Source organism: Vicugna pacos, chromosome 20 (genome assembly GCF_048564905.1).
Source record: "Vicugna pacos chromosome 20, VicPac4, whole genome shotgun sequence".
Taxonomy (NCBI): Eukaryota; Metazoa; Chordata; class Mammalia; order Artiodactyla; family Camelidae; genus Vicugna; species Vicugna pacos.
In genome coordinates, this window is record NC_133006.1 from 2,617,784 (window position 1) to 2,761,962 (window position 144,179).

Sequence of the window (144,179 nt, forward strand, 5' to 3'; positions counted from 1 at the left end):
TTGCCAGCGTGAGACACACGCCTCTGCCTTGTGACTTATAAGATAGACAACATCAATGTGCCTGAAGCTCCCAGCAGACACAGGGAAACAGGGTTTGTGGGAGATGCTCATTGGCTGTGAAATAAATAAGTGGCTTAGTAGAAGCCCAGCCTTTCCAAGTACTAAGGCTTAGGAGAATATTTTAGTGTCTTCCAAAATCAGATTATTGCATCTTTTCTTTTTCAGAGTTTTATGTATAGTTGGTTTACATTCTATACCTGGAAATTTCTCCAAAACTTCTGCCCACGTGAGTCCCATGACTCGGGAATGGGGTGGTTCTGCTCATTGACGGGTGTTGGCCAGAAACGGAAAATGACAGCCTCAAAGGAGCCTGGGATTTATCAGTTATGTTTTGTCAGTGCTGTAGATTTCAGAAAATGCTTTCACCTTTTCTTTCCATCTGAGGCAGCAGCGCGCTCTCTTACCAGCATCAGGAGCTCAGGGCCACGGGATGGTGGGGGCTGACTGCACTGCCGTCAAGACAGCTGAGCTAGTCACTGCAGGTGTGGTTCTTTTACATACTGCAGTTCATGCTCTTTACTAGAATGTTTCAACAGGGAGTTAATTAACTGAGTTAATTAACATTTTATAAATATGATGCTTTGTTGAAAAGACAGTCATAGGCAGAATATAAGTTGTGATCACTTTAAAAATGGTTTCATTACTGAAATTTCAGTAGGAAAGATCCAGTTTATCTTATTTCCGCCTCTCTTTAAAAGTAACAAAGAAACAAGACAGAAAAAGCAGAGGATGATTTCTGTTCTTCCTCTCGGCTTGCAGGTGCCCTCACCTCCAGTGGCATCCATCCAGACACCAGCACTGACACTGGCCGTGCTCAGAACTGCCTCAGCCCTGAAGACACTGCTGACAAATGGAAGGGGGCCGCGCCCTGTTACAGCAGGTGCTCTCACTTTGTGGGTCCTTATGTAACTGCGCGGTGTTATTCAGGATCGCCCTTTCTACACTTTGTGACGCTGCTGCGGTGTCTCCTAGTTATTTGTTTCTGTAAGTACTCGTGTAATTTTCCAATGTGTGGTACTAGACATCTAAAAATGCATTTTTCAGATGAAAAATAGTGTGTATTTAATATAAATGTATGAAAAAAGGGTCAAATGGATCTATCCTGGTGCCAGTACTCAGAGATAATAATTAACACATTAACATCTATTTTCTGTTCTTTTCATCAGTGTGTATTACCTCTGTCATAAAAACCAGCGAGCAATGTGTGCCTGTATACTGTGTGGAGACCTCCATTTTCCATTCGGCTTATTACACATTTTTCTACAATATTCTATCTCCCCTGGCATGATTTTTAATGACTAGTATAGCATTCTGTCTTGTGGAGTCCTCGTCCATTTTACTTTGGACTTAAATAAACTTTTAAATTCCAAGTATACTTAACTGAAATTCTGAAAAGAGATCTGTTGTGGTACCGAAAGTCCCCTACATCCCTTCCCCTTTTTTCCTGAGAGTAAAAACTGCTGACAATGTGGAGTATATATTTCATGACCTTTATGCCTATGTCATATAAATAAACACATACATACACGTATATGAGAAATCTATGTCTATGTGTGTGTATATATGCTTTATTGAAAAATAAGGCCATACTATATGTTTTCTGCAGCTCGGTTTATTCACTCAGGTATATATCACAGACGTCCTCTCTCTCCAGACTCACCCGGTCCTTTCAGATAGAGTAGAGGGTTTTCCTGATATGCAGGTTTGGTCTCTTGTGTAAGGACACCTTTCGTGGGAGCGTACTGTGGACAAGGCCTTGGACCACGCCGAAACACCGGAACTTTAGTGCCCACAGCTCACCGTGATTTACCGCATCATTGTCTTGATGGTGGACACTTAAGTTTTCTCCATTTTCCACTGTCAGAAAGGGTGTTTGACTGGCATACTTCTTATACAAACATTCCTGTGATCTTGTATGAGTATTATTTTCGTTAAGTTTTCTGGAAATTTAGTCCTTGGATGTGACAACTACATAAATCACAGGCTCCTTTCAAGTGAATCAAGAAATTCCTTCTCCTGTGGGGCATGAAAAGATGTAGAATAACTTATGTAACCAATTCTCTATCGCTGGATATGATTTCACTTCAGCTTTTCTTCTCACCATTGTAAACAGTGTTGTGTAAATGCTCTGATAAGTACATCTTTTTGAACTGAATTTTTCTAAATGAAACGATTCCAAAATGTGGAGTTCAGCCTGTGTGTACACACGTTTTTCAGAGTTTACATATCCATTGACATGTCATCCTCCAAAAGATCGCTCACAGTTTGTTCTCTCAAAGATGGACACTAGCTAGAATATCTTTTAAAAATATGTGCCAATATGATGAGCAAAAGTACTTTTTCATTGTTTTAATTTGCACTTGATGACCAGTGAGGTATTGAGCATTTTTCACTCATTAGCCATCTGACTTTTAAAAAGTGAATGATCTCTTTTGTCCTTTGCACACATTTAAGTGAGGCAGCTTCTTGTTGCTTTGTGACAGCTCTATGTATATTATGAACATTAACCCCTTGTCTTCATCAACATGTATCAGAGAGCTTTTCCTTGTCATATTTTGCCTTTCATTTTGTTCAGTAGGTTCATTTTTGTTGTGGCCCAAAATAATCTTAAGATTGTAAATGTCTTCTTTTTGGGTTTTATTCCTGATATTATTCTTAGAAATACTTTCTTATAATGGTATAAATTTCTTCTGTAGGTTTTTTTAATCTCTAAGATGGAGATGATGATGGTACTTGTTATAGTGAAGAGAAGTTGAATTAATATGAGCAAAGAATTATATTCGCTGTTATTAGTACTTTCTAATATTCACATCACATTCTGTAATTTTTCTTGCGGTCATTATGACTGGAATAGAATTTGTTTTTTCCAGGGGATTCTCTGATTGTCCCAAGACAATTATTGAATTCCTACTTTGCTTTTTAACTTGAAATCCCACCTGTAAAGAATACTTATGTACACTAGAGTCTCTTTTTGAGCTCATGGTTTATTTTTATCAATCTTACTTTCTTACACTAGCACTATATCTTACATATTGTAAACATTTATTTAATATCTGACAGTGCGATTTTTTGATTCTCTTTTCGATCCCAAATTTTCTTGGTTAGTATTATGACTTTATTATTCCTGAAGAATTCTAATATAATTTTTCAAGTTAAAAAAAAAAAGAAGTGCTGTCGTGGGATTTTTTAGTACTTTTGAATTATCTTTAGGAGAACGTACATTTTTACAAAACTGCTTTCCTCCATACAAAATGTTGATGTCTCTACTTTCACACCTCTTACTTTACCCCACAGTACAGTCCTGTACTTCCACCATGTACAACATGGGCATTATTTTTGAGTTTATTCCAGATTATTGTTGATGTTTTTGTTAATTATTTAAGTCAGAATTTTTTGCTATTGTATATTTTAACTGTTAAAACTGACACCTAGGAAGGCAGATTCGGTTTGTAAATACTCACTTTGTAACTTCTCATTTAAAATTGTAAGTATTAAGTACTTGTTACAGAATCCTTTCTTTTCTGTTTTTAAAAATTTGTTTCCAAGATTCTCAAAATGGTCATAGCAAAGTAGTATAGGTGGGGACAGAGATGGAGAGAGGTAGTGTGGCTCATGTACAAACTGTGAGCACTTTCATGGCTGTGTTTACGCTGGAAAAGCCGCTGAAGAGTCCAGGATAAAACAGGGGTGGCTTTGTATGCAGTTGAAAGCCAGCTTTCTTGCCTGGTGAAGCCTGGTGGGCGTGACAGGTAGATGATCAAGGTCGAATGGAGGTTATTGGCTGCACAGTGCGCTGTGTCTGAGAACTGGAGAATATCGCCATGGGAAATGCTTGGTGCCAGGAACAAAGCAGAGGAGCTGGGGACCTTGTGTGTTAAGGAATTTCCAGCCCTCGGAGTGGGAAGATCAGACTCTGCATTCAGATCTGAGTTTGAATTCATCCTCTTTAGTTTACTTGTCCTCTGACTTTTGTCAAGCTATATACCCTATTTCACTTCCTGTTTTCTTATCTCTCAAAATAGGAGAATTACAGCCTGCTGCCAGATTGTTTGATCAGGTTAAATAATTAGTGTCTATAAGATGCCACGTACAGTCACAAGCTCAGTGAGAAATGGGCTGTCACCTGTTCTTCTGCAACTCAGTGCTTGACAAGACATGTGGGAAAGCCAGTCCCTAATTTGTGTGTGATGCAAGTAGGAACAAAATTAATGTCTTGCCTTTCCCTAGCAGTATACTTACAGCTTTGCTTCATTTACTTCTTTCCTCCTTTCCTTTCCCCTTTCCCATCCTCCACCAAAAGATCCTGAGACTCTCTCAGAATAGTAGATTCAAATTACTTTAAAGGTTGGCTCATCCTCATGAAATGATAGTAACATAAAAAAAATCTGTGCACATCCCACAATACATTGTATTTGATTTACACACACACGTGTGCACACATACACACACACAATCAGGCTACCTTCCACTTGCAGAGGGATAAGGACCACTTTTTCTGAGTTTTCACTCACTGAGCTTGAGAACAATGTCTCTTACACAGACTTTCACCAGGCTTCGTGCATGGTGTTTTTAATTGAATTTCGGCTTTGTGGCCATAGATATAGTCTCCTAATAGAAGAGAGAAAGTGGAGACATAGACATTCCGCTGAGATATTGGTGTCATCATATTTTAGTTGGAAAGGACTTAAGACAGCATAGAGTCGTAATATTATATGGGTGAGAATCCATGATGTTGTAACTTGGACAAGAACAAGGACTTTCCGCCGTCTTGTCCACAAAGGTGAAGAGGCAACTGGGCAGGGGATGGTAGGGATCCTTCTTGCTTGAGTTCCATGTTCTTGCTAGTTTTCATTGCTCAGTTGCCTTTAGTTTATGTCCATGAGGCCTCTCATGGGAAGGTCACTCTGTCCTGATAGATTGAGTTTCTTATCAGCAAAAAGCTCTGGACCCACTCATATTTCCCAGAGTTTTCTGCTGACCTGCTGACACTTTATATAATTGAGACCTAAGAAACTACTGAATATAAAATCCTTATTGTTATTGTTTGCCCTCGAGTTCCATAGGAAGGGGTGCTGTCTCAGGCTGTCTAAAGCCAGATCTGAACAAAGATAGGGTGACAGGCTGTGCTGCTGGTCCTCCACAGTTGAAGGGGATTTCCAACTTAGCTTTATATTCAAGGCAGATGAGTTCAAATCTTGCCTTTACCAGTTATTATCTTTGTGAATTTGGGGAGAAACTGTACTTTTTTGTGTCCAAATTTGTTTATCTGTAAGTAAGTTCAGTATTTATTTTAAGGTTTCTGTTTTAGAATTGAATGAGCTAATACTCTCATTTATACCTAAAATAGTGATCTCATGGTTCTATGCTGGTGCCTTGGTAGTTGATTACTAAGGGACTCCGCAGTGAGATTGGGGGTGGGGGACCCTGGATAATAGAGCTTATATTCCAGGATATGCTTGTAAAAGACTGGATGTGCAGTGGATTTTTAGTAAATATCTACTCCTTTCCTAATCTGCATTGATTGTGTATATATCTTTATACTAATATATGAACAATTTTTATTGCAATTTAAATATCTTTGTAGTATTTACAATATCTAGTTATAAAAATACGTGAAATAAAAAGATTTGAATTTATTTTCTTTTCAATAAGCAAAACAAAATAAAATAGAAAAGAAAAAAGTTTTGAAGGAGTAGAAATAATTTTATTTCTGTGGAATCAATTCCTTGTAATAGGTTTTTTGTTCATGTTGTTAAAAAGCATATAAAATTGATAGGTGGTGAAATACTGGAAATGAGGAAACAGTGGAGACATACTACCTCTAAGGCAGTCAATTTGTTACCAAGTCCAAACTCGTTCTGCTTGCTGCATGACAGGCCGATTAATCGGGAGATGAGATGTTGGAGTAAGGAAAAGAGACTTTATTTGTAAAGCTGGCAGACCCAGAAAATGGCATATTGTTATCCAGTAGAACTCTCTTCCCCAGGGCAGAATTCAGTCTCCTTTTATACTAAAAAGCGGCGGGGATGTGGCTGGTTGTTGCAAATTTCTTGCTGTATGAATTGTTTGTCCTTGAAATCCTTTGTTCCTGCAGCTGTCCATGTGGGTCAAATTATGGTGCCCCTGTAAAACCTCCAAAAAAAAAGAAAGGTTATTCACTATTTTACAACTTGCCATCTATACATAAGTGTAGAAGAGCAAATATCCTTAAAGATCAGAGCCCGGAGAATAGGCCCTCCTGGATATTTCAGGCTAAAGGCAACTTTCTTTTACAAAAGGTGCAGAGATAGCAAGTCTGAGCCTAGAAAACAAGGTACAGGATTAAAGCCAAATGAACACATCTAACATGGAGTGAAATTTGTTCTTTCTATTACAATTTCTTTTTCTCCCTCATAAATAATTTTAGTAAGAAACATGAGCAATTTTTTTATTTTTGCTTCTTAATAAAGGACTACAACTACAATTTAGTGAGCAGGGATGCTGTGCGTGCCTTGGTGTCACAGCAAACTCTTGTTGGTGGTGGTCGACCCTGCAACATGCCTGATGCCCCGTGAGTGTTGGTGAGGGTCCCCCTAACCAGGGGCTCTATTCAGGAACCACCATATGCGCGTTGACCTCTGGCACCTCTTTTTCAGCTGCAGGAAATTTTTTCAGATTCTATGATAGAAAAATCACTCCAGCTAGGGATAATCAGGGAGTAAAGGAAGAGGAAAAGGGCTTGAAGTAGAGTAGAAGAGAAAGACAGAAGCTCAGGGAGCCTGGGGGCTTGGCAGCGCTGCCTCAGGAGAGAGAGGAGCAGAGGTGTGGATGGGACCGGCTACAGAACCAGCTCCTGCAGCTTTCCCTGCACCCAAGCCACACAGCTTTTAATAGGGCCCAGGACTCTCTCCTGGCTGGATGTCACCCTGGGCAGAACCTTGAGAATCAAAGGTAAGGGGTGGGCAGCACTCACCTAGGGGGTCACTGAGGACTTTGGTCAAGTCCACATTGACTTTTCCAGTCATGTGCCTTCACCTGTTCTTTATCTCAGGATCTGAGAAGCAGGAGCAAGGAACTCAGGGAGAGATGCAGGAAGATATCTGACTGTGTTAAGAGACGACAGTCACAGTGACACTGGGAGCGAAGACACTTGCAGCAAAGTAAAATAACTTCACAACCATTGCATCAGAGCTGCATGTGTGAGAGAGCCTAAGCCTGTCTCAGAGTGCAGGGGACAAGCGGAATGGAATGGTAAAATTAACACTGACAATTGAAATTTTGTTAAATAGCCTGCTACTTTTAATTTTATCACTTCAATGTATGCAGGTGTATTTCTATGAGCATTTATAGGTTCACACAACCCCACCAGCCCCTCTTGCCCCCATGGGGGATGGGCTTTCTCAAGCACAGTGCCCCTCCTGCTTGCTTGGGCCACGCTGCGGGTCCTCACCTGGGGCCAGACTGCTACAGTACACAGAGTCCCCGAGGCACGGCCTGGGATACATGACAGGAACAACTGTGCTCTTGGCTGAGGGCCTCCATTTCCCCCTGCAGTGTAAGAATGCCGGTGACTCAGTTAGAAGCATGCATCCAAGCCGTCCTTCCGTGTCATCACCATCTAGAAGCGGTGCCTGAATCTTCTGAATTTCTGCAGAATGTGGTTTACAATCACCTTGAACAAGTGAGTGTGTGTCCTCTTTCAAGTGGAGGAGTTACTGCCATTTTCCTGGAACTTACTCACCACTAGTCCATCTGATTTTTCTGTGCTAGGATTCAGTATGGCCTGCTAATAACTCTGCAGTCAGATCTAGAAACCCTGATGAAGAGGATTATTTATTTTCTTTCTTTATATGATAGTATTTTACTTTCAAATTTCTGAGTTTTCAGTTCTTGGAGGAATGTTTTGGGGGTTGGAGAAACAATTTTGCTCTTACCATCTTTGTGACCTGTTGCTATATGCGTCTCACCTGTCTTCTGTCACTTGTGAGGCGGTTCTATTTTTGACCCTGTCCGGGTTGTTCATATTTTAAAACATAAAATCTGTAAAAGTACAGTCCCTTTTACTCTGAAGACATTCCACAAATACTCCTTTAATCTGGGTATGGTTTTAAGAAGACACAATAATTGGAATATATACTTGCAGGTTGCCAGTGCAAAATCCCCAAATTAATAGTCGAGCTCAACATCTAAAATCTTTCTAATCTACCATGGATTTGTATGGATAAGTGAAGTAGTTTGCTAAGAACTCAATCCTCCCAAGCTGATGCTCTGCCAGATGGTGGAGCCGAGGGACGAGGGTGTGTCCTGCCCTTACTGAGCTGACAGTTTCATGGCAAGGACCTTCACCAGGTGAAGAAATTGAAGTTTCTTCTAAGAACAGTGGGTCTGAAATGAGTCCAAAAGCGTGGGAGAGACACAATCACATTTGTCTCAAGTAGGGGAGAGTGGCTGTGGGGCCACCTGGGAGACTCATGAGTCCAGGTGGGCAGTGTTGTTGGCTTCCACTTGAGCGGTGGGACGGTCAGTGGGTAAAAGCGAACAGATTGAAGGCATGTTTAGATGGTAAAGAGGAAAGGATCAATGCTGTCTGTGAAGGTAGGATGGAGTAAGGCCCAGGTTTCTGGGTGGATTAATGAGTTAAATAATGGTCCTGCTGTGTTCTGAGGAGGGAAAGCAGCAGAGGGAGTTCTGGGGGAAAACTGATGAGTTCAGCTGTGGGTAAAATGAAAGGCTGTTAGATGTGTGGTCTGGGAGCTCTGGTGAGAGCCAGTAGTGAGTAGGGGGCGGGGAGAGAGACTTTCAAATCATTTTGTCTTGTGAAAATACATACAAGAATGAGTAATGACACAACCCCTGTATATTCTGGATTTAAAACCCAGTAACATTTTGCTATATTGACTGCAGGGGTTCTTAATTTTTTAATAGAAATAAAATAAATAGAAACAAAATAGTGGAGTTAATGAATATCTTAGAGTTGATGTGTGTCCTTGTATGTATTTTCATACCTCATCTGTTTATAAACATAATCTACAAAAAGTTAACTTGCTTAGCATTAGAGTTAAACAGAGGGACGTGACACACTCTGTTGGTGGTTCAAGGTGATTTCTTGGGCAAATTATGTAGCCTCTCTGTGCCTTAGTTGCATCTTCTGTGACTGCCCCCATGCCCCTCATCACAGCTGATTTCCTAGACTAGAAGTTGGGAGGGAGGCTGCTGAAGGGAGTAAGAGGTGGCAACTGCTAGGGTCACTGAAGAGAGAGACAAAAACAGATTAAAGCCGAGAAACTGAGTGCTAATACCCTCAAAGGAGAAAGAATCCCTTAGTTTTTTGAGCCACTTAGCCTAAGAGAAAGAAAATCATGTGGATCCAAAGCTCTTGAGCATATGAGTATTGTGGGTGGGAGGGTTTCATCAGAAAAGGGTTGAGAAAAGGCCTTTTGGTTTCCCTTTACGTTTCCAGTAAGGATGAGGTGCAGAAGAAAAACCACCCGTTTCACAGTTGAAGGTGCTGTTTTGTGCGAAACTGACCGAAGGTTGGAAACCATTCATCAGTGGTGCTGGCAAAAGAAGAGACTTCTGGATTGGGTGGGGCACTTGCTGTGACTTCCAGGTGACCTGCTGACTGGGGGCTGTGAGGCGGGCAGTAGGTTTGCAGTGTGACCTGGGTATAATCCCTGGCATTGAGGCTGCTGATCTGACTAGCAGAGCTGGGCAGACACCGTCCTAACGGGGCTGCTCGGGATGAGGCCTGGGACACCTGCCATGCTGAGGGCGAGAGGAGAGCTCCCCTGAAGTTGTGTCCCTGTGAAGATTAGAAACGTCCTCCTGCAGGGGAGGAAGAGCCTCTGAGCAGCGGGCCGGATGCACAGGCAAGACCAGCCTGAGCACGGAGATTTCAGGAAGCCGGAATTCATACAGGCCCGAACAGCCTTGTTCCTGAGAAACTGGAGGGAAAAGATGCTGCAAATGCAGGCTAAGTTCAGACACTATTGTGTGTCATGAGTGATAGGAAAAGACTGTTCAGGCAGCCACGAGAGAACCCTGTGGTTGTCCCAGTTGGGCGTCACACAGGAGGGAGGAGCAGAGTTATATACTTTGCCACTTATTAGCTGTGTGACTTTGAGCAATATCACCCCACTTCTCTCTCTATATATCTACATCTGTAAAGAGACACAGTGACAAGCTCGTGTCATCAGAATGCTTTGTTTAGCTCTGATCCCCTTTGTCCAGTCCTGTCAGTGCTGCCCTGCAAGGTTCTGCAGCGGCTGCTCTTGCCCTGTGATGGGAGGGCATAAAAGGGCATTGTAGCACCCGAGGGCAGAAAGGGGTTGCTTTAAAAGCAGACATGTAGCGTCCTGCAGCTGCAGACCTGCAGGCAGTTTGGTTCATGGTCGTGGAGAGGACTTTGGAGGCCTTAGCGTCGTCTTAAGACTTGTTTTCCCTTGGGGACCTGATTTGCCTTTGCAGATTAATGTTGAAGATTTGGGCTTCTGGCAAAGCTGTTTTCAGAGATGGGTATATACGTAAAATATCATATAAAATAAAATGATTTATTTAACGTGTGCGACTTTGCAGCTGTTGGGAAGAGCTGTGTTGGCCTGGTCTCCACGGGGGACACCAAGGGTCAGCAGAGCGTGCGGGAGGGAAGGCAGCCTGCAGTGCTTCTGCGGGGTGTTCTCCCCAGCAGGGCGCTCTGCTGAGTTGTCTCTTCTCTGAGTTTGGTTGCCAGAGGAGCAGACAGCAAAGTAATGAGTTCTGGAGGGATTGTATAATGACAGGAAGAAATAGGAACCTGGAGATTTTCTGGACTAAAACACGCTTTTGGTTCCTGATTCAGTGTGTTCCATTACAGAATTGATGAGTTGTGTCTATTCTGGAACGTCATTGAAATAAACGTTCAGCCTAAATGTTAAGGGCTTTGATTTATTTGGCTGGAGGACTCGAGCCGGGATGACAGCCTCTCAGATCACTCTGAGGGACTGCTCCCAAGAGGTAGTGGAGGAGCTAGGATAAATAGAATCTTTACAACAAAGATCAGGTAATTGGAACAATAAAATATTGCTTGTTATCTAAAGAAAACCAGATATCTCAAGTTCAAGTATTTAGTGGTTTTCTATGTATGGTGGGAAGCAAACATTTGGGTCATTGAATTCATTCCTTTGGCAAGCACCTGGCTATCTAGGGCCAGTATCCTGTCCTTTCTTGCACTGAGTCTGCTCAGAGGGCACCACTGTGAGTGGCTGAGAGGCCGGGCTGTAGGCATGAACTCGCTGGGGGTTGGCAGCAGCCGCTGATGATTTGGATTCAGCATTCTTTGTTTACTGACATGGTTGCAGTATTTTCATGCACATTGTAGTATTTTCATTCACAGTGTTCCCCCTTGGTCCTAAATTCGACCAATATTTTGAGAGACATTTCATGACCAATTTTGTCCCACGGTGCTAGGATGGCTCATTCCTAGTTCAGGTGAAGAATCTTCTGAGTTGCCATTCAAGGTGTTAGTTTTTTTTATCAGGCCCTGTTGATACTAAAAGTTCTCTGGATCACCTGTCTTACTACTCTATTATGATCCAGGAAGTGTTTACCCATCTTTGCTCATTCCCATACCTAGAATCACACTATTATATTTATTTTATTCAGGGTTATAAATTTTATCTGTTTCTTCAAGATGTTTAGCCATCATCCATCTTGTGGGCCTAGTTACACATTGGGAAATGTAACAGACAACAATTTTATAAAATAGACAGGATATAAGTAATACAGCTAGTAACGTTAATAAAGTCACGAGTAAGAATTTAATAGTCGAGAAGTTGTATTTTTGGGTTAAAATTTTGCTTGTGTTTCTGAGTTTGATCCTATGAGAAAGTTCATATTTATGGTCAGGGTCAGAGCAGGTATTAATTGGCCAGTTGAAATCTCCCACCTTGTAAGATCAACAGTGGCCTAAACAGAACTATAAATTCTTTTTAGAATAACGTTTCTGAGGGCTATCTAGTTAGAGCCTTGGAGTAGGGAAACCCACCAAGGTAACACAGAAGTACTAGACATAGTTAATTTATCATAAACTTAACAAGTGGAGTAGTTCATAATCAAAGGTTGGAGAAATTATCAAAGTAATTGGTATACAGTCCTGGTCCGGTGTCTTGGGTCAGCAGTCTAGCTCAGATGTCGTCTTCTTCTCATCCTGGTATGGAAGCTTTTTCTCCATTTGGGCATTGTTTTAAGGTGAGCAGCGCTCTATAGGCCAGTGCACTGCAGGGGCTGTTTCAGATAGGAAATGAATCCGAGACTCCGTTTCCTTCAGCTTTGGTGTGTATGGTCTAGTTAAGAGTATCTGAAAAAGGGTCTTTCCATTCAGGTTGGAGACAGTTCTTTAAGTCATGCCTGTTGCAGTATGTATAATCCCCTGGCTGCAGGTCATGGGGCATTGGAATTTTACCCAAGGATAGATTACTGAGCTTCAGAATCAAACCTAGAGTATTCTTTTCATAATTCAATTAAACTGTACAGCAGTGTGACATAACAGCAAGGAATGATCTGGGAAGTGTCTTAGTAAATATGGACCTCAATTAACAAAACTAGAATTTAATATCGACTAAAATATAATTTTTTTCTCTCTAAAGTTACCCTCAGTTTTCTCAAATATAGTCAAATCAAGATTAATTTCTTTACAAATTAAATCTGATTATTTGATCATATAGGCTTTTTAAATTGACTGTGTTGGAAGTTTTAATACGGACTCTCAGGGTAGAATGTTAATAAGGTTTTCTAAGGCCAAGAAAGCCACGTCAAGGCTTTTCATGGATTTTTGCCTTACAGATTTAGGTAAATTCTTTTCTCTTTAAAATCCTTAAAATACCTTTATACTCCTATATCTCTTAGGAGATGATCTCCCTAATTTGTCTGATAGAGCCACTGGGGACCTAAGTATTTTTAGTCTTTTGAGGGATCAGATCGAGAGAAAAGATAACTGTTCCAAGTCTGTATACATAGTTATAATTTATCAAATTGCTGTGAACCATAACTAGCTTAAGGAGAAGAGATTCTTTATGTCTGGGAAACAGGTTAAAAGGCAGTAGTATTTCAAACAATTTCAAAAATTATAACCATATTCAGCTGGTTAATCAGTCCCATGTAACTAATTCTTTTAATGAGAGTTTTCATTAGAACTTTAAAATGTCTTACCCAGTTTAGTTCAGTGCTGTAGTTTGAAATTTATTAGAAATCAGTAAATCTCCTTGAAGAGAAAGCATTTTGCAAAACCATCAGAAGAAAACAATTAACTGTCTATAAATGACAAAAGATTTAAAAGCATGGTTAAACACCGTTACACTATAATCAATAAAGAAACCTGTTCACTATACCCATAATTATCACTGGTAACATTTCAGATAAACCAGAATTTTAGGGAGTCCATATAATTTCTACAATACCTATATTAATAATATTTCTCATTCAATATAACCTTAGAAGTTTTATGATTCATTTGACAATTCCATGTTATTTAAAATGCCAAATGAAACTTTATAGTTAAAAATCTCTCTTTGGGATGTTTCAGGGGCCTTCTGTAGCATCCCAAACTTAACTGGAGATTAAAAGAATTTTAATTAATTAAATTAATTTTTATTTAAGTAATTAGAATTTTATATTTGGGGAGCTTTTTGAAAGATTTCAGAACACTTGATCAGATAAACATATAGATCACTGTAATGTAGTACTAATTCATTAACAAGAAAATATGTCAAATGTAAAGGCAGAACAGATCAGCTAAGTGGTATAAGAAGTTTTACAATCTGTTACTGAAGGTGGATTAATATTTTAAGAAAATTTTTTCCTCTTAACAGAGAGAAAACCAAATCTAATCTTGTTCCAGCTAATTTCTAAGATTCATTTACGTTGCCCAATTTGTTTCTAAACTTAGCCAATTCTGACCACGTACAAAACTTTCCTCAGGGTTCCTTTTCCACAAGCCTTCCACAGCTTTCTATACTTATATTAGTGTGTCCCTTATTTTGTCTTCCATTCAGAGGTAACCAGCTTCAGGAGAAAGTCACTATTTTTCATTAACAAAGTATTATTCCATTCTTACATCTTCCTTTACGCATTTATATTACTTTCCTAGGATACTGAGATCATTCCCTTACTAATAGAGACTATTTCTGTGTGACACCAACCATTTATTAATATTTCTAAACACCTTAATTTCACTGTAAGAGGAAGTTAAATGTTAAGTAATTCATATTTCAATCTTATTTTATCTGAAAATGGCATAGATATTTAATAAAATCTTGTCATTTAACTTAATTTAGCACAACTCTAGAATTTAAAGATATCAAACATTTAGAGATTATTTTAAGCATACATTTTAAAAATATATTTTAAATATTTACCCAAAGCTCTCATCTCATTTGCATTTAATTTACTTAAAATTTTACCACAGGACATTACTGTTATTTTTTTTTTGACAAATCTGCAACAGATATAACAGGATCTTATTTGACTTTCATTAAACCTAGGTACAGTAAAGGTATTATAGTTAAGATGGATGATTTTAAAGATGTCTATATTTATTAGAACATACTTAAACTAAACAATATCAAATATTACCTTAATATTGAATATTTTCCAATTCACATGACACTGAAAGTCAATTTGTTAAGTTTTTATTTTAAAAATACTTAATTTTTAAGCTCTTATATTTTTACATCAATTAAGCAGAGCTCTTTGACTTCGAAATTTTTTTTTTTAGCAGTAGAAATATCTCACTTCTATAATCTGTATGCAGGCTTATAAACAGACAAAAGCTAGAGATCTCATAGCTTCACTTTAAAACTTACTTATATTTATAATAATAGTTGGAGTAAGCTGAATTTGCTTGCTCAAATCACTAAGGCTTACTATTTATGAAACAGATAATTAAGATTTCCTCACAAAGTCTGAAGGACCCGTCAGAGTTCTGAGTTCTAAAATGCCAAAAATTTCATGGCCTCAAGTTTTATTTCGTTGAGCTAATTAGGCTCAGTCCTAGGTCACTGTTTGTTGTATTTATATTTCTGATCTGCAAGACAAAGACACTCTCTTCCAGGTCCCCAGATAAATGCTCTGTCACCCAGACCCAATTTTATCTCCTTAATTGGCATTTTTGTATCAGTGAGAAGAGCTGTAAACAAAGAATTCCATGTTTTAAAACTAAGGTTTTCTTTATTTTGTCTTCCAAAGCTTGCATAAGACATTTATTAAGGTCTCTTTTCCTTGAGTTATAAGTTAAACCCAGGGTAAACCTATATTTTTTTTTTTAGCTACTCAAATTACTTTTTAGATTTACGTTATATTGGACGTCTCAAGTAACTATATTGGTTTCCTTTAATTTGTTCAATTAATATTTTCAGAGGGATAGACATGTGCCCAGCCTTATAATACCAAGAAGGGGAAGCGTTTTTCCACTGAAACATATCTATCCCACAACATAAGCAAAAGGTTTATATAAAGACCATCTAAATATACCAATTTCACAAACTTTTATCTCAATTTTATTAAATCTTATACCTTTAATTTTTATATTTATTAAGTTTAATCAATAATTCTTATTTCTAGAAGGAGTGACAGAAACCTTTTTTTTGTGGGTGTACATTGTATATAATTTTATAGAAGTCTCTAGGATGCCCAAGTTTCAGCCAAAGAGCTTAGGCCCTTCTCGATTTTTAATTTCATTAATTGGTCTGTTGTCCCAATCCTTGATCAAGTATTTCAGTCTACATATAAATATATTTTAAACTGTGGTAAATAAAACGGACTTGTTTGAACTTTAATGTTGGGGGGGAGTAGGTGAACTCTTTGGCCCTTTTTTTTTTAACTTTACGTAGTGTAGTATCAAAACCCTGTATGTAAATCCAAAAATGTCCATTTTATTTATCTCATTCAAAATAACCATATAAAAATATTTATCCTTTTGGGATAAGCCACTTATCTGTTTTTTTGACATTTTTACAATCCTTTTTCCAGTTATTCAACCTAATTAACATTAATTATACTAAGTTTTTATTAGCATCTCTAGAAACATTTATCAGAAAGGAAAAACAAAAATGTAGCTTTTCAAACCAGTTATATTTTTATATCTGAGTTCTTAGGTTAACCATTAGATATATTTTTCTGCATTTAAACTTTATTTTAATAGGTACCAATAAAACAGCCATTTATAATGAGATCTCTTTAAACTTTCACCAATTAAAAAGTTTTTCCAAATTAAAAAATCCATCATATGGCCATCAATTTATATATATAGAAATAAATAAATATATATATATATATATAGTGATTTTAAACCAATAAGATGAAGAGGCCCTTCCACATGAGAGTCGGGGTGTTGCCTAAATAAAATTCAAAGGTTTACTCTCCAAAAGCTTAAAGCCTTCGTGGTCCAGGCTGATGCAACAAAGTTTAAGATGGCAAAATATCTGAAAATTGGTACAATCAAAGAATTGCTTAGAATCCCAATTTATTTGCGTGGCCACCGTATGTACACAATACTTGAACTTTTGTATGGCAGAGTCCAAGGTTTCCTTTAAAAACTAAACTAAACATATATATACTTACATGCACACACTTAAAACATCCAGAGAAAGATAAAACGTTTACATTTCAAGGACACAGGAAGAGAAATCCAAGTTCCCACTAAAGGGGATTTTGTTTTTATAAGTTCAGAATGCCAAAAAATGTTTTTATCAGGCCTGGTTATTTCCAGAGTGAGTTTTTTTTTTCTTATTCCCGATTAATGTTGTAAGTTTTGTATGTACATAAATCTGGCTGGGGTTTTACTTGGAGACTGGCAATCTGTCATTTCTTTTTCTTTTCTTTTCTGTTCTTTATTTTTTTTTTGAAAGTTCTATTCCCCATTGTAAGGTCGGGTTCTCAGAATAAATTTGCTAGAAAGATTTCCCACAGGGACAACTCTGTGGCATGAAGTCTTTGTGTCTACCACTCCCAGAAGATTCCCTGTCACCCGAGAATGCTGTTACCAGCCAGGAGGATGGTCCAAAATTTGGAGTTGAAAGTTTCCTCATAAGAGTTTTACTTTTATCCTGAAAAATTCAATGGAGGTAACCAAATTGAGGAAAACATTAGACCAGCCTCTTACCTAACCACTCAGTCCTGAACCCAGTGTCTTTCAACTTGGACCCACTCGGGATGTCTCCACTGGGTGGGTAATTCACCTCAGTTTCTTTCAACTGGAGGGCCACGTACCTGGATACACCGCCAGATAAAACTTAGGATCATCAACCAATATGTGAGATCTGAGAACCAGGAGAGACTCAGCCAAATTCATCTGGACCCCCCGAGGAGGCGGATGAGCACAAAGGGCCACTGCTGGTACCAAGGCTCTGGTTACTTGGAGAGTTCAGGTGGAGAGAAATCTGCTGTGGTGCTTCATGGTGTCCAAAACTGTTGACTGAAATAAACGTGCAGCCTAAAAGTTAAGAGTTATGTTTCATTTGGCGGGAGGACTCGAGCCAGGATGACCGTCTCTCAGAACTCTCTGAGGGACTGCTCCCAAGAGGTTGAGGAAGAGCTAGGATATATAGGAGCTTTACAACAAAGACCAGGTTGTTGGAACAATAAAAGATTACTTGTTATCTAAAGAAAGCCAGGTATCTCAAGTTCAAGAATTTAGTGATTTTGTATGAATGGGAGGAAGCAAATATTAGGACTCACTGAATTCATTTTTTAGACAAGCACCTAGCTATCTCGGGCCAGTAGCCCGTCCTTTCTTATTCTGAGTCTGCTCAGAGGGCACCATTGTGAGTTGCTGCAGTGGCTGGGCTGCAGGCCTGTCCTCGCCGGGGAGTGGCGGAAGCCTTTAATGACTTGGTATCAGTATTCTTTGTTTACTGACATGGTTGCAGTATTCTCATTCACATTGTAGTATTTTCGTTCACAGACCGAATATGGATAATCTGCAAACTTGGAAAGCAACCGAGATGGAATTACTGCAGATACCTTCTGCTTTAATAAGCCGTGTGCAAACATAAACACGGAGGAAGCATACACTTGGATTTGGAGGTGTAGGAAAGGGATCCTGCACATTGCAGGAGAACGCAATGCAGAATTCCTTAAGTCCAACTTTCTTTACTGTAGTGGTTTCTGAGAACAGTTTATGGTAATTAAACAACATTGACAAACGGTGGCACACATTGCTTTTAAGAGATGGCCGGCTGCAAACTTTTATATTGGACAGGTGGAATTCATAGGCAAGTGGTCAGGTGGATGGGAGAGAGATGGAGCCAAGGCCTGGGCCCAGATTCCGGTTTAAATTGCCATTTCTTCACCATAGGGCCTTGGAATAGAATGCATACTCTCAACCTGTTGGTGAATCTGTGAAATGGGCATGATAATATTCATTTCTTCCTGGGATTGTTGTAAGATCTAAAGAGTATTATAGCACACATGAAGCATTTAACACCCTGGCACTTAGCAGTGTTCACTGTGTGGGGCCGCCCCGCTTAGCGTGCGTCAGAGCCGTAAAGGCAGCATTTGTCTGTTGAGGATGCACTTGTAGCCCCTTGGCTAGGTTGTGAATTTCTTGATTTCCTTTAATACTTGTAACTCTGTGTGACATGGGCAGTTATTTTCATGGACAGATGAGGAATCTCAGGGTAAAGAAGACTGTGTAATTTGCCCAAGGTCAGACCATAATTTTGGGTGCAGGGGCCTCAGTTCAGCATGGGCCCCTGGGCCTTCTGCTCTCTCCGTTCAGCACCAGAGCCAGATATGGAGTTGGCTGTTTCCCTGCCCAGAATATCCGGCAGGACCCAAGACACACCTGGCCCTGTGCTGCTTGAGCAAAAACTCCGGAGGAGAGGGAGTTACAAAAGGGATAAACATAAAAACAGACGACAGCAAACTGTGATCAGCTCTGAGAAGGAAAGGAACACGTCTCGCCGTGCAGAGCTGGGAGCTTTCCCGTCTGGGCTGCTCTGGGGGTGTTCATCTCAGCTAAACAAGTTCTGCTGTTGCAGCAAGGCAGGAAGGCAGGGCGCATGTGGGCAGGTAGACAGGGCCTCATTGATCGTACTCATTCCCCATTAAGCGGCAGCTTTCATGGGCACTTACCTAGTAAACATTGGCCATAATCTTCACGCAATTTGCTTGGTAGTTTTATTGACCCCAGCTTTGAGATGAGGTCATTGAAGCTGGGGAGTTTGTTGCATGCCCGTGATTACCTTGCAAATACCCCCACTGGTCTTTCAACCTAGACTGGTGTGGCTGTCATGCCCCATCCCTGTGAATGGCATCGTGTAGCTTCTCCCAAGTGGCCCAAGTGACTGACATTGATATGCTTAATTCGTAGGAAATGGTATGTGGCAATAAGAGAAAAAGATAGTAAGAAATTGTTTGGAAAACAAGAAAAAAACCTATTCTTCCCCAGCTGGGGGAGCGTAACCTGTATCACCCACCCTAATCACTGCCTGTCACCTCCTCCCTGAGGATTCTGTGTTCATAAGCCACACTGAGCCTTGGGAGAACATTTTTCCTCATGACACTTTTGACTAGGACCCGCGACATCTCTGTCCCTGGTTAACACTCTCTTCAAAGCCGTTTAAATTTTTTGCAGGTTCCTCCACTCTGATGTAAAAATACCCTGTATAACTTCTTGATGCAGCTCCTTAATGAAGATCTTGTGATGGAAACCTAGCCAAAACTGGGATGTATGCACATAGTGACTGCAACTTCAGCACATTGTGAGTTCATAATCAGAGGGGTGGGTGACTCAGGAAAGGCTTTTTTAAGGTAACAAGGGGAAAGTGAAAGGACGCTTGCTGTGTGAGAAAGAAACATCTCGGTCACAGCCAGCAAGACACCTGTGTTCATGATGGGGTGTGGCGAGTGCAGAGTTCTCACAAAGAAAGAAGTGATGTGATGGGAGGGAGGACAGTTGGGTAATTTATTGGGGAGGAAAAAAGTGGGCTGAACATTTCCTGGTTGAACAAGAGGATTGTGACATGACGTGCTTGTATTTTGGAGAGAAGGGTTTTGTGGGGACAGGCCTAGGAGTACGCTGTATGGCTGGGGAGTCAGCACAACAGAGAAACACGGAGAACCGGGCAGACCCCAAGGCCCAAGCTGGGGGAGAGGCTGCCCGCAAATTGGAACCCTGGAAGCTGGTTCTGTCCCTTAGCTGGGGCCTCAGACGTCACTTCACAGCCCAGTCCTGTTGATACAAGAATAAAAAACGTTGGGCATGAGAAGGGCTGTGTCCCAGGCTTTCGTTGAGCCCCTGGGATGTGCCCCACCAGATTTTGTTCTTTGACTTCATGCAGTAAAGAATTCAAGAGCAAGCCAGTGTTGAGTAAAGGTATATATATTCAGACAGATACATTGAAATGCAAGAGAAACGTCACGAGGTGTGGGGGTTTCATGCACAGATTAGAAGTAGGTACACACCCCACAGACAGAAGGTCTGTCTTCTCCAAAGAGGGAGAGAGAGTGGTGACCGCGAGGTGGCGCTGTGTTGCTTGTTTTCTTGGGCTTGGTGGTTTCATATGCTAAGAAGTAGAAGGACCAGCCTTAGGGCAAGGGGCTAGGATTCCCAGGGAGTTGGCCATTTCCCACCCTTTGACCTTTTGTGGCTATCATTGGGACTGCCATGGTGCCTGGGGCATGTTATTCACCAGGTTACTATTACAATGGATGTTTACTGAATCTCAAGATCTGCTAGAAGTTAAATCTCTTCATCCTGAGCCTCAAGGCCTATTGGGGGTTGAATCCTTCACCATTTTGATGTCAATTGCTGCGGCCTTCCTTGAATGGCTGTGCTCTTCCCCCTTCCATCCTGTATCACTGTGATGACACAAAGACAGCAAAGGCCGGGCCCTAACCGTGCTCCTGCATTTAATGGCAGGAGGTGTGGTGTGGGCTTATGATGACTCTGAGTGGTGAGAAGGATGTTTCAGATTTTCCCACATGAGACATGGCGACTTACCAGCAGCCTCCCCAGATTTATCTCACGGGCATTATCGCTTGTGTTGTTATGGAAACAAAAGGCCAGCCAAGAAATAAGAATCACACAGAGGGTTGGAGTACTGAGATTTATTACGCTGGCGGGCTCAGAGGGGTTTCTTTTCCAAAGCTCTGAGCACCTCCAAGACGTGCACATGAGGTTTTATAGGGTTAATTACAAGTATGGGGCTAATACCCAATAAGGCTCAAACAACAAAAAGCAAGGAATCAGTACACTGAAGCTTATCAATTTGGAACAGATCACGTTACTGACAACTGTTGACCTTGGATTTTCGGGTTAGCTTATTAGCCCAGTAAACTGACACTAAACTTCATATATACCAGGTAGCCCAGCAAAACTTAGATCAGGAAACCGACACTTATCACACTTTGATTTGTGACTTAGCTTGTTAGGCCAGCTGTGGTTTTCCTTCAGTGTCACTTATCTTTTGAATTTTTCTTTTTTTCTTTTTTTTAATATTTAATCCAAATTTAATATCAGGGTTCTTTGGGAAAGAAATTTCTCTTTTTCTTTTCTTTGGTGATCTTTTAGGGGGGCAGTTAATTAGATGTATTTACCTGTTAGTGGAAGCCCTGGGGCTTCAACCCAGGACCCCGTGCACGCTAAGCACACGCTCTACCACCCGCCCCATCATCTTTTCTTTTTGGTTTCGCTGCCAAGAATCCTACAGCTGAATTTCTAGTCAGCCTTAACACTTGCCCTGACTTCATGGAATCCATTTTTATGAGTTTACTTCCCCCTGGTTTCATTTAAGTATTGAATCTCCATTTTCTCTTCACTCTCCGTTTTGCCTTTTGTTGTTATGGTTGTTAAGCTGTGTTTAACAGAATTGTTTAAATTCTCTTTTAGCAAGAGGCTGAATGTAAATAAATATGTAAGCAAACAGCACAATTAAATGCTTTTATACATTCTGAGCTGTTTAGTAGTAACTTAAAAACCGAATTGAATATTAAAGTGATAACATTTTAAAAACATTTTTTTAATTTTTCATAAAAATATAGCTGATTTAAAATATGATATTAGTTTCAGGTGTACAATAGATGCTCCATTTATAGTTACTGTAAAACATTGTCTGTATTCCCTGTGTTGTAAGATACATCCCTCTAGCGTGTTTACATTACATGTTGCAGTTTGTATAAGAAAGTTGGGTAACGCAGAGTCTGGAACGTGGCTGTGTATGACTCAGGTTCACGCTCACCCTGCCTGTCAGAGCTCAGGCCTTCACTCCTTTCTGCAGGGGAGCGAGTGGAGGCAGCTCTCATCAGCGCTGTCACCACCCTCTGAGTGGCAGTGACAGCAGTGACTGTGTGTGGACGTGCAAATTGTTTTTCCAAGAGCTTTATATGCGTTTCTGCATTTAATAATTAAAGCCCTCCTGTGAGGAAGCGTTTTAAGTTTTTAATGCATAATACATTTTATTTTGATATTGATAGATTTCAAACCTCTGGAAAATTTACAGGAGTAGTACAATAAACGCTTAGATACAGTTCACTTTAAAGGGCACTATTTGGCTTTCTGTGTCTGGCTTATTTTAGCATAAAGTTTCAAGGTTCATCCATAATTGTAGCCTGAATCAGTACTTTATTCTTTTTGCTTGATAATATCCTTTTCCTTTGTTTTCGTTTTTGGTCTATTTAAAAATATTTTCATTGAAGTCTTGTTAGTTTATAATTTTGTGTTAGTTTCTTGTGTACAGCACAACACTTCAGCTAAATAGGAACCTACCTGTATTCATTTTCATCCTCTTTTTAAACATAAGTTACTATAAGATATTAAATATAATCTCCTGTGCTATACAGTATAAACTTGCTGTTTATTCTTTACATACTCAGTATCTGCAAATCTTGAACTCCCAGTTTATTCCTTCCCACACCCTCTCCCCACTGGTAACCATAGTTTGGTTTCTATGTCTCTGTGTCTGTTTCTGTTCTGTAGATAAGTTTATTTTTTTGTTTCTTTCTATTTTTTTTTTTTAGAGTCCACATGTGAGCAATCTCATATGGTATTTTCCTTTCTCTTTCTGGCTTACTTCACTTAGAATGACATTCTCCAGGTCCATTGATGTTGCTGCCAATGTCATTATTTTATTATTATTTTATGGCTGAATAGTAGTCTATTGGACAAATATGCTACAACCTCTTTATCCAGTCATCTCTCAGTGGACATTTCGGTTGCTTCCATGTCTTGATATTGTAAATAGTGCTGCTGTGTACATTGGGGTGTAGGTGTCTTTTTCAATTAGGGTTCCTTCTGGATATATGCCCAGGAGTGGGATTGCTGGGTCATCTGGGAGGTCAATTTTATGTCTTTAGAGGAACATCTATACACTTTTCCACAATGGCTCCACCAAACTGTATCCCCACCACAGTGCAGGTGTGTTCCCAATTCTCCGCAGACTTTCCAGTATTTATTGTCAGTGAACTTCTGAATGATGGCTATTCTGACTGGTGAGAGGTGATACTTGATTGCAGTTTTGATTTGCATTTCTCTGATAATGATATTGAATATTTTTTTATGTGGCTACTGGCCATTTGTACGTCTTCATTGGAGAAATGTTTCTTTAGGACTTCTGCCAATTTTTGAATTGAATTGTTTGTTTTTCTTTCTTATTAAGTGTAAAAGCTGTTTACATATTCTGGGAATTAAGCCCCTAGCAGTTTCATTTATTGTAAATATTTTCTCCCATTCCATAGGTTGGTTGTCTTTTTGTTTTGCTTACTGTTTCCATAGCTGTGCAAAAGCTTGTAAGTTTAATTAGATCCCTCTTGTATATTTTTGGTTGTTTTTCTATTGCTTGAGTAGACTGCTCTAGGAAAACATTGCTGAGATGTATGTCAGATGTTTTGCCTATGGTTGCTTCTAAGAGGTTTATAGTGTCTTGTCTACATGTTTAAGTCTTTAACACATTTTGTATTCATTTATGTATATTCTGTGAGGGAGTAGTCTAACTTCAATGATTTACATGCAGCTGTTAAGTTTTCCCTACACCATTTGCTGAAGAGGCTGTCTTTACTCCATTGTATTTTCTCACCTCCTTTGTCAAAGTTTCAGTGACCAAAAGTTTGTGGGCCTATTCTTGGTAAATGTGTTTATCCGTTCATTGATGGATGGATATTGTTAGTAACTTTTGGCTACTCTGAATGATACTGCTATGAATATTGATGTGAAATTTTTTATGAGAATATGTTTTCATTCTGTTGGCTGTACATTTGCCCCGCCATATCTGTAGTTTCCACTACATGAATCCAGATGGTTGATTGTAAAGGGACTCGAACATCCTTGGATTATGGTATCCAGGGTGTGGGGTTCCTGAAACCAACCCCCCAAGGATATTGAGAGATGACTCTATATGTAGGAGTGGAATTGCTGAGACATATAACTCTAAGCTTTTGAGGAAATACCAGACTTCTCCAAAGAAGCTGCAACATTGTTCCTTTCCCCTGGCCGCATATGAGGTTTCTCTGCCTCCTGAACGACATTTGTTATTGTCCATGTTTTGGTTATAACCATCCTAGTGGGTGTAAAATGAGATCTCATTTTGTTTTTGACTTCCCTAGTGATGCTGAGCATCTTTTCATATGATTATTGGCCATTTGTATATCTATTTAAATTCGTGGTAAATTTAAAAATTGGGTGTATTTTTTTGTATTGTTCAGTTGTAAGCATTCGTTATATATCCTGGATACTACTCTCTTATTAGATACATGCTTTGCAAAATTTTTCTTCTATTCTGCACATTGTCCTTTAACTATATTTTTTTAAACATTAAAACAATTTCTTTACAAGGGAGGTAGTTTGATGTAAAGATTTATTTTATTTTTTTGCAAAGCACGCACTCTCTGACTTGAGATACCATTTTCCCCTGTCATTTCACTTTCTTGATGATGTCCTTTGTAAGAAAAAGGTTTTAGTTTTGATGAAGTCCAGTTTATCTGCTTTTTCCTTCTATCACTTGTGCTCTTGGTTTTGTATCTAGGAAACCAAAGCCTATCCTAGGCCCACAAAGATTTATACTGTGTCTTCTTTTAGAAAGTTTATAGGTTTAATTTTTACATTTCTGTCTGTGATCTATTTTCAATTAATTTTATTTGTTATATAAAATATGGGTGTTCAGATTCCAGATTGATTCTTTCGCCTGCAGATACCCAGCTGTCCCTGAACCATTAGTTGAATAGACTATTCTTTCAATGGAGTGTTTTTGGCCCCCTAGTGGAAAAGTGTCTGTAAATGTAAGTTTTTCCCCGTGGGTTTTTATTGTGTCTCTTAGACTTATTTATCCAAACTTATGCCAGTATCATACTGACTTAGTACTATAGCATTTTAGTACACTTTAAAGTGAGTCCTCCAACTTTACTCTTCTTTTTCAAGGTTGTTTTTGCTGTCCTGGGCCCCTTGCACGTCCATGTGAATTTTGGGATCAGTTTTTCAATTTTGCATAGAAGTCAGCTGGAATTTTGATAGGGATTCCACTGAATATATAGTTCACTTTGAGGATTCTTAAAATTTTTAATAATATTGTCAATCATTCCATGAAAATGGGATGTCTTCCATATATGTAGATCTTTTAAAATTTATTCTGGTGATACTTCAAAAAGTTCAATGTACAAATCTTGTAAATTTTTGTTAAATGTATCTCTCACTTTATTTTTAATGCTGTTGTAAATGGAAAGGCTGAATTTCTTATGGGTGGGACTATGTATCAATCTTCTTATTTGTAGAATTCCTTCACAACAAATACCCTTGGTATATATTTGCTACATAAATCTATCCACAACTATTCCCCGCCCCGTGTTATAAGAAACCAAGACCCAAGGTAAGCTACTTGAAAACACCTATGTGGAAGTGAGAAATGAGACCCTTGGGTGGGTCTTTGTGCAGATGATACTGAGAGCTTATTCTGAATGGCTTCTTCTTAATTACTTTTAAACAACCCTTTCAGTGTATTTAGTCAGATACATTAAGATTATGCCCTTTTGATGTGCGGAGTAGCTAAGACTATAATTTTCAAATAAATTCTAGTGAGAGTGTTGTACTTGAAACCTAATTTGCATCAATCTTTGAAGATTTATGTTTCAGGAGCTTTGACTAAAGAACAACTGTCTTTATTCTATAATGAGAACTAAATGCTCAAGCAACATGTAAGAGTTTGAGCAAACTGCCCCCGCCCCGTAGTGCTGGGTGGCTGCAGCTGTAACTGGAGTCAGCACTTACCTCTCCCAGTATGCTTGTGCTGATCTGCTCAAAGTGGTTCGTCCAACAGTTTGTCAGTAGTCTGTTGGACAAAGTCATAAAACATTGATTGAAGGTTGCTAGAATGCAATATATTCTTATTAATATTAAGTAAGCACATATTGAATGCTTACTGTATGATGGAATTGTCCCTCAGCCTCACATGAATATTATTTCTCTTGAAACCTCACATATTTCCTTGTTATTCTCACTTTACAGATAAGGAGACTGAGAATTAGGTCTTCTCTCTTTGGGGGGAGCTCATTATTAATGATGGGCAGTTGTAAGGAAAAAGATATTGATTCATCATGAGAAAACATTTTTGTGAGAGTCAGCAATGAAGAAGATGAACACTGAAGAAGGTGATCATTGTTCGAGTGAGACAAGCCCTGGGTTGTGCGGAGTCAGCATCCCTGTCCTAGACACGGCACGTGTAGAGCTGCGTGGTGGGTGAGGTGGCGCGGCCGTGCAGGGAAAGCGGATGCTGGGGCCTTAGGCTGTGCTCAGGCCTGGTTGGGCTTTCTCCTAAGGGGAGTGAACCATCATTGACAGATTTTAAGTAGGAGAGTGGGGTGCTCTCATAGTTCATATTTGTCTTCTAGAATGTTTGGAAACATTTAGAAGGCTTGGCAGGAGATGATGTGATGAGTCAGAGTAGGGTGGCTGCGAGGTGTAGCAGTGTCCAATTTTCAAGTGGTTTTCAGGCCCAGGCTTGTGGCTTAGTAGCCGTGTCAGTTTGAAGGACGCACGCAAGGAAGTGAAACAATTTATCTAATCAATTGAAGCAGTGATGTACCCAATTCCCAGGACTGTTGTGGAGATCCAGTGAGATACACTGTGCAGTGTGCAGCGTGGTCTCCAGCAGAGAGTCAGTGCTGAGTGAGTGCCAGTGAGTATCTGGTAGGTCAGTTGAGGGTGGTGGGACTCGGTGTCTGAGGATATCTGGTCCCTGAAGGAGGGGTCCATTCACATCTGTGAGTGATGGGCCTGAGTTGGGAGACGCAGGGAGACCTTACCCTCCGACCAGGGGCCCTGGTAAGGACGGCTATGGGAGGAACACCGTGAAGTCAGCTCTTTGCATGTGGAGTTGGAGCTGCCTTTGAGACAACTAACTGCAGTGTCACGGGCTTAAAGAGGAGATCTGGGCCCAGGTTGTGCATTTTCCTAAAATCTCAACTCCTAAGGACGCCGAAGTATTGATCACTGAAAGTGAAGTCATACTTTAAAGGACAAACGAATAGTAGTATTATCTCTGTCATCAAAGCTCACGTCTATTTATTCATCACTCACTTTGCTAATTGGGTACTTACAGAGCTCACTTCACCGTCCTCCCGTGGGCTCAGGCTCCACAGAAAAGAGCTGGTGTGTCTTCCTCTTTTCTAGAATAAGACACATTTAGCTTGTAGACTTCTGTACCACGCCAGACTTAGGAAATTAGTTTGCTGGTTTAATTGTATTTTCTGTTGGCCATGTCCTGACAGGAGAGAAATTTTACCTCATGGTCATGTTTCAATTAGCTGTTACTGAGAATTGCTGATCTGATACATAGTGTATGTATTACATTAACTTTGTAGAGTAGTTATCATTTTTCTGTCTTTGCCCTTTAATTTTGTTTGCCCCTTCAGTGTTCTATTCTTTTTGGGGCCTTATTTTTTTTAAATTAAAAAATGTCTGTTAGCAGTTAAGAAAAAAATAGGAAAGAAAAAATGCACATGAGAACTAAATTTAGAAAATGTCTAGTGTGTTTTCTGTCTCGGCAATGGAGGGTACTAAAACTCCTGAAAACCTTCATTACACAAGTTCCTTAAAATGCTGATTGAGAAATAAAACCTTCCTTCCTCATCTTTCAAGCTGCACAACTCATTGTCAAGAAAGTGAGGGAAAATTCTCAGAAGCCAAGACAAACGAGAAAGCAGGGTTTCTGAGAGATACGTGAGCGTTAGAAGCCGTGGTGTGCTGGTTGGCTCCTGAACTGATTTTCAGTTGCCTTGACAGGAGGGAAGGATGTGAGCCCCAGGCCTCTCACACTAGGAGTTGGATGGGTGATCATATAATGGGCCAAGCCCATCCTGAGAATCTTGCTTTACTAAAGGGTGGAATAGGAAAAAAAAAATTCCTCAAGACAAGAAAGTAAGAAAAGTCAATTTTGTTGGAAGAGGGGAAAAATAACAAATCCAAAGTAAGGATATAGTTTAAAGCTGTTCTGGCATGAGAGTGACCACAAACTCCTGGCAGAAAAGCACAGCTACTCCTTGATTGATAAGTTGTGTTTTGAATGAATCAGTGAACAGCTATTCCGAAAAAGGCCTCCAGAGTCTTGTGGATCAAGATACTGGACAGCAAACACCTCTCTTCCAAGGTCTCATTCAAATAACCAGAAAGGTTTTAAAGGAAACTAACAATAATCTGAGTTGTATATATTGACATTACTATATGCTAAGAATTCAGAGGTGACTATGGAGTTGTCTCCTCTTTTATGGACCTTATTTTCTCTTTGGGGAGAAAAATGACATAGTTGGGTATCTTGGTGGAGGGAGGTGTTAGTCTGTTGCAATTAGCCAGGAGAGGAGATTAAGAAAACAGTGAAAGATGGGTGAACTTTTTAGCTGAGGACAGTCTTGTTCACTTGGCTTTTAATTGCAGGCTCAATGAGCTGTCACTGGAGGGACTAGATCTTACGGAGGATGGACTTAGCTCAAGCCTCTTTGGAATGGACAAGTGAACCTGGAAAAAGACAGTCAAATCTGTGCAGACATTAAAGTTCACTTGAACGTGCTGCATCCCTGAGCCAAAGATAGGACAAATATGCAGCAATTCTTGAGGACAGAAGAGTGGTTTTTAAGGTTCTCCAAGAATGAATCCCATGGAACCGAGATGGCCAGTTGTCAAACTGAGACTTTGTTCTTTGGACGGTGTACCCAGCAAGGGTATTGGCCTTTTATATGGTTCCATTTGTCTTTAATACATGTCTGTTGATGAGGACATGGGCACAAATGTTTGACACCTTGTCGAGGCGATTTTGGATACCTGCCTAGAAGCACGGGCACAGTTGTGGCTGCTTCATACATCTTGCAGCCCATCCCTTTCCCCGGCTCCGTGATCACGGCAGAGTGGTTCCTTGTTGACCTGTCCGTTTCCTCTGTGACATCATAACCCATGAAAAGACCGGAGCATATTAACTTGGCTTTGTTAAAGTCAAAGAAACAGATCAAATATGGAGTCAGATTTGTTCTTTCCTATTTCAGTAGTACCATGGAGATGGCAGTTTGGGCAGCTTTTTGTAGTGTCCTGGAGGCTTTCTCTCTCAGCTTCTGGGTGCCTCTATTGAAAACCCTTCATTGCTGTCTGGCCTGCTGGTAATGCACACTGCCTGTTTTGCCCTGAAGATGTGTTCTGTTTATAAACTCATCTCTACTCCTTGGAAAACAACTCAAGAAAAACTCAGTTGGTTTTCCACCAGCCATGGGCAGGGGTGAGGTAAACCGTGTTATTATTTCATAAAATAATAGTAATAATAGTAATAGTCATAGTAGTAGTACTTGTAGTAATAGTAATAATAATAATAATAATAATAATAATATTAATAGAAGTCTTAAAATAGGACAGAGCACATTGGAGAGAGTCAAAAAATGATTTCTGGCTTAAATCAAAAGTGATGACTAGTGATTCCATGGCTGCTGTATTTGCTAAGCTAATTACTCCTTTGCTCCATTACACATTTCTTTTATCTGAAAAAGAAATACAAGGAAATGGTTTAAAAAAAACTCAGAGAACAAAAATACACAAGTGAAAGAAGTTTTCCCTCATCCTCTGTTCTTTCAGCCCTCTCTGGAGATGCCTCTGTTTACTATCCTTTGGGTGCTTTTCCAGATATGCTTTGCACATTCCCACCTATGTATGTAAATTCCTTTAAAATTTTAGTTATTTTTAACTTAAAGGGGTTTAAATCCTCAAGTGGCATCTGGCCGGGTAATATAACAGAACAAATCTGACTCCATATTAGATTTGTTCCTTTGAATTTAACCCTATGCTCTGTCACCTAGGCTTCATCTTGCTTGTAAAACAATGTTGCCTAGAGCCTGAAATAAACAGGAGACCCTATTCTGAAGGCTCTGACCTTTAAGGATATTTAACACTTTTTCATTCATTAAAAGATAGCAAATTGCAGAATAGAAAATAACGTTTCTTTTGTTGGAGGTTTACAGGGATCTGACCCACGCAGATAGCTGCAAGAAGAAAGGATTCTAACAAGAAGGAATTCCTACACTAAGAAGTTTGCACTAACCAAGCACATAGGAAAGGAGCCTGAATTGTGACTTGGGGAGATGGTTTTCCAGGACATTAGTTTGCCATCTAGGTCTACAGAAACTTGCTATTCCATGCCCCAACATCTGGTCTCCCAACTTATTGGCCTGTCCTGCACTGAGGAGAATTAATTTCGACTTGGTAACACTCCTATCTACCTAGAAAGCTGGGCACTGGAGCTGAGTGTTATGGAAACAGGCCAGCCAAGACAAAAGCACCAATCGGAGTGTTGGAGTACTCAGAATTATTATGCCGGTGGGCTCAGAGGGGCTTCGGCTCCGAAGTTTTGAGTACCTCCAAGACGTGCACATGAGGTTTTAAAGGCTTAGTTACAAGTAAGGGGGCATTAGCCAATAAGGCTCAAAGAACAAAAAGCAAGGAATAAGTACACTGGAGCTTATCAATTTGTAACAGATCACATTACTGACACTTGTTGAGCTTGGAATTACGAGTTAGGTTGTTAGGCCAATAAACTGACACTAAACTTCAGATTTACGAGATAGCCCAGCATAATTTAGATCAGTAAACTGACACTTATCACACTTAGATTTGTGACTTAGCTTGTTAGCGCAGCTGGACTTTTCCTTCACATGAGGACAGCTCTCCCACACCCAGGGAACTACTGTGAGCCCTTGATGTTTCCACTAGGGTGGGGTATGGTTTACCCAGGAGGGATGGGGACTATGCACCAACACTCAGGCAGTCTGCTCTGTCTGGGGCTCTGATCTTGTACCATCCCGCTCCCCGCCAGCCCAACACCTGGGACAGTGGAGCTAAGGCAGAGATCCTGCCTGCCTGTTTCCCAGCGTGTAAAAGGGGAATATGTGCTCTTCCCAAGGTAGTTCTGAGCGACAACACCTGCGGGTGCTTGGTTCTCAGAGCAACAGAAAACCCAGCTCCGCGTGGGGGCAACGGGTGTGATCTCCCTAGGGTTTCTGCAGAAGCATCGGACGGAGGGTTGGATCACGGTGGTAAAATTGAGCTGCGGGGCTTGAAGGGTAACAGAAGGGTACAGAGGCAGGTCTGCCGCCTAGGGGTGCCCCAGAGGTAAAGCTTTTTTTCTCCAACTCCTCTAAGACCCTCCCTTCTCCAGATCCCTTCCTTCTCTCTGCTCATCCTGTCCATCTGTATCCCTCCAATTTTCCCGTCCTCTCCACCCGCTCCCATCTTCTCCCTCCCTCGCTGTCCCACCTTCTCTCACAGAACCCAGAGAGGAGCGCTGGCCCTCCTGCGCATGCGCAGTCAGTGCCAAGTGGTCCGCTGGTTGGGAGCTCCATATCCGAGCCGGGGATCGGGCCCAAAGGCTTCTCAACTACGTCGCCCGGTAGGCCTTTGGTTCCTGCCTGGGGTCGGGGCCTCTGACTGTGGAAGTGCAAGGTGGGGGGCTCCTGGGAAAGGGGTCAGGCGGCTGCGGGAGGGCGGTCCGCCTGTCACAGACCCCAAGGGCGCTAGTCAGCCCGTGTTCAGATGAATTGCTCAGGCCAGACCCCTCTGCCAGCGCCACCTGCCCCGGCGTCCCGGCCACAGTGTCCAGGGCCTGGTGTGCACCTGCCATCTCTCACCCAGCCGGGATCCCCTCAGTCCGCGGCTGGCGTCCCCTTCCCCTCTCCCTCCCGCTAGTCCTCTCCTCCCGGGCTTCCTCTTCTCGTCCTGCGGCCCGTCCCCGCCCCTGGGCGGGCTGTGTCCCGGGCGGGCGGGGTCTGCGGACCCGGACGGGGGCGGGCGCCTGGGACTGTGGCTGGGGCTGTCCTCCGAGCAAGGCTGCAGCCCGCGCCCCCCTCCCCGCTTTCCCTGCCCCGCGACCCCGGGGCTGCCCTGCTCTCCCTTTCCCGCTCCCTGAGGACCAGCTCTGTGGCGTGGGCGCTGCTACCTGGGCTGAAAGCCTCCGGCTCTAACGCCCAGCTTCTCCTGGTGGAGTCGGGAAAAGGGAGCGTCACTGCTAAGCGAGGTTCTGTCTCCCCCCTCCATGTTTCTGCCTCAGGTAAGTACCTTGAACACTTTCAGGTGTTATGATGGCGGTGCTTGTTGATGTCACGTGTTTTTATAGTGAGAGGGATTGCAGTGGTGAAAGCAGGGCTTGGTTCTGTTAAAAATGTGCTGAAGGCATGAGGCTGTGACATCCTCCTTCCTTCCCTCTCCCAGGGTGAAAGGAGTGATCCTCGATTTTCAAAAGATAGTTACAGTCCCTCACTAGCCCAGCCCAGCTATTGTGTGTTAACAGGAACAGCACCACCAGAGGCCTTGGAGACCCAGGCATATTGCAGCCCTAAAGTGCTCCTGGCATAGTTTGGCTTGTTTAGGTTTTTTGTTTTTCTTAAATTGTGGGACAGACTAGTGTATAAACTGAAAAATAATTCTCAAGAAATAATTTTCATAGGACAGTTTTATTGTGATATAGTTCACAAACCATGAATTCCATCCATTTAAATGGTACAATTCAGCAGCTTTTTGCATATTCACAGTGGTGCATGCATTATTATTCCAGAACGTTTTCATCACTTCAGAAAGAGCAGTGGAAATGAATGACCTATCCACCCCTCCCAAGTGGTGGTTCTAAAGAAATTTCTTGGCTATTCCTGACCATAAATTAACTTGTTATATTCCAAGAAAAATCTGGTAGGAATTCTAACCAGAATTGAAATGAATCTGTCTATCAAAACAGGAAGAATTTATACCTTTATGGCATAAACTTCTTCTACCCATGAATATATCTGGGACCCTATCTTTTCATCTGACCAGAGCCTGGCCCATGTGAAGTCCTCACTACTTTTTGGGCTTGTGAATGATGAGATTCTATACATCATTAGTTGCAACTGTAGCCTTTCACAGAAGAGAAAAGTAACCTCAGTGAAGCAAGTGACTCTCTGATGGTCAGAAAGAGTGACAGCCAGTGCTGGAGTGATCCAGTGGACTTGGTGTTTGCAGCTAGATTTCTCGACCACCTACAGTTAAGGGGATTAGAGAGTTCTTTTATTTTTTCTTAATGGCATTGCATTTATTTTTACTTATTTTTTAAAATTATTTTTTATTTAAGTGTATTCAATTTACAATGTTAGTTTCAAGTGTACAGCAGAGATTCAGTTATAAACATATGCATATGTATATATATATGTTTTAGATTGTTTTTAGTATAAATCACTACAAGAAATTGAATATAGTTCCCTGTGTTATGTAGCAGGTCCTTGTCATTTATTTTATATTTACTAATTTGTATCTGTTAATCCCCCCTTTCCTGCCTGCTAAACACAGTTTGCTTTCTATGTCCATGAGTCCATTACTAGGAGCACCGTTTTTCCTAGTAATATATGCTCTTTTGCTGCTTTCAGTTTCAGTAATTCCATCTTATCTGTGGGCGCTTTTCTTCTGGTGGCCTTAATGTGGTTTGCACACGTGGTAATAGAGATCTGTATTTGGGAGAACCCCAGGCCTCGTGTAGTCCCTGGTACAGAGTGCCCACTGAATTGATGCTTGAACTGGGAAAAAAGCACAGTAAATGTTGGAATTTCCACTATGGTTGAGAATTCTATAACCTCTTTTGACAAACTTAATATTGGCTGCACCCATTCTGGGTAATTTGGTGGAAATTCATGTTATGGTGGTGAAGAGACGGGGCCTTGTATGCTTCTTCTCTTTCTGTTTTCTAACACTCATTCTCCTGGGCCTTCCAGATCCTCCCCTAGAAGTGCCAGGTCTGGCTTGGTGCTGCGCTGAGGCAATATTTGTTAATAAGGCCCTTTCCTCATCTCTTCTGAGCCTCCGGTTCTTTCTCTGCACAATGAGGGCTTAGACTAGATAACTACTTTTCAGTTTCTTTTAAAGCCATGTTTCCTTTGAGAAACAGAAAATGCAAATCTCTCCTCTCAAACCAACCCTTTAGATTTTGAAAAGTCCTCCAAGGAGTGACATAGCTCTTTGTGGAAAATGAATGTGATTGTGATTCCAGGTGACACAGAAAAGACTCTTCAGAGATTGATTGCAGGGAGAGGGCAGGAAAGGGGCAGTATGTCACACTTTCTAGTGTGAGCACTGGAGCAGGGGCTTGGATTTAAATACAGTGTCTGACGTGGCCTCTCTCTAATCTTGTAGAATGTGATAAACTACTCTACCTCAGTTTCTTGATGTGTCAAGTTGGGGTGATAATATTTTAAGGCTTTTGTGAAACATTATGCAAATAAGCCATTTGTGTATGGGTAGAAACAAGACCTGCTAGGGATTCAGGGATTTGTTTAAAAAAAAAAATCTTGTCCATAGCACTCTGTTTGTGTGTATTTAGTAGTTCCTGAAGGGTGAGGGTGAGTCTAAAGTCCATCGAGGGACAGGTGGCCCATGATTCTCTGTGCCCCTGAATGCCCCCTCCTCCCCAGTCCTCTTCCTCAGTCCAGGATGAAGTTCCCTAGTAGATTTACTCAGAGGTCTTGTGAAAATGGCTATTCATTTTATTGTTTCACCAAGAAGGGCTGCCATCATGATCTCTGTGGTCAGGTTTTGAAGGGCTGCCATCATGATATCTGGTAATAATTCTATGGAATTGGCTGTTTCTATTTAATGAAAAGAAAAAAATTACAAATAGAAAATTAGAACAAGGATGGTCACATGGGCTCTTGGAAGTGGACACCATTAGAAGTTGGAGGGACTAGTGGGCTCAGTGGGAATGTTAACTGAGTGTATCTCATGGGCTGGGCATTGTCCTATTTGTACTGTGTGTTCCTTATTTGAGACAGTGAGCTCACCTAACCTCGAAAACCTCTTTAAAAAATTAGACTTTTTATTTTGAGATGTAATGTAGATTCCCATGTGGTAGTAAGAGATAATATGGAGAGAGCCTATGGACTCTTTGCCCAGTTTTCCTTAATGGTTCCATCTTGCAATATTGGGGTACAATTCATTACTGACTCACTAACAATTTGAGGTTTGTGTTATTGCCCTCATTTCTATCCACGATTAAATTGGGGCTTAGAGAAGCACACAGGCCTGCCCTGGTCACCCACATTGTTAGTGCAGAGTCTGGTGAACGTGGGCTTGGGATTCCCAGGAAGTATCATTATGATGGTCTTTGGCAGGGAGCAGCATTCACTTTGCTTGTTTATTCATTCATTCAAGAAACATTTATTGAGTAAATTCTGTGGGTCAGATGCTTTCTTAGGGTTATCTGATTCTTCAGCAGTACTGAGAACCAGGGAATATTTATATTTATTAAACTGAGAAAATTAGCTCTGAGAGGTTATAACTCCCCCAAAGGAAGAATAGCTCATAAAGGGGGGATAGTACAATTGTACAGTCACCACTTTTTATGCAGGTGGTACCCTAGGCATTTTACATTTGCAAACATCCGTAATCCAGATATATTCTTGCAAGGCAAGGATTTTTTTTAATTGATGTATAGTCAAGTTTACAATGTTGTGTCAATTGCAAGGTGTTTTTTGACTTTTGAATTAAAAAATACTTTTTCAGGAGGGAAATTAAGTGTATTTATTTGTTTGATTTTTTAAAATGAGGTACTGGGGTTTGAACCCAGGACCTCATACATGCTAAGCATGTGCTCCACCAATGAACAGTACCCTCTACCCCAAGGCAAGTTTTCTTATCCATTACTATGAAGCTAAGGGGTTCAAATAAATTGAATAGGAATCCAGATCTTTTGATCCTACTGTGGTCCTTCTCTTTATATTCTGCTGAAGGGGGTTGGGGAAGCATTTCCTTTGTTCATTTTTTATTCAGCATTTTTGAGCAGTGACTTTGCATCAGGGCCTTGCTAGGTGCTTGGAAATAGAAAATAAGAAATGACCTTTCTCTGCAGAGGCAGGAAGCCTAGACCAAAAGCTGGGTAATGTGATCCGAGCTACAGTAGCCATGTGCAGACTATGAGGACAAACTGTACCCCCGGATTTGCTTTGGCTTCCCTTGCCTTCTGTCTGGTACACACCAGGTCACCGCAACCCAGATGGGCCCATAGCACACAGCAGAGTATGTACCTCGATCTCCTCTCCTGTCTCGGCAGGGCCTGCAACATGAGCATCCCTGACTACGTGCAGTGTGCTGAGGACCACCAGACTCTTCCCGTTGTAGTCCAAACCATGGAGATCATCTCAGAGGAGAATTTCTTTTGCATCTATCAGCTACTCACCTCGGTGAGCCATATCAGCCCATGTGGCTCCCAGTGGACACTCTGTATCCACTACAGGCACCGCTATGTGCCCGAGAATGGGTGGAGCGTCTTCCAGAAACACTGCAAGGTCGTGGGCCTTGTCACCATTACTGACTGTCTCTCTGCCAAGGCTTTGGAGAAGCTCCACGTGCAGAGGAGCTGTATGGCACCTCGATAATGACTCTCAGCTCTTTGTCTTTGTACTGCATGTGGAGGAAGTCGAGCAGCCGCGCACCGACGTTGCCTTCAAATTTAGAGGACTGCAGGGTGGTGGAGAAGAGGATCGAGGACTTCACTGAGTCACTCTTCATCTTGCTCAATTCCAAGTGGCTGGATGGTGGCCCCAAGAATTCTGGGGACAAGATCCCCCTCCCCTGCATCCCGTTTGAGAAGGAGGACTTCATGGGACTGGACACAGACAGCAGGTAAGTTTACCTGGAGGCCAGTCCACCCTGGCTTTGTGCCGGATTGCTTCCCTACATCCAGAAAGGGATCAGCAAGGAAGAAGTCTGTCTTGTAGCCAAGGGGGGATGGAGATGCAGCCCGCCGGTTTACAGACATTTCAAAGTGAATCCGCCTTTGTTTCAGAGAGATCCTTTTAGGGTTAGTGTGGACACTTACTCCCGCTTTACAGCCATGACCATGGTGGGACCCCTGGGGTTGCTGTCCAATAAAGTAGCCAAAGCCACTGATGCTAGGAGCACTGGGGAGGAGGCTGGACTGAGCTGAGATGTGCTCTAGGTCAAATGCACATCAGACACTGAGGCTTGTCTAGTAAAAGTATATAAACTATCTCTTTACTTCCTATATTGATTACATGTCAAAATGATAGTATTTTACATACAGTAGATTAAGTAAGATCTGTTCTTAAAATCAGTTTCTAGTATTTGTTTTTTGTTTGTTGGTTTGTTTCTTTGTTTACCATTTTAAACGTGGCAAATGGGAAACGTTATTTACATGGCTCTCATTTCATTTCTGTTGGGCAGCCTGTCCTGGGACAGTCTCATCCCTTTGCTTATAGATGAGATGCTGAACCCCGAGAGGCGGAACGAGGAGCTGGTTGAGCTGGGGCTGGAGCCGGTGTCTCCTGCCTCCCAGGCCCAGCACCTATTCTGCTCAGGCCCTCTCTTCTTGCCCGACAGCCTCCATGCCAAGTTAGGACATCAGAAACACCGCCGGGGACTTCCGAATGAACTCCTTATGCAGGGAAAGGCGTATCACGGTGTATGGGACAGAGCAGGGAAATGTTCATTCTCACTTTTTCCCTGTGATTAAGTCAACGGCCCCACATTGCCTCGGAAGTACAGACGAGCTCTTCTGGGCTGCCTACCCCCCCAACTTCAGCTCTGTTTCCCGGTGTATCTGTTGTGCTGTCCCTCAGGCAGAAGAGGGTGAGATGCCTTTTCCGAGACGTGGAAACCTTTGCTGGGGAGAGTGAGGGAAGCTGTGTTCCCCCGGCCTACGGCCTCTGTCCTTGAGTCTGGAGAGGGCTCATGGTGGTCCCACAGGTGACGGTCGGAGAACCTGGCACATGTTTCTGGGCCCGCTGTGAAGGAAGTGCTCTGTGACTCTTGAACTTAGCTAAGATCAGATCCTACTCTCTGGTTGTTGGTAAGTTGGAGGAGAAGATGCTAGAGAATTGATAAAAAGAATGTCTAGACCAGCCCTGTGAGTGAGAAGCACAGGGGACACGAGTCCCACCTGCGAGAGATAATGTAGCGGGCTCTGGATGAATTTTCTGTTCCTCCCAGACATACCTCTATGACTTAAGGAAGGGGAGAGGCATGCTGTAGCCATGATCTGTACTTGTCCTCTCAGGGCCCTGTGATCTACATGCCCGCACTCCCCATCTGCTTCTTAAGATGAGCTGGCATGTATAGGAGCCTGGGCACTGCTGAGGGCATAGCTGCCAGCACCGTGCTACACCAAGTCTGGCTCCGTTCACCTCTCCTGTCAACACCTGCTGAGGCCCCAGGCATTAGTCAAGGTAGGTGCATCAGTGCAACATAAGCAGGGACCACTTCTCCCCCTGGACAGACTGGTGAGTGAGCAGTGGAAGCCTGGAGCCCTGCCCCAGCCCCCACGCCAGTGCCTCCTCTTTTGTCATAGGAGGCACTGGTGATATTTTTGCTCAACAAATGCTTGTCTCTGAGTCTGCAGCCCCACCAGAGAATGCCAGATTGTTTTTGTCTTTTGAAGTCTGCCCTTGGGACTTGGCGGAGTATCCGGATTTGTAATTAGCCCACAGTGGTTGACACTGTCCCCATTGTTTACCCAGAACCTCGTGTACCAGGCATGGCTCCCAGTATCGAAATACAGCAGCGCATTAAACCTCCCTCCTTTTGGGTCTGTCTGTTCTGGTACCATAAGGGCTCAGCCAGCTTCTGAACGTCAGTGAGATAACGCGGCCAGTGAGCTCGGGTCAAGCACATTCTCCTCCAGTCACTTTTACCCCATTGTTGCTTTTAGTATTCCACAGTCATTAATTATTTAAACAATTCTTTGGTACAGGACCAGAGCCTAATTCTCTCCTGCTACTCTTGGTGGAAGTGAGTAAAACGGTCCAGACTGAAATGCGACCACAATTTGTAGCTCAAAAGCTGCCTTGAAGCTTGTAGGTGGAATTTTGGTTAGGGGCGCTGACCACGTTGGGGTCCCCCGGCAGCGCCGCTCCCCTCAGGTCCCTGCTTTCCCTGGAGCAGGGGTTGAGGGTGGGTCTCACCATCCCCTCGTCCCTGGCCTCACACACTCACGTAAATTCTTGTACATGCTGTCAAAATCATTTTTGTTCTTGTGTGTTTCTAATTTTCTCTTGTTCCTCTTTTCCTTTTTCTTTATTCCTTTTTCATTTGTACTGCCCAGTGAGCATGTTGTTGCATCTGAAAATGTGGGCTGTGCACACCCTGCATTGGAAATAGCCAGATTGCCCTCCATACTGTCTCCATCGCTTTAAAAAGCAAAATCTTAATATCTGTCTTGATCCATGTATTATCCTAGTCATTTTGTATTTTCTAATGTTTTGGAATATTTGCTTTGTTAGCACATTACCCACTGGTGTTAGATACCTGTTAAAATCCTTGCTTTGAGGGACCTGTTTGGTCCTCCTTTTATTTGGTGACAAATGCGCCCTTATTAAATTTGTTTGATTGTTTTGAAGAAGTAAGATGCGAATTGATTTAGTCGGCTGCTCAGGGATTCTTTTCATGGAGTATTTAAACTTGTAAGGTCAAACTCTGCAGCATTTTGCTCGATTCCTGCTTTTACACAAACGTGCTCGGCACGCGGTTCCTGGCTGTCGCTGTGTGACGTGCGTGACGGCGCTTCCTGGCCGGCGGTCACTGGTGAGGAAGTGGCCGGCTCGGGGGTGACACCTGCAGGGGACGCTGTTTGAGGAAGCGGTCACCGTTTGGTTCTTTAATTTTTTTTTTTTGCATTCAACTTCCCCGTGCCATTTACTTTACTTTGCCTTCATAAAGGGGCAGAATTGGGTCTAAAATCCATGACATTATTTGTTCCCTTTACGAGGCTGGTTTTTCTGGGTATCAGGACAACATGACCTTCTCCTAAGTAGCTGGCTCACCTGGATCTGTTGGACACAGGGACAGCTAAAAGGGCCGTAGCTTCCTCTCTGCTCCAGCCAGTGGGCATTCAGAGCTGGGTCTGTGGTTTGCCTCAGCAGCCGTGCAGACCTCCCTGCCCCGGCCTTTACTTTTAACCCATGTTGGCAGTAAAGAGTTGAATCCGTTTCTGTTGCAGCTGACATCCACCACTGACAGCCGTGTCGTTAGTTTGTGGTAGTCAGTCTCCAACACCCCAGACAACCGTGAAGGAAGATGATTTGGCCGACCTAGGACCCTGGATTCTCACCCTCACCATGGTTCATCTCACCCGGTGGAAGGGTGTGGCCACCACCATCATGCTGACCATGAGGCCTTATTTCTCCTTTCATGCTCTGGTCCAAATGTGGACACTTCATTTTTCACTGAATCTGTCTCGCTTGAGACAGGCCAGAATATCTGAATGAGTCCATCACATTCTGGGTGGGGAACAGAACAGAAGTAAGTGTCGCAAGTAGATGGAGTCTAGGCTGTCCGGGTTGGCAAATGCAGGCTGGGATCTGTGATGGCTGGGCTGTACACTGGACACAGGTCTTTCCCGTGGCTCCCGAGAGCCCAGGAGTTGGAGTGATAACAGCCTTGCGTGGGTTCCCCCATCCTCATCTGTTCACTGGCAAGTGTGTCTGCTAATTAGGAGCTCCCCCAGACCTCGGGCCCTTCAAAGCTCAGACCACGGGAAAATCTTGAGTCCCTTCTCCTGGGCCTCCTGTGTGAGAATCCACTGCCTTCTGAGGTGACCAGCGGCAGGAGATGCCTCCCCCTCCAGGGAGCACCCTACGGCGGACTGTTAGTGAACCATGCTGTGAGCTTGTGTGTTTCCGGCCATGGTCCCTGCAAAACCACACTTGAGATCAGCTTATTGGCGAAAATAAAAGGACTGATTCCAGGGCAGGGCCGGGGGGAGGGAATAGTGGAAATTGAATGTGAGCTGAGACAACTAGGTGGGTGCTGAGGCTGTTACTAAAATGGGGAGTCTGGGAGGTACCTGCCAGGAATCGAATTCCAGAGTAAATGGTGGACACGAGGCATTTTTAAGATGCCATTTTTCATCCAAGTTAGGACTTCAAAGAGGCACTCGGCTCTATGAGACTGGGGCTCAGGTGAAGGAGCTGGACTAGAGATACAAGTTGGGAGTCGTCATTCTTAGCTGGTGTTCACAGCCTTGCATGTGAATTAGATCATCTCGAGAGCTGCAGACTGAGGCTGAGGGAGGGGAGGGCTGTGCCTCGGTTGGAGGTAAGCCCAGACCATGCAGCTTTGGTGTGTCAGCCAGCGGCGTTTATCATTTTCAGAGCAATCCCATTTATCCTTAAGGGGCCTGGGGGTCAGCAGGGCCAGCCAGAAAGAAATCCAAAGGGAGAGTCTTGGCCACGTGTACGTCTTAGGAAGGTGCAGAGGCTGCAGGATACGGAAGGTTAGAATCCTCAGAAGCTGGAGTTGGAGTGGGGAGAAGGTATTCACAGTCACCTGTGAGGGAGGGAGGGAGGCCTAGGGAGTCCCCACCCTGCCGGACTCGCTTTCCCATGAACAGGAGGCAGTCAGACAGAGGATCTGAGGTAAGAAGGATGGGCACTGGGAGGGGAGCCAACCTGGAGAATGGTGCTTGGAAAGTTCTGGAATAGTCTCCCTGAAAAATAGAGTTAAAAATACCCAGACTCTTAAGAATATTGTTAGTGACTTGGGAGGAGGCAGTTGTTTTTCTGGCCTCCTAAGTGTAAGTCATGTATCCAGGGATACACAGAAGATACGGGCAGTCTGTTCCGGGGACTTGATCCTTACCAGGGGGATCAGTGCAAGTTTAAAGGGGCAGAAGGGCAGCAGAGCGAAACTAGCCAGGCCCCGTGTCAGGTAGCAGTCGGCCGCCCTACTTGTGTGTTTCATTCACATCCATGACTCCCAGGTGGGCGCTGACAGCCCCCTTTTGGGGATTGGGAAGCCTTCTCAGAGGGGTTAAGGAATTGGTTTGTTTAGCGGTTGATAAATGCTGTAGCAGGATTCAAGCAGAGCCTTGTCAGACTTCAAGGGCATGTTCTCTCTACTGTTTCCAGTACTTCCCTGTTATACCTGGAATGGTGAAGTGGGTCAGATTTGGAGCCTTTCAGAAAAAGTATGATTTAAGTGCCTCAGGACTGTTTCACAAAGCTCAGCGTTCTTTGATGGTTCTGAAGCATGCAGTGCTTTTCGCCCCACAGAGGTAACGTCTAACTCCATTGTCGATGATGTGGTTGCAAATGATATACAGGTGTAAAACCACACTTCGCAGCTTCTAAAGGGAAACTCTCCAATTCTCCCTTGGTCGGCTTTCTTCCACGGGGTGTAACTGTGCTGCAGCATAGGCCTGAGCTTCCGTATGGAGTGAGGATTTAATATCCGAAGTTAGCATAAAATGGTCAGATGAAGAAGACCGACATTGACAATTTATTTTTGGGTTTCATTAGTCAAGATATTCTATCAGTTAATGGCCCATATAGCAAATGAAATTCAGTATAGGACATTGCATTTCTTCCTTTCTATTCAGAGTTCTCTTACCGAATAAGATTGCCTGCTTTGGAACATCAGTTTCACCACACGGCACCTATCAGTGTGTTGGTGTGATTGCATTTACAGAGTGAATGTAATCTGGGCTTCCTCAGCCCCAAACACTTCAGTGCAGAATCACGGGCTGTAGACGTCTGTTAGTCACGCAAATACTTCTAAAATTATATGATGCCAGAAAAGAAAGAAGAGAGAGAGAGAGAGATTGCCTTTATCAAAGTTCCTTTCAGTTCTAACTGCAAACTGTTGTTGAGCAGCTCTTGTTTCCTTTGGATATGAATATATACATTTCTTTGCATGTAACCTAGGTTTTGGACTAGAACACCAAGTTCTTACTGTCCCCAAGGCACAAAAATAGTAGCCAAATTGCACACGTGTGAAATAGTTTATACTTTTTTCTGAGAAAGTATCCTTGAATTTGGGACTTGGACTGTGATTTCTGCTTTTTGCTTCCCTCAACCGTCTTGTAATCTCTCACTCCTTCCCACGTGGTTCCCAAGTGTTCGTGGTCTCAAAGGAGCGGGCAAACACCCAGTTGGTCACCAGGTACTGCTGCTATAGATAGAGCCCAGACAAGACCTAAAGGACATTATCGGAGAGGAATTCCTGGAAGAAATGGGCTCTACATTCAGTTGTGAGGACAGAGTAAGAGTCAGCCAGGAGAAGGAGTCAAGAATGTGGCTCAGATCGCAGGTGCAGCCCGGGCAGAGGCCTGGAGGCTTTTGGCGTGGGCACCCGGAGAGAGTGCCCTGTGCAGTCCAGGGTGGAGGGAGCCCCTGCTGGGGAGGACACTGGAGAGAGTCCGGGATGTAGGGCTTTGGAAGAAGTTGAGTTTTACTAGAACTGACACAGTAGACAGTGAAGGGTGTCAACAGAAGTGACCCTCAGGAAAGGTACTTCTGGTTTTGCTTCTGATATTCTACAGACCGAAGGATCGGGACGGGCGAGAGCAGTTATGTCTGTCCCTTTGAGACCCAACCGGTCATTCATTTATACATTACACGTGCACTTCTGTGAGTCTAGGGGAGAGAGCGTGTAGCCACTTTAGTAAGCAAAATGTATTTGATTCTTGAGAGCTTAGCATTGTCAGAAGTTGACTTAGCCTAGAATGTTCTAGGAAGAGAGGAACAAATTGTGGAGGTTGGAGGGAGGGAAGGCTTCCTTGGGAAACAGTCAAAATGAGACTGGAGCTAGTGGGAAGTAGGAGCAGGTCAGGGGCCCCTGTGGTCACTGGGGACCTGTGTACTTAGGTGAGGATGGGCGAGCAGGGTCTGGGGTGGGGCTAGAACTCTAACAGGGAGCCTCTAAAGGGTTTGAAGTGGGGGTTGATGTAATCAAATTTGTGATTTGGGAAGGCTGCCGTGGTTCTCTGTGTTTGTATAGCGGGGAAGAGGGGGTGGGTGCCACCAACTGGGGGATCATTAGAAGACCATTCACAGGCTGGGATATGGGCATCGGGGCTACTTGGGGATGGCAGGGGCAGTGTGGATGCCGGCTTTCCTTATTGGGGGACTTGTTAGCGGGCCGACCTAGAGGCATTTTGTGGCTGGAAGAAAACTGATGGAGGCCGCCAGGTGGATTTTCCTCTTCTCTCCTTCCTTGCCTAGTGTGATGATCTTAGCTCAGCCAACATGTGGAACAAAAGAGCTAATTTCCAGGGTTGCCCAGGACTTTGTAGAGCTCCTTCGAGTGAGATCTGATCGGATTTAGGTTTGTGTTCAGATCTGGATGTTCACTTAGCTAGAAACGTCCTGTCATTTCGATTTCCATAGGGGTTTTTTACTTCATAAAGATTGCTTTCTTGGTGAGAGGAAATTTAATACAGCTGTTGTCTTTTTCAAAAAAATCATATCATTTAAGAACTTTAATATTCAAAAGAATAGAAATATATAAAATATTTAAGGAAGTCTTTGGTGTAGTTTCTTTGCTTTCTGAGCTAATGTGGAGTTAGAGCCTTTGCATTACTTCATAGCACATCCTTGTCAGTATTTAAAGAGCTGATAGTGGGCGCCCCAGGCCCCACCTCTCAAAGAATCGTTAAAGTTTTCTCTGAAATAGTGAGGTCATAAAGGTCTTGTTTTCAGAAATCAAACGGTTTATAATACGCAGCATAGCCACATTTATAAAATAATAATTAGTTCAAAATTAAGAAAGTGGAGGATAATTGATTTTTTTAAAGCCTATACATAAACTTTCTTGTGCTAATGTTGCAAGTGGAAATTTTGAAAAGAAAAATCCTACTGCAATATCATCTACATGGAATACATATATGAGTTTTACGCTTGAAAAGTAACTGCGCAGTGGTTTTCAAAGTCAGGAGCATTCCAGCTCAGATACTGGCAGTGATGGTTGCTGGTTTTCAATGGAAGAGCCTAAATTTGCCTTCTTAGCTTTTTTATTTTTGTATTGAGAGGGTTGATTAGTGCTTTGCGAGCATGATTTTGGGGCAAATTGAGGGCAGATGTCATGTAAAAACAGTGAGATATTTCCATGCATTTTATTTTCTGGACATCACCAGGGCACATGTGGGGTTTGTGCCTGCAGGCTGGAATGCTGCAGGACTCCCTAATCCATCACCATTATGTCCTGGAGCTGCTCAGGTCATTGAATGCTTTTCTGTTGCTTGGAGGAAAGTTGGTCTGATGGAGATGATCAGATGTGCAGTTAAAGTGCTATTACTTGAAATAAGAGTAACCTAGAAACATTGCTCTAACAATACAGGATGAGGGAGGAGAATTGTCTGAGCTACTTGCAGTGGGGAGTCTTCTCATGTTTCTCCCACACCGTGACTCCTGCCAATATCCGCCACAGTCCTGCACGGTAGTCCTGCCGAAGCAAGCAAGCACTTTGCTCAGAAACGCACTGAATTTCCTTGTGCCTCTGTTTGTTGGCTTTTTTTTGAAAGCACATTTTGCCCTTTGCTTAAATGCCATCCATGCTAGTCAACTCTTACACTCAGTTTTCTGGAACTCGTCCATAAATAGCTGCTGAATGGATGAACAGAATGTAGTATCTCCATGTAGTGGAAGATTATTCACACGTAAGAGTGAATAAAAAAGAAAAAAAAAGAGGAAAATGAAAAAGGCCACCTGTTTTTGGAAGTCCACCCTGACTGTTTAACCTACACTTTTCCCTTTGAAACCCAATCACTTATGCTCCACTCTACTCTTTTTGATAGTGCTTACCACCTTCTAATAATCTTTAACGTTTTCAAAAAAAAAAAAAGAAAGAGATGCTGATACCACTTCAAAATATACAAGCCTTGATAACAGCTTGTTAATTGAAAGGAAGCAGACACAAACGGTCAAATATTGTTGATTTCAGTGATCTGAAATGCCCAGAAAAGGCACATGCAGAGGCAGAGAGCAGGTGATGGCTGGAAGGGGCTGGTTGGAGGGGGATTAGGGAGTGACTGCTAGTGATAGGCGGATTCTTTAGGGGTGATGAAGTGTTCTGGAAATAGAAGGTGATGGGTGCTACACAACCGTGAGTTTGCAGAAGACTGCTGAGCGCTGTGTCTGGGAGTGCCTGTTGTTGGGGCATCTTTATTTTGTTCTCATCCTGCAATGTGAAGAGCCATCTTCTGCTGTGGCTGTTCTACTCCTGTGAGTGGTGAGGGTCAGAGACTTTGCAGAGTCATGTTTCTTTTTTCCCCCTGGGTGAGTGTAGGCAAAAAAAGATTTAAGCCTAAGAAAGTGCTCCATCTGCAGAAATGTCTTTTTGTTTTGCATGGTGTAAAAACCTTGAGAGCTTTTAATCGTTGAGGCCAGTCTGTGGGAGGAAATAGCCCGTGAAGCCAGTTTGAGCCTGGGAAGCACCGTGCATCTCTCCCAGACACGGGTGGGGATTTCACCCCCGTTCAGGCAGTGAAGGGCCCAGACCCGTGAGCAGACTTGACAATCGTGAATATTTACGTGTATCCGCTGCTTCATCTTGGATATTAATTTCAAGCTGAGTCAGTTTGTGGCGGCAGCCTCATCCTACATCAGGAATTTATACTATCTGCTCTTTGAGGTGAAGACCTGACAGACTTGATTATTTAACAGTCTGCCTTGAATTGATATCTCAGATTCCTTTGTCAAAAGCAAACAGCAGAAATACAGAATTCCTTTAATGCCAATGTGACCTGGAACGAGTTTAGTCTCTGTGCCTCAGTGGCCTTATCTGTGAGTGGGAAAGATGATAACAGTGCTTCCCTCAGAGGAGCTGGTGAGGGGAGAGTCAGAAGCACAAATGGAGGACTTACAAAAGATGCTCTTGAATGACCGAATTTAGTGCTCTCAGCCTGGTGAGGCCTGAGGGGCAGAGATGTCAGAACAGAGCAGTCCTAGCCGGAGCTCGATCCGTGATGGAAGCTGTTATGATCAGTATCACCACTGTGCGTTATCAGGTAATTTTAAGACTTGGTAATATGAATTCTTGAATAATGTTAAAGGACTAGACATCTCAGATCCAGTTTACATAGTCCTCAAGATTTCTTCTGAGAAATGGATGGTTTCTTCCCCATCTTAAATCTGAGATGAGTCTCTAAAAAATTCTGTATTCCTCCATCTTTTTGCTTTAATTTTCCATTTCCTAAAAAACCATGTTTTTAAATGGAGTTAATGGGGACTGAACTGAGTGCCTCATGCATGTTAAGCACTTACTCTCCCAAATGAGGTATAATCTCCTCCGTGATTTTTGTTAAAATTTACTTTCTTAGTTTACAGAGGTAAGAGGCCTCTAATTCTTTTTCTGGAGACTTGTCCATGAACCTGTAAATCTATAATTAATGGACAAAATTTGGTTTATTAAAAAATCATTAGAATATTCTGCAATTCATCCAAAAAGAAATGCTCATTGACTTAAAATGTTTCTCCTTTAAGGGGATTTCTCCTGTTTGGTCTAGCTTAATTTGTTAACAGCCATCCTCATCATCATAATGACCAAACTCACTGTGAGTGGACACCTACCTAAGGCTAAAATGTTTTCCTCATGTTTTAATTCATAGCAGGTGTTTGATTGTAGGTATCAGTGTCTCCTTTTTTGCAGCTGAGGGATTGAGAGATGGAGCAGCTTGTCCCAATTACACGCAGCAGGCTGTGGCTAGCTCGGTGCTGGAACCCAGGCTGCACAGAATGCATTCTTAATTGCTCCTCTTATCAGCCTCCCGTTAAGTGATTACCCGAACACCTGTGACTCCATAAACGGCCGAGTTTAGTGACCTCAGACTGATGAGGCCTTGAAAGGAGAGACACCATTGAGAAGTTGAGACAGAGTGGCAGAAATTAAAATTGTTCATTTTCACAAATTTTTAATTCTCAGGTAATTACATAAAAAGTTATTTTTTTTATTTTAGTGCTCTGTAAGCACTAAAAACAAAACATTAAAAATAATTATAGTGCAAAAGAGAAGTGAGCTCTTAAAGTCCAACCACTGCTAATGATGTTGCTTGTTTTTCTCTTGTGGCCCTTTTTGACAGAAATACTTACAAAGACTGAATTGGTTTTATGTAGTTTTAATATGGAAGAAAAGATTGTCAGTGAATATTGTAAGAAAAGTCTTTACTCTTTTCTTTCCTGTTGATGAATATGTACTTTATTTTCATGGCTTAAGTACATTTCCTCATTTGTGAAATTTGAGTAATATCGTTTAATTTGTCTGACTGTGAGAGGTAGATGCCTTGTATACAAAGAACCCAAGAGGTGCTTAATAAAAGTGTGCTGTCACAATGACAGATATTTTAGAAGGATCAACTCTGAATACTAAAGAGTGTCGCTTATTTCTGATACATATTCAATATGTATTTGTATGATATATTTGAATATGGTTTAAAGTAACAAGGATTCATTTTTTTTTTGGTGTAGTATGAAGTTTTAATGAAATCTGTATCATTCTAGTGAGACAGGGACTAGTTAAATTGCCTTAATCAGATGACCTTGAAGATTATTTACACAGAATATGTATTGTTACAAATCAGAATTTATGTTGCCGTGTAACCATCCACTCAGACATTTAAATTCGTGGGATTCTGACCAGATCCGTTAAGTTTAGTAAAATCCATATTGATCATTTTCAGGGAATAAACTCCTCTATTTTGTGATTAAAGAAAATTTTGATTTTTTTCTACATTCTTAACAGGTTTAAAATATCAAAACATTGATTTGACATGTCACTTTTTTAATAGAGAGAATAAAGCTCATGCTGTTTTATTATGTAAATAAATGTTTTTGTATGGCAACAAAATTGTATGATATCCTGGCTCTTTTAGTATTTTGCAAGATACTTAGATAACCTACTGTTGGAAAAATACAAACGTGAATTTTATGAATATAGGCCTAGTACAGATCTGTTGGTTTTTGCTACAGTGCAAGACATGAGGCATAGGAGAACTTTGCTGCTGATTGCCAGGAGGACAGATCCCATGTCTCAGTTTCCCCTCCTGTAAAATGAAGTGGCTGAACTGGATTCTTTCCTCTTCTAAGATGAGTTTCCATGAGCCTATATCTTCTGTTTATATTCAGGAGTATTAGCAATATCAGATTAAATACTGAATATCCCTCCTTTCCCCCGAATCAAAGTGCAGCATGTGCTATATAAGTTTTATTTATCTGATTCTCGTTACTGATCCTACAGGCAATTTTTGTGTTGCATCTTTCCTGGTAACCTGGAAGGTCATTTTACCCATAGGTGGCACTGTTGCACCTACTTACAGTCTTAACTTTCCTGTTTGTAAAAGGAGGCTTAAACAACGTTATTTTATTTTGATTACTTTACTTAATGCTTCAGAATAGCCCAATGTCCATTATGTCTGTCTAACTGGAAAAGTTATTCTGCTTATATCTTAGATTTATTCTGTCATCTCACTGTGAACATTTCAGACTTGCTGTGCAAACAATAGCAAAATCGGGCTTTTCTTCTAGTGTTAGAAACCAGTGAGCCGGGATTTTATAAAACAGCTAGAAGCGGCATCTGGAGGACCTTAAAGGTGAAAAGTGTATTGAGTTCCCTGAGTTTTGACCCCGCCGCTGTGTGTTAATTGGTGGTAGGAGATTTGGTACATATACGAAGGGGTGTAGTTTTTGATATGGTTTGCCTGCACGCGCTGCCACTGAGCCACTTGAGCCTGAGTCAGTTCGTTTTGAGTTTTTCCCTCGTCTGTGAGATGGGGACATTCGTATCTGATTTGTAGAATTGTGAGAATTAGAAATTATGTGCAGTGTTTACCACAGTGTGTATGTCAAGAGGGCTCTTAAACTTTAGCTGCTGTTTTGTGTGAAGCCATCATTTGAGAGTCTTTGGCAATTACTAAGAAACAGGAAAATAAGAAGAGATGGTTTTATGATGAAAGATATTTGAGGAGGTTCCATAGTTCCTATACCCATAATTTAGCATCAGCAGAGTCAGAACTGTTACACAGTCGCCCTAAACCAACGTTAAGCCACAGAATTATTTGTTACTTCATATATTTTGGGGTTTAAGGAGATCCAATACTTATACATATGTTGTCTCCAGCAGCCTACTGAGAGATGACACAAAAGAGTAGACAGGCAATAAATGTCTTCTTTGTTACTGATGAAGCCACGTTCTCCATGAACTTCAAGGCTGTGGGAAAATGCGTGTCATGATACTGTGTCCCAGAAATACAGACTCACCCTGTCCCATGTAGCTCTGGGCCACAGCGAGCCTTCCCTTGAGAAGACCTGCCCTTTCATGCACAGGGCTTTCCTGACATGGAGCTGAGCATCCCGCGTGCTTCCCAATGGTGACCAACACTGGAGTGAAAGGAAGGGTTTCACATGCCCTGCTTGTCTCCCCGGACTCACACCTCACTCTGTTAGTGTAATGAGTGCTAGCTGTGGGCCAGGGGCCAGGGGTGTGAAGGGAGAAGCACCCTCCATGGCCCAGAGGAGTGGTTAGGAGACATCCACTCCCTCAGTTTAAACAGGTGGTTGGATGGAACATAAGGGTGCTCCCCAAGAGTGTGTAAAAGGAGAAATAAGGATTTTATTTGGGACTTAGGCTAGCCAGGAAACAGATAAGATGATTAGAGGGGACACTTGTAAAACAATTTGATATTACGTTGACATTTGTTGAACACCCAAAATGTGCTACATTCTTTTCTGAGCATTTTACAGAAATGAATCCTTCAATCTTCTCAACAAGCGAGTAAGGAAGGTTTGATTGTTATCCCAGTTTTACAGTGTGGAAATTGAGGCACACAGAGGGTAATTAAGTTGGCAAAATCACAGAACTAGTAATTGGCAGAGCTGGTATTTAAACCCTGGCTGTCTGGTTTTGAGGTTCCCAGAGATGGGCTTTGGGTGTTTAGCATTATCGACATCCCTGAATCTTTATACCTCTGTGCATCAGTTAGCCTAGAAAGGACAGGGAAAGGAGTGTTACACAGGAGCTCATAGTCATTTCTTGGCCGCTGTCCACGGAGAGTGCACCGTGATTGGCGTTAATTGACTTCTGGGCAGTAGATCTGTTCGTATAATAGAAATACAGTCCATTGAATTAATCTAGAAACCCTTCCTGCTCCGTTTCTGTCCATGCTTGCCATGTGACTGCCTGCCCGTGATTGGGCCGTGGAGGAGAAAATGTACTCATGGTTGAACTCTGATATTTCAGTCTGGTTCATAGATTCACGTCTTCTGTTACATTAAAAATTTAAGTTTCTGGTTTCCTTGCATCAGTGTCTCATGAGCTTGGTTAATGTGAAACCAGTCCATGGGAGCCCAGGGATGATGACGGTATAATTTCTGAGCACGTTGAGGCACTTCTACCCGTGCAGATGTGGCTGGAGGATGTCCAGCTTCCTCACTGATTTCCCCCAACAGCATGGTCCTCTCCCACCCCTGGATGTGAGGTTGGGAGCTCTCTGAGTAGGCCAGTCAGAGGCCGAGTCCACCAATCAGAAAATGATGAAGTACCTGGAAGTGGGTTTAATAGAAGACAAGGGCTTCCAGGTTGTCAGATGGGCTGTTCGAGTCCATTTGGTGAAAAGCTGTCCACTGTCTGTGGTTGAGCTACTTCTTTGCTGTTGAAAAGTCTGGAGTAGATGAAGGGATTTTAAAAAGCAGAAAGGAGTGATTTCAGGTGGTACGTCCACACCGGTGAGAAGTGATGAATGACCGCCTTTGTGAGTCATAGACAGTCTTACAAACTTCATAAACCAGCTTTAAAAGCTCTTCCATCTGAGTGCACTTCATATGGGGTCCAGATCATCACTGGTCGCACTGTGAGGGCAAGTAACTGATAATGGCAGAAAGGACACGGAGGCATCAAAAAGGTCTCAGTCACTTTCCCTGTTTAAAGGATGCAGCACAGTGTAATATATTTTAGCTGGTTTTTCACTGAAAAGTTTTTAGTGTTTTCTGGGACTCCCCAGTGCCCCAAGGTTCCATGCAGCTGGGTGTCCCCTCAGTGCAGCTCTGTCAGCGCTTGCCCTGGGCTGACGCGGTGTCACGGGGAGCAGGACAGTCAGCGTCCCCGGCTCCTCCGAGCTCCGTCTCCTCATCCGCAGAGCCGGGTTTCTCATCCGTGTCTACTTAGTAGGGTTGCTGAGAATCACACGTGATGCTTCAGGTGTGACTTTTGGTTGTCTCTGTGATTGGCATATAGTTAATATTTGATAGAAACACTTGTTTTTTTAGTATAATTGTAGCACCTAGATTGCAATGGTTTTTAGTCTGCACTTTTTATAACTTTATTCTTATTTTTAAATATGCACTTATTTTTATTTATTTTTTTTGGAGGTACTGGGGACTGAAGCCAGGACATTGTGCATGCTAAGCAGGTGCTCTACAACTGAGTAATACACACCCTCCTTTTCTGCACTTGAAGGTAAATATTGCTATACACAAAATAGCTCTTAAACACCATCATGGGACCTAGTCACTGTATAGACAATTGAACACGTATACTATTTCAATAGGAATAAATGTTTTTGAGACATACATTTCTGAATCTGTTAATGTGCTTAAAAACGATCATAGGTAGTGATAAACACGAATCTTTGATCCAGTACTTCTTAGAGACTGTTTTGCCATCAAGGGAAATTACATTCTACAGAGAAGGCTAATTGGGTCTCTTTGATATTTAGATGGTTTAGCAGATGATGAAGGCTTTCAAAAGCTGACAGTTTTGTATTTTAAAGTAACTACAAAGTTACCTTCTACAAGTTGTAAGTACTAAGCTTGTGAAGTGCCCAGTAATCCAGGGGGTATGTGTCTGTGTCTGTGTCTGTGTCTGTGTGAACGTTGGTGTGTGTGATTTCAGGAAGGTAGAAAGAAATTCCATATAGACTTCTGATACCTTTCTCCTCCATTCCGAGGTGTTGGCATATATTTACACTAATAAATTGATATTCAGTTGTCATTTGGCATATTGGGAATAAGACTTTCTCATACTTGTTTCAGAAGGATTAGGGAGCATGAGCTTAGGAAATGGGAGGAGATAGAGGCAGGGAGGTTCTTTAAACTTTGTGCAGAATTAGAAACAGTAACTTTTCTCTTTTCTTCTAAAGCAAACTGGCACTGAATTGTAACATACTATTACTCAGAATTGCTTTTCTGATCAGATACATGTACCTCAGATTTTTAAATGCAACATGAATGATGAAATGTGTTTTAGCAGTTATTTTTAAAAGTAGTCTCTTTTCAAGTAAAAGGCTATAGCCTGTTCTTTCTTCTAGCGGTACAAGAAATTCTCATTGTTCTGTTGCAATGATCTATGTGCTTACTTTCTTTTTTTTTTTTTCTTTAAGTGCTTTTTTCATTGTGGTTTGAATGAATGTTTAAAATTTCTGGATTTTGATCTTTAGAACATGCTGATTTCTCAGAACTGTTAAAAACCTGATTGTTCACTGCTCTTTGTTTGGTGGGGCACCCTATTGATTTCTGTTGTCTGTTAAAGAGTGAAATTCTTCCTCTAGCCTGCAGATCATTAAGTGAATGGTTTGCAGTGTGCCTTTAAAATTATTTGTATGCATTGAGCATGTTTGTCCAGTGAATTTTAAATTGACTCATTGTAATGACTTTGATTTGATTCTGTGTCTTTTGCTCCTCTCCACAAGAATTTGAATTCTCTGTTGCATTTTGTATACGTGTTCTTTACAGGGGAAGAAATTTTGCATTTTTTACAGAGGTGGGTTTTCCTATCCCCTCTGAATGCCTTCTAAAATTGATACAATAAAAATCAGTTATTGCAGTGCATAAATATTTCATAAATTATTTTTTGGCATAATCAGAAACAATGACCAAGAATGATAATAAAAAATACGAAAACCTTCCTTCCTTTGAAGAATAGAAATCAGGTAGTCAGGCTCCCTCATGCTTTGTGCCTGACACACTTAATCTCATGTCATTGTGTATCATGATTCGGAGATGGTATTGTTTCAGGTTTATAGATTTTTGTTTTAACATTTGTGTTGAATTCTTTCTCCAGGCTGATGTTTCCTGTTGGGTTTGTGGAAAGAGTAGAAGGGAAAAAAATACTTTGTTTTGTTTTCAGGAGGCCTGAGTTGATGGGAAAAGAGTTGAGGGTGGGCTGAGGAAAAGAGTGACACTCCCTCTCCTCCTGGTTGAAATTGATAAACAAAGAAATCAATTAAGTATATCGATATTTGACGAAAAGAAGTTAGCGAGCCCAAACTGGCTAGAAATGCACAATGGAAATTACTGAATTCAGCTTCAGAATGAGGTGCTTTACCAAGTAGAAGCAGCTTAGAGCAATCAGAAAATCAGTAATATGATGAGATATAAATGGAATATTATATCTTTTATTGCTGAAACTTTTCTACGTTAAGTTGTGTAGAGCTAAAATTAAGTTTCAATCACCAGGAGTTAAGAGAGTGAGTGGTACTGTAGGATCGTTATTCACGGATGTGCCTAGACCCTGATAGAGTGGCTGAAGATGGCAGGAAGAGACCCACATCCAGGATTTTCATCCTAGGGTGTCCTCCATAATGGTTCCATGTGGAAGCAGATGATTGGGTTAACAAATTGTAACACACCCCAGTCGCCTCTGAATTTTAAGAAGAAAAAATATGCTTTGATACTGCTTTACAAGCAAGTTCCTGTGCATCCTCACTCCAGACGCCTTGCCTTAAAAAGCAGAGACAATGCTTTGCTTGTGTAGTTGAGGTTTTAGATAGCACTCTGCTGGTTGTAAAGCAAGGACCGAGACCCTCATCTATAAACGCTGGGCTTGTGTGTTGTTAGATAATGTATTATCCCCAAAACAAGGACCTGGCTGGTCTGGTGGTCTGCTTTTTAATGAACATATCTAAAAATTTATCTTGTTCCCCTCACCCCATGACTTCCCTAAAGATACACTAATCCTTTGTACTCATTGTGTATTCTACAATCTCTGCCTCATCCTGTCTTTCCCGAATTTCCTCCTTACTATCTCACAACTGTTAACGAAGTTTTCCTTTGATTATACCCTATAAATATGGGAGCGTTTGAGAGGCTTATGGAGATGGCTCCCTAATCCCTCTCGATTTCTTGACTTTTTCCACAGAGTCTTGAATAATCATTCCTTGTCAGTAAGACTTCCGCCAGCCAGAACCCACAGTTCCAGGTGAGAAGGATGCAGGCTTTATCTCTCCTACCGGAGGCAGAGACAGAAGAGAATTGAGATATGCTCCCCCGTGATCCCTTCCTGCCCCAGGTCTACTGCAGTTCACCTGCAGCCTTCTGGCCTCTGCTCAGAGGGCCTCTGTCCCAGGACTGACCTCAGCGTTTTCTTCCCTTGTCAATATTTCCTGTGCCTTTCAGAACTTGGTCTCTTCTCTGCAATTCAAACCTGGCAGATGTGATGGTGGTCAGCGTGCTGGTGGGCAGTCCTTTGGGGACCCCCAGGAGCCATGCTGATTCTCCTTAGTCTCTCAATCGGGGTTACAGAACAGTCGAGCACAGAAGGAAGCCCATTCTCGAGATGTCAACAGAGCATTTCATCACTTTCATTTTATTTTTCAATTTTTGGTGGAGAAATTATTTGTAGTGAACTGTTCCAGATATTTGCCGCCTGCTTTCCTCATCACCATTCCTTGTTGTCTCTGGTGCTAGTTTTATAAACCAGGTTTCTTCTCTGGTCATTTCTGGCAGCTGGGCTTGCCGAATCCTTGATCTGTATTTGAAACAGAATGCTTCCTCGTGATGTCAAGGTGATTTTCCTATTTCTGAATATTTCGTGTACACTCAGCAACTGTTTCAAGTGAAATGCTCTTGTCCAATTTCGGTTAACTCACATTTGCTGATCTCCTGCTTTCATGCTGAGAGCAGTTTCTTTTTCCTCTAATAAAAGTTAGCAATTTGCATTTACTATGGAAGATACTGGCCCAAGGTCCTTTTGTTCTTAAGAGTTTTAATACAATTCACCCATTAAAATGTACATCGGTTTTTACTCTATGCCCAGAATTGTGCGTCCCATTCAATCTTAGAATATTTTCATCCCCCCAACAGGAAGCCCTGTACGCATAAACAGACATTCCCATCTTCCCCATCCTCCCCCAGCCCCAAGGAGCCACTTTTCTCTCTGTGGATTTGCCTGTGCTGGACATTTCATGTAAATCGAGTCACTTCATATAAGTGGAAACGTCTATTGTGACTGACTTCTTTCACACTGAGTAACGTTTTCAATATTTGCTCATGTTGTGGCCTTAGTCACTATTCTATGCTATGCTATTGCTGAATAACATTCCACTCTATGGCTGGGCCCCACTGTTTACCCATTCATCAGGTGATACGCATTTGGGTTGTTTCTGTTTTTGGCTGTGATGAGTAATGTCGCCGTGAACACTCATGTGGTATTATTTATGTGGATATTTGTTTTCAGTTCTCTTACGTGTGTGCCCAGAGAGCAGAATTGCTGGGTAAGTCAGAAACGAAATGTTCAACTCTCTGAGGCCCTGCCAGGCTGTTTTCCAAAGTGGCCACGCTGTGTTACATCCTCACCAGCAAGGGCTGCGTGCTCCGCTTCCTCTGTGTCCTCTTTAGTGCTTGTTACGCTTTTTTTTTTATTATACCCTATTGTAGTGAGTGTGAAGCGGTTTCTCCTAGTGGTTTTGACTTGATTTCCCTTACAGCTAATGCTATTGAACATCATTACATTGTGTTTTATGGACATTTGTATATTTTCCTTGAAAAATACCTTTTCAGATACTTTATTAACCTTTTAATTGAGTTGCCTTTTTATTGTTGAGTTGTAGGGTTTTTTTTTCTTCATTTTGAGATACAAATTCCTTACCAGATAAGTGATTTGAAAAAATTTTCTCCTCTGTGTTGTTGTTTCACTTTCTGGATGGTGCCCTTTGAAGCAAAGTTTTAAATTTTGATGAACTGCAATTTGTCTCTGTTTTCTTTGTTTCTTGTGCTTTTGGGGTATTATTTAAACTCTGAGGTATTTTATTTAAGCTTTTATATATAAAATAACTTAATTCTTAGGACCGTTCTAGGAGATGGGTGCAGTTGTTGTCCCCAGTCTATGGATAGGAGACTGAGATGCAGAAAATTTCACTGAAATATCAGTGTCACATCTACCTAGTGCTGTGGGATTTCAGACCCTCATGTTTGTCCCCAGCATTTGTGATCTTCACCACCATGCTCCACTACTGCCTGGAATCGTTAATGAAAATGACTTTCATTTTTTGATTTCTTGTTAGTTTGTTTTCTCATTGGGGACCTCATCTCCTTATTTTCCTTTCGGATATCAGTGTAGATTTATTTTAGGTCTCATGTAGGCAGAAGCATTGCTATCAGTTAACTTCTTTATTACTCACTCTCCAGTGATGATTGTTGCTAGTTGACCTAACCAAGTCATGCTTAAGTCTTTCCTGCTAATGACACTAAAAACAGTCATGACTTATAGAATGCTCAAAGAAAGTACTTGATTGATTTTATTTTGCTACCCAATCAAACCAATCAAGTAAAAACCCCAGTGTTGACACAGACTATAAGCCCTCCAGAATAGGATCACTGTCTTCCTTCTGTTTCATTTATTTGGTCACAGTGTCTGGATAGTGACTTGCTGTCCAGCAGTTTTGTGAGGATATGGTGCTCGTGAATCATTGTAAGGACAGAATTTTGACAACAGACTGTGTTGTTCATTTCACAAGGGAAAAGATAATATAGAAATACTGCTCAGATCTATTTTAAAATTAAGCTTGGAATTTTGAGAAGAATTCAAGAAACCATACAAAGCTCTTTTTCACTAATTTTAGATCTATCTTAGACACATATGGTTACATAGCAGAGTAAGTTATCAAGTACATTTGACAATAGGAGTGTAATATTGATTATTTGTTTTAGTTGAAATATTCTACCTGGGATAAAGTAATCAGTGCCCATAAATGAACAAATATGTTTGTATTTCTATGCAACATGGGAGCAGAGTTCATGTTTCTATATAATATGTATGACTGTGTGTTTTAATCTGTCTGTCAGTGTTTTTATAGTTTTTCAGCAATGTTGTAACTTCAGAATTCTTCTAACATATTCACTCCCGATACTACTGCAGTTTGTACTGTGTATCCTATCTTATGCATGGGATTCCACTGTCCCCTCAGTGAGGAATTTCCTCTCCTATTGAGCTAGTAGCAGAGTTAAAGGAACAGTGATTTCAAGGCCTTTGCTCTCCACGTGTTCGCAGTTTCCTGTCAATCACGATTTTCTCTTTCTTGTGTTTTCATTGTGCAATTAGAATTTTTGAAAATAATTATTAATATGTTTCACCAGTCTTCCTAGAAATTTGATGTGTTTGTGCTTTTCAGTTTTCAATTTATGAAAATTGTAAATGCAGACTTGTTTTTAAGTGGTCCTTTTTCACTAGATATTTGTTTACCTCTTTATAGTTAAAATAATTTTCCCCAATGAATGAATCGGTGTGCATGTTTTAAAAGATACTTTAGTTTTTATTTTTCTTATTCTAACAGGTATATTCGTTGTACAGAATTTAGAAAATAAGGATAAACACAATAATACCTTAAAAATGGCCTCTAATCTCACTTGTAGATACAGTTGTAATGTTTGAAATTGAGAATTACAAGTCCTCTCACTTTGTTCTACTCTTTCAGGTACGTTTTGGTTACTGAGACCCTCGAATTCCCATATGAATTGTAGCAGAAGCTAGTCAGTTATTGCTGAGGAGCCCGCTGGGATTGTGATCAAGACCACGTTGTATGTGTGCTTCACTCTGGGGAGCACTGCCATCCCAAGAATATTGTCATGTGATCCAGGAATTTGCGTGGTTTGTCTTTCCAGGTATTTAGGTCTTCTTTAATTTATTTCAGCAATGTGTATGGTTTACATAGTATTATTTTACTTTAATTTTTGCCTTTATACTGAGGACAATTGTGCAAGGTACCAAGATTAGAATTGTATTATAGCCCCGCAACTTGCTGCCACCATGGACGCTGTGGTCTCTCTTTGCCCTTTGTAAAATCTCGCACAAAATAGGACCTAAGTAACTCTCTCTTGAAAGAATGATTATATGATTGCTGGATGATGCTTGAGAGTCCTTGTGATGATGTCTTTTTCCCAGACTTTCCCCTCTTCTTAAATATGCTCTTTCTCTTCCTTTCCTCCAGCCTGGGTTTCAGCCTGCCTGTGGCATTGATTTTCCTTGTCTGTGGACTCTTCTTTTCACTAGTTCATGATAATGTTACATGTCGGCTGTGGAAACTTGCTAGATGTCAAGAAAGAGCAAATCCATTGCATGCTAGTATTTTTAGAGTGTGTTATTGAATTATCAATTGAAATTAAATCAGGCTGACCCATTGAGCCATCCCCTGAGCTCTTTTTGCCTTCCTACAGGTGATACTGCTCTCGTTGCTGCATGTGCCCTTCCCCCAGACTTAGTTTTGGAGTTGAGTAAATCACCATCACTGGAGCCCTCTCTTTAAAAGATGAAGAGAACATTTGCTCCTTCTCCCTGCTTGGGGACTTGGATGAGATGAGGTAACAGATAAAGAATGAAGCCCCACCTCATTCTGACCACTGCTCTTTCCGTTCATTTCTCCAGGGGAAGAGTACAATTCAAAAATATAAAGATTGTGAGCTAATGAAATATACAAGACAACCGATCATTTATTAAATACACTTTCATGCCAGAAACAAATGTATTATACACACAAAAAGCACATAAATTACGGTAGTACTGTGGTTACAAACGTGGGCCGAGTTCGAGTCCTGCTCTGGAGTGACAAGTCCTGTGAAATGGAGAACTTGTAGGTCGGCTTAGCCTCTCCCGGACTTTTTTCTTTCCTGCAGAGATGGGGCTCGCTAGGCGTCCCTCCCCCGTAGAGGTGCTGTGGGTTGTAAACGACGCGCGTGGGCAGGCCAAGCACAGCTGCTCGTTCCTCGTAAGTGCAGGATAGCACAGCTTTTGCGGTTACGGCTTTATGATCGCACCGTGTAGACCCTCAGTGCTCCGAAGGGATGTCTTGCGGATTGGAGATGGGATTCTCACTTCTGTAAATACCCAAAGATTGTGTTATTGAGCCTTGCTGATATAAATCTATTCTTTAGAAAGTACATAATGTAGATATATTTTTCAAACATGCATGCTTTTTTTCTTTTATTATTTATACTTCTACCCTCTCATCACGTGGTGTGACTTTTGATGGAATCCAGGAAACAGTCCTAAGCCACCTGCCTCTTCACACTTCTTCGTGATGGTTTTCTTCCTTGACTAGAAGAGGGTTTTGCATAGGAAATTTTGTTTGCTCCCCTTCTCTTGGAGTCTCCCTGTTTGTCTGCCCATCTCTCACCTGTCCATCTGTCCATTTCTCTACCCACTCATTCTTCTGACTTGTTCCAAGAAGCACTTCAGGCAGCTTACAGAAGAACAGATACCAAATAAACAGGTGAGAAAATGGGGCCAAGTTCACAAATTGAGGCTCGGAGTTGAGCCTGTGTGAGAGTTGCAGGCGTGAGACACACGCCTCTGCCTTGTGACTTATAAGATAGACAGCATCAATGTTCCTGAGGCTCCCAGCACACACAGGGAAGCAGGGTTTGTGGGAGATGCTCACTGGCTGTGAAATAAATAAGTGGCTTAGGAGAAGCCCAGCCTTTCCAAATACTAAGACTTAGGAGAATATTTTGAGTGTCTTCCAAAATCTGAGTATTGCATCTTTTCTTTTTCAGAGTTTTATGTATAGTTGGTTAACATTCTATAACTGGAAATTTCTCCAAAACTGCTGCCCACGTGAGTCCCATGACTCGGGAATGGGGTGGTTCTGCTCATTGACGGGTGTTGGCCAGAAACGGAAAATGACAGCCTCCAAGGAGCCTGGGATTAAGCAGTTATGTTTTGTCAGTGCTGTAGATTTCAGAAAATGCTTTTACCGTTTCTCTCCATCTGAGGAAGCAGCGTGCTCTCTTCCCAGCATCAGGAGTTCAGGGTCTCGGGATGGTGGGGGCTGACTGCACTGCCGTAAAGACAGCTGAGCTAGTCACTGCATGTGTGGTGCTTTCACGTAGTGCATTTCATGTTTTTTAAAAGGTTTCAACATGTAGTTAATTAACTGAGTTAATTAACATTTAATAAATATGAGGCTTTTTTGAAAAGACAGTTATAGGCAGAATATAAGTTGTGAACACTTTAAAAATGGCTTCATTAGTGAAATTTCAGTAAGGAAGATTCAGTTTATCTTATTTACGCCTCTCTTTAAAAGTAACAAAGAAACAAGACAGAAAAAGCAGAGGATTACTTCTGTTCTTCCTCTCGGCTTGCAGGTGCCCTCACCTCCAGTGGCATCCATCCAGACACCAGCACTGACACTGGCCGTGCTCAGAAATGCCTCAGCCCTGAAGACACAACTGACAAATGGAAGGGAGCCGCGTCCTGTTACAGCGGGTGCTCTCACTTTGTGGGTCCTTATGTAACTGCGTGGTGTTATTCAGGATCGCCCTTTCTACACTGTGTGACGGTGCTGCGGTGTCTCCTAGTTATTTGTTTCTGTAACTACTCATGTATTTTTTCCAATGTGTGGTACTAGACATCTAAAAATGCATTTTTCAGATGAAAAATAATGTGTATTTAATATAAAAGTCTGAAAAAAGAGTCAAAAGGGTCTATCCTGGTCCCAGTACTCAAAGATAATAATTAACACTTTAACATCTATTTTCTGTTCTTTTCATCAGTGTGTATCAGCTCTGTCATAAAAACCAGTGAGCACTGTGTGCCTGTTTACTGTGTGGAGACCTCCATTTTCCATTCGGCTTATTACACATTTTTCTACAATATTCTCTCTCCCCTGACATGATTTTTAATGACCAGTATAGCATTCTGTTTTGTGGAGGCATCGTCCATTTTACTTTGTACTTAAGTAAACTTTTAAATTCCAAGTATACTTAATTGAAATTCTGAAAAGAGAACTGTGGTGGTACCGAAAGTCCCCTACATCCCTTCCCCTTTTTTCCTGAGAGTAAAAGCTGCTGACAATGTGGAGTATATATTTCATGACCTTTATGCCTTTGTCATATATATATACACACATACATACACGTATATGAGAAATCTATGTATATGTGTGTGTATATATGCTTTATTGAAAAATAAGGCCATACTATATGTTTTCTGTAGCTCGGTTTATTCACTAACGTATATATCATAGACCTCCTCCCACTCCAGACTCACCCGGTCCTTTCAGATAGAGTAAAGGGGTCTCCTGATGTGCAGGTTTGGTCTCTTGTGTAACGACACCTTTCGTGGGAGAGTACTGTGGACAAGGCCTTGGACCACGCTGAAACGCTGCAACTTTAGTGCCCACAGCTCTCCGTGATTTACCGCATCATTGTCTTGATGGTGAACACTTAAGTTTTCTCCATTTTCCACTGTCAGAAAGGGTGTTTGACTGGCATCCTTCTTGTACAAACATTCCTGTGATCTTGTATGAGTATTCCTTTAGCTAAGGTTTCTGGAAATTTAGTCCTTGGATGTGACAACTTCATACATCACAGGATGCTTTCAAGTGAATCTTGAAATTCCTTCTCCTGTGGGGCATGAAAAGATGTAGAATAACTTATGTAACCAATTCTCTATCGCTGGATATGATTTCACTTCAGCATTTCTTCCCACCATTGTAAACAGTGCTGTGCAAATGTTGTGATGAGTACATCTTTTTGAACTGATTTTTTCTAAATGTAACGATTCCTAAAAGTGGAGTTCAGCCTGTGTGCACACACGTTTTTCAGAGTTTACATATCCATTGACATGTCATCCTCCAAAAGATCGCTCACAGTTTGTTGTCTCAAAGATGGACACTAGCTATAATATCTTTTAAACATATTTGCCAATATGACGAGCAAAATGATTTTCATTATTTTAGTTTGCACTTGATGACCAGTGAGGTTTTGAGCATTTTTCACTCATTAGCCATCTGACTTTTAAAAAGTGAATGATCCCTTTTGTCCTTTGCAAACATTTAAGTGGGGGAGCTTCTTGCTGCTTTGTGACAGCTCAATGTGTATTATGAACATTAACCCCTTGTCTTCATCAACATGTATCAGAGAGCTTTTACTTGTCATTTCTTGCCTTTCATTTTGTTCAGTAGGTTCATTATTGTTGTGGCCCAAAATAATCTTAAGATAGTAAATGTCTTCTTTTTGGGTTTTATTCTTAGAAATGCTTTCTTATAATGGTATAAATTTCTTCTGTAGGTTTTTTTAATCTCTAAGATGGAGATGATAATGGTACTTGTTACAGTGAAGAGAAGCTGAATTGATATGAGCAAAGAGTTGTATTTGCTCTTATTAGTACTTTCTAATATTTACATCATTTTCTGTAATTTTTCTTGTGGTCATTTTGATGGGAATAGAATTTGTTTTTTCCAGGTATTCTCTGATTGTAACAAGACAATTATTAAATTCATACTTTGCTTTTTAATTTGAAATCCCACCTGTAAAAAATACTTATGTATACTAGAGTCTCTTTTTGAGCTCATGATTTATTTCTGTCAATCTTACTTTCTTACTCTAGCACTATATCTTACATATTGTAAAAATTTATTTAATATATTACAGTCTGAATTTTTTGATTCTTTTTTCGATCCCTAAATTTCTTGGCTTGTATTATGACTTTATTATTCCTGAAGAATTCTAATATAATTTTTCAAGTTAAAAAAAAAAGATAAGTGTTGTCATGGGATTTTTTAGTAATTTTGAATTACCTTTAGGAGAACGTACATCTTTAAAACTGCTTTCCTCCATACAAAAGGTTGATGTCTCTACTTTCACACTTTTACTTTACCCCTCAGTACAGTCCTGTACTTTCTCCATGTACAACATGGGCATTGTTTTTGAGTTTATTCCAGATTATTGTTGATGTTTTTGTTAATTTTTTAGGTGAGAAATTTTTGCTATTATATTTTTTAACTGTTAAAACTGACACCTAGGAAGGCAGATTCGGTTTGTAAATACTCACTTTGTAACTTCTCATTTAAAATTGTAAGTATTAAGTACTTGTTACAGAATCCTTTCTTTTCTGTTTTTAAAAATTTGTTTCCAAGATTCTCAAAATGGTCATAGCTAAGTAGTATAGGTGGGGAGACAGATGGAGAGAGGTAGTGTGGCTCATGTACAAACTGTGAGCACTTTCATGGCTGCCTTTATGCTGGAAAAGCTGATAAACAGTCCAGCTTAAACCAGGGTGGCTTTGTATGCACTTGAAATCCAGCTTTCCTGCCTGTATGGTGAAGCCTGGTAGGCGTGGCAGGTAGATGATCAAGGTCGAATGGAGGTTATTGGCTGCACAGAGCACTGTGTCTGAGAATTGGAGACCATCGCCATGGGAAATGCTTGGTGCCAGGAACAATGCAGAGGAGCTGGGGAACCTTGTGTTAAGGATTTTCCAGCCCTGGGAGTGGGAATATCAGACTCTGCATTCAGATCTGAGTTTGAATTCATCCTCTTTAGTTTACTTGTCCTCTGACTTTTGTCAAGCTATATACCGTCTTTCACTTCCTGTTTTCTTGTCTCTCAATTTAGGAGAATTACATCCTGCTGCTAGAGTGTTTGATCAGGTTAAATAATTTGTGTCTATAAGATGTCACATACAGTCACAAGCTCAGTGAGAAATGGGCTGTCGCCTGTTCTTCTGCAGCTCAGTGCTTGACAAGACATGGGGGAAAGCCAGTCCCTAATTTGTGTGTGATGCAAGTAGGAACAAAATTAATGTCTTGCCTTTCCCTAGCAGTATTCTTACAGCTTTGCTTCATTTACTTCTTTCCTCCTTTCCTTTCCCCTTTCCCATCCTCCACCAAAAGAGCCTCTCAGAAAAATAGATTCAAATTACTTTAAAGGTTGGCTCATCCTCATGAAATGATAGTATCATAAAAAAAACTGTGCAAATCCCAGAATATATTTTATATGATTTACACACACACATGTGCGTGCAAACACACACACACACAAAATCAGTCTACCTCCCACTTACAGAGGGAGAAGGTCCACTTTTTCTGAGTTTTCATTCACAGAGAGTGAGAACAATGTCTCTTACACAGACTTTCACCAGGCTTCGTGCATGGTGTTTTTAATTGAATTTCTGTTTGTGGCCATAGATATAGTCTCCTAATAGAAGAGAGAAAGTGGAGACATAGACATTCCGCTGAGATATTAGTGTCATCATATTTTAGTTGGAAAGGACTTAAGACAGCATAGAGTCGCAACATTTTATGGGTGAGAATCCATGATGTTGTAACTTAGACAAGAACCTGGGTCTTCTGCCATCTTGTCCACGCGGGTGAAGAGGCAACTGGGCAGGGGATAGTAGGGATCCTTCCTGCTTCACTTCCATGTTCTTGCTAGTTTTCATTTCAGCTGCCTTTAGTTTATGTTCATGAGGCCACTCATGGGAAGGTCACTCTGTCCTGATAGATTGAGTTTCTTATCAGCGAAAAGCTCTGGACCCACTCATATTTCCCAGAGTTTTCTGCTGACCTGCTGACACTTTATATAATTGAGACCTAAGAAACTACTGAATATAAAATCCTTATTGTTATCGTTTCCCCTCGAGTTCCATAGGAATGGGGTGCTGTCTCAGGCTGTCTAAAGCCAGATCTGAACAAAGATAGGGTGATGGGCTGTGCTGCTGGACCTACACAGTCGAAGGGGATTTCCACCTTAGCTTTATAATCAGGCAGATTAGTTCAAATCTTGCCTTTACCAATTATTATCTTTGTGTCTTGGGGGAGAAACTGTACTTTTTTGTGTCCAAATTTGTTTATCTGTAAATAAGTTCAGTATTTATTTTAAGGTTTCTGTTTTAGAATTGAATGAGCTAATTCATTCATTTATACCTAAAATAGCGATCGCATGGTTCTATGCTGGTGCCTTGGTAGTTGATTACTAAGGGAATCGGCAGTGAGAATGGGGGTGGGGGACCCCTGGATAATAGAGCTTATATTCCAGGATATGCTTGTAAAAGACTGGATGTGCAGTAGATTTTTAGTAAATATCTACTCCTTTCCTAATCTGCATTGATTGTTTATATATATTTATACAAATATATTAACAATTTTTATTGCAATTTAAATATTTTTGTAGTATTTACATTATGTAGCTATAAAAATACATGAAATAAAATGATTTGACTTTTATTTTCTTTTCAATAAGCAAAACAAAATAAAATAGAAAAGAAAAAAGTCTTGAGGGAGTAGAAATAATTTTATTTCTGTGGAATCAATTCCGTATAATAGGTCTTTGTCATGTTGTTAAACAGCATATAAAATTGATAGGTTGTGACATACTGGAAATGAGGAAACAGTGGAGACATACTACCTCTAATGCAGTCATTTTGTTACCAAGTCCAAACTCGTTCTGCTTGCTGCATGACAGGCCAATAAATGGGGAGATGAGATGTTGGAGTAAGGAATAGTGACTTCATTTGAAAATCTGGCAGACCCAGAAAATGGCATATTGATATCCAGTAGAACTCTCTTCCCCAAAGCAGAATTCAGTCTCCTTTTATACTAAAAAGCGGCGGGGATGTGGTTGGTTGTTGCAAACTTCTCGCTGTACGAATTGTTTGTCCTTGGAATCCTTTGTTCCTGCAGCTGTCCATGGTGGGTCAAATTAAGGTGCCCCCGTAAAACCTCCAAATGAAAGAAAGGTTATTATCTATTTTGCAACTTGCCATCTGTACATAAGTGTAGAAGAGCTAATATCCTTAAAGATCAGAGCCCGGAGAATAGGCTGTCCTGGATATTTCAGGCTAAAGGCAACTTTTTTTTACAAAAGGTGCAGAGATAGCAAGTCGGAGCCTAGAAAACAAGGTACAGGTTTAAAGCCAAACGAACACATCTAACATGGAGTCAAATTTGTTCTTTTCTTTTACAATTTCTTTTTCTAACTCATAAATAATTTTAGTAAGAAACATGAGAAATTTTTTTTATTTTTGCTTCTTAATAACGGATTACAACTACACTTTAGTGAGCAGGGATGCTGTGCGTGCCTTGGGGTCACAGCAAACTCTTGTTGGTGGTGCAACATGCCTGATGCCCCATGAGTGTTGGTGAGGGTCCCCCTAACCAGGGGCTCTATTCAGGAACCACCATATGCGCGTTGAACTCTGGCACCTCTTTTTCAGCTGCAGGAAATTTTTTCAGATTCTATGATAGAAAAATCACTCCAGCTAGGGATAATCAGGGAATAAAGGAAGAGGAAAAGGGCTTGAAGTAGAGTAGAAGAGAAAGACAGAAGCTCAGGGAGCCTGGGGGCTTGGCAGCGCTGCCTCGGGAGAGAGAGGAGCAGAGGTGTGGATGGGACCGGCTACGGAACCAGCTCCTGCAGCTTTCCCTGCACCCAAGCCACACAGCTTTTAATTGGGCCCAGGACTCCCTCCTGTCTGGATGTCACCCTGGGCAGAACTTTGAGAATCGAAGCTAAGGGGTGGTCAACACTCACCTAGGGGGTCACTGAGGACTTTGCTCAAGTCCACATTGACTTTTCCAGTCATGTGCCTTCACCTGTTCTTTATCTCAGGATCTGAGAAGCAGGAGCAAGGAACTCATGGAGAGATCCAGGAAGATATCTGACTGTGTTAAGAGACGACAGTCACAGTGACACGTGGAGCGAAGACACTTGCAGTAAAGTAAAATAACTTCACAACTATTGCATCAGAGCTGCAAGTGTGAGAGAACCTAAGCCTGTCTCAGAGTGCAGGGGACAAGAGAAAAGGAATGGTAAAATTACCACTGACATTTGAAATTTTGTTAAAAAGAATGCTACTCTTAATTGTATCACTTGAATGTATGCAGGTGTTTTTCTATGAGCATTCATAGGTTCACAAAACCCCACCAGCCACTCTTGCTCCCATCTGGTGTGGGCTTTCTCAAGCACAGTGCCCTTCCTGCTTGGGTGGGCCACGCTGCTGGTCCTCGCCTGGGGCCGGACTGCTACAGGACACTGAGTCCCCGAGGCACGACCTGGGATACATGACAGGAACATCTCTGCTCTTGGCTGAGGGCCTCCGTTTCCCCCTGCAGTGTAAGAATGCCGGTGACTCAGTTAGAAGCATGCATCCAAGCCATCCTTCCGTGTCATCACCATCTAGAAGCGGTGCCTGAATATTCTGAATTTCTGCAGAATGTTGTTTGCAATCACCTTGAACAAGTGAGTGTGTGTCCTCTTTCAAGTGGAGGAATTACTGCCATTTTCCTGGAACTTACTCACCACTAGTCCATCTGAATTTTCTGTGCTAGGATTCAGTATAGCCTGCTAATAACTCTGCAGTCAGATCTTGAACCCCTGATGAAGAGGATTATTTATTTTCTTTCCTTATATGATAGTATTTTACTTTCAAAATTCTGAGTTTTCTGTTCTTGGAGGAATTTTTTTGGGGTTTGGAGAAACAACTTTGCTCTTACCATCTTTGTGACCTGTTGCTATATGCATCTCACCTGTCTTCTGTCACTTGTGAGGCGGTTCCATTTGTGACCCTGTCCGGGTTATTCATGTTATAAAACATAAAATCTGTAAAAGTACAGAACCCTTTTACTCCGAAGACATTCCACAAATACTCCTTTAATCTGGGTGTGGTTTTAACAAGACACAAACATTAGAACATATACTTGCAGGTTGCCAGTGCAAAATCCCCAAATGAATAGTCTAGCTCAACATCTAAAATCTTTCTTATCTACCTTGGATATGTATGGATAAGTGAAGCAGTTTGCTAAGAACCCAAGACCAGGTTTAGGATACAGGCTGATGTAGCTCAGCGGGTCCTCCCAAGCTGATGCTCTGCCAGAGAGTGGGGTTGAGGGGAGAGGGCGTGCCCTGCCCTCCATGAGCTGACAGTTTCATGGCAAACACCTTCACAAGGTGAAGAAATTGGGGTTTCTTCTATGAACAGTGGGTCTGAAAAGAGCCCAAAAAGCATGGGAGTGACACAATCCCATTTGTCTCAAGTAGGGGAGAGTGGCTGTGGGGCCACTTGGGAGACTCGTGAGTCCAGGTGGGCTGTGTTGGTGGCTTCCACTTGAGCGGTAGGATAGTGGGTAAAAGCGAACAGATTGAAGGCATGTTTAGATGGTAAAAAGAAAGATTTAAAGCTGTCTGTGAAGGTAGGATGGAGTAAGGCCCAGGTTTCTGGGTGGATTAATGAGTTAAATGATGGTCCTGCTGTGCTCTGAGGAGGGAAAGCTGCAGAGGGATTTCTGGGGGAAAACTGATGAGTTCAGCTGTGGGTAAAGTGAAAGGTTGTTAGATGTGTGGTCTGGGATCTCAGGTGAGAGCCAGTAGTGAGTAGGGAGAGGGGAGAGAGACTTTCAAATAATTTTATCTTGTGAACATACATATAAGGATGAGTAATGACACACTTAACCCCTCTATATTCTGTATTTAAAACCCAGTAACATTTTGTTATATTGGTTGCAGGGGTTCTTAATTTTTTAATACAAATAAAATAAATAGAAACAAAATAGTGGAGTTAATGAATATCTTAGAGTTGATGTGTGTCCTTGTATGTATTTTGATTTCTCATCTTTATAAACATAATCTACAAAAAGTTAACTTGCTTAGAATAAGAGTTAAACACAGGGACATGACACACTCTGTTGGGGGTTGAAGGTGATATCTTTGGCAAATTATATAGCCTCTTTTTGCCTTTGTTGCATCTTCTGTGAATGCCCCCATGCCCCTCATCACAGCTGATTTCCTAGACTAGAAGTTGGGAGGGAGGCTGCTGAAGGGAGTAAGAGGTGGCAACTGCTAGGAACAAAGAAGACAAAGACAAAAACAGATTAAAGCCGAGAAACTGAGTCCTAATACCCTCAAAGGAAAAATAATCCCGCAGTGTTTTGAGCCACTTATCGTAAGGGAAACAAAATCACGTGGATCCAAATCTCTTGAGCATATGTATATTGTGGGTGGGAGGGTATCATCAGAAAAGGGTTGAGAAGAGGCTTTTTGGTTTCCCTTAACGTTTTCAGTAAGAATGGGGTGCAGAAGCAAAAACCACCCGCTACACAGTAGAAGGTGTTGTTTTGTGCGAAACTGACCAAAGTTTGGAAATCAGTCATCAGTGGTGCTGGGAAATGAAGAGGCTTCTGGATTGGGTGGGGCACTTGCTGTGACTTCCAGGTGACCTGCTGGCTGGGGTCTGTGAGGCGGGCAGTAGGTTTGCAGTGTGACCTGGACATAATCCCTGGCTCTGAGGCTGCTGGTCTGACTAGCAGACCTGGGCAGTTGCAGTCCTATTGGGGCATCTCGCGATGTGGCCTGGGACACCTGCCATGCTGAGGGCGAGAGGAGGGATCCCCTAAGGGGGTGTCCCTGTGAAGAGTAGAAACGTCCTCCTGCAGGGGAGGAAGAGCCTCTGAGCAGCGGGCCGGATGCACAGGCAAGAGCAGCCTGAGCACGGAGATTTCGGGGACCTGGAAGTCATAAAGTGGCCCGAACAGCCTTGTTCCTGAGAAACTGGAGGGAAAAGATGCTGCAAATGCAGGCTAATTTCAGACCCTGTGGTGGGTCATGAGTGATAGGAAAGAACTGGTCAGGCAGGCACGAAAGAACCCTGTGGTTGTCCCAGTTGGGGCGTCACACCAGAGGGAGGAGCAGAGTTATAGACTTTGTCACTTTTTATCTGTGTGACTTTGAACAATAACACCCCACCTCTCTCTATATATATCTTCATCTGTAAAGTGACAGAGTGACAACTCGTGTCATCAGAAGGCTTAGATTAGCTCTGATCCTCATTGTCCAGTCCTGTCAGTGCTGCCCTGCAAGGTTCTGCAGTGGGTGCTCTTACCCTGAGATGGGAGGGCGTAGAAGGGCATTGTAGCACCCGAGGGAAGGAAGGGGTTGCTTTAAAAGCAGACATGTAGCCTCCTGCAGCTGCAGACCTACAGGCAGTTTGGTTTATGGTCGTGGAGAGGACTTTGGAGGTCTTAGCATCGTCTTAAGACTTGTTTTCCCTTGGGGACCTGATTTGCCTTTGCAGATTAATGTTGAAGATTTGGGCTTCTGGCAAAGCTGTTTTCAGAGATGGGTATATATGTAACATATAGTATAAAATGAAAGGTTTTATTTAATATTTGGGACTTTGTAGCTGTAGGGAACAGCTCTGTTGGCCTGGTTTCCACGGAGGACACTAGCAGTCGTCAGAGCGTGCGGGAGGGCAGGCAGCCTGCAGTGCTGCTGCGGGGGTTCTCCCCAGCAGGACGCTCTGCTGAGTTGACTCTTCTCTGAGTTTGGTTGGCAGAGGAGCAGACAGCAAAGTAATGAGTTCTGGTGGGATTGTATAATGACAGGAAGAAAGAGGGAGCCGTAGTTCTTAGGGACTACTACACTCTTTTGGTTCCTGATCCAGTGTGTCCCATTACACAATTGATGAGTTGTGTCTATTCTGGGACTTGATTGAAATAAACGTGCAGCCTGAATATTAAGAGTTATGTTTTATTTGTCAGAAGGACTCGAGCCAGGATGACCGCCTCTAAGAACACTCTGAGGGACTGCTCGCAAGAGTAGGGGAGAAGCTAGGATTATATAGGAGCTTTACAACAAAGACCAGGTAGTCAGGACAATAAAACATTGCTTGTTATCTAAAGAAAGCCAGGTATCTCAAGTTCATGAATTTAATGCTTTTCAATATATGGGAGGAAGCCAACATTTGGGCTGACTGAATATATACTTTAGACAAGCACCTAGCTATCTAGGGCCAGTAATCTTCCTTTCTTATTCTGAGTCTGCTCAGAGGGCACCATTGTGAATGGCTGCAGGCCTGTCTTCACTGGGGGGTGGCGGCAGCCGCTGATGACTTGTTTTCAGCATTCTTTGTTTAGTGACATGTTTGCAATATTTTCATTCAATTTGTAGTGTTTTCATTCACAGAAAATTATGGTATTACCCTGATTATGGATAATCTGGAAGCTTGGAATGGAACCGAGATGGAATTACTGCAGGTAACTTCTACTTTAATAAGCCATGTGTAAACATGAACACGGAGGAAGCATACAAAAGGATTCGGTGGTGAATGGGAAGGGTTTCTGCACGTTACAGAAGAAGGCAAGGCAGAATTCTTCTTCTTTGTGGGCAGGTATGTGACTCCAACTTTCCTTTCTGAAGTGCTTTCTGAGAACTGTTTATGGTAATGAACCATCATTGACAAACGGTGACACACATTGCATTTAAGAGCTGGCTGGCTTCAACTTGGGTATTGGACAGGTGGAATTCATAGGCAGTGGTCAGGTGGATGGGACAGAGATGGAGCCCAGGCCTGGGCCCATATTCAGGTTGAAATCGCCATTTACTCACCATAGCGCCTTGGACTTGAATGTAACCTCTCTTAAACTGATGGTGAGTCTGTGAAATGGGCATGATAATATTCGTTACTTCCTGGGCTTGTTGTAAGTTCTGAAGATTATTATAGCACACATGAAGCACTTAACACACTGACACTTAGCAGTGTACACTTTGTTCGACCACCACGCTTGGTGTGTGTCAGAGCCTTAAAGGCAGCATGTGTCTGTTTAGGATGCACTGGTAGCCCCTTGGCTACTTTGTGAATTTGGTGATTTCCTTTAATACTTGTAACTCTGTGTGCCATGGGCAGTTATTTTTATGGACAGATGAGGAATCTCAGGGTAAAAAAGACTGTGTAATTTGCCCAAAGTCAGACCATAATTTTGTGTGCAGGGGCCTCGGTTCAGCATGGGCTCCTGGGCCTTCTGCTCTCTCCGTTCAGCACCAGAGCCAGATGTGGGCTCGGTTGTTTCCCAGCCCAGAATATCCGGCAGGCCACAAGACACACCTGGTCCTGTGCTGCTTGAGCAAAATCTCCGGAGGAGAGGCAGTTACAAAAGGGATAAACATAAAAACAGACGACAGCAAATTGTGATCAGCTCTGAGAAGGAAAGGAACACGTCTGGCCGTGCAGAGCTGGGAGCTTTCCCGTCGGGGCTGCTCTGGGGGCGCTCATCTCAGCTAAACAAGCTGTGCTGCTGCACCAAGGCAGGAAGGCAGGGCGCGTGTGGCCAGGTAGACAGGGCCTCGTTGATCGTACTCATTCCCTATTAAGTGGCAGGTGTCACAGGCACTTAACTAATAAACAGACGTTGGCCAGAATCATCACGCATTTTGCTTGGTAGTTTTATTGGCGCCAACTTTGAGAGGAGGTCATTGAAGCTGGGGAGTTTGCTGCATGCCCGTGATTACCATGGAAATACCCCCACTGGTCTTTCAACCTAGACTGGTGTGGCTGTCATGTCCCAGCCCTGTGAATGGCATCGTGCAGCTTCTCCCAAGTGGCCCAAATGACTGACATTGATATGCTTAATTCGTAGGAAATGGTATGTGGCAATAAGAGAAAAAGGTAGTAAGAAATTGGAAAACTAGAAAATAACCAATTCTTCCCCTGCTGGGGGACCGTACCCTGTGTCTCTCACCCCACTCACTGCCTGTCACCTCCTCCCTGCCGACTCCGTGTTCAGAAGCCACTCTGAGCCTTTGAAGAACATTTTGCCTCATGACACTGTTGACTAGGACCTGCGACCTCTCTGTCCCTGGTTAACTCTCTCTTCAAAGCCATTTAAATTTCTTGCAGGCTCCTCCACTCAAATGTAAGAATAGCCCCTTTAAACTTCTTGATGCAGCTCCTTAATGAAGATCTTGGGAAGGAAACCTAGCCAAAACCTGGGAGGTATTCACAGAGTGAATGTAACCTGAGCATTTTTTGACGTTCAGAATCAGAGCGGTGGGAGACACAGGAAGGCCTTTTTAAGTTAGCAAGTGGAAAGAGAAAGGACTCAGGATGTTTGAGACTGAAACATCTCGGTCCCAGCCAGCAAGGCACCTGCGTTCAGGATGGTGTGTGGGGAGTGCAGAGTTCTCAAAAAGAAAGAAGTGGTGGGATGGCAGGGAGGACATTTAGGTACTTAACTGGGGAAGGAAAAAGTTGGCTGAACAATTCATGGTTGAACAAGAGGATTGTGACATGATGTGCTTGTATTTTGGAGAGAAGGGTTTTGTGGAGCCAGGCCTAAGGAGAAATCTCTCTGACTGGGGAGTCAGCACAACAAAAAAACACACAGAACCAGGCAGACCCCATGGCCCCTGATGGGGGAGAGGCTGCCCACCAATTGGAGACCTGGAGGCTGCTTCTGTCCCTTAGCTGGGGCCTCAGACCTCACTTCACATCCCAGTCCTGTTGATACAAGAAAAAATATGTGGGGCATGAGAAGGGCTGTGTCCCAGGCTTCCGTTGAGCCCCTGGGATGTGCCCCACCAGATTTTGTTCCTTGGCTTCATGCAGTAAAGAATTCAAGAACAAGCCAGTGTTGAGTAAAGGTAGATTTATTCAGAGAGATACATTGACAGGCATGAGAAACGTCACGAAGTATGGGGGTTTGATGCTCAGATTAAAAGTAGGCACACACTCCACAGAAATAGTGTGGGCCTTCTCCGAAGAGGTAGAGAGAGGGGTTCCTGGGATGTGGCTCTGTGTTGCTCCTTTTCTTGGGCTTCGTGGTTTCATATGCTAATAAGTAGAAGGACCAGCCTTAGGGCAAGGGGCTGGGATTCCAGGGAGTTGGCCATTTTCCACCCTTTGACCTTTTGTGGCTAGCCTTGTGACGGCCATGGTGCCTGGGGCCGTGTTATTCACCATGTTACTATTACAATGGGTGTATAATGAAGCTCAGGATCTACTAGAAGTTAAATCTCTTTATCCTGAGCCTCAAGACCTATTGGGGGTTGAATTCTCCACCATTTTGATGTTAATTGCTGTGGTCTTTCTTGAATGGCTTGCTCTGCCCCCTTCCATCCTGTCTCACTGTGATGACACAGAGAGAGCAAAGGCCGGGCCCTGCGTGTGTTCCTGCATTTAACAGCGGGAGATGTGGGGTGGGCTGAGGATGACTCTGAGTGGTGAGAAATATGTTTCAGATTTTCCCACATGAGACATGGGGACCTGCCAGCAGCCATTGCAGATTTATCTCACGGGCATTATCGCTTGTGTTGTTACGGAAACAACAGGCCAGCCAAGAAATAAGCAGCACTCAGAGGGTGGGAGTACTGAGATTTATTATGCCAGCGGGCTCAGAGGGGCTTCTGTTCCCAAGCCCTGAGCACATCCAAGACGTGCACATGAGGTTTTATAGGGTTAATTACAAGTATGGGGCTTTTAGCCAATAAGGCTCGAACAACAAAAAGCAAGGAATCAGTACACTGAAGCTTATCAATTTGGAACAGATCACGTTACTGACAATTGTTGACCTTGGATTTACGAGTTAGCTTGTTAGCCCAGTAAACTGACACTGAACTTCAGATTTACGAGTTAGCCCAGCAAAACTTAGATCAGTAAACCGACACTTATCACACTTAGATTTGTGACTTAGCTTGTTAGCCCAGCTGGGGTTTTTGTTCACAGTGTCACTCATCTTTTCTATTTTCCTTTTATTTTTAAAGTATTTAATCCAAATTTAATATCAGGATTTTTTTGGAAAGAAATTTCTCTTTTTCTTTTCTTTGGGGCTCTTTTGGGGGGTAGGTAATTAGGTATATTTATCTGTTAGTGGAGGCCCTGGGGCTTGAACCCAGGACCCTGTTCACACTAAGCACACGCTCTACCACCTGCCCCATCATCTTTTTCTTTTTGCTTTAGCTGCCAAGAATCTTACAGCTGAATTTCTAGTCGGCCTTTAAAACTTGCCCTGACTTCATGGAATCCATTTTTATGAGTTTACCTCCCCCTGGTTTCATTTAAGTATTGAATCTCCATTTTCTCTTCACTCTCAGTTTTGCCTTTTTGTTGTTATGGTTGTTAAGCTGTGTTTAAAAAATTGTTTAATTTCTCTTTTAGCAGGAGGCTGAAGTAAATAAATATGTAAACAAACATCACACTTAAATGCTTTTATATATTCTAAGCTGTTTAGTAGTTAATTAAAAACCAAATTGAATATTAAAGGGATAACATTTTTAAATTATTTTTTAATTTTTTATAAAGACATAGCTGATTTAAAATATATGTTTCAGGTGTACAATTGATGCTCCATTTATAGTTACTGTAAAACATTGTCTGTATTCCCTGTGTTGTAAGATACATCCCTCTAGAGTGTTTACATTACATGTTGCAGTTTGTATAAGAAAGTTGGGTAACGCAGAGTCTGGAACGTGGCTGTGTATGACTCAGGTTCACGCTCACCCTGCCTGTCAGAGCTCAGGCCTTCACTCCTTTCTGCAGGGGAGCGAGTGGAGGCAGCTCTCATCAGCGCTGGCACCACACTCTGAGTGGCAGTGACAGCAGTGACTGTGTGTGGACGTGAAAATTGTTGTTCCAAGAGTTTTACATGCTTTTCTGCATTTAATAATTAAAGCCCTCCTGTGAGGAAGGGTTTTAAGTTTTTAATGAATAATACATTTTATTTTGATATTGATAGACTTCAAAACTCCGGAAAATTTACAGGAGTAGTACAATAAATGCTTAGATACAGTTCACCTTAAAGGGCACTATTTGCCCTTTTGTGACGGGCTTATTTTAGCATAAATTTTCAAAGTTCATTCATATTGTAGCCTGAATCAGTACATTATTCTTTTTGTTTGATAATATCCTTTTCCTTTTTTTTCGTTTTTGGTCTATTTAAAAATATTTTCATTGAAGTCTAGTCAGTTTATAGTGTTGCATCAGTTTCTTGTGTACAGCACAAAACTTCAGTTAAATAGGAACATACCTGCATTCATTTTCATATTCTTTTTAAACATAAGTTACTATAAGTTATTAAATATATTCTCCTGTGCTATACAGTATATACTTGCTGTTTATTGTATACATACTCAGCATCTGCAAATCTTGAACTCCCAATTTATTCATTCCACACCCTCTCCCCTCTGGTAACCATAGTTTGGTTTCTATGTCTCTGTGTCTGTTTCTGTTCTGTAGATAAGTTTATCTTTTTGTTCCTTTGTTTTTGTTTGTTTTTTTGTTTTAGATTCCACATGTGAGCGATCTCATATGGTATTTTTCTTTCTCTTTCTGGCTTATTTCACTTAGAATGTCATTCTCCTGGTCCATTCATATTGCTGCAAATGGCATTATTTTATTATTATTTTATTGCTGAATAGTAGTCTATTGGACATATATACTACAACCTCTTTATCCAGTCGTCTGTCAGTGGACATTTAGGTTGTTTCCATGTCTTGATATTGTAAATAATGCTGCTGTGAACATTGGGGTGAAACTGTCTTTTTGAATTACGTTTCCTTTCGGATATATGCCCTGGAGTGGGATTGCTGTGTCATCTGGGCCCGCAAGGTTTTGTCTTTTGAGGAACCTCTATACAGTTTTCCACAATGGCTCCACCAAACTGCATTCCCACCACAGTGTAGGAGTGTTCCCAATTCTCCACAGCCTCTCCAGCATTTAGTGTCTATGAACTTCTGAATGATGGCTATTCTGACTGGTGAAAGGTGATACTTGTTTGCAGTTTTGATTTGCATTTCTCTGATAATGATATTGAGCATTTTTTCATGTGCCTATTGGCCATTTGTATGTCTTCATTGGAGAAATGTTTCTTTAGGTCTTCTGCCCATTTTTGGATTGAATTGTTTGTTTTTCTTTTTTATCAAGTGTAAAAGCTGTTTACATATTCTGGGAATTAAGCCCTTGTCACTTTCATTTAATGCAACTATTTTCTCCCACTCCATAGGTTGTCTTTTTGCTTTAATTTTTGTTTTCTTTTCTGTGCAAAAGCTTGTAAGTTTAATTAGAACCCACTTGTATATTTTTGCTTGTATTTCTATTGCTTGAGTAGACTGCTCTTGGAAAATATTGTTGAGATATATGTCAGATGTTTTGCCTATGTCTTCTTCTAAGAGGTTTATAGTGTCTTGTCTACAATTTTTAGTCTTTAAGCCATTTTGAATTCATTTTTTTGTATGTTGTGAGGGAGTAGTCTAACTTCATTGATTTACATGCAGCTGTGCAGTTTTCCCTGCACCATTTGCTGAAGAGGCTGTCTTTGCTCAATTGTATGTTCTCACCTCCTTTGTCAAAGATTCAATTACCAAAAGTTTGTGGGACTATTCTTGGTAATTTTGTTTATCCATTCATTGATGGATGGATATTTTTAGTGACTTTTAGCTACTCTGAATGATACTGCTATGAATATTGATGTGCAAGTTTTTGTGAGAATACATTTCCATTCTGTTGGCTGTACAGTTGGCCCACCATATCTGTAGTTTCCACTTCATGGATCCAGATGGCTGATTGCAAAGGGACTTGATCATCCTTGGATTATGGTATACAGGGTGGGGGTTCCTGAAACCAACCCCCCGAGGACACTGAAGGATGACTCTACATGTAGGAGTGGAATTGCTCAGCCACATAACTCTAACCTTTTGAGGAAACATCGGGCTCTTCCAAAGAAGCTGCACCATTGCCCCTTTCCAACGGCTGCATATTGAGGGTATCCATTTCTCTGCCTCCTGATTGACACTTGTTATTGTCCATGTTTTGATTATAACCATCCTAGTGAGTTTAAAATGAGATCTCATTTTGATTTTGATTTCGCTAGTGATGCTGACCATCTTTTCAGATGCTTATTGGCCAATTGTGTATCTATTTAAATCCTTGGCAAATTAAAAAATTGGGTCGATTTTCTTTGTATTGTTCAGTTGTAAGCATTTGTTTTATATCCTGGATACTAGTCTCTTATTAGATATATGCTTTGCAAGATTTTTCTCCTATTCTGCAGATTGTCATTTCACTTTAATTTTTTTAAACATTAAAACAATTTCTTTATAGGGGAGGTAATTAGATTTATTCATTTTGTTTTTCTTCCTTAGCACGCACTCTATCATTTGAGCTACCCCTTTCCCCTTTCATTTCACACTCTTGATGTTGTCTTTGTAACAAATGATTTTAATTTGATGAAGTCCATTTTATCTATTTTGTTTTATCACTTGTGCTCTTGGTATTGTATCTAGGAAGCCATAGCCTATCCTATGACCACAAAGATTCATACTATGTCTTCTTTTAGAAAGTTCATATATTTAGTTTTTACGTTTCTGTCTGTGATCCATTTTGAATTAATATTTGTTATATAAAATACGGGGTCCAGATTCCAGATTCATTCTTTTGCCTTCAGATACCCAGGTGTCTCTGCTCCATTTGTTGGATAGACTATACTTTCAATGGAGTGTTGTTGGCACATTTCTGGAAAACTGACTGTAAATGTAAGTTTCCCCCCAGGATTTTTTATTGTGTCTCATAGATTTCTGCATCCAAACTTATGACAGAAGCATAATGACTTGAGTGCTATAGATTTGCTGTAACCTTTGAGTGAGTCCTCCAAATTTGCTCTTCTTTTTCAAGATTGTTTTGGCTGACCTGGGTCCCTTGCTTTCAATATGAATTTTGGGATCAGTTTTTCAATTTTTGCAAAGAAGTCAGCTGGAATTTTGATAGGGATTCCATTAAATATGTAGATTACTTTGGGAAGTCTTAACATTTTTAACAATATTTTCTACCATTGCATGATCATGGGATGCCTTCCATATATGAAGATATTTTAAATTTTTTTTGGTGATACTTCAAAATATTCAATGTACAAATCTTGTAAACTTTTGTTAAATGTATCTCTCATTTTATTTTTTATGCAGTTGTAAATGGAACGGCTTAGCTTCATAAGGGTGGGACTATATATATCAATTTATTTATTTCTAGGATTCCTACATAGCAAATACACTAGGTTTATATTTGCTACATTGATCTATCCACAATTCTTCCCACCCCCGTGTCATAAGAAACCAAGACCCAGCTTAAGCCATCTGAACACCTATGTGGAAGTGAGAAATGAGACCTTTGGGTGGGGTTTGTGTAGATGATACTGAGATCTTATTCAGGATGGCTTCATCTTAATTTCTTTTAAACAATCCTTTCAGAGTACATAGTCAGATACATTAGGAAAATGCTGTTTTGATGTGCGGAGGAGCTAAGACTATAATTTTCAAGTAATTTCTAGTGAGAGTGTTGTACTTGAAACATAATTTGCATCAATCTTTGAAGATTTATGTTTCAGGAGCTTTGAGTAAATAATACCTGTCTTTATTCAATAACTACAACTAAATGCTCAGGCAACATGTAAGAGTTTGAGCAAACTGCTCCCGCCCCGTAGTGCTGGTTGGTTGCAGCTGTAACTGGAGTCAGCGCTTACCTCGCCCAGTACACTTGTGCTGATCTGCTCAAAACAGTTCGTCCAACAGTTTGTCGGTAGTCTTTTAGACAAAGCCATAAAGCATTGATTTAAGGTTGCTGGAATGTAATCTATTCTTATTAATATTAAGTAAGCACATATTGAGTACTTACTGTATGTTGGGAATTGTCCCTCAGCCTCACATGAATATTACTTCTAATAAAACCTCTCATATTTCCCTGTTATTTGCACTTTACAGATAAGGAGACTGAGGATTAGGTCTTCTCTCTTTTGGGGGGAGCTCATTATCAATGATGGGAAGTTGTAAGGAAAAAGATATTGATTCATCCAGAGAAAATATTTTTCTGAGATTCAGTATTGAAGAAGGTAACCACTGAAGAGGGTGATCATTGTTTGAGTGAGACGAGCCCCGGGTTGTACGGAGTCAGCATCCCTGTCCTGGACGCTGCACGTGTAGAGCTGCGTGGTGGGTGAGGCGGCGCGGCCGCGCAGGGAAAGCGGATGCCGGGCCGTTGGGCTGTGCTCAGGCCCGGTGGGGCTTTCTCCTAAGAGCAGTGGACCGTCATTGACAGATTTTAAGTAGGCTAGTGCGATGCTCTCGTAGATCACTTTTGTCTTGTAGAATGCTTAGAAACATTTAGAAGGCTCGGCAGGAGGTGATGTGATGAGTCAGAGTAGGGTGGCTGCGAGGTGTAGCAGTGTTCAATTTTCAAGTGATTTTCAGTCCCAGGTTTGTGGCTCAGTAGCCGTGTCACTTTGGATGACACACCCAAGGAAGTGAAACAATTTATCTAATCAATAGAAGCAGTGATGTACCGAACTCCCAGGACTGCTGTGTAGATCCAGTGAGATAACATGTGCACAGTGTGCAGCATGGTCCCCAGCACAGAGTCAGTGCTGAGGGAGTGCCAGTGAGTACCTGGTAGGACAGGTGTGGGTGGTGGATCTCGTTGACTGAGGAAATTTGCCCCTGAAGGAGGGGTCTTGTCACATCTGTGAGTGATTGGCCTGAGCTGGGAGAGGCAGGGAGACCTTGCCCCCGACCAAGGGCCCTGGGCAGGATGGCTATGGGAGGAACACCGTGAAGTTAGCTCTTTGCAGGTGGAGTTGGAGGTGCCCTTGAGACATCTAAGTGCAGTGTCACAATCACAGAAGTGGTCTGGTCCCGGGCTGTGCATTTTCCTGCTGAGATATTGATCTCTGAACGCGAAGACATACTTTACAGGACAAGTGAATAGTAGTATCATCTCTCATCAAAGCTCACATCTCTTTATTCATCACTCACTTTGCTAATTGGGTACTTACAGAACACACTTCACTGTCCTCCCCTGGGCTCAGGCTCCACAGAAAAGAGCTGGTGAGTCTCCCTCTTTTCCAGAAGAAGACACACTTAGCTGGTAGACTTCTATACCTCGCCAGACTTAGAATTTTAGGTTGTTGATTTAATTCTATTTTCTGTTGGTCATCTCCTGACAGGAGAGACGTTTTACCTCATGGTCAGGTTTCAATTAGCTGTTACTGAGAATTGCTGGTCTGATCCATAGTGTATTTATTCTATTAACTTTGTAGAGTACTTATCATTTTTCTGTCTTTGCTCTTTAATTTTGTTTGCCCCTTCAATTTTCTATCTTATTTGGGACCTTATTTTATTTTTTAATTAAAAAATGTCTATTAGCAGTTAACAAAACAAAAGCAAAGAAAAAATGCACATGATAGCTAAATTTAGAAAATATCTTGTGTGTTTTCTGTCTCAGCAATGGAGGGTTCTAGAAACTCGTGAAAAGCTTCATTACATAAGTTCCTTTAAATTCTGATTAAGAAATAAAACCTTCCTTCCTCATCTTTCAAGCTGCACAGCTAATTGTCAAGAAAGTGAGGGGAAATTCTCAGAAGCCAAGACAAACCAGAAAGCAGGGATTCTGGGAGATACGTGAGCCTTAGAAGCCCTGGGGTGCCGGTTGGCTCCTGAACTGAGTTTCAGTTGCCCTGGCAGGAGGGCAGGAGGTGAGCCTGTGGCCTCTCACACTGGGAGTTGGATGGCTGTTCTTATATAAGGCCAAGCACATCCTGAGAATCCTGCTTTATAAAAGGTTGAATTAGAAAGAAAAGAATAAAAGCATTCCTCAAGGCAAGGAAGTAAGGAAAGTAAAATTTTTTGGAAGCGGGAAAAATAACATATCCAAAGTAAGGATTTAGTTTAAAGCTGTTCTGGCATGAGAGTGACCACAAACCCATGGCAGAAAATCACAGCTCCTCCCGGAAAGAGAAGGTGTGTTTTGAATGAATCAGTGGACAGCCATTCTGAAAAAGGCCTCCAGAGTCTTCTGGATCAAGATACTGGACTCAAACACCTCCCTTCCATGGTCTCATTTAAATAACCAGAAAGGTTTTAAAGGAAAGAAGCCATAATCATAGTTCTATTTATTGACATTACTTTATGCTAGGAATTCAAAGGTGACTATGGAGTTGTCTCCTCTTTTATGGACCTTACTTTCTATTTGACATAGTTGGGGAACTTGGTGGAGGGTGGTGTTAGTATGTTGCAATTAACCAGGAGAGGAGTTTAAGAAAGCAGTGAAGGGTTGGTGACATTTTTCGCTGAGGACAGTCCTGTTCAGTTGGCTTGTAATTACAGGCTCGTTGAGTTGTCACTGGAGGGAATTAATCTTAAGGAATTTGGACTTAGCTCAGGCCTCTTCAGAATGGACAAGTGAACCTGGAGAAAGACAGTCAAATCTGTGCAGACATTGAAGTTCACTTCAACATGTGGTATCCATGAGCCAAAGATAGGACTAGTAGGCAGCACTTCTTGAGGACAGAGGAGTGGTTTTTAAGGTTCTTCAAGAATGAATCCCAAGGTACCGGGATGGCCAGTTGTCAAACTGTGACTTTGCTCTTTGGACGGTGTATCCACCAAGGGTATTGGCCGTTTATAAGTTTCCATTTCTCCTTAATACATGTCAGGTTATGAGGACGTGGGCATAAACGTTTCACACCTTGTCAAGGTGACTTTGGGTACCTGCCTAGAATCATGGGCACAGTTGCGGCTGCGTCATACATCTTGCCGCACATCCCGCTCCCCGGCTCCGTGATCACGGCAGAGTGGTTCCTTATTGAGCTGTCCATCTCCTCTGTGACATCGTAACCAAACAAAAGATTGGAGAGTATTAGCTTGGCTTTTTTCTTTTCTAACATTCCCTTCAAATTATGATGACTGATAGTGGACCCAGTTACGTTTGCAGATGATTTACAAGTAGGGCTGTCAGTACAAACCTTGTAATCCCCGCTGTGTGATCTACAGAAGAAAGTTACACTCTTTCCAAATTGTTTTGATGCACTTATGTGGGAAAATGATGTATGTTTGAATATGTATTTCCTCTCTTACTCATCATGGCTAGAGATGAATATTTGTAGACATGGAATGAGTACTCTGTATTTGAACTGTATGGTCCCCTAAATTCTCCCCAGCTTTTTAAAGTCATCACTGGAGTGCTACCTCCAGAGTGCCGCAAAGCATCCAACACTGCCTGCTCTTCGGACACTGTAAGTTTCCAAGTTGGAGAAGGCTGCTGGCTGGTGAGGCAATCTCTCGCACATCTCTGGTTGGGTGATGTGAGCTGAGAACACAAGAATTGGCAGACAGTAACTAACCACGATCACGTCCATTTCTGGAACACTCATGGAGGATTTTACACCTATGCTAGTGGAATACGTTATTTCATTTAGTTTTCCCAAAAATCATAATTAGATTTTATCACCTGTATTAAAAAGGAAACTGTCAAAGCAAGTGACGTGCAGACTTTGGACTGGAACACGGGTCTTTCTGATCCCTGTCTCTGTTCCCTCCCCGGCCTATCCTTGCAAATGACCAGGAGACTCTTCCTCTGTCTTGAGTTTCCCTCTGATGTTACCGCTCTCTTTGTTTCTAAGAGAGGAAAACAAGTCTAAACTTACTTTCCAGTTGGAAATGGAATGGAGAGTTAACGTTGGAAGCCGGGAGAATCTGTCCTGTGATGAAGTGGTCTCCGAGCCACTTCCACTGGGATGTCACATCACTGTCTGGGCCCCTTGCTCAGCCTGTGCACAGGTGACAGTGCAGTTGTGCCGAGCAGTCCTCCCGGACAGGGCAGTGGGTTGGAAATGAGTTTGGGGATTTGGTTTCATTACACAAGTTCCTGAGGGCCTTGACCTGGCACTTCGAGTGGGAGCATTCCCTGTCCCACAGACTGTGCTCTGGGCCCGTGCAGACCTGACGTGGCCTCAGCCTGAGTCTCAGGGCCCGTGGTGATGAGGAGCATTTTAGCCCAGGGTCTGCCGGAGGCTCTGAGACTACTGGGCTGTGGGACTTTGTCCAGGATGATACTAATTCCTCCCCGAGTTTCAGATTTCCTTGCCTGTGAGCCGGGGTAGTAGTTGTTTCTGAGATGATTGTAATGATTCAGTAATGGGCGCAGCGTGTGCTGACAGGTAGCTGGGTGCTTTAGGAGCAGAAGTCGCAATCACTCTGTCAGCCTCTCCCTGTGCGCTCTGTGCTTTGAGAAGTTGTGTGTTTGGTGAAAGTCCCGCCCAGACCCTAGGGTCTAGATGAACTGTTGTTCCTTTACTTTCCCTTCCTTTTCCTCTTTCCCTTCTCTGTGTCCCATGTTTAGGTAGCAGATTCCTCTATTTCAGGGAATACGGGCTTTTCTAGTAAAGGGACAGGTGGAATGCGGAGAGGTGGGGCCCAGAGGGGGTCTGGAGTGTCTGCACAGTGCTGCTTCCCTGCGTTTCTGCATCCGGTCCCATCAGTGCACTAAGTCAGCCTTCCTCTTCCTTCCTGTGTCATCGGGTCTCTGTTTTAAGGGAAAACCATTTTTATGGGTCTTTTTTCACTTACGTGTTTCATTCAGATGCTTGTTGCTTTTCTCCCTGTGCTTCAGCGTTCCGAGGAGAAAATTCAGCCGTGCAGCATCCTCTCCGAGCTCTACGAGTTGATCGGCTTCCACTGCAAGTCCACCTTCTTCAAGCGGGTGGCCCCCGTGCGGCACGCGGCCCCCGGCATCCCGGAGCCTGGCGGGAAGGCCTGCTCCCGACTCCTCCTGCAGACGCTTCCTGGCTACAGTCTGTCACTGGACTTGCAGGACTTCAGCAAATGTGTTGGAACTAAAACATTGCTTCAGCCCCATTAACCATGCCTGGTTTGGGCCCTGCTGTCCTGCCTCATCAGGGTGAATCTTGATTCATTTAGAACAGGGCTCAGCAGACTTTTACTTTCAAGGGCTTGGGGGTAAATATTTCAGGGTCTGAAAACCTCCTGATCTCTGGTGCAGCTGCTCAGCTCTACTGTTTAGATGCCAGAACAGCCAGATAGTCCACACACCCATAGAGCTTTATTAACAGCGGTGGCTGGGGCTGGATTGGGTGTATGAACTGCAGTTTGCCCCCACAGCCTCCTCAATATTGACACCTGCACCAGAGTGTACATTTGTGACAATGGGTGAACCTACACTGACATGTCATCATCACCCATAGCCCATAGTTGACACTAGGATTTACACATTGTGTTGTGCACTCTGTGGGTTTGGACAGATGTACAATGACATGTATCCACCATCACAGCATCATACAGAGTCGTGTGTCTTAGTGACCTTAAAATGCTCCGTGCTGCACCTCATTCATTGCTCTTTCCCCTCTAGCCTCTGGCAGCCACTGATCTTTCAGTCTCTGTGTTTTTCCCTTTCCCAGAACACCATACAGTTGGAATCAGACAGTTGCTGAAACTTCCCAGATTGGCTTCTTTCACTTGGTAATATGCATTTAAGGTTCCTCCATGTCTTTTCATTCCTTGATAACTCATTTCATTTTAGCACCAAATAATAGTCCATTTTCTGGCGGGACCACAGTTTATCTATCCATTCACCTACTGAAGAAGAGCTTAGTTGCTTCTGAATCCTGTTGAGTATGAATAAAGCTGCTATTAACATCTGTATGCAGATTTGTGTGTGAACATAAGTTTCCATTTCATCGAGTAAACACCAAGGAGCACAGTTGCCGGATCATATGTTAGAATTACGTCTAGCTCTGTAAAAAATTGCCAGACCGTCTTCCAAAGTACCTGGGCCATTTATCATTCCCACCAACAATGCATTATAATTTCTGGTGCTCCACATCCTCACCAGCATTCGGTGCTGTCAGTGTTCTGCATTTTGGCAGTTCTGACAGGTGTGCAGTGGTATCTCGCTGTTTCAGTCTGCATCCCCTTGATGACAGGTGCTGTGGAGCATCTTTCCAAAGGCTTCTTTGGCATCCAGATTTCTTCTTTGATGAGGTGTGTGTTCAGGCATTTTGCTCATTTTTTAATCAGGTTATTCATCCTTCTTGTTGAGTGTAAAGAAATTTTGGTATATTCTGGATTTCAGCCCTTTATCAGTGTGTCCCTGCCCTTCACCTTCAGTGCCAGAGTTGTCCTTTGGGTCTCAGTGGAGTGTCAGATCTTCAAAGAGATTCCCTGTCTTCCCTCAGCCTAAATACTGTCCTTGTATTTTTCACTTTCAGTGACTCATTTTGTTCTTTTTAAATAGCATTTCCCATAATTTGTAAGTATATTAAAGACAAAAGGGCAATGATTGAACACCGCCTGCCCCACCAGGCTGTGTGCCCTGTGAGAGCAGAGGCCCTGTCCCCACTCACCGTTTCCCATGACAGCACATGGCACATGTCCATGTAAAAGTGTGTAACGTGGGGCCAAACCTGATGAGCAGCTATGACGACATGTGTTGTCTACCATTTATTGAGTAGACTTTGTTTCTGATCTTAATTATTAAATCATATGAATGAAACTAGGTTGTTTTGAAAAATAAAACAACAAAGCACACCTCAATGTGATTGGTAATTTCTACTTAGATTTCTGACCCAGGAGGGGATGTTCACCATCATTTTGTGGAGGAGGATGGGAAGGTAAAGTAAGAGAGTGAGATCAAATAAAGTAAAAATGATAACAGTCAGTTGGCTTTATTTTCACTGAAATAAAAGTTACTTTAAACCCTATCTCAGCTGTTGTCCTGTTGTTTTAAACATTTCTCATAGAATTAAATGGAAGCCCACTAAACCCTGAAAGGGAAACTGTGTGCTCAGGTCCTGAAAATTGTTTATGTCTATTTCTTGAGATACAAATTTCCCTGCTGGTTACAGAAATAAGAGGTGGGAACACAACAGTGCACTGCATGTGTCTACCGGCTTCACGGGCTGCTCAGTGTCAATTTCATTTTCTTGGGTTGCAGTTTAGGACGGATTTCCATGAGAAATATTGTTCAGAGTTTTCCTGAATGAAGGATTGAATTTTCCACAGGAAATATTATGAAACAGAGTGACAAGGCACAAGGGTTTCCCATAAAGGAATAGTTGATATAATAAACTCTCACTATGGTGAATATTTTTAATAAAAGCAAGTTGAAAATTTTATCACTAGGTCAAATGGCACAAATCCGTCTGAAGAAAAAAGATTCAAATTTTATAGAAGAAGTGGTTTGAATCAAGTAGAAATTATGATTTCTACACTATTTGTTGTAAGAACTTATACTCAGTCTTATCATAATTGCCGGTGGTAGGAAGTGGATCATTATTTATTTATTAAAAAAAATTCACAAGGTGCTATTTGCCCCATTCTTGATGCGGCAGTCCTGTGGTTAGATAAGTTGGGACATTTAGGAAACTTAGCTAGGTTTTCCGGACATTGATTTCAGCCACTTTATATTTACTACAATCTCTTCTTTTGTGTCGGCATATGGTCCATACATAAATATGGGGAGGAACAACCTCCAACTCGGTTTTACAGTGCAAACCACAGGAAATTCAAACCGGAACTAGGAAACAAACTGAGAAACCACAGTAAGGGTTTCTCCTGCAACCCGTTCCCTTTGTGCTGGATGAACGAACGTCTCTCCACATGCTCAGTTCTGAGAGATAAGTGTGTGTGAAAGCCGTCCTTCACCTAGCTTGAAGGGAACACAAAGTTTCTTTTCAGTTGCCAACTCCACTCCATACATATATATGGGGAGGTACAAGCTCCAACTCGGTTTTACAGTGAAAACGGCAGGCACTTCAAACCGGCACTAGGAAACCGACTGAGAATCCAGAGTAAGGGTTTCTCCTGCAACCCGTTCCCTTTGTGCTGGATGAACGAACGTCTCTCCACATGCTCAGTTCTGAGAGATATGTGTGTGTGAAAGCCGTCCTTCACCTAGCTTGAAGGGAACACAAAGTTTCTTTTCAGTTGCCAACTCCACTCCATACATATATATGGGGAGGTACAAGCTCCAACTCGGTTTTACAGTGAAAACGGCAGGCACTTCAAACCGGCACTAGGAAACACACTGAGAATCCAGAGAAAGGGTTTCTCCTGCAACCCGTTCCCTTTGTGCTGGATGAACGAACGTCTCTCCACATGCTCAGTTCTGAGAGATAAGTGTGTGTGAAAGCCGTCCTTCACCTAGCTTGAAGGGAACACAAAGTTTCTTTTCAGTTGCCAACTCCACTCCATACATATATATGGGGAGGTACAAGCTCCAACTCGGTTTTAAAGTGAAAACGGCAGGCACTTCAAACCGGCACTAGGAAACAGACTGAGAATCCAGAGTAAGGGTTTCTCCTGCAACCCGTTCCCTTTGTGCTGGATGAACGAACGTCTCTCCACATGCTCAGTTCTGAGAGATAAGTGTGTGTGAAAGCCGTCCTTCACCTAGCTTGAAGGGAACACAAAGTTTCTTTTCAGTTACCAACTCCACTCCATACATATATATGGGGAGGTACAAGCTCCAACTCGGTTTTACAGTGAAAACGGCAGGCACTTCAAACCGGCACTTGGAAACCGACTGAGAAACCAGAGTAAGGGTTTCTCCTGCAACCCGTTCCCTTTGTGCTGGATGAACGAACGTCTCTCCACATGCTCAGCTCTGAGAGATAAGTGTGTGTGAATGCCGTCCTTCACCTAGCTTGAAGGGAACACAAAGTTTCTTTTCAGTTGCCAACTCCACTCCATACATATATATGGGGAGGTACAAGTTCCAACTCGGTTTTACAGTGACAACGGCAGGCACTTCAAACCGGCACTAGGAAAAGGACTGAGAAACCAGAGTAAGGGTTTCTCCTGCAACCCGTTCCCTTTGTGCTGGATGAACGAACGTCTCTCCACATGCTCAGTTCTGAGAGATAAGTGTGTGTGAAAGCCGTCTTTCACCTAGCTTGAAGGGAACACAAAGTTTCTTTTCAGTTGCCAACTCCACTCCATACATATATATGGGGAGGTACAAGCTCCAACTCGGTTTTACAGTGAAAACGGCAGGCACTTCAAACCGGCACTAGGAAACAGACTGAGAAACCAGAGTAAGGGTTTCTCCTGCAACCCGTTCCCTTTGTGCTGGATGAACGAACGACTCTCCACATGCTCAGTTCTGAGAGATAAGTGTGTGTGAAAGCCGTCCTTCACCTAGCTTGAAGGGAACACAAAGTTTCTTTTCAGTTGCCAACTCCACTCCATACATATATATGGGGAGGTACAAGCTCCAACTCGGTTTTACAGTGAAAACGGCAGGCACTTCAAACCGGCACTAGGAAACCGACTGAGAATCCAGAGAAAGGGTTTCTCCTGCAACCCGTTCCCTTTGTGCTGGATGAACGAACGTCTCTCCACATGCTCAGTTCTGAGAGATAAGTGTGTGTGAAAGCCGTCCTTCACCTAGCTTGAAGGGAACACAAAGTTTCTTTTCAGTTGCCAACTCCACTCCATACATATATATGGGGAGGTACAAGCTCCAACTCCGTTTTACAGTGAAAACGGCAGGCACTTCAAACCGGCACTAGGAAACCGACTGAGAATCCAGAGTAAGGGTTTCTCCTGCAACCCGTTCCCTTTGTGCTGGATGAACGAACGTCTCTCCAAATGCTCAGTTCTGAGAGATAAGTGTGTGTGAAAGCCGTCCTTCACCTAGCTTGAAGGGAACACAAAGTTTCTTTTCAGTTGCCAACTCCACTCCATACATATATATGGGGAGGTACAAGCTCCAACTCGGTTTTACAGTGAAAACGGCATGCACTTCAAACCGGCACTAGGAAACCGACTGAGAATCCAGAGTAAGGGTTTCTCCTGCAACCCGTTCCCTTTGTGCTGGATGAACGAACGTCTATCCACATGCTCAGCTCTGAGAGATAAGTGTGTGTGAATGCCGTCCTTCACCTAGCTTGAAGGGAACACAAAGTTTCTTTTCAGTTGCCAACTCCACTCCATACATATATATGGGGAGGTACAAGCTCCAACTCGGTTTTACAGTGAAAACGGCAGGCACTTCAAACCGGCACTAGGAACAGGACTGAGAAACCAGAGTAAGGGTTTCTCCTGCAACCCGTTCCCTTTGTGCTGGATGAACGAACGTCTCTCCACATGCTCAGTTCTGAGAGATAAGTGTGTGTGAAAGCCGTCCTTCACCTAGCTTGAAGGGAACACAAAGTTTCTTTTCAGTTGCCAACTCCACTCCATACATATATATGGGGAGGTACAAGCTCCAACTCGGTTTTACAGTGAAAACGGCAGGCACTTCAAACCGGCACTAGGAAACAGACTGAGAAACCAGAGTAAGGGTTTCTCCTGCAAACCGTTGCCTTTGTGCTGGATGAACGAACGTCTCTCCACATGCTCAGTTCTGAGAGATAAGTGTGTGTGAAAGCCGTCCTTCACCTAGCTTGAAGGGAACACAAAGTTTCTTTTCAGTTGCCAACTCCACTCCATAAATATATATGGGGAGGTACAAGCTCCAACTCGGTTTTACAGTGAAAACGGCAGGCACTTCAAACCGGCACTAGGAAACCGACTGAGAAACCAGAGTAAGGGTTTCTCCTGCAACCCATTCCCTTTGTGCTGGATGAACGAACGACTCTCCACATGCTCAGTTCTGAGAGATAAGTGTGTGTGAAAGCCGTCCTTCACCTAGCTTGAAGGGAACACAAAGTTTCTTTTCAGTTGCAAACTCCACTCCATACATATATATGGGGAGGTACAAGCTCCAACTCGGTTTTACAGTGAAAACGGCAGGCACTTCAAACCGGCACTAGGAAACCGACTGAGAATCCAGAGTAAGTGTTTCTCCTGCAACCCGTTCCCTTTGTGCTGGATGAACGAACGTCTCTCCACATGCTCAGTTCTGAGAGATAAGTGTGTGTGAAAGCCGTCCTTCACCTAGCTTGAAGGGAACACAAAGTTTCTTTTCAGTTGCCAACTCCACTCCATACATATATATGGGGAGGTACAAGCTCCAACTCGGTTTTACAGTGAAAACGACAGGCACTTCAAACCGGCACTAGGAAACCGACTGAGAATCCAGAGTAAGGGTTTCTCCTGCAACCCGTTCCCTTTGTGCTGGATGAACGAACGTCTCTCCACATGCTCAGTTCTGAGAGATAAGTGTGTGTGAAAGCCGTCCTTCACCTAGCTTGTAGGGAACACCAAGTTTCTTTTCAGTTGCCAACTCCACTGCGTACATATATATGGGGAGGTACAAGCTCCAACTCGGTTTTACAGTGAAAACGGCAGGCACATCAAACCGGCACTAGGAAACAGACTGAGAAACCAGAGTAAGTGTTTCTCCTGCAACCCGTTCCCTTTGTGCTGGATGAACGAACGTCTCTCCACATGCTAATTTCTGAGAGATATGTGTGTGTGAATGCGGTCCTTCACCTATCTTGAAGGAAACACAAAGTTTCTTTTCAGTTGCAAACTCCACTCCGTACATATATATGGGGAGGTATAAGCTCCAACTCGGTTTTACAGTGAAAACGGCAGGCACTTAAAATCCGGCAAGAGGAAACAGACTGAGGAACCAGAGTATGTGTTTCTCCTACAACCCGTTCCCTTTGTGCTGGATGAACGAACGTCTCTCCACATGCTCAGTTCTGAGAGATAAGTGCGTGTGAAAGCCGTCCTTCACCTAACTTGAAGGGAACACAAAGTTTCTTTTCAGTTGCTAACTTCACTCCATACATATATATGGGGAGGTACAAGCTCCAAATCGGTTTTACAGTGAAAACGGCAGGTACGACAAACCGGCACTAGGAAACAGACTGAGAAACCAGAGTAAGTGTTTCCCTGCAACCCGTTCCCTTTGTGCTGGATGAACGAAAGTCTCTCCACATGCTCAGTTCTGAGAGATACGTGTGTGTGAAAGCCGTCATTCACATAGCTTGAAATGAACACAATGTTTCTTTTCAGTTGCATACTCCACTCCATACATATATGTGAGGAGGTACAAACTCCAACTCGGTTTTACTGTGAAAGCGACAGGCACTTCAAACCGGCACTAGGAAGCAGACTGAGAAACCAGAGTAAGTGTTTCTCCTGCAACCAGTTCTCTTTGTGCTGGATGAACGAACGTCTCTCCACATGCTCAGTTCTGAGAGATAAGTGTGTGTGAAAGCCGTCCTTCACCTAGCTTGAAGGGAACACAAACTTTCATTTCAGGTGCAAACTCCACTCCGTACATATATATGGGGAGGTACAAGCTCCAACTCGGTTTTACAGTGAAAACGGCAGGCACTTCAAACCGGCACTAGGAAACACACTAAGAAACCAGAGTAAGTGTTTCTCCTGCAACCCGTTCCCTTTGTGCTGGATGAACGAAAGTCTCTGCACATGCTCAGTTCTGAGAGATAATTGTGTGTGAAAGCCGTCCTTCACCTAGCTTGAAGGAAACACAAAGTTTCTTTTCAGGTGCAAACTCCACTCCATACATATATATGGGGAGGTACAAGCTCCAACTCGGTTTTACAGTGAAAACGGCAGGCACTTCAAACCGGCACTAGGAAACAGACTGAGAAACCAGAGTAAGGGTTTCTCCTGCAACCTGTTCCCTTTGTGCTGGATGAACGAACGTCTCTCCACATGCTCAGTTCTGAGAGTAAAGTGTGTGTGAAAGCCGTCCTTCACCTATCTTGAAGGGAACACAAAGTTTCTTTTCAGTTGCAAACTCCACTCCATACATATATATGGGGAGGTACAAGCTCCAACTCGGTTTTACTGTGAAAACGGCAGGCACTTCAAACCGGCACTAGGAAACAGACTGAGTAACCAGAGTAAGTGTTTCTCCTGCAACCCGTTCTCTTTGGGGTGGATGAACGAACGTCTCTCCACATGCTCAGTTCTGAGAGATCAGTGTGTGTGAAAGCCGTCCTTCACCTAGCTTGAAGGGAACACAAAGTTTCATTTCAGGTGCAAACTCCACTCCGTACATATATATGGGGAGGTACAAGCTCCAACTCGGTTTTACAGTGAAAACGGCAGGCACTTCAAACCGGCACTAGGAAACACACTAAGAAACCAGAGTAAGTATTTCTCCTGCAACCCGTTCCATTTGTGCTGGATGAACGAAAGTCTCTCCACATGCTTAGTTCTGAGAGATAAGTGTGTGTGAAAGCCGTCTTTCACCTAGCTTGCCGGGAGCACAAATTTTCTTTTCAGTGGCAAACCCCAATTCATACATATATATGGGGAGGAACAAGCTCCAACTCGGTTTTACAGTGAAAACTTCAGGCACATCAAACCGGCACTAGGAAACAGACTGAGAAACCAGAGTAAGGGTTTCTCCTGCAACCCGTTCCCTTTCTGCTGGATGAACGAACGTCTCTCCAAATGCTCAGTTCTGAGATATAAGTGTGTGTGAAAGCCGGCCTTCACATAGCTTGAAGGGAACACAAAGTTTCTTTTCAGTTACAAACCCCACTCCATACATATGTATTGGGAGGTACAAACTCCAACTCGGTTTTACAGTGAAAACGGCAGGCACTTCAAAACGGCAATAAGAAACAGACTGAGAAACTAGAGTAAGTGCTTCTCCTGCAACCCGTTCCATTTGTGCTGGAGGAACGAACGTCTCTCCACATGCTCAGTTCTGAGAGATAAGTGTGTGTGAAAGCCGTCCTGTACCTAGCTTGAAGGGAACACATAGATTCCTTTCAGTTGCAAACTCCTTTCCGTACATATATATGGGGAGGTACAAGCTCCAACTCGGTTTTACAGTGAAAACGGCAGGCACTTCAAACCGGCACTAGGAAACAGACTGAGAAACCAGAGTAAGGGTTTCTCCTGCAACCCGTTCCCTTTGTGCTGGATGAACGAAAGTCTCTCCACATGCTTAGTTCTGAGAGATAATTGTGTGTGAAAGCCGTCTTTCACCTAGCTTGCCGGGAGCACAAATTTTCTTTTCAGTGGCAAACCCCAATTCATACATATATATGGGGAGGAACAAGCTCCAACTCGGTTTTACAGTGAAAACTTCAGGCACATCAAACCGGCACTAGGAAACAGACTGAGAAACCAGAGTAAGGGTTTCTCCTGCAACCCGTTCCCTTTCTGCTGGATGAACGAACGTCTCTCCAAATGCTCAGTTCTGAGATATAAGTGTGTGTGAAAGCCGGCCTTCACATAGCTTGAAGGGAACACAAAGTTTCTTTTCAGTTACAAACCCCACTCCATACATATGTATTGGGAGGTACAAACTCCAACTCGGTTTTACAGTGAAAACGGCAGGCACTTCAAAACGGCAATAAGTAACAGACTGAGAAACTAGAGTAAGTGCTTCTCCTGCAACCCGTTCCCTTTGTGCTGGAGGAACGAACGTCTCTCCACATGCTCAGTTCTGAGAGATAAGTGTGTGTGAAAGCCGTCCTGTACCTAGCTTGAAGGGAACACATAGATTCCTTTCAGTTGCAAACTCCTTTCCGTACATATATATGGGGAGGTACAAGATCCAACTCGGTTTTACAGTGAAAACGGCAGGCACTTCAAACCGGCACTAGGAAACAGACTGAGAAACCAGAGTAAGGGTTTCTCCTGCAACCCGTTCCCTTTGTGCTGGATGAACGAACGTCTCTCCACATGCTCAGTTCTGAGAGATAAGTGTGTGTGAAAGCCGTCTTTCACCTAGCTTGAAGGGAACACAAAGTTTCTTTTCAGTGGCAAACTCCACTTCATACATATATATGCGGAGGAACAAGCTCCAACTCGGTTTTACAGTGAAAACTTCAGGCACTTCAAACCGGCACTAGGAAACAGACTGAGAAAGCAGAGTAAGGGTTTCCCATGCAACCCGTTCCCTTTGTGCTGGATGAACGAACGTCTCTCCAAATGCTCAGTTCTGAGATATAAGTGTGTGTGAAAGCCGGCCTTCACCTAGCTTGAAGGGAACACAAAGTTTCGTTTCAGTTGCAAACTCCACTCCATACATATATATTGGGAGGTAAAGCTCCAACACGGTTTTACAGTGAAAACGGCAGGCACTTCAACCCGGCACTAGGAAACAGACTGAGAAACCAGAGTTCGGGTTTCTCCTGCATCCTGTTCCCTTTGTGCTGGATGAACGAACGTCTCTCCACATGCTCAATTCTGAGAGATAAGTGTGTGTGAAAGCCGTCCTTCACCTATCTTGAAGGGAACACAAAGTTTCTTTTCAGTTGCAAACTCCACTCCATACATATATATGGGGAGGTACAAGCTCCAACTCGGTTTTACTGTGAAAACGGCAGGCACTTCAAACGCGCACTAGGAAACAGACTGAGAAACAAGAGTAAGTGTTTCTCCTGCAACACGTTCTCTTTGTGCTGGATGAACGAACGTCTATCCACATGCTCATTTCTGAGAGATAAATGTGTGTGAAAGCCGTCCTTCACCTAGCTTGAAGGGAGCACAAAGTTTCATTTCAGGTGCAAACTCCACTCCGTACATATATATGGGGAGGTACAAGCTCCAACTCGGTTTTACAGTGAAAACGGCAGGCACTTCAAACCGGCACTAGGAAACACACTAAGAAACCAGAGTAAGTGTTTCTCCTGCAACCCGTTCCCTTTTTGCTGGATGAACGAACGTCTCTCCAAATGCTCAGTTCTGAGATATATGTGTGTGTGAAAGCCGGCCTTCACCTAGCTTGAAGGGAACACAAAGTTTCTTTTCAGTTGCAAACTACACTCCATATATATATATGGGGAGGTACAAGCTCCAACTCGGTTTTACTGTGATAACGGCAGGCACTTCAAACGGGCACTAGGAAACAGTCTGAGAAACCAGAGTAAGTGTTTCTCCTGCAACCCGTTCTCTTTGTGCTGGATGAACGAACGTCTCTCCACATGCTCAGTTCTGAGAGATAAGTGTGTGTGAAAGTCGTCCTTCAACTAGCTTGAAGGGAACACAAAGTTTCATTTCAGGTGCAAACTCCACTCCGTACATATATATGGGGAGGTACAAGCTCCAACTCGGTTTTAGTGTGAAAACGGCAGGCACTTCAAACCGGCACTAGGAAACACACTAAGAAACCAGAGTAAGTGTTTCTCCTGCAACCCGTTCCCTTTGTGCTGGATGAACGAACGTCTCTCCACATGCTCAGTTCTGAGAGATAATTGTGTGTGAAAGCCGTCCTTCACCTAGCTTGAAGGAAACACAAAGTTTCTTTTCAGGTGCAAACTCCACTCCATACATATATATGGGGAGGTACAAGCTCCAACTCGGTTTTACAGTGAAAACGGCAGGCACTTCAAACCGGCACTAGGAAACAGACTGAGAAACCAGAGTAAGTGTTTCTCCTGCAACCCGTTCCTTTGTGCTGGATGAATGAACGTCTCTCCACATGCTCAGTTCTGAGAGATAAGTGTGTGTGAAAGCCGTCCTTCACCTAGCTTGCAGGTAACACAAATTTTCTTATCAGTTGCTAACTCCAATCCATACATATATATGGGGAGGAACAAACTCCAACTCGGTTTTACAGTGAAAACGGCAGGCATTTCAAACCGGCACTAGGAAACAGACTGAGAAACCAGCGTAAGTGTTTCTCCTGCAACCCGTTCCCTTTGTGCTTGATGAACGAACGTCTCTCCACATGCTCCGTTCTGAGAGATAAGTGTGTGTGAAAGCCGTCCTTCACCTAGCTTGAAGGGAACACAAAGTTTCTTTTCAGTTGCAAACTCCACTCCATGCATATATATGGGGAGGTACAAGCTCCAACTCGGTTTTACAGTGAAAACGGCAGGCACATCAAACCGGCACTAGGAAACAGACTGAAAAACCAGCGTAAGTGTTTCTCCTGCAACCCGTTCCCTTTGTGCTGGATGAACGAACGTCTCTCCACATGCTCAGTTCAGAGAGATAAGTGTGTGTGAAAGCCGTCCTTCACCTAGCTTGAAAGAAACACAAAGTTTCTTTTCAGTTGCAAACTCCACTCCGTACATATATATGGGGAGGTTCAAGCTCCAACTCGGTTTTACAGTGAAAACGGCAGGCACTTAAAATCCGGCAAGAGGAAACAGACTGAGAAACCAGAGTAAGTGTTTCTCCTGCAACCCGTTCCCTTTGTGCTGGATGAACGAACGTCTCTCCACATGCTCAGTTCTGAGAGATCTGTGTGTGTGAAAGACGTCCTTCACCTAGCTTGAAGGGAACACAAAGTTTCATTTCAGGTGCAAACTCCACTCCGTACATATATATGGGGAGGTACAAGCTCCAACTCGGTTTTACAGTGAAAACTTCAGGCACTTCAAACCGGCACTAGGAAACAGACTGAGAATCCAGAGTAAGGGTTTTTCCTGCAAGCCGTTCCCTTTCTGCTGGATGAACGAACGTCTCTCCAAATGCTCAGTTCTGAGATATAAGTGTGTGTGAAAGCCGGCCTTCACATAGCTTGAAGGGAACACAAAGTTTCTTTTCAGTTACAAACCCCACTCCATACATATGTATTGGGTGGTACAAACTCCAACTCGGTTTTACAGTGAAAACGGCAGGCACTTCAAAACGGCAATAAGAAACAGACTGAGAAACTAGAGTAAGTGCTTCTCCTGCAACCCGTTCCCTTTGTGCTGGAGGAACGAACGTCTCTCCACATGCTCAGTTCTGAGAGATAAGTATGTGTGAAAGCCGTCCTTCACCTATCTTCAAGGGAACACAAAGTTTCTTTTCAGTTGCAAACTCCACTCCATACATATATATGGGGAGGTACAAGCTCCAACTCGGTTTTACTGTGAAAACGGCAGGCACTTCAAACGGGCACTAGGAAACAGACTGAGAAACCAGAGTAAGTGTTTCTCCTGCAACCCTTTCTCTTTGTGCTGGATGAACGAACGTCTATCCACATGCTCATTTCTGAGAGATAAATGTGTGTGAAAGCCGTCCTTCACCTAGCTTGAAGGGAGCACAAAGTTTCATTTCAGGTGCAAACTCCACTCCGTACATATATATGGGGAGGTACAAGCTCCAACTCGGTTTTACAGTGAAAACGGCAGGCACTTAAAACCGGCACTAGGAAACACACTAAGAAACCAGAGTAAGTGTTTCTCCTGCAACACGTTCCCTTTGTGCTGGATGAACGAACGTCTCTCCAAATGCTCAGTTCTGAGATATATGTGTGTGTGAAAGCCGGCCTTCACCTAGCTTGAAGGGAACACAAAGTTTCTTTTCAGTTGCAAACTACACTCCATACATATATATGGGGAGGTACAAGCTCCAACACGGTTTTAAAGTGAAAAAGGCAGGCACTTCAACCCGGCACTAGGAAACAGACTGAGAAACCAGAGTTCGGGTTTCTCCTGCATCCCGTTCCCTTTGTGCTGGATGAACGAACGTCTCTCCACATGCTCAGTTCTGAGAGATAAGTGTGTGTGAAAGCCGTCCTTCACCTATCTTGAAGGGAACACAAAGTTTCTTTTCAGTTGCCAACTCCACTCCATACATATATATGGGGAGGTACAAGCTCCAACTCGGTTTTACTGTGAAAACGGCAGGCACTTCAAACGGGCACTAGGAAACAGACTGAGAATCCAGAGTAAATGTTTCTCCTGCAACCCGTTCTCTTTGTGCTGGATGAACGAACGTCTCTTCACATGCTCAGTTCTGAGAGATAAGTGTGTGTGAAAGCCGTCCTTCAACTAGCTTGAAGGGAACACAAATTTTCATTTCAGGTGCAAACTCCACTCCGTACATATATATGGGGAGGTACAAGCTCCAACTCGGTTTTACTGTGAAAACGGCAGGCACTTAAAACCGGCACTAGGAAACACACTAAGAAACCAGAGTAAGTGTTTCTCCTGCAACCCGTTCCCTTTGTGCTGGATGAACGAACGTCTCTCCACATGCTCAGTTCTGAGAGATAATTGTGTGTGAAAGCAGTCCTTCACCTAGCTTGAAGGAAACACAAAGTTTCTTTTCAGGTGCAAACTCCACTCCATACATATATATGGGGAGGTACAAGCTCCAACTCGGTTTTACATTGAAAACGGCAGGCACTTCAAACCGGCACTAGGAAACAGACTGAGAAACCAGAGTAAGGGTTTCTCCTGCAACCCGTTCCCTTTGTGCTGGATGAACGAACGTCTCTCCACATGCTCAGTTCTGAGAGATAAGTGTGTGTGAAAGCCGTCCTTCATCTAGCTTGAAGGAAACACAAAGTTTCTTTTCAGTTGCCAACTCCACTCCATATATATATATGGGGAGGTACAAGCTCCAACTCGGTTTTACAGTGAAAACGGCAGGCACTTCAAACCGGCACTAGGAAACAGACTGAGAAACCAGAGTAAGGGTTTCTCCTGCAACCCGTTCCCTTTGTGCTGGATGAACGAAAGTCTCTCCACATGCTCAGTTCTGAGAGATAAGTGCGTGTGAAAGCCGTCCTTCACCTAACTTGAAGGGAACACAAAGTTTCTTTTCAGTTGCTAACTCCACTCCATACATATATATGGGGTGGTAAAAGCTCCAAATCGGTTTTACAGTGAAAACGGTAGGTACGTCAAACCGGCACTAGGAAACAGACTGAGAAACCAGAGTAAGTGTTTCCCTGCAACCCGTTCCCTTTGTGCTGGATGAACGAAAGTCTCTCCACATGCTCAGTTCTGAGAGATACGTGTGTGTGAAAACCGTCATTCACATAGCTTGAAATGAACACAATGTTTCTTTTCAGTTGCATACTCCACTCCATACATATATGTGGGGAGGTACAAACTCCAACACGGTTTTACTGTGAAAGCGGCAGGCACTTCAAACCGGCACTAGGAAACAGACTGAGAAACCAGAGTAAGTGTTTCTCCTGCAACCCGTTCTCTTTGTGCTGGATGAACGAACGTCTCTCCACATGCTCAGTTCTGAGAGATAAGTGTGTGTGAAAGCCGTCCTTCACCTAGCTTGAAGGGAACACAAACTTTCATTTCAGGTGCAAACTCCACTCCGTACATATATATGGGGAGGTACAAGCTCCAACTCGGTTTTACAGTGAAAACGGCAGGCACTTCAAACCGGCACTAGGAAACACACTAAGAAACCAGAGTAAGGGTTTCTCCTGCAACCCGTTCCCTTTGTGCTGGATGAACGAACGTCTCTCCACATGCTCAGTTCTGAGAGATAAGTGTTTGTGAAAGCCGTCCTTCACCTAGCTTGAAGGAAACACAAAGTTTCTTTTCAGGTGCAAACTCCACTCCATACATATATATGGGGAGGTACAAGCTCCAACTCGGTTTTACTGTGAAAACGGCAGGCACTTCAAACCGGCACTAGGAAACAGACTGAGTAACCAGAGTAAGTGTTTCTCCTGCAACCCGTTCTCTTTGTGCTGGATGAACGAACGTCTCTAGACATGCTCAGTTCTGAGAGATCAGTGTGTGTGAAAGCCGTCCTTCACCTAGCTTGAAGGGAACACACAGTTTCATTTCAGGTGCAAACTCCACTCCGTACATATATATGGGGAGGTACAAGCTCCAACTCGGTTTTACAGTGAAAACGGCAGGCACTTCAAACCGGCACTAGGAAACAGACTGAGTAACCAGAGTAAGTGTTTCTCCTGCAACCCGTTCTCTTTGTGCTGGATGAACGAACGTCTCTCCACATGCTCAGTTCTGAGAAATCAGTGTGTGTGAAAGCCGTCCTTCACCTAGCTTGAAGGGAACACAAAGTTTCATTTCAGGTGCAAACTCCACTCCGTACATATATATGGGGAGGTACAAGCTCCAACTCGGTTTTACAGTGAAAAAGGCAGGCACTTCATACCGGCACTAGGAAACACACTAAGAAACCAGAGTAAGGGTTTCTCCTGCAACACGTTCCCTTTGTGCTGGATGAACGAACGTCTCTCCAAATGCTCAGTTCTGAGAGATAAGTGTGTGTGAAAGCCGTAATTCACCTTGCTTGAAGGAAACACAAGTTTCTTTTCAGGTGCAAACCCCACTCCATACATATATATGGGGAGGTACAAGCTCCAACTCGGTTTTACAGTGAAAACGGCAGGCACTTCAAACCGGCACTAGGAAACAGACTGAGAAACCAGAGTTCGGGTTTCTCCTGCATCCCGTTCCCTTTGTGCTGGATGAACGAACGTCTCTCCACATGCTCAGTTCTGAGAGATAAGTGTGTGTGAAAGCCGTCCTTCACCTATCTTGAAGGGAACACAAAGTTTCTTTTCAGGTGCAAACTCCACTCCATACATATATATGGGGAGGTACAAGCTCCAACTCGGTTTTACATTGAAAACGGCAGGCACTTCAAACCGGCACTAGGAAACAGACTGAGAAACCAGAGTAAGGGTTTCTCCTGCAACCCGTTCCCTTTGTGCTGGATGAACGAACGTCTCTCCACATGCTCAGTTCTGAGAGATAAGTGTGTGTGAAAGCCGTCCTTCATCTAGCTTGAAGGAAACACAAAGTTTCTTTTCAGTTGCCAACTCCACTCCATATATATATATGGGGAGGTACAAGCTCCAACTCGGTTTTACAGTGAAAACGGCAGGCACTTCAAACCGGCACTAGGAAACAGACTGAGAAACCAGAGTAAGGGTTTCTCCTGCAACCCGTTCCCTTTGTGCTGGATGAACGAAAGTCTCTCCACATGCTCAGTTCTGAGAGATAAGTGCGTGTGAAAGCCGTCCTTCACCTAACTTGAAGGGAACACAAAGTTTCTTTTCAGTTGCTAACTCCACTCCATACATATATATGGGGTGGTAAAAGCTCCAAATCGGTTTTACAGTGAAAACGGTAGGTACGTCAAACCGGCACTAGGAAACAGACTGAGAAACCAGAGTAAGTGTTTCCCTGCAACCCGTTCCCTTTGTGCTGGATGAACGAAAGTCTCTCCACATGCTCAGTTCTGAGAGATACGTGTGTGTGAAAACCGTCATTCACATAGCTTGAAATGAACACAATGTTTCTTTTCAGTTGCATACTCCACTCCATACATATATGTGGGGAGGTACAAACTCCAACACGGTTTTACTGTGAAAGCGGCAGGCACTTCAAACCGGCACTAGGAAACAGACTGAGAAACCAGAGTAAGTGTTTCTCCTGCAACCCGTTCTCTTTGTGCTGGATGAACGAAAGTCTCTCCACATGCTCAGTTCTGAGAGATCAGTGTGTGTGAAAGCCGTCCTTCACCTAGCTTGAAGGGAACACAAAGTTTCATTTCAGGTTCAAACTCCACTCCGTACATATATATGGGGAGGTACAAGCTCCAACTCGGTTTTACAGTGAAAACGGCAGGCACTTCAAACCGGCACTAGGAAACAGACTGAGAAACCAGAGTTCGGGTTTCTCCTGCATCCCGTTCCCTTTGTGCTGGATGAACGAACGTCTCTCCACATGCTCAGTTCTGAGAGATAAGTGTGTGTGAAAGCCGTCCTTCACCTATCTTGAAGGGAACACAAAGTTTCTTTTCAGTTGCAAACTCCACTCCATACATATATATGGGGAGGTACAAGCTCCAACTCGGTTTTACTGTGAAAACTTCAGGCACTTCAAACCGGCACTAGGAAACAGACTGAGTAACCAGAGTAAGTGTTTCTCCTGCAACCCGTTCTCTTTGTGCTGGATGAACGAACGTCTCTCCACATGCTCAGTTCTGAGAGATAAGTATGTGTGAAAGCCGTCCTTCACCTATCTTGAAGGGAACACAAAGTTTCTTTTCAGTTGCAAACTCCACTCCATACATATATATGGGGAGGTACAAGCTCCAACTCGGTTTTACTGTGAAAACGGCAGGCACTTCAAACGGGCACTAGGAAACAGAGTGAGAAACCAGAGTATTTGTTTCTCCTGCAACCCGTTCTCTTTGTGCTGGATGTACGAACGTCTATCCACATGCTCATTTCTGAGAGATAAATGTGTGTGAAAGCCGTCCTTCACCTAGGTTGAAGGGAACACAAAGTTTCATTTCAGGTGCAAACTCCACTCCGTACATATATATGGGGAGGTACAAGCTCCAACTCGGTTTTACAGTGACAACGGCTGGCACTCCAAACCGGCACTAGGAAACAGACTGAGTAACCAGAGTAAGTGTTTCTCCTGCAACCCGTTCTCTTTGTGCTGGATGAACGAACGTCTCTCCACATGCTCAGTTCTGAGAGATCAGTGTGTGTGAAAGCCGTCCTTCACCTAGCTTGAAGGGAACACAAAGTTTCATTTCAGGTTCAAACTCCACTCCGTACATATATATGGGGAGGTACAAGCTCCAACTCGGTTTTACAGTGAAAACGGCAGGCACTTCAAACCGGCACTAGGAAACACACTAAGAAACCAGAGTAAGTGTTTCTCCTGCAACCCGTTCCCTTTGTGCTGGATTAACGAACGTCTCTCCACATGCTCAGTTCTGAGAGATAATTGTGTGTGAAAGCAGTCCTTCACCTAGCTTGAAGGAAACACAAAGTTTCTTTTCAGGTGCAAACTCCACTCCATACATATATATGGGGAGGTACAAGCTCCAACTCGGTTTTACAGTGAAAACGGCAGGCACTTCAAACCGGCACTAGGAAACAGACTGAGAAACCAGAGTTCGGGTTTCTCCTGCATCCCGTTCCCTTTGTGCTGGATGAACGAACGTCTCTCCACATGCTCAGTTCTGAGAGATAAGTGTGTGTGAAAGTCGTCCTTCAACTATCTTGAAGGGAACACAAAGTTTCTTTTCAGTTGCAAACTCCACTCCATACATATATATGGGGAGGTACAAGCTCCAACTCGGTTTTACAGTGAAAACGGCAGGCACTTAAACCGGCACTAGGAAACAGACTGAGAAACCAGAGTTCGGGTTTCTCTTGCATCCCGTTCCCTTTGTGCTGGATGAACGAACGTCTCTCCACATGCTCAGTTCTGAGAGATAAGTGTGTGTGAAAGCCGTCCTTCACCTATCTTGAAGGGAACACAAAGTTTCTTTTCAGTTGCAAACTCCACTCCATACATATATATGGGGAGGTACAAGCTCCAACTCTGTTTTACTGTGAAAACGGCAGGCACTTCAAACCGGCACTAGGAAACAGACTGAGTAACCAGAGTAAGTGTTTCTCCTGCAACCCGTTCTCTTTGTGCTGGATTAACGAACGTCTCTCCACATGCTCAGTTCTGAGAGATCAGTGTGTGTGAAAGCCGTCCTTCACCTAGCTTGAAGGGAACACAAAGTTTCATTTCAGGTGCAAACTCCACTCCGTACATATATATGGGGAGGTACAAGCTCCAACTCGGTTTTACTGTGAAAACGGCAGGCACTTCATTGGGCACTAGGAAACAGACTGAGAAACCAGAGTTAGTGTTTCTCCTGCAACCCGTTCTCTTTGTGCTGGATTTACGAACGTCTATCCACATGCTCAGTTCTGAGAGATAAATGTGTGTGAAAGCCGTCCTTCACCTACCTTGAAGGGAACACAAACTTTCATTTCAGGTGCAAACCCCACTCCGTACATATATATGGGGAGGTACAAGCTCCAACTCGGTTTTACAGTGAAAACGGCAGGCACTTCAAACCGGCACTAGGAAACACACTAAGAAACCAGAGTAAGTGTTTCTCCTGCAACCCGTTCCCTTTGTGCTGGATGAACGAACGTCTCTCCACATGCTCAGTTCTGAGAGATAATTGTGTGTGAAAGCCGTCCTTCACCTAGCTTGAAGGGAACACAAAGTTTCTTTTCAGTTGCAAACTCCACTCCGTACATATATATGGGGAGGTACAAGCTCCAACTCGGTTTTACAGTGAAAACGGCAGGCACATGAAACCGGCACTAGGAAACAGACTGAGAAACCAGAGTAAGTGTTTCTCCTGCAACCCGTTCCCTTTGTGCTGGATTAACGAACGTCTCTCCACATGCTCAGTTCTGAGAGATAAGTGCGTGTGAAAGCAGTACTTCACCTAACTTGAAGGGAACACAAAGTTTCTTTTCAGTTGCTAACTCCACTCCATACATATATATGGGGAGGTAGAAGCTCCAAATCGGTTTTACAGTGAAAACGGCAGGTACGTCAAACCGGCACTAGGAAACAGACTGAGAAACCAGAGTAAGTGTTTCCCTGCAACCCGTTCCCTTTGTGCTGAATGAACGAAAGTCTCTCCACATGCTCAGTTCTGAGAGATACGTGTGTGTGAAAGCCGTCATTCACATAGCTTGAAATGAACACAATGTTTCTTTTCACTTGCATACTCCACTCCATACATATATGTGGGGAGGTACAAAGTCCAACTCGGTTTTACATTGAAAACGGCAGGCACTTCAAACCGGCACTAGGAATCAGACTGAGAAACCAGAGTAAGGGTTTCTCCTGCAACCCGTTCCCTTTGTGCTGGATGAACGAACGTCTCTCCACATGCTCAGTTTTGAGAGATAATTGTGTGTGAAAGCCGTCCTTCACCTAGCTTGAAGGTAACACAAAGTTTCTTTTCAGGTACAAACTCCACTCCATACATATATATGGGGAGGTACAAGCTCCAACTCGGATTTACAGTGAAAACGGCAGGCACTTCAAACCGACACTAGGAAACAGACTGAGAAACCAGAGTAAGGGTTTCTCCTGCAACCTGTTCCCTTTGTGCTGGATGAACGAACGTCTCTCCACATGCTCAGTTCTGAGAGAAAAGTGTGTGTGAAAGCCGTCCTTCACCTATCTTGAAGGGAACACAAAGTTTCTTTTCAGTTGCAAACTCCACTCCATACATATATATGGGGAGGTACAAGCTCCAACTCGGTTTTACTGTGAAAACGGCAGGCACTTCAAACCGGCACTAGGAAACAGACTGAGTAACCAGAGTAAGTGTTTCTCCTGCAACCCGTTCTCTTTGTGGTGGATGAACGAACGTCTCTCCACATGCTCAGTTCTGAGAGATCAGTGTGTGTGAAAGCCGTCCTTCACCTAGCTTGAAGGGAACACAAAGTTTCATTTCAGGTGCAAACTCCACTCCGTACATATATATGGGGAGGTACAAGCTCCAACTCGGTTTTACAGTGAAAACGGCAGGCACTTCAAACCGGCACTAGGAAACACACTAAGAAACCAGAGTAAGTATTTCTCCTGCAACCCGTTCCATTTGTGCTGGATGAACGAACGTCTCTCCACATGCTCAGTTCTGAGAGATAATTGTGTGTGAAAGCAGTCCTTCACCTAGCTTGCCGGGAACACAAATTTTCTTTTCAGTGGCAAACCCCAATTCATACATATATATGGGGAGGAACAAGCTCCAACTCGGTTTTACAGTGAAAACGGCAGGCACTTCAAACCGGCACTAGGAAACACACTAAGAAACCAGAGTAAGTGTTTCTCCTGCAACCCGTTCCCTTTGTGCTGGATTAACGAACGTCTCTCCACATGCTCAGTTCTGAGAGATAATTGTGTGTGAAAGCAGTCCTTCACCTAGCTTGAAGGAAACACAAAGTTTCTTTTCAGGTGCAAACTCCACTCCATACATATATATGGGGAGGTACAAGCTCCAACTCGGTTTTACAGTGAAAACGGCAGGCACTTCAAACCGGCACTAGGAAACAGACTGAGAAACCAGAGTTCGGGTTTCTCCTGCATCCCGTTCCCTTTGTGCTGGATGAACGAACGTCTCTCCACATGCTCAGTTCTGAGAGATAAGTGTGTGTGAAAGCCGTCCTTCAACTCTCTTGAAGGGAACACAAAGTTTCTTTTCAGTTGCAAACTCCACTCCATACATATATATGGGGAGGTACAAGCTCCAACTCGGTTTTACAGTGAAAACGGCAGGCACTTAAACCGGCACTAGGAAACAGACTGAGAAACCAGAGTTCGGGTTTCTCTTGCATCCCGTTCCCTTTGTGCTGGATGAACGAACGTCTCTCCACATGCTCAGTTCTGAGAGATAAGTGTGTGTGAAAGCCGTCCTTCACCTATCTTGAAGGGAACACAAAGTTTCTTTTCAGTTGCAAACTCCACTCCATACATATATATGGGGAGGTACAAGCTCCAACTCTGTTTTACTGTGAAAACGGCAGGCACTTCAAACCGGCACTAGGAAACAGACTGAGTAACCAGAGTAAGTGTTTCTCCTGCAACCCGTTCTCTTTGTGCTGGATTAACGAACGTCTCTCCACATGCTCAGTTCTGAGAGATCAGTGTGTGTGAAAGCCGTCCTTCACCTAGCTTGAAGGGAACACAAAGTTTCATTTCAGGTGCAAACTCCACTCCGTACATATATATGGGGAGGTACAAGCTCCAACTCGGTTTTACTGTGAAAACGGCAGGCACTTCAAACGGGCACTAGGAAACAGACTGAGAAACCAGAGTTAGTGTTTCTCCTGCAACCCGTTCTCTTTGTGCTGGATTTACGAACGTCTATCCACATGCTCAGTTCTGAGAGATAAATGTGTGTGAAAGCCGTCCTTCACCTACCTTGAAGGGAACACAAACTTTCATTTCAGGTGCAAACCCCACTCCGTACATATATATGGGGAGGTACAAGCTCCAACTCGGTTTTACAGTGAAAACGGCAGGCACTTCAAACCGGCACTAGGAAACACACTAAGAAACCAGAGTAAGTGTTTCTCCTGCAACCCGTTCCCTTTGTGCTGGATGAACGAACGTCTCTCCACATGCTCAGTTCTGAGAGATAATTGTGTGTGAAAGCCGTCCTTCACCTAGCTTGAAGGGAACACAAAGTTTCTTTTCAGTTGCAAACTCCACTCCGTACATATATATGGGGAGGTACAAGCTCCAACTCGGTTTTACAGTGAAAACTGCAGGCACATGAAACCGGCACTAGGAAACAGACTGAGAAACCAGAGTAAGTGTTTCTCCTGCAACCCGTTCCCTTTGTGCTGGATTAACGAACGTCTCTCCACATGCTCAGTTCTGAGAGATAAGTGCGTGTGAAAGCAGTACTTCACCTAACTTGAAGGGAACACAAAGTTTCTTTTCAGTTGCTAACTCCACTCCATACATATATATGGGGAGGTAGAAGCTCCAAATCGGTTTTACAGTGAAAACGGCAGGTACGTCAAACCGGCACTAGGAAACAGACTGAGAAACCAGAGTAAGTGTTTCCCTGCAACCCGTTCCCTTTGTGCTGAATGAACGAAAGTCTCTCCACATGCTCAGTTCTGAGAGATACGTGTGTGTGAAAGCCGTCATTCACATAGCTTGAAATGAACACAATGTTTCTTTTCACTTGCATACTCCACTCCATACATATATGTGGGGAGGTACAAAGTCCAACTCGGTTTTACATTGAAAACGGCAGGCACTTCAAACCGGCACTAGGAATCAGACTGAGAAACCAGAGTAAGGGTTTCTCCTGCAACCCGTTCCCTTTGTGCTGGATGAACGAACGTCTCTCCACATGCTCAGTTTTGAGAGATAATTGTGTGTGAAAGCCGTCCTTCACCTAGCTTGAAGGAAACACAAAGTTTCTTTTCAGGTACAAACTCCACTCCATACATATATATGGGGAGGTACAAGCTCCAACTCGGATTTACAGTGAAAACGGCAGGCACTTCAAACCGGCACTAGGAAACAGACTGAGAAACCAGAGTAAGGGTTTCTCCTGCAACCTGTTCCCTTTGTGCTGGATGAACGAACGTCTCTCCACATGCTCAGTTCTGAGAGAAAAGTGTGTGTGAAAGCCGTCCTTCACCTATCTTGAAGGGAACACAAAGTTTCTTTTCAGTTGCAAACTCCACTCCATACATATATATGGGGAGGTACAAGCTCCAACTCGGTTTTACTGTGAAAACGGCAGGCACTTCAAACCGGCACTAGGAAACAGACTGAGTAACCAGAGTAAGTGTTTCTCCTGCAACCCGTTCTCTTTGTGGTGGATGAACGAACGTCTCTCCACATGCTCAGTTCTGAGAGATCAGTGTGTGTGAAAGCCGTCCTTCACCTAGCTTGAAGGGAACACAAAGTTTCATTTCAGGTGCAAACTCCACTCCGTACATATATATGGGGAGGTACAAGCTCCAACTCGGTTTTACAGTGAAAACGGCAGGCACTTCAAACCGGCACTAGGAAACACACTAAGAAACCAGAGTAAGTATTTCTCCTGCAACCCGTTCCATTTGTGCTGGATGAACGAACGTCTCTCCACATGCTCAGTTCTGAGAGATAATTGTGTGTGAAAGCAGTCCTTCACCTAGCTTGCCGGGAACACAAATTTTCTTTTCAGTGGCAAACCCCAATTCATACATATATATGGGGAGGAACAAGCTCCAACTCGGTTTTACAGTGAAAACTTCAGGCACTTCAAACCGGCACTAGGAAACAGACTGAGAAACCAGAGTAAGGGTTTCTCCTGCAACCCGTTCCCTTTCTGCTGGATGAAAGAAAGTCTCTCCAAATGCTCAGTTCAGAGATATAAGTGTGTGTGAAAGCCGGCCTTCACATAGCTTGAAGGGAACACAAACTTTCTTTTCATTTACAAACCCCACTCCATACATATGTATTGGGAGGTACAAACTCCAACTCGGTTTTACAGTGAAAACGGCAGGCACTTCAAAACGGCAATAAGAAACAGACTGAGAAACTAGAGTAAGTGCTTCTCCTGCAACCCGTTCCCTTTGTGCTGGAGGAACGAACGTTTCTCCACATGCTCAGTTCTAAGAGATAAGTGTGTGTGAAAGCCGTCCTGTACCTAGCTTGAAGGGAACACATAGTTTCCTTTCAGTTGCAAACTCCTTTCCGTACATATATATGGGGAGGTACAAGCTCCAACTCGGTTTTACAGTGAAAACGGCAGGCACTTCAAACCGGCACTAGGAAACAGACTGAGAAACCAGAGTAAGGGTTTCTCCTGCAACCCGTTCCCTTTGTGCTGGATGAACGAACGTCTCTCCACCTGCTCAGTTCTGAGAGATAAGTGTGTGTGAAAGCCATCTTTCACCTAGCTTGCCGGGAACACAAATTTTCTTTTCAGTGGCAAACTCCACTTCATACATATATATGCGGAGGAACAAGCTCCAACTCGGTTTTACAGTGAAAAGTTCAGGCACTTCAAACCGGCACTAGGAAACAGACTGAGAAACCAGACTAAGGGTTTCCCATGCAACCCGTTCCCTTTGTGCTGGATGAACGAACGTCTCTTCAAATGCTCAGTTCTGAGATATAAGTGTGTGTGAAAGCTGGCCTTCACCTAGCTTGAAGGGAACACAAAATTTCTTTTCAGTTGCAAACTCCACTCCATACATATATATGGGGAGGTAGAAGCTCCAACTCGGTTTTACAGTGAAAACGGCTGGCACTTCAAACCGGCACTAGGAAACAGACTGAGAAACCAGAGTAAGGGTTTCTCCTGCAACCCGTTCCCTTTGTGCTGGATGAACGAAAGTCTCTCCACATGCTTAGTTCTGAGAGATAAGTGTGTGTGAAAGCCGTCTTTCACCTAGCTTGCCGGGAACACAAATTTTCTTTTCAGTGGCAAACCCCAATTCATACATATATATGGGGAGGAACAAGCTCCAACTCGGATTTACAGTGAAAACTTCAGGCACTTCAAACCGGCACTAGGAAACAGACTGAGAAACCAGAGTAAGGGTTTCTCCTGCAACCCGTTCCCTTTCTGCTGGATGAACGAACGTCTCTCCAAATGCTCAGTTCTGAGATATAAGTGTGTGTGAAAGCCGGCCTTCACATAGCTTGAAGGGAACTCAATGTTTCTTTTCAGTTACAAACCCCACTCCATACATATGTATTGGGAGGTACAAACTCCAACTCGGTTTTACAGTGAAAACGGCAGGCACTTCAAAACGGCAATAAGAAACAGACTGAGAAACTAGAGAAAGTGCTTCTCCTGCAACCCGTTCCCTTTGTGCTGGAGGAACGAACGTTTCTCCACATGCTCAGTTCTGAGAGATAAGTGTGTGTGAAAGCCGTCCTGTACCTAGCTTGAAGGGAACACATAGTTTCCTTTCAGTTGCAAACTCCTTTCCGTACATATATATGGGGAGGTACAAGCTCCAACTCGGTTTTACAGTGAAAACGGCAGGCACTTCAAACCGGCACCAGGAAACAGACTGAGAAACCAGAGTAAGGGTTTCTCCTGCAACCCGTTCCCTTTGTGCTGGATGAACGAACGTCTCTCCACATGCTCAGTTCTGAGAGATAAGTGTGTGTGAAAGCCGTCTTTCACCTAGCTTGCCGGGAACACAAATTTTCTTTTCAGTGGCAAACTCCACTTCATACATATATATGCGGAGGAACAAGCTCCAACTCGGTTTTACAGTGAAAACTTCAGGCACTTCAAACCGGCACTAGGAAACAGACTGAGAAAGCAGAGTAAGGGTTTCCCATGCAATCAGTTCCCTTTGTGCTGGATGAACGAACGTCTCTCCAAATGCTCAGTTCTGAGAGATAAGTGTGTGTGAAAGCCGTCCTTCTCCTAGTTTGAAGGGAACACAAAGTTTCTTTTCAGTTGCAAACTCCACTCCATACATATATATTGGGAGGTAAAGCTCCAACACGGTTTTACAGTGAAAACGGCAGGCACTTCAACCCGGCACTAGGAAACAGACTGAGAAACCAGAGTTCGGGTTTCTCCTGCATCCCGTTCCCTTTGTGCTGGATGAACGAACGTCTCTCCACATGCTCAGTTCTGAGAGATAAGTGTGTGTGAAAGCCGTCCTTCACCTATCTTGAAGGGAACACAAAGTTTCTTTTCAGTTGTAAACTCCACTCCATACATATATATGGGGAGGTACAAGCTCCAACTCGGTTTTACAGTGAAAACGGCAGGCACTTAAAATCCGGCAAGAGGAAACAGACTGAGAAACCAGAGTAAGTGTTTCTCCTGCAACACGTTCCCTTTGTGCTGGATGAACGAACGTCTCTCCACATGCTCAGTTCTGAGAGATCAGTGTGTGTGAAAGCCGTCCTTCACCTAGCTTGAAGGGAACACAAAGTTTCATTTCAGGTGCAAACTCCACTCCGTACATATATAAGGGGAGGTACAAGCTCCAACTCGGTTTTACAGTGAAAACGGCAGGCACTTCAAACCGGCACTAGGAAACACACTAAGAAACCAGAGTAAGTGTTTCTCCTGCAACCCGTTCCCTTTGTGCTGGATGAACGAACGTCTCTCCACATGCTCAGTTCTGAGAGATAATTGTGTGTGAAACCAGTCCTTCACCTAGCTTGAAGGAAACACAAAGTTTCTTTTCAGGTGCAAACTCCACTCCATACATATATATGGGGAGGTACAAGCTCCAACTCGGTTTTACATTGAAAACGGCAGGCACTTCAAACCGGCACTAAGAAACAGACTGAGAAACCAGAGTAAGGGTTTCTCCTGCAACCCGTTCCCTTTGTGCTGGATGAACGAACGTCTCTCCACATGCTCAGTTGTGAGAGATAAGTGTGTGTGAAAGCCGTCCTTTATCTAGCTTGAAGGAAAAACAAAGTTTCTTTTCAGTTGCAAACTCCACTCCATATATATATATGGGGAGGTACAAGCTCCAACTCGGTTTTACAGTGAAAACGTCAGGCACTTCAAACCGGCACTAGGAAACAGACTGAGAAACCAGAGTAAGGGTTTCTCCTGCAACCCGTTCCCTTTGTGCTGGATGAACGAAAGTCTCTCCACATGCTCAGTTCTGAGAGATAAGTGTGTGTGAAAGCCGTCCTGTAACTAGCTTGAAGGGAACACACAGTTTCCTTTCAGTTGCAAACCCCTTTCCGTACATATATATGGGGAGGTACAAGCTCCAACTCGGTTTTACAGTGAAAACGGCAGGCACTTCAAACCGGCACTAGGAAACACACTAAGAAACCAGAGTAAGTGTTTCTCCTGCAACCCGTTCCCTTTGTGCTGGATGAACGAACGTCTCTCCACATGCTCAGTTCTGAGAGATAATTGTGTGTGAAAGCAGTCCTTCACCTAGCTTGAAGGAAACACAAAGTTTCTTTTCAGGTGCAAACTCCACTCCATACATATATATGGGGAGGTACAAGCTCCAACTCGGTTTTACATTGAAAACGGCAGGCACTTCAAACCGGCACTAGGAAACGGACTGAGAAACCAGAGTAAGGGTTTCTCCTGCAACCCGTTCCCTTTGTGCTGGATGAACGAACGTCTCTCCACATGCTCAGTTCTGAGAGATAATTGTGTGTGAAATCCGTCCTTCATCTAGCTTGAAGGAAACACAAAGTTTCTTTTCAGTTGCAAACTCCACTCCATATATATATATGGGGAGGTACAAGCTCCAACTCGGTTTTACAGTGAAAACGGCAGGCACTTCAAACCGGCACTAGGAAACAGACTGAGAAACCAGAGTAAGGGTTTCTCCTGCAACCCGTTCCCTTTGTGCTGGATGAACGAAAGTCTCTCCACATGCTAGTTCTCAGAGATAAGTGTGTGTGAAAGCCGTCTTTCACCTAGATTGCCGGGAACACAAATTTTCTTTTCAGTTGCAAACTCCACTCCATACATATATATGGGGAGGTACAAGCTCCAACTCGGTTTTACTGTGAAAACGGCAGGCACTTCAAACGGGCACTAGGAAACAGTCTGAGAAACCAGAGTAAGTGTTTCTCCTGCAACCCGTTCTCTTTGTGCTGGATGAACGAACGTCTCTCCACATGCTCAGTTCTGAGAGATAAGTGTGTGTGAAAGTCGTCCTTCAACTAGCTTGAAGGGAACACAAAGTTTCATTTCAGGTGCAAACTCCACTCCGTACATATATATGGGGAGGTACAAGCTCCAACTCGGTTTTACAGTGAAAACGGCAGGCATTTCAAACCGGCACTAGGAAACAGACTGAGAAACCAGCGTAAGTGTTTCTCCTGCAACCCGTTCCCTTTGTGCTTGATGAACGAACGTCTCTCCACATGCTCCGTTCTGAGAGATAAGTGTGTGTGAAAGCCGTCCTTCACCTAGCTTGAAGGGAACACAAAGTTTCTTTTCAGTTGCAAACTCCACTCCATACATATATATGGGGAGGTACAAGCTCCAACTCGGTTTTACTGTGAAAACGGCAGGCACTTCAAACGGGCACTAGGAAACAGACTGAGAAACCAGAGTAAGTGTTTCTCCTGCAACCCGTTCTCTTTGTGCTGGATGAACGAACGTCTATCCACATGCTCATTTCTGAGAGATAAATGTGTGTGAAAGCCGTCCTTCACCTAGCTTGAAGGGAGCACAAAGTTTCATTTCAGGTGCAAACTCCACTCCGTACATATATATGGGGAGGTACAAGCTCCAACTCGGTTTTACAGTGAAAACGGCAGGCATTTCAAACCGGCACTAGGAAACAGACTGAGAAACCAGCGTAAGTGTTTCTCCTGCAACCCGTTCCCTTTGTGCTTGATGAACGAACGTCTCTCCACAAGCTCCGTTCTGAGAGATAAGTGTGTGTGAAAGCCGTCCTTCACCTAGCTTGAAGGGAACACAAAGTTTCTTTTCAGTTGCAAACTCCACTCCATGCATATATATGGGGAGGTACAAGCTCCAACTCGGTTTTACAGTGAAAACGGCAGGCACATCAAACCGGCACTAGGAAACAGACTGAGAAACCAGCGTAAGTGTTTCTCCTGCAACCCGTTCCCTTTGTGCTGGATGAACGAACGTCTCTCCACATGCTCAGTTCTGAGAGATAAGTGTGTGTGAAAGCAGTCCTTCACCTAGCTTGAAGGAAACACAAAGTTTCTTTTCAGTTGCAAACTCCACTCCGTACATATATATTGGGAGGTACAAGCTCCAACTCGGTTTTACAGTGAAAACGGCAGGCACTTAAAATCCGGCAAGAGGAAACAGACTGAGAAACCAGAGTAAGTGTTTCTCCTGCAACCCGTTCCCTTTGTGCTGAATGAACGAATGTCTCTCCACATGCTCAGTTCTGAGAGATCAGTGTGTGTGAAAGCCGTCCTTCACCTAGCTTGAAGGGAACACAAAGTTTCATTTCAGGTGCAAACTCCACTCCGTACATATATATGGGGAGGTACAAGCTCCAACTCGGTTTTACAGTGAAAACGGCAGGCACTTCAAACCGGCACTAGGAAACACACTAAGAAACCAGAGTAAGTGTTTCTCCTGCAACCCGTTCCCTTTGTGCTGGATGAACGAACGTCTCTCCACATGCTCAGTTCTGAGAGATAATTGTGTGTGAAAGCAGTCCTTCACCTAGCTTGAAGGAAACACAAAGTTTCTTTTCAGGTGCAAACTCCACTCCATACATATATATGGGGAGGTACAAGCTCCAACTCGGTTTTACATTGAAAACGGCAGGCACTTCAAACCGGCACTAGGAAACAGACTGAGAAACCAGAGTAAGGGTTTCTCCTGCAACCCGTTCCCTTTGTGCTGGATGAACGAACGTCTCTCCACATGCTCAGTTCTGAGAGATAAGTGTGTGTGAAAGCCGTCCTTCATCTAGCTTGAAGGAAACACAAAGTTTCTTTTCAGTTGCAAACTCCACTCCATATATATATATGGGGAGGTACAAGCTCCAACTCGGTTTTACAGTGAAAACGGCAGGCACTTCAAACCGGCACTAGGAAACAGACTGAGAAACCAGAGTAAGGGTTTCTCCTGCAACCCGTTCCCTTTGTGCTGGATGAACGAAAGTCTCTCCACATGCTCAGTTCTGAGAAATAAGTGCGTGTGAAAGCCGTCCTTCACCTAACTTGAAGGGAACACAAAGTTTCTTTTCAGTTGCTAACTCCACTCCATACATATATATGGGGTGGTAAAAGCTCCAAATCGGTTTTACAGTGAAAACGGCAGGTACGTCAAACCGGCACTAGGAAACAGACTGAGAAACCAGAGTAAGTGTTTCCCTGCAACCCGTTCCCTTTGTGCTGGATGAACGAAAGTCTCTCCACATGCTCAGTTCTGAGAGATACGTGTGTGTGAAAGCCGTCATTCACATAGCTTGAAGGGAACACAAACTTTCATTTCAGGTGCAAACTCCACTCCGTACATATATATGGGGAGGTACAAGCTCCAACTCGGTTTTACAGTGAAAACGGCAGGCACTTCAAACCGGCACTAGGAAACAGACTGAGTAACCAGAGTAAGTGTTTCTCCTGCAACCCGTTCTCTTTGTGCTGGATGAACGAACGTCTCTCCACATGCTCAGTTCTGAGAGATCAGTGTGTGTGAAAGCCGTCCTTCACCTAGCTTGAAGGGAACACACAGTTTCATTTCAGGTGCAAACTCCACTCCGTACATATATATGGGGAGGTACAAGCTCCAACTCGGTTTTACAGTGAAAACGGCAGGCACTTCAAACCGGCACTAGGAAACAGACTGAGTAACCAGAGTAAGTGTTTCTCCTGCAACCCGTTCTCTTTGTGCTGGATGAACGAACGTCTCTCCACATGCTCAGTTCTGAGAGATCAGTGTGTGTGAAAGCCGTCCTTCACCTAGCTTGAAGGGAACACAAAGTTTCATTTCAGCTGCAAACTCCACTCCGTACATATATATGGGGAGGTACAAGCTCCAACTCGGTTTTACAGTGAAAAAGGCAGGCACTTCATACCGGCACTAGGAAACACACTAAGAAACCAGAGTAAGGGTTTCTCCTGCAACCCGTTCCCTTTGTGCTGGATGAACGAACGTCTCTCCACATGCTCAGTTCTGAGAGATAAGTGTGTGTGAAAGCCGTAATTCACCTTGCTTGAAGGAAACACAAGTTTCTTTTCAGGTGCAAACCCCACTCCATACATATATATGGGGAGGTACAAGCTCCAACTCGGTTTTACAGTGAAAACGGCAGGCACTTCAAACCGGCACTAGGAAACAGACTGAGAAACCAGAGTTCGGGTTTCTCCTGCATCCCGTTCCCTTTGTGCTGGATGAACGAACGTCTCTCCACATGCTCAGTTCTGAGAGATAAGTGTGTGTGAAAGCCGTCCTTCACCTATCTTGAAGGGAACACAAAGTTTCTTTTCAGTTGCAAACTCCACTCCATACATATATATGGGGAGGTACAAGCTCCAACTCGGTTTTACTGTGAAAACTTCAGGCACTTCAAACCGGCACTAGGAAACAGACTGAGTAACCAGAGTAAGTGTTTCTCCTGCAACCCGTTCTCTTTGTGCTGGATGAACGAACGTCTCTCCACATGCTCAGTTCTGAGAGATAAGTATGTGTGAAAGCCGTCCTTCACCTATCTTGAAGGGAACACAAAGTTTCTTTTCAGTTGCAAACTCCACTCCATACATATATATGGGGAGGTACAAGCTCCAACTCGGTTTTACTGTGAAAACGGCAGGCACTTCAAACGGGCACTAGGAAACAGAGTGAGAAACCAGAGTAAGTGTTTCTCCTGCAACCCGTTCTCTTTGTGCTGGATGTACGAACGTCTATCCACATGCTCATTTCTGAGAGATAAATGTGTGTGAAAGCCGTCCTTCACCTAGGTTGAAGGGAACACAAAGTTTCATTTCAGGTGCAAACTCCACTCCGTACATATATATGGGGAGGTACAAGCTCCAACTCGGTTTTACAGTGAAAACGGCAGGCACTTCAAACCGGCACTAGGAAACACACTATGAAACCAGAGTAAGTGTTTCTCCTTCAACCCGTTCCCTTTGTGCTGGATGAACGAACGTCTCTCCAAATGCTCAGTTCTGAGATATAAGTGTGTGTGAAAGCCGGCCTTCACCTAGCTTGAAGGGAACACAAAGTTTCTTTTCAGTTTCAAACTCCACTCCATACATATATATGGGGAGATACAAGCTCCAACACGGTTTTACAGTGAAAAAGGCAGGCACTTCAACCCGGCACTAGGAAACAGACTGAGAAACCAGAGTTCGGGTTTCTCCTACATCCCGTTCCCTTTGTGCTGGATGAACGAACGTCTCTCCACATGCTCAGTTCGGAGAGATAAGTGTGTGTGAAAGCCGTCCTTCAACTATCTTGAAGGGAACACAAAGTTTCTTTTCAGTTGCAAACTCCACTCCATACATATATATGGGGAGGTACAAGCTCCAACTCGGTTTTACAGTGAAAACGGCAGGCACTTAAACCGGCACTAGGAAACAGACTGAGAAACCAGAGTTCGGGTTTCTCCTGCATCCCGTTCCCTTTGTGCTGGATGAACGAACGTCTCTCGACATGCTCAGTTCTGAGAGATAAGTGTGTGTGAAAGCCGTCCTTCACCTATCTTGAAGGGAACACAAAGTTTCTTTTCAGTTGCAAACTCCACTCCATACATATATATGGGGAGGTACAAGCTCCAACTCGGTTTTACTGTGAAAACGGCAGGCACTTCAAACCGGCACTAGGAAACAGACTGAGTAACCAGAGTAAGTGTTTCTCCTGCAACCCGTTCTCTTTGTGCTGGATGAACGAACGTCTCTCCACATGCTCAGTTCTGAGAGATCAGTGTGTGTGAAAGCCGTCCTTCACCTAGCTTGAAGGGAACACAAAGTTTCATTTCAGGTGCAAACTCCACTCCGTACATATATATGGGGAGGTACAAGCTCCAACTCGGTTTTACAGTGAAAACGGCAGGCACTTCAAACCGGCACTAGGAAACACACTAAGAAACCAGAGTAAGTGTTTCTCCTGCAACCCGTTCCCTTTGTGCTGGATTAACGAACGTCTCTCCACATGCTCAGTTCTGAGAGATAATTGTGTGTGAAAGCAGTCCTTCACCTAGCTTGAAGGAAACACAAAGTTTCTTTTCAGGTGCAAACTCCACTCCATACATATATATGGGGAGGTACAAGCTCCAACTCGGTTTTACATTGAAAACGGCAGGCACTTCAAACCGGCACTAGGAAACAGACTGAGAAACCAGAGTAAGGGTTTCTCCTGCAACCCATTCCCTTTGTGCTGGATGAACGAACGTCTCTCCAAATGCTCAGTTCTGAGATATAAGTGTGTGTGAAAGCCGGCCTTCACCTAGCTTGAAGGGAACACAAAGTTTCTTTTCAGTTGCAAACTCCAATCCATACATATATATGGGGAGGTACAAGCTCCAACTCGATTTTACAGTGAAAACAGCAGGCACTTCAGACCGGCACAAGGAAGCAGGCTGAAAAACCAGATTCAGTGTTTCCCTGCATCCCGTTCCCTTTGTGCTGCATGAACCAACGTCTCTCCACATGCTCGTTTCTGAGAGATAAATGTGTGTGTGAAAGTCGTCCTTCACCTATCTTGAAGGCAACACAAAGTTTCTTTTCAGTTGCAAACTCCACTCCATACATATATATGGATAGGTTCAAGCTCCAACCCGGTTTTACAGTGAAAACGGTAGGCACTTCTAACCGGCACTAGGAATCAGGCTGAGAAACCAGAGTGTTTCTCCTGCAACCCGTTCCCTTTGTGCTGGATCAAAGAACGTCTCTCCACATGCTCAGTTCTGAGAGATAAATGTGTGTGAAGGCCATCTTTGAACTTGCTTGAAGGGAACACAAAGTTTCCTTTCAGTTCCTGACTCCAGCACATACTTATATATGGGGAGGTACAAGCTCCAACTCGGTTTTACATTGAAAACGGCAGGCACTTCAAACCGGCACTAGGAAACAGACTGAGAAACCAGAGTAAGGGTTTCTCCTGCAACCCATTCCCTTTGTGCTGGATGAACGAACGTCTCTCCACATGCTCAGTTCTGAGAGATAAGTGTGTGTGAAAGCCGTCCTTCACCTAGCTTGAAGGGAACACATATTTTCTTTTCAGGTGCAAACTCCACTCCATACTTATATATGGGGAGGTAAAAGCTCCAACTCTTTTTTACAGTGAAAACCGCAGGAACTTGATACCGGCACTAGGATGCAGAGTGAAAATCCAGAGTAAATGTTTCTCCTGCAACCCGTTCCCTTTGTGCTGAATGAACGATCGTCTCTCCACATACTCAGTTCTGAGATGTAAGTGTGTGTGAAAGCCGTCCTTCACCTAGCTTGAAGGGAACACAAAGTTTCTTTTCAGTTGCAAACTCCAATCCTTACATATACATGGGGAGGTACAATCTCCAACTCGGTTTTACAGTGAAAACAGGAGGCACTTCAAACCGGCACAAGGAAACAGGCTGAAAAACCAGATTCACTGTTTCCCTGCATCCCGTTCCCTTTGGGCTGGATGAACGAACGTCCCTCCACATGCTCTATTTTTTGTGTTTGTATGTAATATTTTCTATTCACTTGTCTTGTTTAGTCTTTATAGATTCTTTTCTTTTTGAAACTACACTACATTCGTATATATTGGTAAATTATAATTCCAACAATATTTTATGTCGATAACTGCATGAAATTCTGATCGGCACTTGAAACAGACTTAGTATTCTGAGTCAGTCTTTCTTATGCAACCCGTTCCCTTTGTGCTAGATGAACGTACTTCTCACTACATGAGTAGTTCAGAAAGATAATTTGTGTGAAACCATCCTGCACCTGCTTCTTGGGAACACATTTTCTTTTCAGTGGGATATACACTGCATGTATATATATGTAGAGATTCTATCTCCAATACCGTTTTGCTGTGAAAACTGCATGAACTACAAACTGACTCTAGAATACCGATTTAGAATGCTGAGTAAATGTTCCTACTGCAAACCATCTCTTTTATGCTAAATGAACGAATGTCTGTCCACAATCTCAGTTCTAAAAGGTAAGTGTTTGTGTGAAAGCCATTTTTCAGGTTTCTTGTTGGGAACAGTAAGTTTCTTTTCAGTTTGAATAAACGCTACATACTTTTATAAGGTTTGGTGCTATCTCCAACTTTAATTTAAAATGAAATCTGCATGAACTTCTAGCCAGCATTACGAAACATACTGAGAAAATAGAATAAGTGTTTCAACTGCAAAACATTCCTATTATATTTGATGGTCGATCGCCTCTCCTCAGGCTCAATTTTGAGAGATCAGTGTGCATCAAAGTGGTCTTTCACCTATCTTCTTGAGAACATAAAATTTCTGTTCAGTTGGAAAAACAGTACATACATATATATGGGGACGTTCTTGCTCCAACACGGTATTAAAGGGAATACTGCATGAATTTCAAACCGACGCTAGGAAGCATACTGTAAAACCAGAGTAAGGGTTTCTACTGCAACCCACTAACTTTATACTAGATGAACGAACTTCTCTCCACATGCTCAGATCTGAGAAATAAATGTATGTGAAAGCCGTCATTCACGTAGCTTGTTGGGAACACTATGTTTCTTTTCAGTTGGAAACAACACTATTTATATATATTTGGGGCGGTAGTAGTTCCAACTCGGTTTTACAGTGAAAACTGCATTAACTTCAAACCGGCAGTTGAAAACATACTGAGAAACCCGAGTACATGTTTCTACAACCCATTCCCTTAATGCTAGATGATCGAACGTCTCTTCACATTCTCAATTTTGGCATTTAAATGAGTATGAAATGTGTCAATCACATAGTTTTTGGGGAACACACAGTTTCTTTTCTGTGCGAAACTGTGTGAAATTAATATATTTTGGGAGGTTCAAGCTCCAACTCTGTTTTTCAGTGTGAAGTGCATGAATCTCCAACCGGCCCTAGGAAAACATACTGAGAATCCAGAACAAGTGTTTCTACTGCAACCCATTCCCTTCATGCTAGATGAAAGAACATCTCTCCACTTGCACAATTCTGAGAGTTAAGTGTGTGTGAAAGTCTTCTGTCAGCTAGCTTGTTGGGAACACAGTTTTTTATGAGTGGGTAAATTCACTACATTTGTAGAAATGTGGAGGTACTACTTCCAACTCGGATTTACAATGAAAACTGCATGAACTTCAAACCAGCACTAGGAAACATACTGAGAATCCAGTGTAGCTGTTTCTACTGGAAACCATTACCTTTATGCTAGACCAACGAATGTCTCTCCACAATCTCAATACTCAGAACTGAATGAGTGTTGAAGCCATCCTTTACCTACCTTGTTGGAAACCCAGAGTTTCAGTCCAATGGAAACTACGCTTCTTTCATATATATAGGGAGTTACTAGCACGGACTTGGTTTTACACTGCAAAACACTTTTATTTGAAACCGGCTTTGAGAAACATGCTGACAACTCAGAGAATTTGTTTCTGTATATCACTTAACCTTCAATGCTGGATAAAAAAACGCCTCTCCACAGGCTTACTTCTGACATCTGAATTTGTTTTGGAGACTTCCTTCACCTAACTTGTTGGAAAACCAGAGTTTCTGTTATAGGGGAACTGCACTAGTTACATATCTAAGGGGAGGAACTTGCTCCAACGTGTTTTTCACACTAAATCGCTTTTACATTGAAAACGGCATTAGGAAACATGTTGAAATTTTCGAGAGTGTGTGTCTATATTACCTCTGCATTTTATGCTGCATGAAGGAACTCCTCTGAACATGCTCAATTTTCATAACTGTATGAGTGTGGAAGCCGTAATTCACCTAGCTTGTTGGAAACCCATAGTTTCAGCCCAATATAAACTACGCTGTTTCCATATATATCGGGACGTACTAGTACGAACTCGATTTTACACTGCAAACTGCCTTTACTTGAAAGCGGCTATGACAACCATGCTGAGAAATCAGAGTAACTGTTTCTGTATGTCCCTTAACCTTCAATGTTGGATGAAGGAATGCCACTCCATAAGTTCACGTCGGATATCTAAATGTGTTTTGAAGCTGTTCTTCAAATAACTTGTTGGAAACGCATAGTTTCTGGTATAGAGGAATTAAGCTGCTTACATATCTAACGGGAGGCACTTGCTCCAACTTGGTTTTCCACAGCAAATCGGTTTTACATTGAAAACGGTGGTAGGAAACCTGCTGAGAAGTCAGAGGGTGTGTGTGAAGAATACCTCTGCATTTTATGCTGCATGAAAGAACGTATCTCCACATGCTCAATTTTCAGAGCTGTATGATTTTCGAAGCCATACTTCACCTAGGTTGTTGGAAACCCTGAGTTTCAGTTAAGGTAAACTAAGCTACTTTCATATATATAGGGACGAACAAGCATGACCTCGGTTTTACACTGCAAACGGCTTTTAGTTGAAACCGGCCTTGAGAAGCATGCTGAGAAATCGGAGTAAATGTTTATGTATGTCACGTAACTTTTAATGCTGGATAAAAGAACGTCTCTTCACAAGCTCACTTCTCACATCTGCATTTGTGTTGGAGCTTTCCTTCACCTAACTAGTTGGAAAACCAAAGTTTCTTGTATAGGGGCACTACGCTTCTTACATATGTAAGGGGAGGCACTCGCTCTAAAGTGGTTTTCCACAGCAAACTGGTTTAACATTGAAAAAGGCGTTAGGAAACATGCTTAGAAATCAGAGAATTTGTGTCTAGAATATCTCTGCCTTTTATGCTGCATGAAGGAACGCCTCTCAACATGCTCATTTATCAGATCTGTATGAGTGTGAAAGCCGTTCTTCACCTAGCTTTTTGGAAACCCATTGTTTCAGTCCAAGGTAAACTGCACTTTCCAATATATGTGTATGTATTAGCACGAACTCGATTTTTCACTGCAAACTGCTTTTACTTGAAATCGGCTTTGAGAAACATGCTGAGAAATCAGAGTACTTGTTTCTGTATGTAACTTAACCTTCAAGGCTGGATGAAAGAAGCCTCTCCACAAGCTCACTTTTGACATCTGAATTTCTCTTGGAGCCGTCCTTCACCTTACTTGTTGGAACCCCAGATTTTCTTGTATAGGGGAACTAAGCTACTTACATATGTAAGGGGGGGGCACTCGTTCCAACTTCTTTTTCCAGATCAAACCGCTTTTACATTGAAACCGGCGTAAGAAACATGCTCAGAAATCAGAGAATGTGTGTCTGGAAGTCCCTCTGCCTTTTGTTCTGGATGAAAGGACGCCTCTCCACATGCTCAATTTTCAGGAATGTAGAAGTGTGGAAGCCGCCTTTCACCTAGCTTGTTGGAAACCCAGATTTTCAGTCCAAGGAAAACTTTGCTGCTTTCATATATATGGGGACGTACTAGCACGAACTCAGTTTTTCACTGCAAACCACTTTTACTTGAAACCAGGTTTAAGAAACATATTGAGAAATCAGAGAACGTGTTTGTACATCTCACTCTGCCTTTTATGTTTACTGTGAAATGCTGGTTTCAAAGAAAAATCACTTTGCTTTGGTAAACTGCTTTGAATCGAGTTCCTGCGCTTTGATATGTAAATTGGGCAGTTCCCGTATTCCAGAAACTCTGGTTTTCCAACATGTTAGGAGAAGGACGTCTCCAACACAAATTCAAATGTCAGAAGTGATCTTGTGGAGAGGCATTCTTTCATCCAGCATTGAAGGTTAAGTGACATACAGAAATAGTCACTCTGAATTCTCAGCAGGTTTCCTAATGCCAGTTTCTAAGGAAGAGCGATTTGCTGTGGAAAACCGCTTTCGAGCGAGAGCCTCTGCTTAGATATGTAAGCAGTGAAGTTCCCCTAGACCAGAAACCCTTGTTTTCGAAGAAGTTATGTGAAGAATGGCTCCAACTCATGTTTAGATGTCAGAAGTGAGCATGTTGGGAGGCTTTCCTTCTTCCACCATTGAAGGTTAAGTGACATACTGAAACACTCACTCTGATTTCTTAGCATGTTTCTGAAATCCGTTTCAAGTAAAAACATTTTGCAGTGGAAATGTGAGTTGGTGCTAGTTTGTCCGCATATATATGAAAGCAGCGTTGTTTCCCTAGTCCAGAAATTCTGGGTTCCCAACAAGCTTGGTGAAGGACGGCCTCCACACTTATACAGATCTGAAAATAGAGCATGTGGAGTGGCGTTCTTTCATCCAGCATAAAAGGCAGAGTGACATGTAGAAACACATTCTCTGATTTCTCAGCATGTTTACTAATGCCGGTTTCAAAGTTAAAGCGGTTTGCTTAGGAAAACCGCGTTGGAGCGACTGCCTCCTGTTACATATGTAAGTAGCGTAGATCCCCTAGACCAGAAACTCTGGGTTTCCAACAATTTAGGTGAAGGACAGCTCCAACACACATTCAAATGTCAGAAGTTATCATGTGGAGAGGTGTTCTTTCATCCAGCATTGAAGGTTAAGTGACACTGGAACACTTTGATTTCTCAGTATGTTTTTCAGAGCCGGTTGCAAGTAAACGTGGTTTGCAGTGAACAACCGTTTTGGTACTAGTGCATCCCCATAGATATGTATGTAGCGTAGTTTCCCAACCCCAGAAACTGTGGGTTCCCAATTAGCTAGTTGAAGGACGGCTTCCAAACTCATACATATCTGAAAATTGGGCATGTGGTGTGGAGTTCTTTCATACAGCATAAAAGGTGGAGTGACATAGAAACACTAACTCTGATTTCTCTGCATGATTCTAAAAGCTGGTTTCAAGTAAAAGCTCTTTGGAAAGGAAAAGCCACCTGGAGCTTGTGCCTTCACTTATGTATGTAAGTACCGTAATTCCCCGAGGCGAGAAACTCTGGGTTCTCAGAAACATAGGTGAAGGTTGGCTTCCACTCACATGTGTTTCCAAAATGGAACAAGTATAGAAGCATTCCTTTATCTCACCTAAACAGCAAGGCTACACCTCAAGCACTTACCATGATTTCTCTGTATGTTTACTTGAGTAGATTTAAAGCTAAAAGCATTTATCGCTCAGAAACCTAGTTAGAGCTTATTCCTGCTGTTATATATATCGGTCGGGCAGTGCCCCAACACCATAGTTCTGTGTTTCCAGCAGTGTTGGTGAAGGATGGCTTCCACACACATTCGGTTTTCTCTCCTCCTCACTCTTCTGCTTAGACATCAATGCAGGTTGTGTATTGTGGAAGCCAAGGAAATTTTTTTCATTTAGGGTCAGCCTCGGAGAAAACTGAGACCTGCTTCTGCTTCTTTTCCCTGCTAGATTTCCTCTTGGTGCATTTCCAATCCTCACGAGTGAGTTCCTTTAACCAAGTAATTATTTCAAAAAAGTGGGCAGGTTTCCATAGGGCCATTACTTCTTTTATATTCTTGTTTTTTAATACCTCTCTTCCATCTCTTTATCTCCAAGTGGCTTATTTCTATGTCCTTTGGTTTGGGCTGATGGCTAATCAGCATTAGTGTAGAAATTGTTGCTTGGTATTACTGTTCTATATTCTTTCCATGGATATTTGATTTATCATTGGATTTTAGGGAAGATAGTTTCTTTAAAAAAATTCTGGTAAGTAACTTGTGGGGGATTCTGTTTCTCTTGGTCTAGAATTATAATGCTTAATTTCTTAATAAGTGATACTTTCATAGAGCTCAAAATTCCAAAGGTTTGAGTGTCACCACTGTCCCGAAGCCTTTCAAACTTTTCTTTGGGGGCACATAGAACTGAGTGTGTGTGTCCTTCTGGACTTAGTTTAGCCTGAAACGAGCAATGGCAAGTACCCCCCCCCATTTTACACAAACAACAGACGACTTTCACAAATTGATACCTTTAAAAATATATGAACTGTAATGTTGTAGAATTTTACAAGAGGCAGTGACCTTCAGGGATGTCAGCAATGGAGGCAGAACAGTTGGAGGGACAGCAGGTGCTCGTGCTCGGTGGCTGAAGTCACACAACATCCACGGCCACCTCTGGTTAACCTTATATAGTTGGTGCTGTCTGCAGGCTTTCAGGGCTGTGCCCCCCTTCCCACCAAACATATTAGGAAAAGTGGTGAGCCTCAGTATGAGAAACAATAAAGAATTTGTAGGGGAAATTGAGTTTATTGTTTTTAAAAAGAAAAATTAGCATCCAGGTAGTTTAATTTCAGCTCCTAATAGACTGATGTGTTGACATTCACAAGGATGCGTAAACACATGCAAGATCATGGGGCAGGACCGGAGACTCTGAAGCAGCAATCACCACACACAACTTTCACTGCTGTCCATGACTGCCTTATAGAATTACTTGATTAAGAAAAGGCCATAGATGTTAAATATCATCATTTTGAGAAACCAGTTCTTTTGAAATCTTATATACTAATGTAACTGTATTGGATAAAGAAATGCTAAATGTGTAATAAATTATTAAAAGAGGTAATGATTACTGAAAACACCACAAATTGAAGAGGACCACAGCATAATGGACATATATATTTTAATGATCTGGAAGAATCAGCTCAGCAGTGTATTCAAGACATCTACAGATGATGTCAAAAGGGGGTGTTCTTGGATAGCTTTTTGTGAATGTTAGAGTGAAGTCAGGGTCAGGTACACAAATTTAGTTTAAAAGCAAAAGGTGAAACAGATTTCTTTTCAAAAATCTATTGTGTCTGGTTAGAAATCATCAAATCCATGGGTCAAGGGAAGGAAAAAATACCTAGTGACCACGTGACTGTTTCAGGAGCTGGTAGTAAAATGACAGTTGACAATTGTGTAAATTAGATACAATCTTGATGTCCAACTGACCCAAAGATTTTTAGTCCATGTGCCAAAAATTTATCAAGGAATAAATAGTGATCAATGTTTTGTCAGCTCTGTTATCCCCCCTTCAAGCCTGCATTGTGATTGGGAAATAAGAACTTTGACTGCACGGAGGGGGACTTTCAAAAATGGAGTGTCCCCCGACCGAGAAAATAAAGAAAATTTAGCCGTACACTGTAGAGACACAGGGAGATCTGTTGAGCCAGATGACACTTGCTTTACTGTCAACTAGTAGGAGGTGCAGGTTTTGATGACTTGGGTACCACGTTGCTGCCTTTCTTAAGATATTGCCCATGGCTCTTGAGAAGCGATTAAGTGGGGCTAAGGAATTAGCCTCCAAATGCCCTTTGCCATGGACATTGTCTCTATTGTCCATTTTTAAGTTTTAGCTTAGACAAGTTGCATTGTCTTACCAAGTGAGCTACAGACAGTAAGTGCATCTTGAAGCACACGGCTCTTTCCTCCTCACTGCAGCAGAGAACCTCTGCATTGGAGCATCCTGAGATGTCATTGATGGCCATTTTTCATGTTAGGAATCAGTAAGGATACTATGTCCACATGGATGAGGAGGGTAAGATTTCAGTCTCTAAAGTGGTAATGATGGGTTGACCTTTTCACTTAAAGAGTCTCACATCAACAAATGCATGTCTGTTCTGGATCAAGAAGAAACAAGTGTCTGAAAAAGAATAGCTTGAAAGGTCAGTGGGACATGTCAGGCATCTTCTTCATGTCTTCAAGTTCGGGTATCAAACATGGGTTTCCTATCCTGAGTGATACTGACAATTTGCCGTGTTCTGTGCCTCATGTATATCAAAGGCTTTCCTAAGTAAAATGTCTAGAAATGGTAACATTCTTGATATGTGTTAAACCGGGGGAGATGAAGGAATTAAAATTAGTCCCTAATGTGCATTGATTTTTCTAAAGACATCAATTTTATAGAAACTTTTGAAGAATTAAAGTGACAGAAAATTGCAAAGCACCTTCTCCTTCTGGTAGAAAACTGTTCTGTTTTCCTTTTTTGATGAATGTGACATAGAATCAGTACTACTATTGTTTGTATTGTACTTAGTGTTTACAGAGTGATTCACAGATATTCTCCTATTTCATCTGTGCAATGACCTCTGGAAGATAAAATTTCCTAGTTATGCTTTTTAATGTCTATTTCTTAACTGTGTCTAAAAGCAGATTGATTGAGATCCATTTGCTCAGTTTAGAAGGCTGGACTGATTAATTGTGTCAGAACATTCCAGGAGGCAGAGGAAAGGAAGAGACATGGGTTCTACACGATGGAAGCTGTTCCTGAAATGATTTGACCAGCAGTCTTATCCATTTTTCCCAAGGTCGGAAACAGAACACAACCCAAGACAAGGAAAACAGGGAGCCCATGTGACTCCAGCCTTGTCACGTAGAGTCATGGCTGTCCTTCTGTGCCTTGGAGAGGAGGATGCTTTTGGTCTCTGTTCTACAAATTCTGTTTTGGTTTATCTCCACAGTGTCTTGTTTTATTGGCATATGCTGAAACGATTTACATTTCATAGCATTAAAACAAAAATCAAGATCTCTTTATCATTTATTAACTATTTGGTAAATAGTTTTTGGTGAATATTTAACTTTATTATTAGGTCTTACCATGGCAATGTACAACACTTAGTTCCCCAGATAACAGCAGTGGCTAAAACATGCTAAAATTGTATTTCCTTCTTACATAAAGAAGTCAAGCAATCGGTAGCCCAGGGCTGGTTTGCATGATGGCCCCTGGGTCAGAGAACAAGATGCCTGTTATCTTCAGCCCATCAACCTGATGGCCCAAAGTGACTGCCTGAGGGTCAACCATCAGGTCCACATTCCAGGCAGCAGAGAGGAGGGAAGAAAGGTGCTTCAGTTCCCTTTTGGGATGGTTCTGTATAGTCCCAGGTAGCTTTCCTGCTTTTATCTTGCTTTAGACAGAGGGCTGAGAGACAGCTTGCTATGAGGTAAGCTCAGCTGTGGACCAGCCATCTCCCTCGAGGGGAGGGGAGGGAGGGGGCGGGGAGGCACCTCTCATCCTGCACGTGGTGTAAGACACCACGATGAGCCGCCGGGGACCTCTGCACTCCGTTCATTGCTTCGGGCTGCACTGAGCGATTGGTAACTGTTGAGATTTTCACGTAGAGGTGCGTGTATGCTCGGTTCATTTAAACTAGTGGCTACCAGAGCATGTTGGAGAACACATTTGTTCTCACCTTCTAGCCAGTGACCCTCCAACCAGGATTCTGTCCTGCTGTTCATTTCCACATTATTTTCCAAGACTTCCGGAGGAAATGTAAGCAGCCTGATGCTCAAATGCTTTTCTATGTGATTCCCCCCTTGTTCTTTGAAGGAACAATAAATTGCCTAGAGAAGAGTGGACCAAATTCCAACCCTGCAATTCTTTAAAGCTCTGAGATTTGGTGTTAGAAAATAGAAGAAAATTCCAGAAACACCCTTAAGAAACATTATTTCTTTCAAATGTGATTTGGAGCAGCAAAGGACAATATATTTTATAGAACAATTTTTAAGACAACTGAATTGGCAGTAAGTTCACATAATGAAACTTCCAACAAGTCTTTATATTTCTCCTGGAAATTCCTTGGTTCTTGGTGTAAATTATTAATAATTAATATCAGCTTTCTATTCTTTCTCTTCTTGTAGTTGTAGAGTTAACGTGAAAATAGCTTGTTGTGTCACTGAGAAAGCCTCCTGGTCAGCCTTCTAGTTAAACAGCTCGTGTGCGTTTCAGTGGCAGGTGTGCTAAATAGTAGTTTTCAGGCACTTGAGGGATGCCCATCACACCAGCACTGCAGGAGCCTATTTCTCACCCACGACCAGGTGAGACCCTCCTTTCCTCCGCTGCCTCACCCAGGACCCCACATTCTGGTTCTTTCTCATGACCCATTTTCATAAAGTTCACCCTGCACCAGCTGAGCAAGTCTTGGTTTCTCAAAGACCAGGATCTTAGTTCTAGGATTTCTGTTAAAGGACAGTGTATAAAATCAGGCAAATTTATATGTCTTCTGAGGCCTCAGGATCTCTGCAATTAAAACAAGAACTTGAGTTACAATAATATTCTTTTCCACTTCTGAATTTCTATAACTCCACACAGTAGCTTTTTTATTAATTAGCTAAAAATTTTTCCAGAATATATTTTCCTAAGATTCACAAATATCTGTTAATTTATATTTAAAAATGCTATATTTAAGAAATGGAATAATTATTTACTTTTAAAAAGTAATTTAAGTCAAGAAATATTTTATAATGAATGTTTACTATGAGTTGAAGTATGTAAGCTTCATTTTTGTGATACTGTCAATAAACCACACAACATGAGTGTTGTGGGTTGTTTTATCTGGGGCAAAATGAGAACCAGAGCCCAGGTGTCAGCATCTCAGAGAGCTTGGAGGAAGTGCTCTGAAGATGAGGGGGAGCTCAGCAGTATATGAGATTTCAGTGAAGGGGGACATGCAGTCAAGTATACGTTAAGGCAGAGGCTGCTGCTAGTCGAGGAGCAGGTGTCTCTGTTAATGATTTTAGTGCTTTTCTAGATAGGAGGAGATGCAAGAATTTGGGCTCTTAAAATTTCCTGAAAGTGTCTAACTATCTGAAGGCTTTTCTGCCCATTTTCCCAGAGCACAGAGCACCCCATTCCTGATCTCCACCCTTAACTACTTTCAGAGGGCGTTGAAGGTCAGCAGCTGCAGTGGCTCATGATTTAATCAAATCAGAGGCAGATGACAAGTGCCAATTTTTAGTTGACAATATGTATATATTGTAGGAAAAATGTTACTTTCCAACCCTACCCCTGTTTTACTTTTAGTTAGAGATCAACTGACAACTGTTAGATGACTTAAGTCAGACGAGGGGTGAAGGAGTCGTCTCTTGAGCTGGCCAGTGCTCTGTGTCAGCCTCCTTGATAGCATTCAATTTTCTTTCTGTTCAAACAGCATGCATCAGATTTTATGAAGTTTGGAGCCTGTCCTGAGCACATGGGGTCTGGAGGTGGCCCTGTTCCTGTGGTCTTTGTTTATTCTGTGAATTATGGTGTGAATCTTTATGTGCCCAAGCTTCATCATAATTTCAAACTTTAAGGATTTAAATATGGGAGATGGATGCCAAGTTCTGGGAATAGATTTTCAGGATAACAGCCAGGATTGGTAAAAAGTAGGGAGAATGGATACAACCTTTAAAAAAGAAAGGTTATTTTACAATTTCTGGCAGGTAAATTAAAGTCCTTGTTGGGATTCTATCAGGAATGTTTAATTGGGAGACCTACCTCCCATTTTCATGAAATAAAATAATTTTATTTTTTGTTTTGTGCCTGCTGTCTAGCAAATAATTATCCCCTTTGCATATAGTTTTATTGTTTAATCTCTACAAAGATTCCCTGGAGAACACACGTGTCACAGGTGAGGGAGCCAAGATCATCCACGGTAGGTGGCAGGAAGGCAGATGGGCTGGAGGGCTTACCCTCCTTCAGGCTGAGACAGAGAAACCAAGGCTTACTGACAAGCGTGTTGCGGAAGTGGTTTATTTAATACTTTGCTTCCTTGATGAATTGGATCTCTTGAAATTGTTTATGACTGGCTTATCTTCCCCTCTCTCCTCTGCCTCAGGACTTCTCCTCATAAGTAGTATGAATTCAGCCTGAACTGATTCAGGAAAATCAGAAAATAAAAAATTAGCCCACACAAAATGTCTGCTTAGTCCTCGTAATTCAGTACTTCCTAAAACTCTCAGAAACGCAAGGAAGGTGTGTTACCTCGGGGACTGAGTGCATTTGAAGTATGAGAAATATAAGTGTGATCTGGTAAAGGCACAGGCTCTATAGACAAAGATCCGGGTTTAGATCCCGGCTCCATCAAGTACAGGAAACATGACCACCCAGAGCCTCAGTTTCTTCATGTGTTAAATGGGCTGATGGAGCTCTCCTCCAAGCGGTCAGGTCAAAATGAGATGATCCGAGTGGCTCTCAGGCAGGATGTTTGGCAAAGTGCTAGTTGCTCTTGCTGCTTTATAATGTCTTCTTAGGTAATTCCGTTGTCCATTGGCTTGCGAATACCTACACATTTGATTTAAGAAAAATAGCATGTCTTAAGAATTTTAAAAATAAGGAATGAAGATTTACTGATTAATACTGGGTGTATTTTTATAGGTCATTTAAAAAAAACTAGGAGTTCTCTAAAGAGAATGTATTCAGTGTGCATAGAATATGATTCAGCTAAAATGATTTTCCTTTAAATACTTCTCAGAAATTTTCTGAGATATTTTTTCTTGAATAGTAGTTGAAGATTTCTGAGGAGGTTTTACATTTAGAAAAGTTTATTCTTGTAGCAATTGACACATTAAATAAATGATTCATAACCCTGGACAGCATAAAGCCCTGGCTTTTTTTTTAATATATATAATTTTGTTGGTTAGTTCTATGACATTTTATTGGGTAGAAGTATCTCCCATTTCCATTTCACAGGCAGAGAAGATGAGTCATACAATACTCAGTATACAAGAGCAGCAGAGGCTGATTAATTTGGGCAGAAGAGTAAAAGGGTGTGGAGAAAAAAATCCTTGATTCTCAAACTGGACACATTCTGCGGTGTTGTGCAGCTGAAACGGTTTTGATTTTGCTTCTGGGTTGTCCTAGGTTTCGGCGCATGTGCCTGGAAAGGTCTCCCGGGCAAAGATGCTTATTTAAGAAGGTTGTCATTGTATTTAAGAAGGTTGTCATTGTAAATGCTCTTACGAAGATTAAGCACATTCCACAGCAAATAAATGAACATGTTTGGAAGGTTTTCCACCCTCAAGTAATTTCCAGAAAACAGACATGATTCACTTGCTAAACCAAACACACAGTTATAATAATGAGCCTGCGTCACATGACTGGACAGCACAGAGGGAGCCTCATCTATTGGCGGGGGTTACGCTGCAGGAACCGCAGTTGAAATTTTAATTAGAATTTATTTCCAGCGAGTGTTGCTTCCGCGTTTTTCTCCCCAAAGCAAGGAAGCACCCTCCTTGCCTGGCCATTAGTCTGCAGAGCCCCGCGGCTCACACACTTCCCTGCTCATCAGGAGGCTGATGGAGCCAGTTTGCTTAGACACACTTAGCTACACTTGCAGTGGGGATCATCAGTCTCTTCTGTGTGTTGACCTCCACGTGCAGGGGAGAAAATCGACTTTTGCTGCCGATAAACGCTAATTGACTACCAGTTGTTTCAGAGGGACTGTGATGTTGAAAACTGGTGTCCCTTTCATTTTTATATGTTGGATGATGACAAATTGCGTGGCGACACCCCCATTGTAAGTACACCCACCAGGGAGGGGGGTGGAGTTTGGGTCTGTGTGTTTTAGTACTCAGATCCTGGCACTGGTCAGTTTTCAGTGTTCTCGCTGGGATCGGGAGACTGCTTCTGGAGCAATTTCTTTGGCTTCCAATAAATTTGCACAGCCGTCTCCTTCAGTCGAGTTCTGATGAATTGAGTTGGGAGGGGCATGTGAAATTGGGGCGGGCAGAGAGGTGCGATGAAAACTAGCCACCATCTGGTTACCTCTCATTTTTTTTGTGCCAAAATACTTGTCTTCTTTTCTTTTCTCCTCCATCCATCCCTTCAGGTCAGGGTGTCGTCTTCAAGAATTTCGTCCTAAAATGAAAAGTAATGATGAAGGCAGTGTGTATCTGTGGTTGATTTCATTTGATTTGGATTCATTGTTAAAGATTTTCTGGTGAGGTGTTTATGAGCTCTTAAAAGCTAGAAGAGCAGCAATACCAAGGAGAGAAAGTCAGAGAAACGTGTCAGTGGCCCCTGTGAGTTCTGGGGGATGAGGGAAGGAGGTGGGGCAGAGGCAGCACCGTGGCCTCCCCTGCAGCCCTGAAGGCAACGTGCCCATGTAATGCCAGCGTCTGTCACCATGTGTTCTAACAGGACTCCCACTAAAGGAATGAGTGGAGATTTGGGGAGGCCTTACCTTTTACCCTCTTGTCAAACATCTTTCATGCTGACTGTATTTATTCAAGATGACACAGAGATCACCTGCAGAGCTTGAGGGAGCGGTGCTTGCTTCCTGTCTTGCCCGCCCCAGGCTCACTCATCAGACTCCTGATTCTTGTAGGCACTGCAGTGTCCGTGGGGGGAGCTCTGCTCCTGGGGGTCTCTGCTCCTTTGGTGGGAGCACTGCTCCTTGGGGAGCTGGGCACGGGAGTGGTCACATTGGAGCCGGTCGCACCAGCGCTGATCACTCTCCACGTGTTGAGCCCTTTGTGTAAGTAGTAGAGGTGGGATCCAGAGTCTTCCTGTGTCTATGGAGTTCTCCAGCAAAGCCAACTTGGAGGAAAGAAAGAAAATGCCTATTTTTCCATGACTGTGTCCTAAGGGTTTAAAGTTCTCTGCGGAGCACATGTGAAATCTCATTCAGTAAATACTCTGGGGTCTTGACTCTGACTTGTCATGAATTTGGCATTCTCATAATGTTATTTCTCTTAAAATATGTCTAAGCAATCATTTTTGTGTGATGGTTATGTGTGTGTAAGTATCCTGAAGAAACTGTTGTGGATGGAAGATTGGGCATCAGTTGTACCAGAAGGACTGGTGGCCCTGGGGGCTGCCTGAGCTCTGCATCATATGGTACCAGCAGTCTTTCATATTGCATCTTATTCCAGAGCTCACCAGGGCTCCCATCTCTCACTATGTGTCTTGAGAGAATATTTGTTCAGAGGGGAAGGGACGGGGTGCTTCCAAGTCTGGGTTTTCGGGTTCCCTGTCTAAAGGTGGGACTGGCACAAATCCTTTATTCATGGAGTAATGAAGCCCCCCAGTCTCGTGGCTAATTGGGCCTCCCTGTCCTTCTTCATGTGAGGAGCCGGTGGGCTTGGGTTTGGCCCCCAAACCTGTTTTTGGTGAGCTTTCAGCCCTATCACACAACCTGGGTTGTCCCGTTTCAGTCACATGACTTTGATTTTTGCAGGTTGATGTGACTCCTGGACAGTGCCTGGGACTTCCAGGTTTCCCCTACAGTAGGGGCACTGAAGAAAGTTCACCCCGTAAGGTGTGTTTGGGGGCATCGAGGACAAGTAGGGACCCACAGACAGATGTCTGGATGGGTGGCGATCAGGCCCGAGTCTTGGAAGAACAGAGATTCCATTACTGTTTTAACAGTGAAATTGAGGGAGTAATTCTGGAAGGTCTGATGCAACTGAGATTAAAATTATTATATGGTTTTTATTGTTAGCAGTAGTGGTTTTTAACCCTTAGACCCAGTCCCCCCTATTTATAATAAATATTTTGTAACCTTTCTTTTCTGGTGCCCAGAAGTGAACGTCATAGAAAATGTAACCTAACTATAAATATGATAAACAAATAGACAGGTAGATGGAAAGATGTGGTACCTAAATTCTTATATTATGGGGTATTTTATATCCTATGCTAATTAGTAACCTCTCAGGACAAAAGGCACATACAAAGGGAGTCACTTCTAATAAACTATTTTTACAAGACTTACCTAACTGGGAAACAAGTGTCTTCACAATGTTAGAGCACCTCCCAGGCCCCGGGGAAATCTCCTTGTCAGAGTTACACTTGCTGATGGTGTCCTGTGCCAAGTGCAAGCACATGCGGTTCGGAAGCTGCCCGGAGGCGGACTCCGGGGATTCCTTCTCCTTCGCAGCTGTGAGGGAACCTTCTCTTTCCAGACCACAACCACAGAGGCGATTTTAAATCTCTGAAAACTGCCATACCAGAGTATATCACAACCCTCACAAGATATGTTGAATAAAGTAGAAAACTTTAAGTGACTCCTTTAGGATAGAACGAGGGTATAAAAGAAATAATGAATTAAAAATTCTAGTGCCCGAATAAGTGCTACATTACACTGGCTGCATTATAAGGTTAGACAACTTCATCACCGCTTTACATACCACATCTTGTAGTTAGATTTTATTTATCTTTTTTTCTAAAGGAAAAAATCATTTGTTGAGTTCTTGTGTCAGAGGTGACGAGCAGATAGCAAGTGTAAAACCGGGAATCGTGATGCTGGTCAGTCTAAGACCATCTCCGTCACTGCACAGATCATATTTACTCATTTTCCTGCACTTTTTGGAATCACCTTGTCACTTGGAAAAACCCCTGTGTCAGTTGGATTTGTTAGTAAAACAATTCTTTTTCTTACCTAGAACATCAGTGATGTTTTCAAGATGATAAAAAAAAATTTGCCCATGGCATTTAAACAGTTGCTTGTTCTTGTAATTCATGGATCACAGTCTCATATTTGTCACAATTGGAGAACTGTGTTTTCTTTGTGCAAATTCTCATTGGTGATGCAGGGACACGTGTCCTTACTTGATGGAGTATGATTGTTGTTGTTTGCATTCTCTCCCTAAGTCTGGAGTCCTGTGATATGTTTCCTGTTAACTTAAAGAATAGGAATCTTGTTATTTGTCTAAATATCTAACCTCACACCAGTGATGCATATCAAATTGGTCCAACTAGGAATTCCAATATTAAATGAGACAGTAATTTCACAATCCACTTTCCCAAAAATTTGGGTTCATGGTTCAATTATACCAGGGACATTACCTGTTTTAATTGAATCAATCATTGCTTTCTTCAATAAAATTTTCCATTCCATCTGCTCTTTTTGTTTATTGTTCTTCAGTGTTTCATTTGCTTTCTTTCCCAAAAATATATGATTTTTGCTTTTGTCATTGAAAATCCTTGCTGGTTTTGCTACCTCATGCTGGAGAGGAAGGCTTGTGACTGTTTTATAGTCACTGGTTTCATGGTTGTATGAGTGCTAATGCCACCTTGCAGGGGTGTGGAGACCTAATGAATTGTGTACATAAAAGGCTTAGTCTACACTGAGTGCAGGGTTAGTGTTTGCAGCCCATGTCATCAGTATCATAATTAATCCATTACAATCATCCTCTATTAATCAGTGTTATCCTTCTAACGTCTCCAGGAGAGGAAATGTTTTAGTCTAAATGCAAATCTTTGCCAAACTTTCAGTCAGATCAAAACCTTTAAAGCTTTGCTATCAAAAGGACTGTGTGCCTGCTATCCCTACTTCTGCTCCTCCTGACCCAGGACGCGGTCCCCACTGCTGATGATCCACGAGACACTGGATTCTTGATCCCATGGCTCTGTGTGTTCTGAGACATCTGGAGACTTCAGCACTGTTTTAGGGGCATTGGGTCCCACCTCTTCATAGCATTGATGAGATGAGATCTGTGGGTTCACACTCATTCTTGAGTGTACGGTGCATTTTTTCTGGAACCAAAACAACCCCACCGTGGCAGCACTGCTATGACCACATGCTGGGACAGCGTGTGCTTGTCAGTTATTGGGTTTAAATTTTCTGTTCTAACTTCTAAAATGGGGTATAATGACAGATACACTCCATGTAAACAGAAGTTCTGTGGGGTTTTCAGCAACTTCTAAGAGCATAAATATTCCTGAAGCAGTTAACCTTCCTCCCAAGAAGTGAGGAGCAAGCTGGCAAGTCCTGAGTGACTGTGGCGGCCAAGCTGTGCAGCCCAGGCTGCTCACTGAGGCGCAAGGAGAAAATCTTAAAAACCTACTTCCATGTTGTCTTTCACAGAATCTCAGAAATGAACGTTTTAATATCTAAAGAGGGGTGTTTTTTTAAATAGATTTCTTATTTTTTTCCTTTTTCAGTTTTAGTAGGTAGAATTAATACAGTTCAACTTCACATACACATATTGCATGTAAATACATGTATAGAGTATACTGCATTTTTTAGTTTACATATATGTACTAATTACTGTTTCTAAGAACAGATTAGAGCTTTAGATTTTTCAAATTACAGTTACCAGAGGAATAAGGACATCTACAAAAGAATAATAAACAGAATATGGTAATCCAATCACAAAGGACAGTCAGATGTGCTTACATATATTCAAGAAATCAAAATAAAATTTGGTTCATTTGTGGTCTTATTATTATTGCTATTAATTTTAGATAATCCATAAATGAAGTCATGTGAAATTTTTCTTTCTCTTTCCACCCCACTTCACTTAGAATGACAGTCTTCAGGTCCATCCATGTTGCTGCAAATGGCATCTTTTATGGCTGAGTAGTATTCCATTGTATATATATATATCACCTCGTCTTTAGCCAGTCATGTGCTGATGGACATTTGTGTTGTTTCTATGTTCCTTGTTCTATGTCCCTTCTGGCAACAATTATGGATTTTAAATATTTTCGACCTTAAAATCCTTCCTGAAGGAGATGTGGTAACTGGAATCAAAAACAGTTACAGCACAGGATTGTGTGTGATGGGCACTGGGAGCTTGGTAGAAAGGTTGGCAGAAAGGATTTCAGATTCTGATCAAATGATTCCTCCTCTTGTAGCCCTGCTGACCACCTCTCTCACGGCCTGCCCTACAAGTCTGACCAGTCCCTTCTGTGAATCCTACTGTATTGTGCACAAATTTTCTCCAATTGGTGTCATCCAGCAGGGACCTTAATTGAGGCACCCAATCTCCTGTGTTGGTTTCTTCCATCAGCCCTTAACTTCCTTGGGAGCCAGGACTGTCTCATTGCCCCAAGGATCCCTAATGCCTAGTGAGATTCCTGATACAGCTGGGACTTAATGAGCACATGGGTCAAATGGAAAAACCTGATCAAAGAAAAGGCCCTCATATTTCAAACATGCCTACTTGAGTACATAGGGTAAAGTGACATGTCTTCTTGGATTTGCTGTCAAATACTTCAACAAAGGACAAATAAAAGAACAAAGGTCTCAATAAAGGAAATATGGAAAAGTTTGTGAATTCCTTAATCTGGGTGTTGGGCTTACTGTACTATACTTACTGATGTATACTTAAGTTAGTTTATAATTTTACTGTCATTAGCAGAATACCAAGTATTGATACGTATAAATTGAAATCCTTAGAACTGACCAAACTTACCTCACACAAAATCCTTAATATCCTAGTAGTTCGTCTTACAGAAATCTTTTCCCACAAAGACAGGAAAAAAGGGAAAGGCAGATCCGTGCGGTATTTCCACGTTGTCAAAAGACCAAAGGCCGACACAACAGAAGCGATTGTAAAAAAGATAAAGAGGCTGAAATCAATGTCTGGAAAACCTAGCTAAGAATCCTAAATGGCCCAACTTAACTAACCTCAGCCCTGCCGCATCAAGAATGGGGCAAATAGCACCTAGTGGATTTTTTTTAAATAAATAAACAATGATCCAGTTCCTACCACAGGCAATTATGATAAGACTGAGTATAAGTTCTAAAAACAAATAGTGTACAAATCATAATTTCTACTTGATTCAAACCGATTCTTCTATAAAATTTGAATCTTTTTATTTTTAATACAGATATGTGGCATATGACCTAGTGATAAAATTTTCAAGTGGCTTGTATTTAAAAAGTTCACCATAGTGAGAGTTTATTACATCAACTATTCCTTTTTGGGAAACCCATGTGCCTTGTCACTCTCTTTCATAAGATTTCCTGTGGAAAATTCAATCCTTCATTCAGGAAAAGGCTGAGAAATATATCTCATGGAAAACCGTCATAAACTGCAACACAAGAAAATGAAAATGACAGTGAGCAGCCCGTGAAGCCGGCAGACACACACAGCAAAAGGCTGTGTTCCCGCCTCGACTTTATGTAACCAGCAGGGAAAATGTGCATTTCAAGAAATAGACATAAACTATTTTCAGGACCTTAGCACAAAATTTCCCTTTCAGGGTTTAGTGGGCTTCCATTTAATTCTATGAGAAATGTTTAAAACAAAAGAACAACAGCTGAGTTGGGTTTAAAGTAACTTTTATATCTTAGTGAATATAAAGCCAACTGATAGTTATCATTTTTACTTTATTTGATCTCACTCTCTTACTTTACCTCCCCAACCTCCTCCACAAAATGACGGTGAACATCCCTGCCTGGGTCAGAATTCTAAGTAGAATGTACCAATCACATGGAGGTGTGCTTTGTTGTTTTATGATTTAATAATTGAGATCAGAAACAAAGTCTACTCAATAAATGGTAGCCAACACATGTCGTCATAGTTGCTCATCAGGTTTGGCCCCACGTTACACACTTTTACATGGAAATGTGCCATGTGCTGTCATGGGAAATGGTGAATGGGGACAGGGCCTCTGCTCTCACAGGGCACACAACCTGGTGGGAGAGGCAGTGTTCAATCATTGCCCTTTTTTTTAAATGTACTTACAAATTATGGGAAATGCTATTTAAAAAGAACAAAATGAGTCAATGAAAGTGAAAAATACAAGGACAATATTTAGGCTGAGGGAAGACAGGGAAACTCTTTGAAGAGCTGACACTCCACTGAGACCCAAAGGACAACTCCGGTGCTGCAGGTGAAGGGCAGGGACACACTGATAAAGGGCTGATATCCCGAATATACCAAAATTTCTTTAAACTCAACAAGAAGGATAAATAACTTGATTAAAAACTGAGCAAAATGCCTGAACACACACCTCATCAAAGAAGAAATCTAGATGCCAAAGAAGTCTATGGAAAGATGCTCCACAACATGTGTCATAAAGGGGATGCCAACTGAAACAGCGTGGTACCACTGCACACCTGTCAGAACTGCCAAAACGCAGAACACTGACAGCACCAAATGCTGGTGAGGATGTGGAGCATCAGGAATTCTCATGCATTGTTGGTGGGAATGTAAAATGGCCCAGATACTTTGGAAGACAGTCTGGCAATTTTTTACAAAACTAAACGTACTCCTAACATATGATCCGGCAACTGTGTTCCTCGGTGTTTACTCAACGAAATGGAAACTTATGTCCACACACAAATCTGCATACAGATGTTAATAGCAGCTTTATTCATATTCACCAGAACTCAGAAGCAACTAAGCTCTTCTTCAGTAGGTGAATGGATAAACTGTGGTCCAGACAGAAAATGGACTATTATTTGGTGCTAAAATGAAATGAGTTATCAAGGCATGGAAAGACATGGAGGAACCTTAAGTGCATATTACTAAGTGAAAGAAGCCAATCTGGGAAAGTTCTGCAACTGTCTGATTCCAACTGTATGGTGTTCTGGGAAAGGGAAAACCACAGAGACTAAAAGATCAGTGGCTGTCAGAGGCTAGAGGGGAAGGAGCAATGAATGAGGTGCAGCACGGAGCATTTTAAGGTCACTAAGACAGACTACTCTGTATGATGCTGTGATGGTGGATATATATCATTGCACATCTGTCCAAACCCACAGAGTGCACACCACCAAGTGTAAATCCTAGTGTCAATTATGGGCTCTGGGTGATGATGACGTGTCTGTGTAGGTTCACCCATTATCACAAATGCACACTCAGGTGCAGGTGTCAATAGTGAGGAGGCTGTGGGGACAAACTGCAGTTCATACACCCAATCCAGCCCCAGTCACCGCTGTGAGTAAAGCTCTGTGGGTGTGTGGACTGTCTGGCTGCTCTGGGGTCTGAACAGCAGAGCTGAGCAGCTGCACCAGAGATCAGGAGGTTTGCAGACCCTGAAATATTTACCCCCAAGCTCTTGACAGAAAAAGTCTGCTGTGCCCTGTTCTACACGAATCAATATTCACCCTGATGAGACAGGACAGCAGGGACCAAACCAGGCATGGTTAATGGGACTGATGCAATGTTTTAGTTCCAACACCTTTGCTGAAGTCCTGCAGGTCCAGCGACAGAATGTAGCCAGGAACCGTCTGCAGGAGGAGGTGGGAGCAGGCCTTCCCGCCAGGCTCCGGGATGCCGGGGGCCGCGGGCCGCACGGGGGCCTCCTGCTTGAAGAAGGCGGACTTGCAGTGGAAGCCGATCAACTCATAGAGCTCAGAGAGGAGGCTGCACTGCTGAATTCTCTCCTCGGAACGCTGAAGCACAGGGAGAAAAGCAACAAGCATCTGAACGAAACATGTCAGTGAAAAAAGACCCGTAAAAAAGGTTTTCCCTTAAAACAGAGACCCGATGACACAGGAAGGAAGAGGAAGGCTGACTTCGTGCACTGACGGGACCGGATGCAGAAACGCAGGGAAGCAGCGCTGTGCAGACGTTCCAGACCCCCTCCGGGCCCCACCTCTCCGCGTTCCGCCTGTCCTTTTACTAGAAATGCCCTTATTCCCTGAAATAGAGGAATCTGCTACCTAAACATGGGACACAAAGAAGGGAAAGAGGAACAGGAAGGGAAAGTAAAGGAACAACATTTCATCTAGTCCCTAGGGTTTGGGCGGGACTTTCACCAAACACACAACCTCTCAAAGCACAGAGCGCACAGTGAGAAGCTGACAGTGTGACTGCGACTTCTTCTCCTTAAGCACCAGCTACCTGCCAGCACATGCTGCGCCCGTTACTGAATCATTACAATCATCTCAGAAACTATTACTACCCCGGCTCACAGGCAAGGAAATCTGAAACTCGGGGAGGAATTATTATCATCCTGGACAAAGTCCCACAGATCAGAAGTGTCAGAGCCTCTGGCAGACCATGGACTAAAATGCTCCTCATCACCACGGGCCCTGAGCCTCAGGCTGAGGCCACGTCAGGTCTGCACGGGCCCAGAGCACAAGTCTGTGTGACAGGGAATGCTCCCACTTGAAGTGCCAGGCGAAGACCCTCAGGAAGCTATGTAATGAAACCAAATCCCCAAACTCATTTCCAACCCACTGCCCTGTCCGGGAGGACTGCTCGGCAGATCTGCACTGTCACCTGTGAACAGGCTGAGCAAGGGGCCCAGACAGGGACGTGACGTCCCAGTGGAAGTGGCTCGGGGAACGCTTCATCACAGGACAGACTTTCCCGGCTTCCAACGCAAATTCTCCATTCCATTTCCAACTGGAAAGGAAGTTTAGACTTGCTTTCCTCTCCAGAAACAAAGAGAGTGGTAACATCAGTGGGAAACTCAAGACTGAGGAAGAGTCTCCTTACCATTTGGAAGGATAGGCCGGGGAGGGAACAGAGACAGTTATCAGAAAGACCTGTGTTCCAGTCCAAAGTCTGCACGTCAGTCGCTTTGACAGTTTCCTTTTTAATACAGGTGATAAAGTCTAATTTATGATTGTTGGGAAAATTAAATGAAATAACGTATTCCACTAGCATAGGTGTAAAATCCTCCATGAGTGTTCCAGAAATGGACGTGATCGTGGTTAGTTACTGTC

The 144,179-nt window shown here is 42.7% G+C and overlaps 1 protein-coding gene and 1 long non-coding RNA gene across 6 annotated transcripts; both read left to right on the forward strand.

Annotated features, from left to right (window-relative positions):
• Positions 1-904: 904 nt before the first annotated feature.
• On the forward strand, positions 905-85,961 carry LOC140687544 (trafficking protein particle complex subunit 9-like). 5 transcript variants are annotated; one of them, XM_072944670.1, is made up of 4 exons: positions 905-1,044; positions 7,091-7,290; positions 7,594-7,720; positions 85,442-85,961. In XM_072944670.1, exons 2-4 carry the CDS (start codon positions 7,283-7,285, stop codon positions 85,688-85,690), a joined length of 384 nt encoding a protein of 127 aa, XP_072800771.1. In that variant the 5' UTR covers positions 905-1,044; positions 7,091-7,282; the 3' UTR covers positions 85,691-85,961. The 5 variants fall into 5 exon arrangements, 4 of the variants coding, with proteins under 4 accessions (XP_072800771.1, XP_072800773.1, XP_072800770.1 ...); XM_072944672.1 differs by lacking the exons at positions 905-1,044; positions 7,091-7,290 and adding an exon at positions 72,205-72,275; XR_012061924.1 differs by lacking the exons at positions 905-1,044; positions 7,091-7,290; positions 7,594-7,720 and adding exons at positions 36,642-37,159; positions 59,686-59,829 and having other exon boundaries at positions 85,442-85,673.
• LOC140687551 (uncharacterized) lies at positions 32,339-36,805 on the forward strand. Its single transcript, XR_012061933.1, has 2 exons — positions 32,339-32,570; positions 36,588-36,805. It is a non-coding gene; the product is annotated as an uncharacterized lncRNA (long non-coding RNA).
• Positions 85,962-144,179: the final 58,218 nt, after the last annotated feature.

Bases quoted from the DNA above. Each gene is read 5' to 3' on its own strand.
- LOC140687544 (XM_072944669.1), top strand. From the start codon at position 37,069: ATGGTGGCCCCAAGAATTCTGGGGACAAGATCCCCCTCCCCTGCATCC. The intron at 37,160-61,611 runs GTAAGTTTACCT...CTCGGCTTGCAG, and splicing joins GGACTGGACACAGACAGCAG to GTGCCCTCACCTCCAGTGGC. The intron at 61,746-85,441 runs GTGGGTCCTTAT...CCTGTGCTTCAG, and splicing joins ACAGCGGGTGCTCTCACTTT to CGTTCCGAGGAGAAAATTCA.